Genomic DNA, 144,179 nt, shown 5'->3' with positions numbered 1-144,179 from the left:
CTCCTCTTCGAAGGCAAAACCAGACCAAAAAGAGACGCAATATTTACTTCTTTCTGTTTTGTAGCTTCCTTTTCCTCACTCTCCTCTTCACCTCTCTTTTTTATCAGAAGAAATTCATCAGGGTCTTTGGGTATAGAGGTTCACCTGAGTTAACATTTCAGTTTACTGAATTTCTGTCACTGAGCTACTGAATAGCTCCATGCTTTTAAACATAAGTTTTAAATTATTAGCAAACAAAAAATATGGCTCTTAAATAAGACCCAATTTTGTCAAGACTTTTCTACAACTTTGGCCATGGTATTTTAATTCCGGTACATATACTTCTAATTGTATATGTACATGTTTCCATGGCTATAGGGTAGATGGCTATAGGGTAGATAAAATATGTTTCCATGGCTATAGGGTAGATAAAATTCCTTAACTGTTCAATAATACCTATATTCCAACGCCCTGCACAGTGATAAATCATTCTGCCAGCTACAGCTCCACAGTAAGATGAAGTCTCACCATTCCAATCATTACTTGGCTAATGAACTGCAAGACTAGTACTGAAGTAGATAATGTAATTACTCTACTTCAAACATCTCTCTCCTATGTATTATTCTGCAGGTCACTGGAACAGAATATAGCACAAGCAGATTGCAATGTTAGAAGAGATTTCCCTGATGTGTAAGATACTTGCCAAAAGAATCTGACAGACTTTGACAGTCTCCTGATATTCAACATACAAGGTTTCTTTCTTTTTCACTTTTCTTTCTTTTTTTTTTATTTAGTTAAATGACAGATGAACATTAACCTTTATCTTTTTTAAAAAATGAAAATCTCCCTTTGCTGGAATTTCAGTGAGTTTGACCAAATTATGTTTTGCTTTGGAACTAGTTGCAAGATTTCATGAGCCACTTGGTCACTGATAAGGCTGTGCACCTGTATATGGCCAAAAAAAAGAAACTCAAGCAGGGGCCTACGTTACTTTGTATCAGGGCCCATTTTTTCTGTATCATTACTTCCTAAATATTTCAATTAGTCTTCAGCTTCTTCATATTTTCTACTGACAACACTCACCCCATTCTCAGCCAGGCTAGATTTACAATTAAGGTCCTATAAGTCTCCTGCAGTTCCTCAAAATACCCCTTGTATAACACGTGCAATTTGTCTTCCTACCTGAGTCCACTGATATCAACTGCTGCAATACATTCTGCAGCCACTGACTCTCCTTAATAAGAGAGGTTTGCTTACCACTATGATCCTAAGAGATATGCAAGGCGGATGCCATTCTCATTATAATTTCCATGTGACTGAATGAAGCACCCAATGCGATCTTGCCCATGTGATCAGAGAGAGTAGAAGCAAGACCAGAATTTGCCTTCCAAGCCAACTGCTTTCACTACTAGACCACATTTTGAACCCTTTAAATAAAGTTACACAAGCACACTGACGTTCACCGAAAAATCATTCACAGCATCAAATCCTAAGCAAGGGGGAAGGTCTATGCCAAAACTTATCTTCATAAAAGATAACTTACTTATTTGTTATTGTATTTGGTTAGTAATTAGACTACATTCCATGGCAGCACTTAGATTCTCACTCATATTGTGGAAGTTAATATTAATGTAGATATCCAACACTAGCTATAAAGTTGAGTATTACCCATAACCTGCCTAACAAGTTTTGATAACATCACAATTTAAGAAACTTTTTCTCTAATTGAGCCATTGGGTTACACAGAGACAATATTTAGAAAGGAGCACATATAAAATTCCTTTCTTTCACCCATGCTGTTTGAAAAAAAGTAAAAGACAACAAACGTCACTTGTTTCTGCTATGCTGCATAACTTGATTTTCCAAATCAAATCGGATGTCATTTGAAAAAGTGTTTTTGAAAAATAGTTTTAAAAATATACATGTTTCTTATGATTCTGTCTTCCACGGCAAGCAAGAAGCTATTTGATATGCATGGGTTTTATTTTTCCACCAATTTTTGCATACCCAGTGCTAGAGCATAAAATGAGGCTACTACCTCACCGAGTTTTGTGATGATTGCAAGAGTTTATGGAAGACATTTACCAAACGCTCATTTAGGCATTCAATAAATGATGGTTTTCTTCGCTTCTCATTTACCTCTCAAACACCTCCCAAGACACTGTCTCATACATTAGCTCATCCAATTTCACGTTACTATGAGGAAGACACTATTAGCATGATATATATTATAAAAGTATACATTTTAATTAAATTTAGTTATTTATTTAACAAACTGCCTCTATGAAGAAGACAGTTACCATGTTTCCCCGAAAATAAGACCTAACCTGAAAATGAGCCCTAGCATGATTTTTCAGGATGACATCCCCTGAACAGAAGCCCTAATGCGTCTTTTGGAGCAAACCTTAATATAAAACTGGGTCTTATTTTCGAGGAAACAGTACCTAAAACTAGAACTATCACAAAACATTGCAGAGAGGTGTGTCCCCTCTACACATCTATTTCTTAAATTCTATGGAAAGAAGAAACGACAAACCCTTATTGATCAAAAGAAGTTATGATGAGAACTGGTTAGGTTTAGCTCCTTCAACCTGTACTGCAAGTTAGCTCTTGACCAGTTTATTATATTTAAGAAATAAAACCGTCATGTTTTAAGAGCTGAGTACTAAAAGAAGTTATGACTACCCAAACCATGCCAACCACACCCCACACCTCTTTGTCTACTCCTATTTTTAGTTTGTTGTTCTCTCTCTAATCATGAATGTTCATTTGGGCACTCTGCCTGAGAGCTGTGGGAATATCGCTCACCTACAAGTCAAATCAGAAGATCTGACTGTGGTATCTGATTCCAGAAAGAAATGGGTTAGAAGTAATCAAAACATTTCTTATAGTGATCTGGGCACTAAAAACTGAAATATGAACCAGGTTCCAATTTCAATGCTGTTTAAATGGAAGACAGAATTATATTAAATAATGTTCCAAAAGAAAAGTAACCAGCATATGATATCAAACTTAAATAACAGACTGGGTCAGTGGTACCAATTTGATTTATTAGCTTAATAATGATAATAACAGCACCAGCGAGGATTATGCTACACACTTCACATACACTGTCTCATACATTAGCTCATCTAATTTCACATTACTATGAGGAAGACACTATTAGCATGATCTTTCTGTTCATTAGATGAGGAAACTCAGACAGCGTTAAAGCAACCTACCCCATCAATGTCATACAGTGAGAAGCAATAGATGGAGCTAGAACTCAAACGCCAGACGAGTGGCTCACTCAAGTATATTGCCTAATCATTCATTCATGTGACAAATATATGAATGCCCACAGTTCGCTACCCACTTTCTAAGCACTCTCATTACAGTGTTTTCACCTAGTAATATAGATGTATTCTGAACTACCTAAGGATTTATTTCCAGAATTTCGCACTAGACAAAAGTAATGTTCCCAAATGTTTACATTATCTCTGCTGGAAAGTAAAAGCAATGGTCTCAGGAGAAATTCTTTTGAAATATATATATATAGATTTCATTAAAATACCTGCCTATCTCCCCTTGTAAGGCTGTGTACCTCTTGAGGATGGAGACCCTATCTCACCCACTCTTAGCAAGCTCAGTGCTACAACATATCAGGCACTCAACTTGCCATACAGTGTTCTCATTGTTTCTTATTGATTCTGTCTTCCACGGCAAGCAAGAAGCTATTTGATATGCATGGGTTTTATTTTTCCACCAATTTTTGCATACCCAGTGCTAGAGCATAAAATGAGGCTACTACCTCACAGAATTTTGTGATGATTGCAAGAGTTTATGGAAGACATTTACCAAACGCTCATTTAGGCATTCAATAAATAATGATTTTCTTCTCTTCTCATTTACCTCTCAAACACCTAGGCAGCCAATCCACCTTTCTTACTGCTGACGTAAATGAACCAAAAGGCAAGGCAGAACCTGGCTCAACAAGCTGCCAATTAACTCAAGAGCTCATCCGCTACACATTTCCTATATGTCATTTTCCTGGGAACCCCACCCTGAAAAAGACTCAGGAAACATTTCCAAACAGTGACAACTGAGAACTAAACCACAAGGTTTAGTTAACTATATCTGCTGGAATAAGTTACTAAAGTTGACTCTGAACTCTATATACATGATTCACGTGAAATACAGTGAAGAACTTCCTTTCCACTGTAGGAATGCCTACAATAATGCTATTTGAAGAAAAAGTCTGAAAAGGACAAATTAGTTACATCTTCCAGTATGGTATACCCTTCTGACCAACTCTGAGCAGTTATTAGGAGTTGAAGTTTTAAGAAATTAAAGTGTCTTCTTTAGAGAGCAGACACATGCTCAAAATACAGCAAGCAGAAACTGACTCTGAAGCCACATCACGTAGAATGAAAGTCATAAAACATTTAGAACACCTAAAATAATCATTGCTTTTATAGCCAATTAATTCCCCCAACCCCTCCTTCCTCACCCTCTCCATTTACTACCATCTTTCCCAAATCTAGACCAATCTGCATTCAGAAGTTATAATCCTCAAAAATGCATTTCCCACTTCCTGACCATACCACTTCTCACATGGGTTCCACTGGGAGAGTTTCCAACTATTCTAGACTTCAGTTCCATCATCTACAGAATGGATAGGACCATGCTACCCTCCTGAGCAAGCTGATTAGAGACCTCACAGTCTGCACAGGGCCTAGTGAGCACTAAATCAATGTCAGTTACTATCATTACTCACCGACATTTAGAAATGAGTTACAAAATTCATTGTTAAGAACAGCATTGATGCACACCAGATTCCAGCCACGCTGGCCTCTTTTCTGCGACAAAATGCCCTTTGCCCCATGGGCCCTCAACACCTGCTCTTCCCTGTACCTTGAATCATCTTCTTTCAGCTCCTTCTGGCCAACTTATTTTCATCCTTAAATCTCAATTCAGTATCCCCTCCTCAGAGAAGCCTTCCATGAGGTTTCTGCCCTATGAGGTCTCACTCTCTTCTAACTTTGCTTTCATTCTTTCATGACATTTACAGATATCTGTAATTGTCTTACATATTAGTATAGAGACCTTATCTTTATCACAGTGGTATCTATAGCTCCGAGCATTGTACTAAGGACATAATAGGTACTCAATAAATAAACAAATGAAAGATGAAGCAGTCAAATATTTTTAAAACTTAACATTGTGCTCACACAACATTTAAAAAAAAACAATTTTAGGTTAGCATACATCAAAATAAATACCTGACTGAAAAAAATAAGGGTAAGAGGGAGACAGTATGGACAAGTCTTACACAATAGTTTTTTTCTTTGCTGCTTGCTTAATTGCAGAGAGGAATTAATATAACAGAATTTGTACAAATGAGGGTGTACAATTAAGGTCATTCAAAATTTTTAGGAATATTAAGCCTACATTTTACATAGGAATGACAATTTCCAAGGCCTGGGCAATAAAAGTAGTGACAGTGACTAGAGTGCAGTTAACTCCATTTTCTTGAGGAAGTTGAAATTCAGGAATTACCACTGTCTCAACAGTTCTTCCATTTGTTTAATTATGCTCTACCATAGGTCAATTTACACCACAGCTGGGATTACCACTGCTAGGTATCATATATGTGGTCTTTATACATGATTGATAAAACATTATTATTTCAAGAGCCTCTGTAAACTTCAGAGACATTCCAAGAGTATTCATGGATACTGTTTCAAAGTTTGTGTTTCGTCCTCTAGTACAACACTAGTTGATGTTATTTTGACTAAAACAATTATTGTTATAGTTGGTAGGATTATAGAGGATTTTGACAAACATATATCATGAATATTAAGTGCAAGACACTGCTCTAAGCCCTTCACATATTGATTCATTTATGCCTCACAACAACTCTATGAGGTAGGTACTTACGTCATTATACAGTTGAGGAAACTGAAGTACAAAGAAGAAACTTGCCCAAGGTCACACAAGGGGTTGGAATGTGATCTAGGCAGTTTAGATCCAGGGTCCATCACTAAACTACACTGTCTCTCTAATGTTTTAAAGAAAAATTTATAGTTTACAAAGAATAAGTCATCCCTAATGTTAGACTAGTTTCAGTTAAATTAAAAAACAACTCTGAGCCATCTGAGCTAAAAAAAACCTAGATAGCAAGAAGGTTGAAGGGAAGAAGGAAAGCAGGAGGAAGACAGGAGGTGGGCGGGGAAGGGGAGGAGTGAAAATGAAAAACAAGATAACTAGAGAAGAAGAGACAGAAGAAATAACCACTGTTCATAATATCTGAATGATGAATGGTTTTATGAAAATAAAATAAGAGAGACAAGACGTCTATATAATCCTTAACTAGCTTATTATCAGGACTGTATATTTCTAACCGAAATGCTGATTAAGTCATCTAAATTTGGAGGAAGGAGACAATTAACATTCCAAATTCCTTTCCATAAACCTGAAACTACACGCTAACTGCTTCACTTAAAATCTTGGAGTTTAGTGATTTTCTACAGCTCTGTCTTTTCCAGTACGATAAACAGTAACGATTTTTTTTTTATTAAATTTATTGGGGTGACAATTGTTAGTAGTAACGATTTTTTTAAAAATAAATTTTATCAGGAAATATTTGGGGACTGTGTTTTTCCAGAGCCCATCAGCTCCAAGTCGTTGTCCTTCAATCTAGTTATGGAGGGCGCGGCGCAGCTCAGCTCCAAGTTAGTCACCATTTAATCTTTAGTTGCAGGGGGCGTAGCCCACCATCCCATGCGGGAATTGAACCAGCAAACTTGTTATTGGGAGCTCGCTCTAACCAACTGAGCCATCCAGCCGCCCTTCCATAAGCTTAGCGGCAGCTCATTGTCTTCAATCTAGTTGTGGAGGGCGCAGCTCACTGGCCCATGTGGGAATTGAACCGGTAACCCCATTGTTCAGAGCTCGCTCTCTAACCAACTGAGCCACCCCAACAGTTACAATTTAAACTTGAATTTTTTATCCAAAAGAATCAGAATAATTCCCTAAGCTGAGTAACATATAGGAAATTTTGGTAGAGCTCAGTCAAAAATGACTAAATAAAAAAAAAATTAAGATTCATACCACATCCATGAGTTTCCAAAAGGATGTAATTCAAAGAGAACATATAGGAAGAATTTACAGTTCATAAAACCTATAGAGGGGAATGTTCTCTGAACATTTCCATCTCTATTACAAGCAAAGTAAATTTAAGTTAAAACTCAACTGTATAAAATCAACTACAGACAGCAAAACAGTAGCAATTTCCTCCAGGTCTCTGTTTTTGTTCCAAATTGGCTATTTAAAGGTAGAAAAAAAGCCCTGCCATAGGACTCCAGTCTGACCCAACAATATGCCAGATGGACAAATTTTTGTTCATTTCTTAAGACTCCTTCCCTTTTTCTGTGGCTAGAAGGAAAGAGAAAAGTTATATAAAACAGAGTCAACCTTCATCAGAAGCAAAAGAAGTTTGCTTATTAGAATTTAATAGAAGTTGAAACAGCAAGTCATCAGGATGAGTATTATGTGCTATTTGTTTATCTAGTTACAGATACTCCTCCACTTATGCTGGGGGTTAAGTCCCCAAAAATCCATCGTAAGTTGAAAACGTCTTAAGTCAAAAATGCATTTAATACACATAACTTACCGAAAATCATAGCTTCGCCTAGCCTATCTTCAATGTGCTCAGAACACTTAAATTAACCTAGAGCTGACCAATTATCTTGAATTTTGCGTTCTTCTCCTTCTTCTCACCAGAGCAGGAGACACAGATGGGTGTTTTGTAGATGTGATGGGACGCAGCAAAAACATGAAACACAATATCCAAAAACCACTGGCAACACAGCACACTGTGGAGCAGCCACTGTTTACCCTCGTGATCACTAGGCCTGCACTGCCCAGCATCACGAGAGAGTATCACGCCACACATCACTAGCCTGATAAAGGATCAAAACTCAAAATTCAAAGTATGGTTTCTACTGAAATTGTATAGCTTTCACACCAGTGAAAAGACAAAAAAAAAATCGTTAAGTCGAAGCAACCCTTTAAGTAGGGGACCATCTGTACTTATTTACCGATTTTTATCTTCATTACTTAACACAATGCCCAGCACTTACCAGATATTAAACAAATATGTACTCCATAATGAATGAATGAACAAATGAATGTTAGGAGAAAAGGGAAGGTACAAAATGTTGGAGACTATTTAGCAAGCGAGAATACTTGGGGTGTTTTTTTTTTTTCACTAAATACTTGGGTTTTTTTCCCAGGAGAAAGGAGCACACATCGAGGGTTAGGAAAGGGACCACTCCTCCGGGACAATACTTCAGGGCACAGTGATGTCAGCATTATGGTGATAATCACTGAGGAAGAATAATAAGTAACAGATAGTCCACAACCACCTCGTATTGGCTGCCCAAGTGTTTTGCTGCCAGATTTTACTCTAAATCTATTGTCTTTTATTTAGCATAATGGTGATACCACATTTGGAGCATGCTGAGGAAAATATGACCCCTTTCATTCCAAGAAAGCCAATGTTGGGGCCATGAGCTCCTGTTTGCACCTGCTATTATGGGCAGTTGTAATTGGAGTCAGGTCCAGAAACAGAAGCTACCTCAGATCTGATATTATCAGTAGTGGTGAGGCAAAAAAGCCGGACACTCAAATAAGGTATTCAAGAAAATTTAGTGAAGGAGCCATCTTCAAAAGTATAGGCAGAGTTTAGGGAAAGCAGCAAGGGAGGTGAAATACTCCCAGGCTAGTAATATCAGGGAGCCATTAGCACCTCTACGCCTAAAAGGGACAAAAGTTACCAAGAACCCAGAAAGATCTGTAACTGTAGCTGGCTGGCAGAGAGGGCCACTGAATAGAAGCTGTGACCTACTCACAAGACACAGAACAGCTCTAGCAACACAAATTCTACAGGAGGGATCTGGCTCTTCCAGGCCTCCTGCTGATGTCCCATTGGCCAAAGCCAACCAGAAACCAAGAAAGCAAGAGCTCAGTTGATCCAGTCCCAGAGCACAGAGTAGGGTGGAGAAAAGACCTGGTGGGGCAAAAGAGGAATACGAAACACAGAAAAGTATTCTTAATGCCACCCAGCAAAACACAGACACATAAAAAGGTTTGCCAGTTCCAGCTCAATCTCCTGGATGTTGTGGGACTGCCTGCAGAAGTCATAAACACAGGACTTACTTGAATTTCTTACTTGAATTTCCCCGTATCAATTTGGGAAAGGGAAAAAGAGATTCTAAAAGTAATTCAGGTAACTTTTGTCATTTCTGCATCTCTAAGAGTGAACAGACAACCCATTTATCTATAATGATTCATATCTAAGACAACTCCCTTCTCTATACTCAAAGGGCACCAATTCCAAACCTCCATTATTATACTTATCATGATGCATTGGAACCTCTTGTTTATTGGTTTCTCCCTCATTAGACCCTGAACTCCCTTAGGGCAGGCACTGTCTTATTCATCTTGGTCTCCCTAGCACCTAACATGGTCCTGGCACGGAGTTAGCCTTCACTCAATGTGCACTGAATCAATCAATGGACTCAGTGTCTATTAACTGGCAGCCTAAAGCCATGGGGGAAACAATCTGGAATGACCCTCAACAGTTAAACCCTAATTAAGTTTTAAGTTTTATTGAGGACATGGTTTCACATATTGGACAAAACACACAGTTCCTTTCATACCAGCCCACTATCATTCTCTGTAAAGCAGCTTTTCTTGTGTGCTCAGATGATGTTTATGGCCTTGCCTACAATCATAGAGCTCATCATCAAAACAGCCAGAGAAAAATAGCAAGACTATGCTCTATTTCAGAAAGGAATCAAATACACATCATCTCTCAAAATTCTCACTCTTTTTCCAAGAATTTCCCAGATCTACTGGAAGAACTAATAATTTGGGTATATCAGATAGAGGAATTCACGTTTCACAATAAGGTAATGTTGACTTAGGGATAGGAGTGCTTGCATTGGCGCACGTACGTGTGTACACACACGTACATGCACACACACGCACACACACACACACACACACACACAGGGCATGTTTAATCATCACTTCAACCAGCATCACCCTTTGTAAAATTATAAAGTAGCCATGTAACACAATCACATAACATTGTCCTATTAAAATGGATACACTGTATGATGTGGGGTGGTCATTACCAGAACCTGGAACACATTCACATTATAATTATGAATCATTTTCACATAACCCTGTACTTATGAAGTGCTTACTCATCTTTGTGTTGGTACAATCAACTGTTACCTGTAGGTTCTCCAAAGAAAAAGAAAAAAGTTAATGCCAAGTTCATAACCCTCTTCAAGTTACATGACTTTAGGCTGCCAATCTCCTGCTGCCAGTAAGGTGAATAAAACACAAACTGAAAATGAACTTTAGGCTCCACTAGAAAGGTGCCTTTGCTATAAAAATATATTGTCTTTCCAAAACTCAGCAAGAAAGTGTTTTATCTCTTGCACCACTGTTCTCCTTCATTGTTGCTTGTAATAAAGAGTTGATATTGTTAAAATTAGTGTCATCTTATATATCAAATTAAAGTAAGTCAGTACTTCATTTTCTATTTAGGAAAAGGGAATTCTGGGCTTATCTTGACAATATACTGAATTACTTTAAAGGTAACTTAGTAATACAAAAACAGATAAAATGTGTTTCAAATAGATTGGGAATCTTTTCCTAAAACATACTTAATGCATAAATCCCCAAAACAAGCTTTTTCCAAAACCATCAAAGACATTTAAAATCGTAAGCACAATTTTATCTTTTTGAGAGCCATCCTGCAACTGTCAGGTCAATGCAGCAATAGATTACTCCTATAGGTCAATCATGTATGTGACATTTGCATCATGTTGAAAATATAGACTACAAGAACCTATAATTTCTAAAACTACTGCATATAGTGTTCCTCCATTTTACATAAATTTAAAAAAAAAAATGTAGAGCTACCATGTGTCCCTGTGTTTAATAACATTAGCTTCAGCTACCTCAGAGCATTATTTTCATTCATCAAGCAATACAGTGCTTGGCTCAAAGTAAAAACATGATGTTTGGTTTATAAATTAGTAACTCCCATAAGGTAGGAAAGAAGGAAATTGATACATAATTCTGACAGTATACATTATATGGCAATGACATGATAATATTCGATGTATCAGAATTATCCAAATTACTTCTGATTGAACATTTTCCTCTCCCTTCATGAAAATATAAATGAAGTTTAACAAAGTTCCACCGACACTGAGTACAAATTAAACTATATTTTAAGTGGGGTGGGAGATGAGGGTAAGGGGGATCAAATATATGGTGAGGGAAGGAGAACTGACTCTGGGTGGTGAACACACAATGGGATTTATAGATGATGTCATACAGAATTGTACACCTGAAATCTATGTAATTTTACTAACAATTGTCACCCCAATAAATTAAATACACATATATATTTTAAAACTTAACGTTTACCAATGTTAAACTTTTTGCTGCAAATAAATACATTTGAATATATGTTAATGTAATTATTATGTCCTGAAATGTGAAACGATTGTGTTTCTATAAAAAGTGTTCTAAAATTGCTTTTCCTTTTCCTAAATTTAATTCCTAAAATTCACTGTGGAGCAATACAGGAAGCGTCTTAGTAAACATAAAAATGTTTCATAAATAACAAAAAGGGATTTTTCCTCAAAAATAACAGGTAACAGAATTTATGAGTACTCAGGAAGACTACAAGCACCTAAGTAGTCAGTCAGGTGTGAGGCGTAAGAGTGGAATACTGGATTAAAACCAGGGGAATTTCCTATCGCTGAAAAGCCATTGTGCAGACCTGCATCTAGGATGCTGCGAAAGTCTCAGATCTCCAACGCTGAGAACTTGCTAGTACCATTACTTCGATACTTAAACCTGAGCAGGACTAACCAAACTTGGAGCAGGCCGTCTCGTGGGGGGAGGGTTTTTTTTCCATAACAACATACTGCCCTACACAATACACATTTAAAAGGGTGAACGCTGCTCCTTCCAACGCCTATCCCTTATCCAGATGACTTCAGTTCTTTCCCGTGAAAAGGAAAGGAGTAACCGGCAACCAGAAGCCCCAGAACTGAACTCTTCAAATCAGGAAGAAGACAACGCCAAATTTGCTGCAGCCAAAGAATGTCTAGTGCTCCTGGAGCGTGGTCACAGGAGAGGGAAAGCTACACCAGGGCAAGGTCTATGCAGAGAAGATAACAGCAGGTCTGGAGCGGGCACACACGGGCGCACACACACACACACACACACACACACACACACACACACAGCAAGCTTCTTCAGACCTACGGACAGAAACTTGGCATCCTCACACCCACTTGCAACCTGACAATTTACAACCTGGTAACACCTTCTAATTAGGAACGTTCTAGCCTTTTATGGACGAAAAATTAAACTGCTTCCCACAAGTACGATAAACCAGGCACCGGCGCCTGTTACTGAGAACCCCCGCGTGAACCAAACCGCCGGTTTCGCTGCTGAACCTGAGCAGCCAGCGACCAGGCTTCCCTACCCTGCTTCGCGGGGAGTGGAGCGGGAAACAGGACAGGAGCAGGGGACGGAGCGCAGAGGCGTGAGCAGCGCCCAAGCAGAAGGGGTTCAGCGAGCGCACCGGAGGGCCACGGACAGACAGCAGCAGCCACGCGGGAGCCAGGGTGCGGGCTGCAAAGCGGGGTTCCCGGGCTGCGGAAGCCGCCCCCCGCGTCTCGCGCGGCAGAGGCGCACGCCTCCGGCACACGTACCCCCCACGCCTGTCCGCGGCCGGGCGTGAGAACCCTCCCAGAGGACACACGCCCGCACCCACGGGCGGACCACCCCGGGCTCGCGCGCGCACGCCCCTCGGGCCGGCGACACAACGTACCCAGTAACAGGCAGAGCACATCGAGGGCCACGTACGGCAGCCGCGTCTTGTCAAACATGGTCTCGGCCCGGCGGCCCTGCGCGGGCGGCAGACCGGGCACCAGATTCACGGGTCCCGGCCGGGGGCTGGCGACGGCCCCGACCTACTGCTCCTCCCAGCCAGGGGACAGCAGACCAGGGTGAACAGGGACCCGGCGGCGCCCTGACGGTCAGCAATGGCGCCCGGGACCCCTCCCCTCGCAGGTCCCGCAACCTCTCGGTCGAGGCCGAGACACTGGCGTATCAGCCGCGGCTGCTCCGTGGCCTCGGGCCCTCCTCGGTCAGGCCGGGCCTGCCCTGGCTGTTCGCTGGCCGTATCCCGGCCCCCGCTCCAACAGGCGGGGCGTCGGGACTCGTGCTTTAAGGATGCGGACCGGTGAGGAGGAGGGACGCGGGCTCCGCCCCTCCCGCCGGGCAGCGCGGGACCCGCCAGCGCGCGGCCTCACACGCCGAGGGAGAACGGCAGGGGCGGGGCGACCAGTCAGCGGCGACAGGGCGGCACCAGGCGGAGAAGCCCACGCCCGGGCGTTCCAGCCAATCAGCGCCGCAGGCTCCTCCCCGACCGGCCTGCGGAGCCTCCCCCCTGCAGTGGGACGCCTAGCGGCCGGTGGAACGCAGGGGTTCGGTGCGGTTCCGGGCGCGAGGCTTGGGCCCGCGCACCTCTGATGGTAGCAGAATGCGGCCTGGTTAGCGCCCGCCGCCGGTCTTTGCCACCTTAGAGGGACAGCTAGGCCCCCGCCCCAAGGTCCCAGAGCTGCAGCTGCCTGCCAGCCTTTCTCTTATCCTTAGGGGTTAGGTAATAGAGAGTTGTGGGGTAGGCAATGACAAAGACCCTCTTCTTACCCAAACTTTAGTAGGGCTCCTCTGAGCCCTCCGCTTACCTGGGCCTCCAAGTTTAGCGTGGCTGAACCCAGTAATAGCGTGAACTCTGCTAAATTATCCCCCATCCTTGGTGTTTGATTACCTTTGATCTGTGATCAGATTTTTTATCCCCCACCTGTAATATGTAAGTCCATGGCCTGCCTTTAGCAAGAAGCCCCCTAATCTTAATGTTTCCTCTTACTAAGTTTCTATCCATTGACCCCCCTCATTTTGCTTGTTTTTTGATTGTATTTGCTGTCTTCAGAGTTGAGCAGTTTCTCCTATTGCACGAGTGTTGAATAAAGTCTTCACCATTTTAACAGGTGTCAAAATTTTTTATTTAACAGCAGTTGAGCAATCCTCTCACCCCTGATTCCAGGAGGACCCTAGCGAAGATTTAAGAATCTCACTTTCCTAATCTAAAATTGGGATGTTGATAATGCCTGCTCTATGTTATAGTCAGGAAGTGGTAACGCCTGGAAAAGATAATATGAAAGTGTTTTACAAAAGGTTGAACCCGCCACAGATGTCAACAATTAGTATCTTTCCTCCTTGTATCTTCTTATGCAAATATGTAAGATGCAAATTGAAAACTCTACCTACTATTTCTAAGACTTTTCTTGAAATAGCCCTAAAATCAATAGATAACATTACCCTTGGGAAGTCTGAAGATACAGCACCAAGAGATCCCACACAAAAAGCAAAAAAAAAGTATTTTAAAAAGCATGTTTTTCTTTGAAAGAAACATGAATTTTGAATTTTACCTTTTGCTTAATTATCTTTTAAAAGCTTTAAATAATTTATACTGAGAGACGTGTGCCATGGTTTATTCTATGGCTTCATTTATTTCCAGAGTTAAAAGGGCCCCAGATTGCAAGCCACAAGAAACTGAAATTACTTGTGATATCTAAATATTAGGTATTCATTCAAAAAAACAGTTACTGGGTCTGTGTACCAGGCATAGTCTAGGGACAGTGTTTTATTTAAACAGCTTTTGAAATAAACTTGTTGTCATGCAGGGGACCCTGCTCGCTGCGCCATTTGTCGTGCAGGGTCTCAGCTCCCACTCCCCGCCCAAGAACGCAGGACACGGTAAGGCCAAAAAGGAACACCCACGGAGCCATAAGTAGGGGAGTCAAACCAATATATTCTCGCTGGTGGCTGGGCTGGAGACACAGGAAGCAGGATCTACATAATCTGCCTAACAGCAGTCCGCGCTTGCCAGCCACCATCTTCTTGCTAGCCCCCATTCCATCTGCTAGCGTAGCCACAACCATTATATTAGTGGCCAATGGCCTACGGGTTACAGCTGACGGCCAACTAGCCACAGCTGCTGGCCATCTGATCACAGTTGATGGCCATTTACTACCCGAGCCAGCACCTTTCTATGTGAGGCCGAGAGCCTGGAAACTGTTTTTTGGGGTTTTGTCCCCACACTTGTGCTTTTAAAATGCTTTTTCAAAAGTAAGTCTTCAAAAAATCTTAGATTAATGCTTTTGTTCGTTGTGTATTCACTCATTCATTCATTCAACATTTACTAAGCCCCCGAAATATATGTGATCCAGTGCACAGCTATGGAGAAACTAAGATGAGTGAGAGAAGATCTCTGTTCTCCAGGAGCCTGCTGCCCAGTCAGGAAGACTGGCATGTAATTAAATGAATATTGTGACAAAAGTGTGTTGGTATACAGCAGGTAGACAAAGGAGGAGTGGGGGTTTTACCTGGGAGCTCTGGAAACACTCCATAGGGAAGTGATACTTTGTTCTTTCCTGTCCCTCTCCCATACCATCAGGCATTTTCTTAGGTGAGACAGAAGTAAAGAAAACAGTTGATATACTAACAGATGTGTTTTGCCCTTTGGAGGAGTTACAGATAATAGCTTTAAAAATAGATCAGCAAAGCAAAGTCCATTAAAATGTATTATGACATTTTCTGTAGTTTCAAATGGGCTCTTCAATTTGTGCAGATTATAAATTAAGTCCTCACTTGAGAGAATGACTAAGAAATGTCATTTTTGGGGGGCGTGGAAGTTTTTGTTTGTTTTTGGAGGAGGTGTTGTTTTTTTTGGTCTACTGTCATGATTGGATTCTGGTATGATCAGTGGGATAGAGAATGAGTTAAATAACCCTGAAATCATGGTGAAAATAATCAAAAGGAAGTATTGAATAGCAATATCATTAACACCCCTGAATGGGGTAGGTACTAGTGTATTCTTAGACTAGATGTGAAACCTCAGCAGCTTTCTTAAATGCTTAACAAAGTTTGTCCTTAGGCCTATATTTTAGTCTCTAATACAGGCAGTAAACAAAAGCAGGGTGGGTTTGGGAAGAATAGTCATGAAGTCTCCCTGTAGAAAAGAGAAACTAACTTTTTTAAATTATTAAGCAATTTGAAAAGGAGACATCCTCCATTTTCACTTTCTCTTCAAATACTTCTGTATCCTCACTTCTGTTCCCACTCCTCTACTTGCACTGTTCTTTAACATAATATTATTGGGAAGTCTCCCTCTCCTTGTTCTAAACAGTGCTTGTTTCAACTACTTATTTCAGAAAATGTCTGCAAAGTAATAAGAATAAATTTCCTTAGAATATTTGTATTTGTATGTGCTTATGTCCTTTCTCCCACCTGGACTGAAGCAAACATAGTTTTCGTTATACTCGAATAGCACTCGAATAGCCCTGTAAAACTAAAATAATAAAAAAATGTAAATATCTGGTTCTCCAGTATATTTGCCTCCTCCCTCAAAAAAATTTCACAATATGGTGTATTGTAATGCTTTTAACACTCATTGCCAAAGCTATTTGTTTCTTACCTTATTAAAGTTTTAATGTAATATTTGATATATAAATACAAAGGTGCCAAAAAAATGTATACACATTTTAAGAAAGGAAAAAACTGTATTAAAATTGTAATACTCAATATACTGTGTTTCCCCGAAAACAAGACCTAGCTGGACCATCAGCTCTAATGCGTCTTTTGGAGCAAAAGTTAATATAAGACCCTGTCTTATTATAATATAATATAACATAACATAATATAATATAATACTGGGTATAATATAATATAATATAATATAATACAATACCATATAATATAATACCAGGTGTTATATTAATTTTTGTTCCAAAAGACACATTAGAACTGATGGTCCAGCTAGGTCATATTTTCGGGGAAACACGGTATACCAACAACAAAAGATGAATACAAGTCACATGTATATATTTTTTTGGCATTCCCGGTATATATAGTACATAACATGTAAGTAAGTTATGAAGCATAATAATAAAATTGACAACTATTTTGAAATGAATCCACTACTCAATTTAATACATAAAGCATTTCAGTATTATTGAACCATGTGTGTTCTAGCCCTTTCTTGTTCCCTGCTTCAGGAGAGGTGACCAATATCCTGAATTTTGTGTTTATCTTTTCCTTCTTTTATTATTTCGTTTTGGAAAAGCACATAACCACATGTGTATGTATCTCTAAAATATATATATTGTTTAGCCGTCTTGTTTTTTAGCTTTTAAAACATTATGCCCAAATAATCATAGGGATGTAAAGTAAAGCTGACTATATAGGGAATATAGTCAATAATATAGTAATGACTATGTATAGAGCCAGGTAGGTGCTAGGTGAGTTAGAGGGATTACTTCTTAAATTATATGAATGCCTAACCACTATACTGTACACCTGAAAGTAATGTAAAATAATATTGAATGTCAACTCTAATGAAAAATTTTAAAAGGAGGGGGAAAAAGTATAGGGGAATAAAAGGTTCAAATTTCCAGGTATAAAACAAATAAGTCATAGGGATGTAATATACAGCATAGAGAATATAGTCAATAATAGCCATGTTTCCCCCAAAATAAGACCTAGCCGGACAATCAGCTTTAATATGTCTTTTGGAGCAAAAATTAATATAATTTTTTATTATTATATACCATTTTACTATGGTATAAGACCGGGTATAATATAATATAATATAATATAATATAATATAATACCAGGCCTTATATTAATTTTTGCTCCAAAAGACGCGTTAGAGCTGATTGTCTGGTAGGGTCTTACTTTCAGGGAAACAGGGTATTGTGATAGCATAGTATGGAGTGAGATGGTTGCTGGACTTACGATGGTGATCACTTCTTTAGGTATATAAATGTTGAATAACTATGGTGTACATCCAAAACTAATATAATATTGTATGTTAGCTGTATTTTTAATAAAAATCTTTTAAAAAATAAATTTCACACACACACACACACACATGCCATATATGTAGTCATCTGCCCTTGATTGTTTTTCACTCAAAATTGTATTTCTTACATTAATGTTGCTGCAATAGTTGCAGGTCTATCATATGAACATATCATTTTATTCATTCTTCTGACAATGCATATCTGGCTTATTTTCATTTTTGCTGTTACAAAAAATGCTGCTGTGATTCTGGGTATACATGCCTCCTGTATGGAATTGCTAGCTGTGGAACTGCTGCCTTGTGGAGTATGCCCACATCCAATTTCACTAGATAATCCCAGATTCTATTCCCAAGGGGATATACTATTTTACTGCTCCCACAGCAGTGGTGATAAGGCTCCACATTTACATCAACACTTATTTTCATCAATACTTAATATTTTTCTAATTTAGTGTGTATCATGTATATCTCGATGTAGTCTTAATTTGCATTTCCCTGATCACTAATGTGGCTGGGGTTCTTTTCCTGAATTATTCATCAAAAATGTTTCTTCTTCTGTCATTTGCCTATTCACATCTTTTGCCTATTTTTCCATTGGGTTGTTTATCTTATTTTTATCAACATGTAGAAGTTCTTTACATATTCTCATTAGTAATTCTCTGTGTTATATATATTTTTTCTCCCAATATGTGGTTTGTGATTGCACTTCCTTTATGAGCAACTATGTGACAGAATTTTTGTAAATGTAATTTAAGCAGAAGTCTACCAACAAGTTTCTGTGAAAGTTTTTGCTTTCCTGACCAAAGGAAAAAGACTGGCTTCTTTTCCTGTCTACCTTCCTTGAAGATGGACATGATATTATATTTACAGCTACAACAGCCATCTTGTGATCATGAGGGAAAGGACAAGAAGTCACTGGTCTTTACAATGTTGAGCTACTAAAACAACCAGCAACTGGCTACCTCCAGATTTCTTCGTATGTGAGGGTTAAAAAAAATGGTTAAGCCTCAAATATTCACGGCTGATACAAGGCTCAAGAGTATTTTGATTCCTATTACTGAGAAATCGCAAGTCATATTATTCTAAGAAAATCTTTTACTTGAGCTAACTTAATTGAATTTCTTGGTCCTGGAAACCACAAAGCCCTAAATTAAGCAATTTGGGTAGATAAAAAAGGGTTGTGAGGCAGAATAGACTTTGAAGATTAGAGAATGGTTTGAGCATAGAGGCAAAACAAATGACATATTCTGAAGTCCTTCAGCAAGAAAAGCTGTGAAACAAGGAACTCACATTGAGGATTAGTGGAAGATAAGGTTCTAGGAGGTAGGTTTGTAGCTAAAAAGTGTGTCTGGAGGCAAAGAAAAATGGCTGAAAATACATAGTGACTTGCTGAAGACAGCCATTTAAAACAAGTGAGAAGAAGTCATAATCTCTGCAGTGGGCTGTAAACTGAAGATGAGTAAACCTTGTTTTGTAAACCAGATTATTTAGTTTCAAGTCCTTTTCTATGTGTATTTCCATTTTGTTATCTTTTATCGTCCTAAAATCTTGTTTATGGCTTCTAGCCCTTTTTCACCTTTGGTGCAGGGTGTTAAGGGAAAAGTATTCCATTAACACTTGACCCAGTCTATAAATGTGACCACGTTGGAAGAGTTAGTGAAATACATAGAAAGGAAGTAAGTTTCTGTGATCAGAGTTGGCGTTCTCATGTGTGGGCAACTCAGCTCCACCAAGATATTCTCCTCCTTTCACCAAGACTTTCCTTTAGTGTCAAATTAGGATGGTTTGGGTTTTGTGTTGTTGTTTTATAGGAAGACATTTTCTTAATAGGATTATTGTGATGATTAAATACAAAGTGTAAGTGCAATTGCCTAGCAAATGTCTGATCTAACTACATATATATACATATGTAATTTTTTTTTTTTTTTTAAGATTTCTGTGAATCCACATCTGCTTCCCTACCACCCACTCAACCCAATATCTACCATGGTTCCCTAATCTACCAAAGCAATGGGGCTGGTCTGATGTTGACTTGTTCTTAGTAAATCCACACCTGACCCTGGTGATCACCACTTCCTTTCTCTAGAATGCTCACAAATTATTTCTTTAACAATCTGTTAAAAATATATATCACCAAAGATACAGAAATTAATTACCTATAAAATGTCTATAGTCTTAAAGACATCACATATATTTTTATATAACAAATATTGGACAAGATTGCTGTTCAGTTACAGGTCTTTAATTAGAATCAACCTTCTTCACCTGTTTTAGAAATCATAACAAAATCTGCTCTTTTCTCATCTTCAGATTCCTTTTTTGCTCGCATTCCCCAGTTTGTACTTTCCTCACATTGTACTTGTCTCTCTCCTAAACCTCATCCCTGTATTGACATGATTAGTTAACTGATCTTAAGCAAAAGGAGTAGGCCTTCTTCAACGTTGTGTATTCCCCCTTCCTAGAGTTGTACTCAGCACAATCAAGTCACATGCAGTTAAAAAAAAATTGCAATAAAAAAATTGCAAAAATAGAATAAAAAAATGCCTGAATAAATGAATGAGAAAAAGGAAAGTAAACAAGATTCAGGAGAGTGTCAAGCTGTGTCCCCACCCTTTTTTGTTATTCTAGCTCCCTCACCCCTTCCCCCCAAATTTAGGCTTGTCCTGGGTGAAGGTGGAAAGTAGGGTTAATTTTCCTGCCACTATTCTTATAGTTTCATGACACTACTTTATAAGTACTTTTTTGTGTCCTCAATAACATGAACTCCTTTAAAAAGTGAATCTATACCCTTCTATGTGACTATATTATGGAATACTCCTGATTGGACTGCAAAGGTTGCAAATTTAGAGGTCCTCTATGCTTTTCTTCCTCATTAAGATCAAAGCCACCTTCTCATTCAGATTCTCACATCACAAATTTCATTTAACTTTCCTTTGCACTTTTGCAACGCTGCCTTTGTAAACTCTATGGCAATGATATTCAAACTTGCACATTAGAATCATCTAGAACGTTGGTTGAACATACAAGTGCCAGGCTTCCTCCCCAGAGATTTTAATTTTATGACGAAGGTCCAGGATGGAACCCAAGCAACCCAAGCATTGTGTTTTTTTATCATGTTCAACAAATGGCCCCAGGAAATTTGATACCAAACAAAATTTGAAAACCTCAGGTGTAGTCAGCCCCCATTTTCACTCTCCAGACAAAATTTAATAAAATGTAATCATTTCCTTCAAAGTGATGGCTATACATTAGGACTGCAGTACAACATAGTAATTAAACACCTGGACTCAAGAATCAGGCTCACTGAGTACTCTTGAGCAAATTACTTAAAACTTTCTGTGCACTAGTTTCCTTATTTGTAAGATGAGAATGATAATAGTATCTACCTCACAGGTTTGTATAGTAGCTGATCATATCATAAATTAGATGATATATCTAGAATACTTAGCACAGTGCCAAGGCACATAGTAGGTGCTCAATAAATGTTGGACATTATTTGAAGATTCCTGTCACTTCCTCATCAGAACCAGTTTGATGGGTTTTCCTCTTAACCTTGGCCTAAGGATAGTGTTCAGGGGCCTTCCAAACCCTTTGAAATTGTATGTTAAATTCTACGTTTATGCATTTTGCTATGAAATGAATCTATAGATAGGTCTTCCCAGATTCTCAAAGGGGGTCTGTGACACTATTGAATTCTAGAAACTCGCTGCTCAAATAGTGCCCTCCACTGGCAATGTATTCATCACCTGAGGCTTCTCAGAAAGTCTGATTCAGACTCCACCTCTGATTGAATCAAAATTTGCTTTTCAACAAGATCCCAAGTGTACGTGCACATTAACATTTGAGAAGCACTGCTCCAGAAATTTCCCATTTCCCTGTTAATGACAATCACCCTGGTATGCTTATCAAATATGCAGGTTATCTGGTGCCTATCTTGGAAATTCTGACTCATTAAATCTGATCGTTTAAAAAATTCCTCTAGGTTATTCTCATTTAGGGAGGAAACACTGCTCTCAGAGATGAAGCTATCAGCCAGTCAAATGAAGAATTTGTCAGTTAATCTGTTTATAGCTGAATGAGCCTTTCTGCAGCAGTCTCTTCCTCCTTTGCATACAGGAGAGAGGAGAGAGCAGTTGGTATTTAGGTTGCTTCAAATCCCAGATGCTTTCCAGTTACTGTTCATCTGGATCCTTGTGATAAATCACTTTGTTTTTTCTAGCAAGCTTGAGTTTGTACACCTAGCCATGAAAAATGGCTAACACAATGCCAGTGATTACCTTGTTATTTTTTAAAGTGCAATATTTGATACATATAAAAGAATGTTTGTAACGTGTAAATTGTAGAGCATAACAAAATAAACACCTGAGGACTCACTACCCAACATAAGAGTTAAAACATCTCTGATACTTTTGAAGTTACTTGGGTGTTCCTTCCCAAGCCTGCTCTATTTTTTACCCCCACTAACCCAGAATTAACTACATTCTAAATTTTGTCTTTATTGTTGACTTTGTTTAAAATAAAATTGTGGCTTTACCACATATTTGTCCCTAGTCAATATTTACGTTTTGAGCTTTATCAAAACAGTATCAAACCATGAATACTAGTAAGTGAGGATTTGCACCATTGTTTCTAACGCTTATTTATGTTGTTTCCTGTTGCTACAGATCAGTCATTTTTAGTGACGGATACATTTCTGTCGCTTTGAATATACCACTCTTTATTTATTCATTCACCTATCAATAGACATCTGGGAGGTTTCCTCTGGACTTTTAAAATGCATACAAAAACTGCACCTATAAAGAGTCTTATATTAGGTGGGTGCCAAATTAATTGCCGTTTAAAAGGTTAAAAATAATTGCAAAAACTGCAATTGCTTTTGCACCAACCTAATATATGTTTTCTGGTGCTCTTAGGCAAGATTACCTAGGAGCAGAATTGCTAGGGTATTGTGGTAGGCTGACAATGGCCTCCAAATATATGTCCACATCGTAATCCCCAAACCTGCGACTGTTACCTTATATGGAAAAAGTCTTTGTATATGCAATTTCATTAAGGATCTTCAGATGGGAAGATTATCCTGGGTTACCCAAATGAGTCTTAAATGCAATCATAAGCATCCTTATAAGAAGGAGGCAAAAGGAATTTGACTGCAGACAGAAAAGAAGAAGGCATGGTGCCCTGCCAACCCCTGAATTTCAGTCCAGTGAAATTGATTTAGGAATTCTGTTAGCGAATAAATCTCTGTTGTTTTAAGCCATCGAGTTTGTGGTGATTTGCTGAAGCAGTCATAGGAAACTAACACAGATATGTATATGCTCAACTTTAAAAATTAAGGTCAAACTATTTTCAACCAAAATTGCCAAGAATCCAGAAATGATGACATGTCAAATATTAGCTCTAGTGGTGGTTCTAGAATTCCTATGTGGGAGGATTTAAGAAACTTGTTTTGAAGCTGTATTTACATAACACTTTAAAAACAATTGTGTGTGGAGGGTGGGGAACAAAAACCATCAAAGGACCCTATCAGAGATTGTGGCTGGAGAGAATGGGTCACCACTGATTGGCACACTCTCAATTTATTACTTTGCAGGTTTGCTAATAACAACTAAGTTCTCTACTTACTTATATTATTCTCTTGCTGTTGGAAACCTTGGAGAGTTCTTTTTGGGAGTTATACCTCCAGGTAGGGAGGTATAACCAGTTCTCAGATGCATGAATGGGGCTTTAGGATTATTGGTATGCCATGTGTTTACTTGAGTGACTTCCTTATTTATGAACCAATTTTATTGGTATACTAAGAGCAGCAGGTTTATGTACGAGCATTGTCCTGAGCTTTGCACCTTGCGGAAACAGCACTTCTCTTTATGACAGAGCCTCCAAGGACAGTAAACAAGTCAAAGTGCCGATAAGCTCACTGTGCCCTTTACTCCTTGCCTATCTGTTTTGATTCAGTACAGTTTATAACTCTCAGAGGTCTTGCCAAACTTCTAACATTCTAGCACCGTTGTTGCTGTTGCTGACAGTGGCAGCCCATAACGAATGATCGCATTCAATTACAAAAAGATTTGCTTTTCCAAAAATTAGGAGAAGGAAGGTATATTAGATTTTTCTTGCTCCTGTAACAAAATACTACAAACTTAGTGGCTTAAAACAACACAACTTTATTATCTTACAATTATGTAGGTCAGAAGTCCAACCTTTATCTCACTGGGCTAAAATCAAGGTGTTGCTAAGGTTGTGCTCCTTTCTGGAGAACCTAGGGGAGAATCCATTTTTCTGCCTTCTTCAGTTTCTAAAGGCTACCCACACCCCTTGGCTCACGATCTCCATCTTCCATTTTCAAAGCCAGACATTTTACATCTCTGACCATTCTTCCATAATCATATCTGCCTCTAATCATATCTGAAAGAAGTTCTCCAATTTTAAGGACAGATGTGATTTTATATTGGGCTTACCCATATCCCAAGACAATCTTCCCTCCTTAATTTAATCACATATGCAAAGTCCTTTTTGCCATATAAAGTAACATATCTACATGTGTAATTAGGATGTGGATATCTTTGGTGGGGCGGGGGGTGGATTTTTCTGCTTATCACAGAAGATTTGTTTAAAGAGGGAAATGCAGTACAAATGCTATGCTTATTTAGCTGCATGTGCTTTAGACATGCATAAGCCATCATAAGCAAACTTGTTCTGAGGGCCCACTGGAGCATTTCATTCCATTTAAAACATTTTATTGAAATATAATCTATATACGTAAAAATGCACATATCATCAAAGTACAGATGGATTAAATTTTAAATTTTGTAAATTAACACATCATTGTAACCTGTACCCAAATGAAAATGGAGAATATTGACAGCACCACAGAAATCCCCCCTATATCCTCTTCTTCTGATCACCCACAGCAAAAGCAATTGCTGTTGTAACTTTCGGTGCCATAAATTAATTTTATATGTATACCAATGGAATTTTATACTATGTACTCTCAATATCAATGGACTATCTTAATATCAATGGGATAATATGTAGTTCTTTCACGCAACATTATTTTTGTGAATTCCATCCATTTGTTGCCGTGTAGTTGTAAATCATTTCTTTTCATTGCTGTAGATTTTTTCATTTTGTGAATATACCATAATTTATGCTTTCTGTTGTTGTAGGCACCTGAATAGTTTCCAAGTTTGAGGCTATTATGACTTGTACTGCTATAAACATGTTGTCCATGTCTTTTGGTGAACATATGAGCACATTTCTATTGAGTTTACACTGGGAAGTAGGGTTTATGGATATTACATTCAGCTTTAGTAAATACTGCCAAACAATTTTCCAAAATGTTTTGCCATTCCTACCAGCAATGTCTGAGAATTCCAGTTTTTCCACATCTTCACCAATACTTTTTCTTTGGATATGTAGAGGTATTTCATTATGGTTCTAATTTTCATTTCCCTAATGACTAAAGAAGTTGAAAACCTTTCTATATACTTACTAGACACTTTTATATCCTCTTTTTTTGCAGTGTCTATTCAACTCTTTTGTGCATTTTTCTATTTGTTTGTCTTTTTCTTATAGTTTTTTTAGGAAGTCTTAGTATATTCTGGAAACAATCTTTTTGTTGGTTATATCAGTTGATTGTCTTTTGATGAGCAGATCTAGAAACCAATTTGTCAATTTTCCCCTTTGTGGTTAACATTTCTCTTGTCTTTTCTAAAAAACCCTTGTCTTATATTTTAATATAAACTTTGTTTTCTTTTTCAATTAAAAAAAGATGAATACTCATTTTATAAATAAATATATGGGTAATTAAATAGGAAAAACAGGAAAAGGATCAACTATAATTCAGTACCCAAAAACAAAGATGGTGTTTTATAAACTTTCTAATTTTCACTTAAAAAAATTAAAAGTCCTAGTTATTGAGTGAGACTAATTCCACGGAAATTTTGACTTTGTGTAACTTTAATAAATAAAAATATTAGATATACCAACCTACATTGAAAAATTAACACATTGATCTCAATGCATTTTACTTTCTCCTGAGTCTTAATTGTTCTTCCTATAATACTGGACTTTCACCTTCCTAGGAAAGTGAACACATTACTACGAAACTGTGGTGGAAATTTAACGTAACAAGCATCTGATATTGCTTATGTCATTAATATGTATTTTTTGTAAAAGTAGGATACTGACTAACGTTCATTGCCAGGCAGATAATAATAAATTCTTAGTTTATGGGCCTGGTTTTGTTTTAAAAACAAAACAAAAAAAACCCTGACTTAATCCATAGAATATTATTAAGTTCAAAAAAGAATTCTGGATGTTTAAAAATAAATTGCTTTAGAAAAATAACATTTCATCTCCTTTTCATGCTGGAAATATTCTTTGGATGAGGTGAAAAGAATCTCTTTCAAATTCTTCTTCCTAAATCTGATCAGATAGTGTCCCTTGCATATTATTCACATCCAATCAATAAATATTCATTCAGCAGCTACTATGTGCTAGACACTCCAGAGGTACGGCTTCCAGATGTTGTCCTCTTGTGCTCTTTTTTGAAGGCTGTAGCCTATAGCGAGGTACCCAGCTTTGTCACACTTCTGGAGAATCCTGAGACACTTACTCCAGGGCCCTCCCCCATGACTCGATCTTCTCTGCCTTATTTTTGCCCACCTGCCCCAGGCCTTATTCAGTTCCACATGACTCCAGAGTAACTGGAGGCCTGGTTCCAAACTCTGGCTACCCCTGTGGTTGGGGCCCTGTATCAGCCAGGATCCAACAAGGAGAACAGACACTGTTGTGGTTGTGAGTATTTAAAATAGAGAGAATTTAATGGAGGGAATTGGTTATATAGGTGATGGAGCAGCTGAGAAGACAATAGGGGATTCGAAGACAATAGGGGATTAGCATTAGCAGGAATGCACTTCCACTTCTAAGCTGGAGGGACAGAGTGAGATGATATGATTAGAGCCCAAGGGCTGGAGTCAGCTAGTGGAAGCAACAACAACAATGGGCCTGTCTGATAGAAGCCAAAACTATGAAGAAGACACAAACACAGCCAGAAAAGGAGGCTAAGACTAAGAAGAAGGGAAAATGTCCTGGCTTCTCACTTCTGCCCTCCAAACTTAGGCCAGTACCTCTCATCAGCAGATCCTAGCTGGGAGTCAGTTTATAGGAGCTTAGGAAACAGCCTGTAGGAATCAGGTACCTGCTATATTGAGCAGAGTAGAGAAAGAGTTGAAGAATAGATGTGAGCATAAGTAGCCCCAGACTGGCACACGACTGATATGGAGCTTTTGGATGCCAGATGCTTACATGTTTTATAGTTTACCTGCAGCTGAGCTCTGCACACCAGCCTATCGGGACTCCTATTCCCTCTTCCTAAAACTCTCTATCACCAACTCCTTGCCTGAGTGCACGTTGGAATTACTTGAAGATCATTTGAAAAAGTACAGATTTCTGGGCTTCTTCCTAGATGCTGAATAAGGATTTTTGGAGGTGAAGTAGAAATACCTATATTTTTAATATCTCAAGATGATTCTAATATAGTTGGTCTTCAGACTTATTTTTTTAATGCAATGTTTAAAGATGAGGCTACTCTAGTTTCAATTTTCTGGACCCTCCAAGCTTTCATCCATTCTATTAGACTGAAACCAACCATGCTGAACCAGACTGTAGAATGAGGGTAGTCTCCAAACAAACACAAAATATTTAATACAAATAAATAGATTGAACTTTATATTTACATTATTGGTAAAAATCCAAATGATGGATTACTGTCCATATAATTTTATTAACTGGATAATGTCTGATAATATTTGTGAATATACTATTTTTTCTGGTTTAAATTGAATTAAGTATAGCATTAAAACAGAAAACTTTCTCTGTGATCTGATTTTGGTTAATTTTGAGATTAACCATTTTTTGTTTTAGCCATACCTGTGCATGTTCCACATAGTTTAAAAGGCACTAAATATAAATAGAAGATAGAATTCATTTTCTGCAGATTTGGTTCCTCTCCTTATCAACATCTCATCTATTATTTTGTTTCATTCCTTACTTGTTGTAGAGCTAACTACAGTCTGAGGAGGTATCTCAGGGACCGCAGTACCAGAGAAAGCAGAGGGCTGAAGAAGCAGGTGGGGCTCTGAGCCAAGATCTAGCTTGGACCTGAGCAGATTTTTCTTTTACATATTAGGTTTCTATATAAAATTGTATTTGAAAAAAAGGGTTCCACTCATTCATTTTTTTCATTGCAATGTTTTACCATAATTTACTTAGAACTCCTATTGTTGGATACATAGATGGTTTTCAATCTTTTGTCATTATATAAACACTGCTAAAGTAAATAGCCATTACATTTTTTTTTAATTTTCCAGTTGCTGTTGACATTCATTATTTTATTAGTTTCAGGTGTACAGCATAGTGGTTAGACATTTATATAGCTTATAAAGTGGACTCTGGGCATTGCATTACATAGGGAAAATTAATAAAAATTTCCAGAATTGATGATGGTATGAAAGCAGCTGTCAGCCAGAGCAATGTATGTATGCATAAACCAGGCGATGAGAAACCAAGTAAGCAAATATTGTGATCAGGAAACATTGTGGTTTCCTAGATTAATTGCTAATGTACTATTTTAGCAAAAACGTCTTCTTGCTCTGACATGACTATTTTTAAAAGATTTTCCCCTGAAATCTTAGGTGGCTTGAATTTGCTATCAAGAAATAAATTTTTGTCTTTGAAATATTAGCTTATTCCCTTAGTAAAATTATGGAATGTGACTCTTTTGTATCTTTTTCCTACCTTTACAGAGAAAACGCAATTTTAAAAAATCGCTTATGTATTTTTTTGCCTTCAGCAAGACACATTTTATGGCTACGTTGAATCTCACTCAGGATGTGGTTAAAGTCAGCCTCTAATGTTAGCAGTCAAAAACAGTGAGAGTTAAGTGTCTCATGTATACAATATTCATGTGGCTCAGAAGTACGAATTCACTTGGTGAGACGTTATACAGCCATTAAAATAATACTTAGAAACTTAATGTGATATCATGAAATGATATAATCTTTAGTGGAAATGGAAGACATAATTCTATATGATGTAATTATAATCATATTTTAAAATATATGCACAATATCCTTGGATCCAACAATTCCACTTCCCAAACAGGTGTGCAAAGATAAATACTCAAGTATGTCTATAATAGCAAAAAATTAGAGACAACAAATCTTCATCAGTAGGGATTAGGTAAATAAAATATGGTACATCCACGCAATGGAATACTATATCACCATTTAAAAAATCAAGTAGATACACATATCTGGATTTTGAAAGACATCTGGATATATTGTTATTTGAGAAAAAGCAAATTACAGAACCGAATGTGTATCCTTTATTTATTTCTGTATTGTTTGTAAAAAACATGCCAATTTATAATACATTATAATACAATACATATGATTCATAATACAAAATTAATGAAGTTTCAGCATAGAAAAAGGACTGGAACAAAATACACAAACATGATTACAATCGTTTTTTCCAGTTGATGGAAGCAGGAAAAATTTTTAAAATTATTTGTGCTCGAATAAATTTTATCCCATGTATATATGCTACACTTTTGTAATTGAAAAAAGAGGAAGGAGAAGGAGAAGGAGAAGGAGGAGAAGAAGGAGAAGGCGAAGGAGAAGAAGAAGGAGAAGAAGGTAGAAGTTAGGTAAGGAGTTGTTAGGGACTGGATTAGGTCATTGAAAACACTGAAACATCTAGCTTCAATTTCCTCTCCTTAGTCACAGATAGTGTTGCATTTTCAGAATGCCAAAAGTGCAATTAGGTGGATCAAATTTTTTAAGAAGGCCAAAGTATGGGGGATGGGCATCAGGGATAGATACATAAATAGCGTTTGCTGGGGGTTTCCAACTACTGTATTCTTACTACTGTATTAATCATACACACTGCTGATTCTGGAGTCCCTCACAGCCGAGGACCCTGCTCCTGGGGCACAACTTCTTCTTTTGTTTGTGAAGAGGCCTCAATGCATGTGACTCCAAGCTGCTCAATTTTAAACAAATAGTGGCTTTGGCAAGTTTCTAGAGCATTTGAGTCTTGAGGTAATAAGTCCTTTACCCCAGTGATGTCAGCTTATTTCTCAGAAGAGCTCCCAACTGAGTTTTTCTCAGAAATGTTGATCATCTGAGGCAAAGATGTAGACACCAAGCTCCTTACCTCAGGGGCTCCTTTTTTGGTAAATTCTTTCCTGGGCAGATTTTAATATGCCAAGAAAACTTCTGCAGCAGACTTCAGATGTCCTACAATTTGAATTCCATAGATCACAGTCCATAAATGGAAACTCCTAGCAGGGCCCCTGTTCTCTCTCCCAGGACCGACAGCCCTTGTTGATTCTCCACGTTTGAGGACAGGGATCAATAAATGGCAGCCAAGTCAAAATTTGAAAGTCACCAAGATTATATCAGGTGGGATTTACCACAAAAACAAAAGACAACCAGATTTATGGCAATTGAGTCGCCAACTAGCAGTATCCTTTTGTTAATGAAAACCATTTATCATCAAGTTGCTTCACTTCTTTGCTGCTGTGTTTTTAATTGGCATCTCCTAAGGCTTTGTGGTGTAAGTTGCAGAATAGTACATAAATAAAGTCATTTCTTGACATAAAACTTTTTCAAACACCAAAGTTAGGAAAGGAGGGAGGAGTTGATTCACATGCCACAGAGACAAAAATGTGTTTTCCTGGGACAAAGGGAAATGAATGATTTAAATTTGTGGCAAATTTTAGTCTCATTTGCACACACACAAATAATCTTTTTTAAAAATTCTATTCAGCACTTAGGCACAAGCACATAATGTACCCAGGAAGCTCAAATGCCGATTATCATTATTAATACCCTTGTTTTTCTTGCCTACTCTTTGCCAAATAAAACAGGGAATTAAATACAAGCTGCTGCAGGAAAACAGCCAGAAGCATGAGTATCCTAGATAGAAAATGCCCGGTCAGCTTTTCCGTTTCCTATAGGGAGGGTTTCTTCACTTGTAAGTATGGCCCCTTAGAGGTTACTGAAATGTGTCTTACTGACTACTGTCTTACCGTGTTTCCCCGAAAATAAGACTGGGTTTTATATTAATTTTTGCCCCAAAAGATGCATTAAGGCTTATGTTCAGGAGATGTCCTCCTGAAAAATCATGCTAGGGTTTATTTTCCAGTTAGGTCTTATTTCAGGGAAACACAGTATTTCACAGGGAGAAAGATTTCCCACATTTTCATGGATATGATGGAAAAAAAGACAAGCACTCCTAAGAAAGTGGTTACCTGCTCAGCAGTCAAAATAAAAGATCCTGAGGGATGCTAGTATCTCAGTGACTATGTTTTCTCTCTGGCAATGCAGTTTCCATCTGGGGTCAGGTGTGGTTTTGTGTTGTTTTCTCTGGCGGGTCTTGCACAGAGCTCTGCTATCTTTGTAGACAGTTCTCAGTCAGTTCTGAGACAGGAGACTGGAGCAAGGATGCTTTAGTCCCAGAGGTATGCAGTTTTCAGCTAAAGTGGCCAAAGGAATGTCCCAACCAGGCATTTCTACCAATGAGGCAAGCTAAGGGATTCTTTCTACTTTTTGGAACTTCACTGAGCTGTGGAAGGAAGAAATGAGTATGGTTTCCTTTTTTCTTCTTCTTCTTTTTTTTTTTTTTTTAAAAAGCTGAAACAGGAGCAGGATTGTAGCTGTCACAAGCTGACTAAATATTTTTTTACAGCACCAAAGCCTTTAAAATCCTTGGAACATTGGTGAGAACTAATGTTTATGTTGGGACCTTTACATTAGTTGAGGGGTGTGTGTGTGTTACATGTGCACAGTGCCAGCCACTGCCCGGGGGCTCCACATCTGAGGAGGGTGGGGAGAGTGAACCATTTTATCCATGGTCTGGAATAACTTATGACTGAAGAGAAATAGACTTCAGCGCAAGTCTGAAAATGAACAAATCAGAATGAGGTTTACAGCAAGCCCAAGAATGCCCTTGACATTCAAACCAGGCACCCTAGCCTCCCTGACGACCAGACATGTAATTCTACTCTCTACCCTGCCTGGGGAAGTTCTGTGCAGTGTCAGAATTCAGCCTGTAGTCCTCAAAACCCTGTGAGGATTCTAGTTCTTGGAGATAAGCCTAAGACCCAGTTGCAGAGGGTCGATTTCCATCCTCTCCCTTAACAGAGGCCACCAAATTTAAATATGTAGAAAAAAGAAGACTGTGTGGCTTTAAAAAATCACTTTAGTCAGATTTATAGAAGGGTGACTTAGTATTTACCTAGTAATTGGTTCCCAGATCAGAATATGTGTTTTTTTAAATGAATCTATGAATCAGCTCACTGGAACGTTCACCGAGTACTCTTTTGCACTTGTAAAATATTAGCTCTTATTAGGGTTCTTTTGACCAGTTCACATATGGGTTGACCCTTAGGAAATCTGAGTGTGACTGTAAAGGGCATTACCATGACTTAGACAAATGACAAAAGGGTTTTCTTCCTATGGTGGATCAGTAGGATGTGGGAAATATCGTTAACTATCGTTGTCAAAGTATAATTTTTAGAAAGTGAAAACGATGGTCCTTAATATGAATATTTAAGTGAGCACATGTCAAATGGTAAATGGATAAACTGTGATATATCTATACAATAGAAATTATTTATTTAACAACAAAAAGAAATGACACAAAAAAGACACAGAGGAACCTTACGCTTGTTACTAAGAGAAAGAAGCCAGACTGAAAAGGCATTTCCCTAGAGAATGATATAATATGTGGTTAGACCTATTAGACAGTGCCCTTATGACATTGAAAGGACAGACATACGGTCATTCTTTTGCCTTATTTTTAAGTTTTGAATATTTTTTTCCTACCCTTATAACAGGTCCTATTTGCTACAGTAAACAATTTTGCCACACTTTGGTCAATCTTGCAAATACATTTCCAAATTATGAGCCAACTACTTGTATTAGTTGAGGCCCAATCAGGAGTCAGAAACCATACCAAGTGTTTTAACATGAGGAATTGTTTACCAAGTGCTGGAGAACTGAAAAGACAAAAAGAGAACATTAAAGTATCACAGAAGTAGTAAGATAGGAAGTGATTATCACCCTTAGAACTGAAGGAACAAAAGGTAGAGTTTGGATTATTAAAATTTAGAACCTCAGGGGTGGTGCTTGAAGATGTCTAAGATGCTGTTTGCCTAATGTCTCAGGAACTCAGAGGAGGGACCCTGAGGAGCTGGGAGCTACATGGGGGGGTGGTGGCGGTGTGTGTGTGTGTGTGTGTGTGTGTGTGTGTGTGTGTGTGTGCTGTGATTGGAGAGTATGGTATCACTGGGGTGGGGGTGGGGGCGTGCAATGAGGCTGGTTCTGGGAATGTGGACAACTTGCAACCTGAAATCAACTGCTGTTACTAGAAGGAGGGTCAAGAGCTGTTTCCAGGGTGACACTGATAGGAGCAGGAAACAAATGGAAAGAAGCAAGTAACTTGTTCTCCTAGCACCTCGTATTGACAGAACTTATTGTGGAGCAAGTTGGCAAAGGATAACTGTGGTTTTTATCACAAAACAGTGAATAGAAGGGCTAGTTTGAGGCTGAGACAATAGCTTAACAACCGCACACTGCTCTAACTGGAACACTTGTAATTAATATGTTTGCTGTTGTGGAAAAGCATGGGTTTTGGGGTCAGACAGACCTAGTTTTGAATCTTAGTTCAAAATGTTTACTAGTGAGTTACTCTAGGCAAGTACTATATTATATTCAATTTTGCTAAGGCTCAGCATCCTCATATTAAAACAGGAAGAAGAATACCTAGCTCACAGGGCTTTCGTGAGCATTAAATAAGATCATGTATGTAAATTACCCAGAGTGGTGGCAGAGCCAGGATTCAACCCCAGGCAGTGGGAATTCAGAGCCACTCTCCATCACTAGATATACTGGCTTTTCAATGCACATGGAGAACTAACTGATAAGTCAAAAAATAATACATTTTGGGGGTGAGGAAGGAGGTGTGGAGTTATGAAAAGGCAACGTAAGGAATTTTTGTGGTGATGGAACTGTCTGTATCTTGACACTGTGGTGGATACGCAAAACTCCATAGATGATAACATCGTATAAATAAACACAGGCGTGCCCACAAGTATAAGTAAAACTGGGGAAACACGAACAAGATGACTGGCTTGTATCAATGTCAGTATCCCGGTTGTGATACTGTACTATACTTTGAGAATATGTTATCATCAGGGGAAGCTGGGCAAAGCTTACAAGGGATCTCACTGTATTATTTCTTACAATTGCATGTGGATCTACCACTATCTCAATTAAAATTTCAATTAAAAAATAATAATACAATTTGTCGTTGATGCTGAGACTACCTTATGTGATGCTTTTGAATTAACTGCAAGATGTTATACTGGGGATATAACAACTGGGGGTATATCCATGTCATACTGAATATTTTAAACCATGTTTGTAGGGACATAAAAATGGATGAGGTTTTGATGCCAATGGACTTAGTTTTTACGGATATAAGTAAAAACTATATTACCTTCAAATATTTGGACTCTATAGAACTTAATAAATTGGACATTTTGGAAGATATGGGACAATATCCCAAAACATAAATGCAAAACTTGAAGCAGCACTGATTGTTTAGTTTGGGTCCGTTACCCTATTACTGATAGTGAAACATAACTGACATGGGCTCCAGGTTACCAAACCATCCAGAGATTTTACCCAAATGATTTCCTTCAGCTTGTGTTTGGACATAGCCATAAACTAAGCTCTAATCATCATTTTGAATGTCAAAGTAACATTTCAAAGAACTCAGCTGGTTCCATAGGTAAGAAAATTTTAAAAAGTATGTCAAACAAAAGATCTTGCCAAACAGCTGAAGTAACATGAAAACTAGCTGGTTTCCTGCAGAACGTTATCTTTCTCTTTCTGTGCGTTTGTTCTTATGCAAGTTGCAGGGCATTTACTTGGTTTGGGGTATCTTCCTGCTGTGTGACTGTGGCTGTAATAACCAATTGTTCTGAATCAGTTGCCTATTCTCTAAGGCTTTCCTATGATTGAAAATATATCTGAACTGACTTTGCCTGTAGCAGGCTTACTGGCTCAAGAAGTGATTGAGAAGAGTAATAAAAACACAGGGCAGGATTTTTACAGCAAAACAAAAACAGAATTATCCTGCGAACTCATTACTCATCTCTATTGTGTCAGAGACCCTGCTGCTACACCTGCCTTTTCTTCAGTCTGTGAACATCTCTCCCACCACTAAAACTGTCAGAAGCCAGAAAAGGGGAAGAAATGGAGATAAACCCTTTTCTTGGTGGCTTTATAACATTTCTGATGTAGGTGATGTTGGATCTGCTAGCAGTTTCTGAGTGTGGGCCGGGATCGTGTCTCGTGAAGCCGAAGAATGGAAACACGGACCAGGGAGAGGCAAAAAGTTTTAAAAAGAGGATAGTTTATTAGAGGCAGGAGAAGAGGTTGCAGCTCCGGAGCGGGAGGGGTTCACGAATGGGGGGTGCCCCACGACTGAGGCAAAAGCTCTTTTATACCTTTCCTTGCCTGCTTGGGGAAGGGGAGCTGTTTGGACAAGGGAACTTGTTTGAAGAAGGGAACTGGCGCCTTGTAATGAAATTCGTCTAGCAGGTTTGTTCTGCTTGCCCATCCTAAAGGAATTAGCAAAGTAACCCACTCTTTATCAGATCAGCTCCATTTGTCAGGACAAAATGAATTTTATAATTAACCTCAAGGCCTTGTTACATTATGTTCTGGAGCGAAGGAATGATTCAAAACCTGAAGTTTTAGGATATGACTGTCTTTGTTTATTCCACCAGGGACCTCCCTGTGTACCTAGGGACTACTAACTCTCCTGTATCAGTTCCATCTCATTTCATGGTAAACTACAAATTTTGTGATAAATCATGCTATATGATACCACATCTTTCTACTATTGAAATATTGTCAACTGCTCAGATAAAAGTGGCTGTTACCAAAGGGGAAAAACAAACTCATTTATTGGGTTTATTGAATTAGCAACTTGTTTTGAACTCTAAGCAATGACATACTATTCTTGTGCTCAGAACAGAATGGGTGTTCCATAAATTCTTAATTGTCTGTGATAAGAAGTGAGAAGAAAAATATCCACATGTGGAATGATCCCGGTTGGAATTTGATGAAGATATGTGGCTTAAACAAAACCCAACCGTCTTCTTTGAAAATATGTTTCTATTACTGCTTTCATTTAAATTAAAAATCTTCTGTCTGTACAGCAAGAGCTAGGAATTATATCTCAGAATTTTCCCCAGATACCTTACAATTGTGGCATAAAGTCAAGCCACCAAAAAAGACAATGGAGTGAATTGATGAACCGAGGAGGAAATTGCATGCGTGTCTGGGCTTCTTCCTCTCCGGCTCCCACAAGCTCCATTGAGAACAGACTGCCAATGGAGTACAAAGGTCTGCCCTTTGCTGCAAATAACTGTGCTATTCTGAGGGCATTGAGGCCTCTATAAGGCAAAGAAGCCAGTGCATTTAGGAGCTGAACTTAGTTGTAAAAATTTTCAGATACCAGCAAGAAAGTTTCTGGTGGATCATGCTAACTCAGGATGAAATGAGAATTAGATTAATGCCTTTATAAAGCGGTATGTACTGAGAGTGGACAGAGAGGGGGAATTCATGATGCCAGTCTTTCCGAGACCAGTTAGTTTGGACTTGATCCAATCATGAAAATTTCTCTCTAGTAAACTGTTACCAATGACAGAATGGGTAGAAAGCAGGCAGAAATTTGTACATACCCACCACTACTGGAAAACCAAGTATAAGCCCAATAGCTGTCTTTATAGTCAAAAGGCAAAATGTTAACTAATAATCAGAAAATTAAGGCAAAATTATCTCAAATTAATCTTTCCTCTGCCTGTGGTCATAGTATTCTGGGCAAGGCCAGGATATCAAGTGTGTGGGGGCAATTGTAGTTTATCTTGTCAGCACGTTTCCTCAGGTCGCTATTTTTGTGAATGATGTCATCATTTACCAATCACCAAGACTTGAAACCTCAGAATCTCACTTTACACTCTTCCACTGCTTGCCACATGTCATTAAACCAACACAGTCAAACTATTACTTTTTTCTCACTGCCCCTCTCATGTTTGTATCTACTCGTGCTCGTTCCCACTACCATTCTCGTTAACCTAAATATGGACTTAGCTTTTTAACATTCTGGACACTCCCCTCTGAAAATTCATCTTCCTAATATCATTTCACGTCACTCCTTTGCTCAAAAGCTTTCAATGGCAAATACCTCTGGACTATTAAATAAAGGCCTAAGTTCAACTAAGCCAACAGGCTATAAAAATCTGGCCTGGAGTTGCACTTCCAATCTTATCTCCTTGCATGAGTTGTACATTCCTCCCAAGTGAGTCCCTAAAACCTTGGACTCATTGCAATTTCCTTTGCCTTCCAAGGCTGTGGCCCCTGCCTTCAATGCCCTCCAGGCAAGTATTTAGTTATGCACCCTCGAGCTCTTAGCTAATGACAAGTGTATAACTCTTATCTTCCCAGATAAATGTCATAGTCAGTGCTGGGCTGGTCCTGTAATCTGTGTTCTTGATTTTGAAGAGCTTCTCTATTAGATTTACATTCTTTTTTACACTTCATTACTTGACTGTGGCAGAAAATTGTGGAATCCAGGCTGTCGTCAATTACTGATCCTCATCCACCGATCTCTACATTCTGCCACCTGGTGGGTTCTATATGATAAATGGCATCTATCATATATCATATATATGAGTATATGTGATACAATTTGATTTTGGATGAAAAATACTGAAATATGGAATATTATTGCCAAAAAGAGTTTAAGAGTCTGTCTTGTACTTTGCTGTTCAAAGTGCGGTCCGTAGACGAGCAGCGTTGTTTTACTTGGGAGCTTGTTAGAAATGTAAACTCTTGGGCCTATTGATTAGAATCTGCATTGGATAAGTGTCCATAGGGCATCTGTGTGCACAGTAAAGTCTGAGCAGCTTGAGGGCGGTCCTTATCTTAAGATCCAGAATGACTGCTGAGAAGGTGGTGAAACGAAAGACAAGAGATTATTATTCAGAAATTATTCTGACATGGGAACCAGAATCATGTCATTTACCAGTTGTGACCCTGGAAAAATCACTTAACTATTCTGGGTCTCATTTACTGATCTTTCAAATGGGAATAATATCTCCCTGTTGTTTCCTGGAGACGTTGTGAGGTTTGGGGAAAAGATGTGAAAGTGATTTAAAATTCATGTAAGTTTTACACATATTTTAGAATCTTTTTTTAAAAATCTCTTTTCTCAGGATTACACAACTGCTTTGTGGCAGAGCAGAGACCACAATCCAGCTCTCCTGACTTCTAGGCCCTTCCACAACAGGTGAGGCTCCCATCATTACAGGTCCTAAAAGGCCGTTGGCACTGAAAAAATCAGCTGAAACAATCTTTGCAGAAAGGAATTTAAGTGTGTTAATAACATATGAGGAATCTAGCTTAAGGAAATAACTGAAATGCAGATGAAGAATTTGAAGTAATTATGTCTATTGTAGATTTATTTATAATAAAATAAAACTGCAAACAACTTGAATGTCCAACAACAGGGTTAAATAGATTGTAAGTACATTGTGCGGCTATTAAAATTTTTGTCTAAAAAGAGTTTTTAAGGATATGAGATGTTTGACATAATAGTAAGCCAAAAAAAAGAGGTAGACCATAAATTATATAAGTATGATCTCAACTATGTTTTAAAAAATGTGGGGAAAAGGTTACAAGGAAACAGGAAAATATTAACTCTTGTCTCTGGGCAGCAGCATTTTTTGTCCTGCCCTTCATTTTTTTAGCATGATCCTGACTGATTTCAATCAGTGTATACGAGAAGCCTAAAATGGATTAAGAAAAGTGATAGTTTCTCTAACCATTGGACAACAGATGTGAAGTTGTATTTGTTGGTTAGTAGCTGAGCTAGTTTTTTTTTTTAAGTTTTATTTATTTGTTTAAGCTTTTAAATTTATTTTAAGTGTGTTTTTCCAGGACCCATCAGCTCCAAGTCAAATAGTTTTTTCAATCTAGTTGTGGAGGCTGCAGCTCACAATGGCCCATGTAAGGATCGAACTGGCAACTTTGTTGTTAAGAGCACCCTGCTCTGACCAACTGAGCTAACCAGCCCTCCGAGTACCTGAGCTACTTTTAAAATAAATTTCTCTCTCTCTCTCTCTCTCTCTCTCTCTCTCTCTCTCTCTCTCTCTCTCTCTCTCTCTCTCTCTCTCCCTCTCTCTTTCTCTCCCCCCCCCCTTCTTTCTCCCTCTCTCATGTTGAATAAACGATATGTGCACAAGGTCAAAAAAATTATTATTATTTTTTTTAGTTCCAACAGTACAGTATTGTTAGGTACACAATATAGTAAATCTCCTTCCTACCCTATCCCTCAGGGCAATTCCTCTTTTTGGAAGCAACCACTGGTGTCAGTTTCTTTTGTTTCCTTCCAGCAGTAGTGCATGCATTTCTCCCTAAAGGGAGTATGCTATAGACTACTCTGCACCTCTATTTCTTTCATTGTAAACTTTTTCTGTTTAAAAAAATTCAAGCCTTCAGAAAAGTTACAAGAATAGTAAAATGTGTTTTACGCCTTTCACCTACATTCATCAATGAACATTTTGCCACAATTGCATTCTGTCATTTTAAGAATATAATTTTATTAGTGTTGTTATTGTTACTACTATTATTTCTGAACTGTTTTGGAGTGAGTGGCGGACATCTTCATCCCTACATCCTTGCTTGTGTATTTCCTAAGAACAAGGACATCGTCTCACCTAACCATGACACAATGATCAAATGCAGGAAATTTAACATTGGTACAATACTACTATATAATATAGGAGTATAGTCCAAATGCAAATTTTTCTAGTTGTCCCTATACTATCCTTTGTGGCAACGTTTTTTCTACATACCTTGAAGCATATTCTAAGCATTTTGTAAAGTGGCCTATTTCTTTTTTAATGGTAATATAGTGTTCCACTAAATGGATGAAGCATAATTTACTTAACCAGTGTCCTATTAATGGATTTTCAAGTTGTTTCCAATCTTCCATTAATACACAAAATATGTAATGTGCAAATTTCTTTATACACAAAGAAATATATTTATCTGATACCTTTTTGAAGTGAAATATGTGTCAAAGATTATGTACATTTTGCTTTTTGATGGATGTTGCCAAAACATAACTTCAAAGAGGATGTACCATTTTATACTTGCACCAAAAAGGCATGAGACTGCCAATTGTCTTACATTTAACCTAATGTTGCATATTGTCAAATCATTTGATCTTCGATAATGCACATCAAAAAAGTGTACTTTAAGTTTAGTTTTTTTCTTATTGTGAGGTTGAAAATATTTCATATATTTAAAATGTAATTGCATTTCCTTTTCTATGAATTGTCCTTTGTTCTTATTTTTGACTCTGTCTCGAACTCAAGCATAGTCCCAAGCCAGGAAGTAGTGCTTTTCTAGTAAGTTATTTGGGAAGCCAGTTTTTCTTTTCCAAATAAGTCCCGGGTGTATCCACAGCTTGAGGCCCTGAGTGCTTGGGAATCCTATTGTCCATTCTTAGCAAATGCTTGGCTTATCTACTGTTATCTTTAATAAGCATTGCTTCCAAGTATATTCTACACCTTTTGTCATTGGTTCGCTGCTTTATATATTCACGAGTCCAAGTGGTTGGTACCAGTAGACCTCCTGGGAAGCCATAGATGTCATCCAAGACAGAATCTAGGTCTGTGTTATTCACGAGGTTAGAGAGTACCAGCTATGTTCTCTTGTAGACCCATTCAGATGACATTTGGTGTTCCTCAGATGACAAACTGGTCTACTTGATTTTATTTTCTGCCTCCTAGGCCTGTCCCTAATATTTGTGGAACCCACGGCAAGAATACAAATGAAAGCCCACATGTGTCTAAATATTCAAAGTTATAAATCAAGCCAACATACCATAAATAATATTTCATCCTCCTACCTTTACACATATATGTTCATAATGACCTGGAAGATCAGCTTCAAATTCAGCATTGTCAGAGTCATCAGAGCTCCACGCTGTAATGTGGTGATGTGGGGAAACCAGCCTCTGGTCTATCCTCGTTCCCATCTTATGCCTTGAACAACCCAGGCCCCACTCCTGGGATTCTTGCATACATACATCCCCAGTCACCCACATTCCCACAGATAAGTGCCCTTTGGCCACCTCTTCTTGGTTTTGACCCTCTGGAAGTCACACTTGGGGAAGAGGAACTTGGAGGAAGTGGGTGCAGGAAACTGCCTTAGTTCCCATAAACTTGGAGCATAATCTAGAAGTGGCTGAATTTGGCTCCTTGGATGCCTGTCCCTATGGGGAGGATGGAGGCCAGAGGAGGACCACAGCTGGGCCGTCTATAGCATGTGGCCCAGGAAAGGCCCCTCTTGACCAGGCTTAAGGCTGTACAGTCTGCCTTCTTGGCCACCTAGCACATCATCACACAGAGAGTTGCTGAAGAACTCTCTGTGACTTTTCTTTGAAAAATTTTCGACAATTTTGTTGAGTTTTCCTGGTGGCAAGCTTCTACTAGGACTTTGTCACATTTTCAGGTTATCCCAGCAAAATATGTCAAATTGCAAAGCAGTTTATGCCTACTTTCATGTAGATGTGTTTCAATAGCATGTATTCATAGAGAGCAATATTTGTTGTTGTTCTAAATAAATATGTTTATTTTCTTTTTCTGATATAAAAGTAATATGTGCTCATTATAAAAAACCCAGACATTTCTTAAAGGTATAAATAAGAATGCAAAAAACAAACAAACAAACCCCCAAACCACTCATAATCTCACCATGTAGAAAGAACCACACTTTTATTTTGGTATATATCCTACAGTTTTTTCTGTGGATTCACACACACATGCTTTTTATACAATAATGAGTTTATTCTAATTCATACAGTATCAGAATATGCTTTTCCTTTTAACAATAGATGACAGATAGCTTTTCAATTCCACAAATATAAGTCTGATTATCATTTTTAATAGCTATAGAATTTCTACTATATTTATTTGTTCATTTATTCAATGAATGTTCACAAATGGACAAGTCACTGAGCTAGATTCTGGAGATACAATCATAGGTAATCAAGTCTTTGCAAACACCAATTTTCCATAATTCATTTAATTAATCCCCCATAGCTGGACAGTAAAGTTGTGCAATTTTGTTATTATAAAAAGAGTTATGATGAATACCCCGTAAATACATTTTTGTGCTCTTGCATGAATAGTTCCTTAGAATAAATTTCTAGAAGTGTTAATTACTTGATCAAAAGTACATGTATTTTAAATATTGATACAAATGCAGACTGACTTTCAGAAAAATGGTTCTAATTGACATTTCCATCAATAGCACTTAGTGCTCCATATTCCTGCAACAGAGTATTAGTAATTTTTTTAATCTATGCCAATCTGATTTGCAAAAATTAAATTAAAATAAATGTTATCCCTCTCTCTCGTAAACTGACAGCTCATATCTTTCACTTTGGGATGTTCATCTTTTTCTTAGTGATTTGTAAAAGTAATTGTGTACATTAAGGGAATTGTTATGTATTCTACAAGTTTTTCCCAAGTTTTTGTTTGTCTTTTGTATTTTTAAACCATATTAAAGTTATTTTTTTTCCTACTGAGGAATAGATGAAGAACTAAAATGGAGTCACTATGGTCAAGCTGCTAAATTAACTTCAAGTGGGTTAAGGCATAAGGAAAGGAGTATTCTTGTTTTAACTTTCCTAGGAATTTGAACTTTTGAACTTTCCAGTCTTACGTCAATGCCTGGATGCGTGCCAGGGTGGTGTGCATTAATATCTGGGCATGCATCAAGCCTTCAGTTAACCATCTGAATGACCACCGAATATCTAAAGATCACCATCCTGGACAAATCCAGGGGCTAAGAATACAGAACTGATTCTTCTCAAGAATGTACTTTTTTTAAAAAAAGTTTCAGGTGCACAAAACAATGTAATAATTAGACATTTATACCCTACACAAAGTGACAACCCTCTCTCCCAATCTACTACCCCTTTGACATCATATACAGCTGTTACAGTTCCACTGACTCTAAGAATGTACTTTTTTGTCATAAAATTCTCAGACTTTTCTTTCTCCTTTGGAACACTCTGGGTATTGCCTAGTAGTGTTTCTGGATTGCAAGCCCTAAGATCTTTGAATAAATCTTAGTCATTTTTATTTTTCAGCCAAGGTCGCCTGGCTCTTTTCGAGTTGATTCAGCATCACACAACAATTTCTGTGAGAGTAGCTGTAATTTTTAATAATGATGAATAAGACTACTGAGTAGAAAGAGTTTGGAATGATCAGCACCCAGGTTTTTGTGTGTAGAGATGCACTATTATGAGCCTGAAGATCTGCCGTGGAAGTCTTGGCAGGGTGAATAGATGCCTCAGGAGCATGCAGGAAGAACAGTAGGTGACCTGAACTTCTCTTCCTTGGGGTGGGGGAAGGGTGGTTTCTGCTGTGTTGAAAATTCAAGCTGAGGGATTTAAAGAAAAGGATTGGAAAAAGTGGTAACAACCAGTGTGACTGTAAGAGGTCTGGGGAGGAAGATGGGGTAGAGAGAGAGAAAGAGATGTGGTGACTGTGGTAAGGAGTGGAAATTTGAGGAAAGAGAGAGGTTTAAAGATAATTTTTAGGAAGTTTGTCAGTATGATAGCCAGCCAGTTCTCACAAAACCTGTGTCAATAAAAACCGCATTACTTGTCATACGTTGAAGTTGAACTTGAATTTATTTTTGCATATGAGAGTGGGAGATGGATCCTAAGGCAGGCGCTGCTGTATGCAATGCCAGCCCAAGGCACCTCACTGTGTTTAGGGTCCCCAGTGTAGACTCCCTGAGGTTGACTCCCCAACACTCAAAATCCTTTGCTAGAAATGTAATCCAAGCCACTCGTGGTAACTTTCTCCTTGCCGGGGATCTATTCAGGAATTTGTGCCAGTGAGATGCCAAGGAAAGCTTGTTGGGGCTTTTAGAAAAGAGAAGTAAGTGTCTTTCTGCTCAAAGAGGACAGAGTAGCAGGTCCCAGTCATGTGGCCTTGTGGGGAACTTGCCTTTGGAAGAAGCTAAATAGCAGACAGAGAGACACACAGAGAAAGAAGCTGGGTCCCTAAGGACATTGTTAAGCCACTGAATCCACCAACCCTAAAGTCTACCCTACTTCTAGTCTTCCTGTTGTATGAAACAGTAAGTGTCCTTAATCTGTAAGCCTGTGGGAATCAGAATCTCCTTACTTGCAGCTGAAAACATTCTGATGCACAGAGTAAACTTTGAACAAGTTAGAACCCTGGCAAAAGTACTAAATTCCTAAACATAATAGTCTGGACTCAGCTCAGACCAAATGTTTAGATTGGGCATTTTTTTGCAAGCTGTTCTGAACTGTTTTCTATTCCCAGAATATGCTGTGTTCTCTCCCAACTCAGGGTCCTTGCACATGCTGTTCCCACTTTCTGGAACCCTCCCTCTGATCTTTGTGCTCTGACTCTAGCTGAAACTCAGGAATCAAGGGCCTCAGAAAGATATCCTTGGCCCCTCAAGTCTGAGTGGATGTCCCTCCCATGTGTTCCCACAGGCCTGTGTGTTTTCTTGGGCAGAGCCCTTTTCAAGCTGTATTGAGTTGCCTGTATCTCCCTCTGAAGGCAGGGATATATCTGCGTTTGTCACCATTATCTCTGCAGTGCTTGGCATATTGCCCTACCACGCACTCAACATTTGCTGAATGAATGAATAAAAGAAGGATTTATTCTTTCTACTTGAGCTTTACAAAGATTTTGCCTTTTATAAGAAATCTGCAATTTGTTATAAATATAGATCATAAGGAGAGCAACTATTTAATTTTTTTCTTTAAAAAGCAGGCTTTGGGAACAAAAAAAGAATGTTAGGTAAAAACTAAGGAAATCTGAATAAAGACTAGACTTTATTAATAAGAAAAAAGTAGGATTTTTTTGTGTTGAATATTTATATGTGGTAAAGATCCATGTTTAAAAATTGAGATATGATTCACATATCATAAAATTCACCCTTTGGAAGAGTATACATTCAGAGGTTTTTAGTATATTCACAAGCTTGTGCAACCATTGCCATTAGCTAACACCAGAAGATTTTCATCACCCCAAAAAGAAACCCCACATCCATTAGCAGTCACTTCCCATTCCCTTCTCTCAGTCCCTGGCAATCACTAATCTGCTTTTCATCTCTATGAATTTGCCCATTCTGAACATTTTTTATATATGAAATCATACAGTACATGATCTTTTTTGTCTGGCTTCTTTCATAATGTTTTCAAGATTCATCCAAATTGTAGCATGTGTCAGTACTTCATTCCTTTATGTGGCTGAATAATATTCCATTATATGCATATATCACCTTTCGTTTATCCATTTATCAGTTGATGGACATTTGGGTTGTTTCCACTTTGGGGCTATGATCAATAATGCTGTTATGAACACTAGTGGACAAGTCTTGTAGGTATATACCGAAGAGTGGAATTCCTTGGTCATATGATAATTCTATATTTAAGTTTTCTTAGGAACTGCCAAACGAATTTCCAAAGTGGCTGCACTATTTTACATTCCCATCAGCAGTGTATAAGGGTTCTAGTTTCTCCATATCCAAGTAAAGATCCATTTGAGTAAATTTATTTTAGGCAAACAGACTGCTGACATGGGGAAATAGGAATGATACACTTCATACTCACGTGGTTAATGCACATGAATCAAATAATCAGTAATAACCTCACCAATCTGCCATTTGACATCTAAAAGCTCATAAGGACAAGACAAAAGAAAATGACTAACTTAGGAGTGAATGATTGATGTAACCAAAGTTATCTATTAACATAAAAGCATGCATATTGGGTAAAGAGCCTACAGTAAATTTAAACTCGAAAGTTATGCAGCAGTGGCCTTAGTTTAAGACTAAGCCATCTTGGCTGGAGTTCAGACGTGTCTGGGCCTGTTTGATGGGCTGGGCTGCCAGAAACTGATTTTTAAGAGAGAGAATGCACTTGGGAGAGAAAACTCATTTAAGGAAAGACAGAACGAAACAGAAAATCTTGTTAAGACTTCTGGTGGGAGGCATAATTCTGAATGCACAGGACTCCCCAAACCCTCGTCTTCTTGCCTCCATATATCCAGGCCTGAGTACCAGAAGAGAAAGCCCTGTGCATAAAATATTAAAGCATTATTTCTATGGTTTAAATGTTTGTGTGCTTCTAAAATTCATACGTTAAAATCCTAATGCCCAATGTGATGGTGTTAAGAGATAGAGCCTTTGGGAGGGGATTAGGTCATAAGGGTCAGCCCTCATGAATGGGATTATTGTGATTATAAAAGAGACCCCAAAGAGTTCCCTAGCCCCTTCTGCCCTGTGAGGACACAGTGAGAAGTCAGAAGTCTGCAATCCAGAAGAAAACCTTCCCCAGAAACTGACCATGCTGGCACCCTGATCTTGGACTTCAGCCTCCAGAACTGTGAAACATAAATTTCTGTTGTTTATAAGCCACACAGTCTGTGCAATTTCAGTTATAGCAGCCCAAATGGACTAAAACAATGATTCTCATGAAAAACTCTACGATACTAGATAAAAGGTAGTTCTGCTTCAGTAATCCACTCATACAGATATATGACACAAAAAGGAGAGTATTTCTCCCATTTTGTCACCAAACTTCCAGAATATTCATAACCTCCAGAATATTCATCTCCGCATTGGTACAGTAAAGGCCCCTGTGTATCAGGGATGCTGACAGTGGCAATGGGCCTATAGGGGGTGGTTGACTGGGGACATTGGAGGCAGCCTTGAGACATCGTCACACAGCTGCACGGGTAGTGAAGGCCTGAGCAGTTGACATCAGTGAAGAAGGACAGGGCAGAAGAAGACAGTGGTGGCAGCCCTTGATGGGCCTGAACTTTTTGGTGAACACAGGTGAGATGCTCTCTGAGGACTCCCAGAGGGACACTGATGGGGACTCGAAGTAAGGATAAGAGCAGGCGACATAGGGATCATCACGATGTGTTTATTAAGAGTGTACAGCATTTTCTCTGGTGTGGTCCAGGGAAATACAGTCTAACTTCTAATGAAACAAAATGAAAAATAACGACGTAGCTGAGGAGTGAGCCAAACAAATTTGAAATGAATGACTAAAAACACATTGTTCTTTTGAAAGATTGGTAGTCCTATAAAATAAAAAATTTTCCACCCCAAGAGTCTTTGCTATTGTGATAGCTGATGGAATAAAGTTCTTTAGTGGCCTTTCCCACCATCGGTTGCCGTGTTGTTCTCACATTTGGAACTTTCCATGGCTTCAGAGATGAACTTTCCCACAGTTTTCTATCCCCTATGACGTTTGAGGTTCCAGATGAAAATGTAACTCGCGGTCAACAGCAGGAAAAGTAAGTGGCTGATGCAGTGTGTAATAATCAAAAAAATGAAGCAAGTTCAGTTGGATCCAAGATGTTGAGTTAACAAAAAGCCAGTGCAATAGAACCTGGGATTCAACGCCTTGGGATTCTCCCATGTCATGAGGGAAGTGAAGGAAAAATCCGCAAGTGCTGCCTTTTTAAACTCGTGGAAGTGAAACCATGTGATCACACCTATACTTTTTTGTTTTAATTGGGGAAGGGGAACAGGACTTATTGGGGAACAGTGTGTACTTCCAGGACTTTTTTCCAAGTCAAGTTGTTGTCCTTTCAGTCTTAGTTGTGGAGGGTGCAGCTCAGCTCCAGGTCCAGTTGCCCTTGCTAGTTGCAGGGGGCGGAGCCCACCATCCCTTGTGGGACTCGAGGAGTTGAACTGGCAACCTTGTGGTTGAGAACCCACTGTCCCATGTGGGAATCGAACCGGCAGCCTTCGGAGTTAGGAGCATAGAGCTCTAACCGCCTGAGCCACCGGGCCGGCCCACACCCCTATACTTTTTCTGGTAGGATGAAATACATTAAGTTGAGGCCAATGCCCCCTTTTTTTTTTAATTTATTGGGGTGACAATTGTTAGTGAAATTACGTAGATTTCAGGTGTACAATTGTGTATTACATCATCTATAAATCCCACTGTGTGTTCACCACCCAGAGTCAGTTTTCCTTCCATCACCATATATTGGAGCTCTTTTTTGAAGATAGCATTAATTACCGTTAGACTAATTTTCCATCAAAAGACATTTTCCAAACTTTTAAGAAAGAAACAACAGATAAAGTTCTTGGTATGTGTCGAAACATAAAAACAGCTTAGGGAGCAGTGGGGAGGTCTTGTCTGAGAAGCATCTGGGAAGGCATGACCAGAGAAGACCTCATATTCCCTCTGTGTGTGGGAAAGACAAAACAAAGCATGATTTTCCAACACTGTATTTGGTGGGACACTGACAATACCCTGAAAGTACCCCGGGGTAACTGGGAAAGGGCTTGTGGGGACAGAGTCCCAGAGAGCAGTTTCCAGGCTCTCGGCCTCATGTGGAAAGGTGCTGGCTCGGGTAGTAGATAGCCATCAGCTATAACCAGTTAGCCATTAGCCACTAATATAACTGCCGTGGCTCTGCTAGAGAGTTGGTTGGTTGGCAGAGAAGTGGACAGCGGATTGCAGTTAGCAAGGGGTTGGTTGGTTGGTTGGTTGGCAGAGAAGCGGACGGCAGGTTGCAGATGTGTAGATCCTGTTTCCTGTCTGTGTCTCCAACCGAGCCGCCAGTGGTATGACTCCCCTATCTATGGCTCTGTGGGTGTTCCTTTTTGGCCTCACCATATCCTGCATTCTTCATGCATGACAGGGCCAGTTAGGTCCACAGGCCCCATAAAAAAATCGGATAAGCTGAGTTATAATCTCTTTCGTATATTGGTTCTTATCTAAAATTTATATACGAACATAGGGATGTGTTGCTCAAAGAGAGAGAGCATGGGAGAGGAGAGAGAGAGAGAGAGAGAGAGAAGAAGAGATTGAGATTGAAAACCACTGGGGTTTGCTTGAATCTCCTTCTGCAAATGTTATGGTTTCTCAGGAGGAGCCTTCTCCTGGATGAATCCTGCATGTTAATCACAGTCATAGCAAACCCAGTTGCTGTTTTTCAAACTCACACCGGGAATTCATCTACTCCTGGCACTGCTTGTCGTGGCTGCTTCGTTACTGAGGTGCGTGGTGGAAACTGAGCGGAGCCCTTGACTGCATCACCCCCTGGCTGACCTCCCACACTGCACATCTCCACGTACAGGGGAAGAAAACTGAGGACTCCGGAGGGGAGAGGGCTGAACTGCTGGTCCTGTCCAGAATTTGGGAAGCCCTGCTCAGGACAGCTGAGATTAAAAGAGAATCAGGAAGGAGAGAAATCAGCAGTTTCTTTAAGGGCCAGAAAAGTTATGGAAGTGCCAAAAGATGACAAAGCCAAAGGGCGTGGGGGTTTGGTCACTTAGCACTCAGCTCCCTAACCTTTGCAAACAAAATGTCACACTATTGTGTCCCAAACTAGCTTAGATAGTTGTTGTTTTGGGGTTTGTTTGTTTTTCATCTTTGTACTCAGGCTTTTTAATATACTGTAGAGAGAGCTTCTAATATTTTCCACACATCATACTAGCATAAAAGCAGGAAAGGAACAGGGACAGCCGGAAACAATTACAAATAGAGAACAGAAGACAGAATAGGTGGAAAAAAGGACCTATTAAGATATCATTAATATCTTAATATCATTAATAGCTAAGATATCATTAAGGTGATATCTGTGGGCTTCATCAGTAACTTAATCTGGTAATTTAAAATTTAACCAGTTAAGAGCAAATAGAACCCAGTTAGGTCACTCCTGATGAGCCCCCATCCCCACCTCAGTCTTTGAACTCCTTGGGCATCAGTCAGACAGCTGGCTTCTGATGGCTTTCCTCTGTCTGGTCTCTAGAACAACAGCCAAGCACTTGATCATTCAGCATTTCCCAGTCCTGAGCCTCTAAAGGCCACACGTGGCAATATTGGGAGTTCTTGGCTTATTAGTGGATCTGCAATTTGCCTGCTTCCCCCACATCTGGTCTCCAGATGGCGGAACTGACCTGTGGCTGCCAGGTGTGCACTGAGCTGCAGGTCTCCTGTGTTTATGGCCAGTTTGGCTGCCTAGTACTTTGCCTGGTTCCTGCTTTTTCACTGGGATTAGAACCTGGGCCAGAAGTTATCTGGGGCTATCATGCCTCCCTTGGCTCCTGTCCGTTTGCTCATGCCATCTCTCCCTCTTACTTAATCCACCACTGGACTACATTAGGGTTCTAAATCTGATATTTTGAAAAATTTCAACCCTACAGCAAAGTTGAGAAAACAGTAAAATGAATAGCCATATAACCTTCAATAAGATTCATGACTTGTTAGCATTTTGCCACATTTGTTTTTCTTTCTCTTCCTACACACACACACACACACACACACACACACACACACACACACGGAGCCATAATTGTCCCACTAATGTTCTTTATGGCTATATTTTTTTCATTTCAGGACCCAAACAAGGATCATACATTGCATTTAACTGTCATGTCTCTTTAGTTTTCTTTAATCTAAAACAACTCCCTTGCTTTTTTTTTTTTTTAACTATTTCTTTTTTTCTTTTTTTTAAACTTCTATTTATTTAAGTGTATTTTTCCAGGACCCATCAGCTCCAAGTCAAGTAGTTGTTTCAATCTAGTTGTGGAGGGCACAGCTCACAGTGGCCCATGTTGGGATCCAACTGGAAACCTTGTTAAGAGCACCGTGTTCTAACCAACTGAGCTAACTGGCTGCCCCTCCCTTGCTTTTTAAACAAATCTTTCTTGACATCAATATTTTTGAAGAGTCCAGGAAAATTGTTTTGTAGAATGTCCACAATTTGGACGTGTGATTTTCTCCTCATGATTAGATTTCGGTAAGCATTTTGGGCAGCAATACTCTCCAGGAATAGGCTGTGAGCGGCCACTTGCCGTCCTCTGTACATCACTACACAGTATCCACCTCCCCCCATCTCGGCCAAAAGACAAAGCAGAATGGGCAGCCAAGGAGCTTGGGCTGAGCAGACGAAGAGTCCCGGGGGCCTGGCAGAGTTGCTGCCACCAGACAGCAACTCAGTCAGACTGGATTGGTCCAGAAGGGAAATCGCTTAATGTTCCCTCTTTGACTTCACTGTCTTTTGTTGTGGATGAGCTCTCAGATACCCTCGGCTCTCAGAATGCTGTCGTAGTCCAGTGGTGGTCAGGCTGAGGGTGGACCTGAGAGGAGACAAATGGGGCAGAGATTCCACAGAAGCAACATCTTAGAGGTTCCATAAGCCCAAAGGCTCTGGTATATAACCTTCAGTATATGGACAGAATTTCTGAACTTGAGTGGAAACTCCAGGCAAAATGACTGTTATGCTGGGCATCACATAGAAACAGGAAGGACCAGGAGAAGTTGGGACTGGACATCTGGTTGAGGACAGGACTTTGGCAAATATCGATGCTCAGCATTAGCAATGATGCCAAGTTCCTCTTTGGAAAGGAAGCATGAGTACTACAAGTTCAAAGAGTCACAGTCAAAACCCAAATCCAGAACCCTCATGGTTTGGAGACCTTTGACTAGGAGTTCCTCCAGGGCAGGAAGCCTTTCCCATTGTTCTGTGCATCCCCAAGCACTGCTAGTGGTGGGTGGGAGACACCCAATCCTTGCTGTTGATTGAATGAATGGACAAATAAATAAATGGGTATGATTTCCACAGATGCAGGACCAAGGTTAGTATTCAAGAGCCCAATTTAATGTGGAGGCCCTAAGTCAGTATCTGAGGGTCTAGGACGGAAAGATGGCAAAATGTAGCATTTTGAGATACTTTAAGTCAAAGATAACTCAGTTGGGAAATGGGGTTGAACCACAGTACATTGTTGAATGTATTATAATTCATCCTCGATCCACAGAACTCCAGACTTTTCTTTTGTGGTGAGCTCATGGTGTCCTGGTTTTCTGCATGCAGAGACTCTTTGTTCAGCCACTGTGTAGCCAGAAACGTGCCCTCCCCATCAGCTGGGAGTGGGGCCTCAAGGATGATTTTTTCACTCCCCTGTCCTGCTACATGTGGTAGAAACAGAAGGTTAAATGTGGACACACTTATATAATACCCAGGCTTGTCAAAACCCATAACGTGGCATCCAAAGCTCACCCTAATATTGTAAAAAGCTGGGAGGAAAGTCCAGAAGTAGGAATGGAGAAATGCCATGGAAAAAAGCCCAGAGAGCTATAAATAAAACATACTTAAACATAAAGGTTTGGCACTTTATTAAGACAAGGAAGAAAGTGAGGGGTCAGTGACGGCGTGCGGCATCTGGAGTGCTGGAAGCTTCCAGCAAGACCTGCCAGACTGATAAACTAGCTCTGGAAGATCTCTTAATGGATAGAAGGGCTGTGCAGGAGAAAAAAAGACTTGTCAGGTGATTCAGAAGAAAAGTATTTTTAAGTTGAGAAGAGTGCAATTGTATTACCATCCCCTCATTTAGAAATGAATAAAAAAGGCACAAAGAAAGGAAATGGGCTGTTCCATAACTACAGTCCAGCTCGGCTTCCTTATATAGGTTTCTTTTTGCACACATGCTCTTGGCTTAGGTTTCTAAAGCCAATGTTTTTTATTTATAGGTTAAGCAAACCCCAATTTTTTAAATACTCACTGAAGGCGATGCTGGCCAGACACAAATTTCTGTTATCACCATGCCTACCACCCTCTCCTTCCTCCTTCCTATCTGAGTCTCTTGAAGAAGCAGGGTGACCTCTTTATATCTATAAACTTTCCCAATTTTCTTCCCTTTTCTCTCCTTTTTTCCTTTCTTTTCCTTTTCTTCCTCTCTCTCTCTCTCTCTCTCTCTCTCTCTCTCTCTCTCTCTCTCTCTCTCTCTCTCTCTCTCTCTCTCTCCCCTTTCTTTTTTTGCCAGTGTGTCAGTACAGCTGAGCCTTCTTGATCCCCTTTGGCTGCAGAGACCCAGCTTCGGTTCTGTCCCTTTACTGGAGAACTGATGTCAGCCCCGCTGGAGTACAGCCCGGCAACCGTTCTGTTGCTAATGACTTGGCAGGGAGAACAAAACGCTGCAACTCTCCTGGAATTATTTTGTCATCTATCATTGGAACACATAAAACCTCAGGATTTGGAAAAGAACAAATGCCATCAAGCTTGCTTATTTGCCTTAGGATGTCAGGACCCCCAGCTCACCACACCCTGAATGTTTGTCTGATTAGAGAAGTCATGCAAATGACCAAAGGTTAAAGGAAAACTCCACCCTTGCAGCATTTCTGTACTCATTTCCCACCCCCCTCCCCTACCCCCCAGGACTGGCTGGCAAGCCTGGGTCAGGAAAATTCTTATATTTATAGTCCTGTGAATAGGGGAACCAGGCTTGGCAGCTTCCAATGGGCTGAGCGAATCTTGGAGAACTGGGATTAAAATAGCCCTTAAGGAGCATTAAGGCCAACATTCTCCTCTAAAGAAGAGAAACCGAAGTGAGAGAGTTTGCCTAGTGCTATGGGTTGAATTGTGTCTCCCCAAAATTCACTCATTGGAGTCCTAACATCCAGGACCTCACAATGTAGCCTTCTTTGGAGCTAAGGTCTTTACAGAAGTATAAATTAAAGTGAAGTCATTGAGGTGGGTGCTAATCCAATATGGCTGATGTCCTTGTCAGAAGGAGAAATTTGAACGCAGAGACGTGTATACAGGAAGAATGCTGTGTGTGCAGGAAGACGGCCATCGATAAGCCAAGGAGAGAGGCCAGGAGTAGGTCCTTCCTCATAGCCTGCAGCATGAAACAGCCCTGCCAGCCCTTTGAGTTCAGACTGCTGGCCTCCAGTACTGTGAGACAATACATTTTTGTTGTTTAAGCTCAGTGTGTGCTCCTGGGTTATAGCAGTCCTAGCAAACTATTACACCTGGAATATCAGTTCTAGAATGGCCAAGCCAGTTGGCTCTCCTGACTCCTCTGCCCAATGCTCCCCTGGTCACATTGCCCCCTAGACTAGAAATAGACCATGAAATTATTTAGAAAAAAATTAGTACTTTCAAGAGGGACAAAATTTGTCTAAGAATTTGAAGAGCAATGTGTCCGATCTTCCCTGTAAATAAGGGCAGGAAGATGCTCCCCATCTACCCCCATATTATTCAGTTTTAAAAGCTTCCCCCCTTTAATTTATTTCCTTGGAGCCTAGGAAATAAGCATTCTCTTTTTGTATGATTGACCTCATTTTTATAAAATTGACCTCATTTGCTCATCTCGATCTATTTAAAAAATTACCTGACCTTTCTTTTCCTGTGAGAACATTCTCAGCTTAGCCACTATCAGCATCTATAATATGATATCAAAAGTTATGTTTCTTATTTGTTATTAATGGTAACTTTAGTTTCTAGCAACTTAAAATTATGAATGGGCTTGAATTTTATTTTTGTGCAGATCAACCATGGCACTTTATTATTATAGGAGGAACCTATTTCAGGGATGGAATGGTATGAATAATTCGCAATAACTTTTCACCATAGAGTGAAATTCTGATCTCAAAGGAGTTAAATCAACAACAACAAAAACAGTCTTTACTATTAAGGTAGGCTCTTTTCCACAGTGAAGCCCCTAAAGGGGCATTAGGAGATCGGGGACTGACTGAGGGCATGAGATGTTCTATTCTTGCTCATGTCAAGGTGCTGAGGAAGGCGCAGGTATAGTAAAGCATTTGGACTAACTCGGGAAAGCTTAGGAACATCCCAAAGAAATCCTGATGGATAGGTGACGAGCCTGAGGACAAGCAGTGGGCATGAGGGGACAGGGCTTAGCCACCTAGTCCCAGAATAGCATTCTGTGAGAAATCTGTGCCTCTGCTACCACCCCAAAATGTCAGTCAGACTGGCCTATGCTGTAAAGCTGGCCACTACACCAGCTTTACAACGTAGCTAATTTGTACAAACCCCTGAACCTGAAAGAGTGTATTCATGTGGGTTTGTGATCAGTGGCTCCCAGAGTTTAGGATTTCATGACGTCTCCTCCGCACATAAAAGAGAGGCACTGGTAAATGGTTGGCAGCTTTTAATTCTGCCAATAAGAATACTATTTAAAAAATAGTATCTTCTATCAACACGAGTTTGCAAAAATATGAATATTTAAACAACTTATTAAGTTAAAAAGACAAAACCTAAAAACAATGACAGTCTTTCCATCAAATGACATGTGGCAATCCTGAAGTGAATTTTTTGTGTGTTTGTTTGAAAAAAGGATATATTTATAATTTTTTCAAATTAAAAAAAAAATCACAACATAATAATTTATTTATCATTCCTGCCTCTGGTACAGTTCCTGGTGCTTGAGCCTAGACTCTGTCCCTGGGGTCCTTAGTTCTTTTAGCAGCCCCAGTTCCCTCACTGCTTCAGCTGGATGGTGTCAGGTATGACCAGGGATTCCTTGCCCTGAGAGTCACCCCCTTTTGTAGTTCCCTTGTTTCTACAAAAATAGATGCCTCTCCCAGAGATTCTTTGCATCTTCTTACATTGTAAAGCATAACATTTGTTATTATTTACAGGTAACTCCTTAAAATGCTTTGTTAGTCAGTATCAGTTCTCAAAAGGATATGTCACTCTCCCACCACAAAGGTGATGTATCCTACTGTCTTAGGTTGGGTTTTCCCAGAAGCAGATTCTGCGACAAGGATAGGAGTGCAAGTAGGTCATTTGCAAGGAGATCTTGGTAGGGGCATGGGGACATGAGACAGGGAAGAAAAGCCAGCCCATGGACAGGAAACATCACTGAGCCTGTTACCACTGGGGAGACCCCGGGGAAACTGCAGAGTACCCCTTGGAGTGTTGTACCATAATTCCCATCTGTTGTAGTGGTTGAGTTCTGCTCCTGACAGCATGGATTGCCCAATATTTACCACCTACCTGGTGCACAAGCCGCATGAGCTCCTGTAGCCGGAGCAAATCACAGGAGCCACTTGCGTTTATAACAGGGGGTGCTAGCAGTTATTTGTGGGGTATCAGAGGCATCAGCTATACCCTCTTCTGCAACCTCTGAACTCTTGATATGAAATCATATCACAGACTTTGCCCTTTGATAAAGAAAGGACGAGGACCAATGACTCATCTTTACCCTTAAAGGAAAAAGGAAGGGCTTTCTTCCCCCCAAAAGCCACATCCTACTTTTCCATGGGTGGCCAGACCACCTCCTGTGACCACGATACACATCATGGTAATAGCGCGCAGATAGTCAAGACAAAAACCTCCCACCACCACACAGAACACTTACTAACGATGGCCTAGTCCAGAGATGGCAAACTGATTCCACAATACACCAACTCAGATCAATTGGTAATGGCCATGCAGAAAGCACTGTGTGGAGAAAAATTCTGAAGCTCAAGGAGAAAGAGTGGGTTAATTATGGATTAGGGCAACTAGGTGCCACTCCATAAGAGGTGAGAAAACAAAAAATCATTGGAAAACTTCAAAACTCCAAACACAATAAGATGGAAAAAACTATATTTTCAAGAGCGTTTCAGGAACATACTCTGTATATATCTGATTGGAAGGAATATTTTTATCAGATCCTTGGAAGTTGTGGGTGAGGGACAAAATGGAACCTTCAAAGGGCAGCATGTTCTATCACATCTTAGGTATATGTGTTGTGGGTGGTTAGGGTGGGAGAATAATCTAGGCTCTATTATCACCATGGACGGTAAAAACCACTGTAGGCAAAATTTAAAAGTCTCTTAAAATGTCCCAAAGTCACTCGTTTCTGGCTGCTCAGAAGCTTAAAAGCCTGTTTAGTTAAATCTCCAAATGTATACATGATGCAATTTTACTGTAACAATACGTAGTCTCTACTAGCCGTCTAAGGATGGCCATGTGGAGTGGGGCTGGGGGCGCTGTAGAGCTTTTTGCTGAGTGGATTGTGTAACCTGGTGTTTGCCTTTAGCTGCATTCCCATGCCTGGTGTTCTGCTCCTCCTTTCCTGAACAGTGACAAACTGTAATGTTAGGCCCCTACCTTCTGTAATACATAAAAGCAAATTTCAGATAGGTAAATGATATAAATATACTAAGACCAAGGTTATTTAAAAAACTTTAATCAAATTAAAAGTTTGATAATCCCCAGTGTTGGCAAGAGTGTGCTGTCATGGGTACAATACGATAAGAAGACTATTTCTACTAAAATTTTGGCTTCATTTCTGGTTATCTCTCCTATAAAAGTACACACTGAACTAAGATACCTGTACAAGATTATTCATTGCAGCATTGTTTGTAATAGTGAAAAATTAGAAATAACCAAAATATTCCTCAAAAAAAATGACTAAACAAATTAAGGTTCACCCTTATAGAACAGTATATAGCTTTCAAAAAGCATAAGGTAAATTTATACATACTGACATGAAAATAGCTCTAACACATTCCACAATTTATTTTAATTAAATTTATTAATCTGTAAGATGGGGCAGTGGACTAAAAAAAAATCTCTAAGATTTAACTTCATTCTGTGAAAAGGGAAGTATGTCATATAACTCAAGCATTTTGTGCTGTTAAAAACAGAATTATCTCTTTTTCATCTTTTTTCCTTGGGAAAATCTAAAATTGACAAAACCAATTAACTCCCTCTTCACTTTTTCTTTTTTCTCAAGGTTAAATCTACTTTCTTTCTCTATTCAGATGATCAAAATATCTGGGAACCTAAAAGTAAATAAGGAAACACTGAAGTTAAATATGTTCAAACAGTTTTTTTAAGGAAAAAATAAAACCCCAATGCGTGGGTTTCGAAGACAATACACTCCAGATTTAGCAATTGAATGAATACTCTAAGTTCTCTTTAAATATTTATTGGTGAACTCTATCGATAATGATCTGTTCAGCCAGAAGGGGGCTGTGTTTGTATCGTTAGGAGAGGCCTAAGCAGAGGCTCCTCATAATCTATGACTGGAGGGTCCTGGAGAAAATCGGTTCTGATTAGAGGGGATTCCAAATTTATATGTGTCAAAAAACAATCCCCTAGGACCTGATGAAATGGAAAGTATTTTATTTTAAACAAACAGGAAAGATCACCTGAGAAAGCAGAAGTTTCGTTTCCAATGTTGACTGGATTTTCATAACCACTTGAGAACCATAGTTTCTTTGTTGCACAAGTAGGAAATTTGTTTAACCTTTTTGGGCTCCCAGTTTCCCCATATGGAAAGCAGGTGGAACTTTTGACTCATTTTTCAAGGTCACTTTTGAAAACTAGGTGAATATTAGAAAAGTCTTCTGAAAACAGAAGGGATCAGTTACTGAGGAAAAACCAGGACATAGAGCGTTAATGAAAGTTATCCACTGCCTAAGGAAGTGGATAAGGAAGTGGATCATTTTGGTTCTTATTTACAAAAGTGGATAAGGAAGTGGATCATTTTGATTCTTATTTACAGCCAGAGAAGCCTCTGAGACTTTTTAGAATCTGGAATTACTTCATACACTGGGATGGAAATTTCAAAAGAAAATTTCAAGAAATTTTAAGGAAATTTCCAAATCCACTAGCTGGTTTATTCTTCACTAGATGTTAACTGGATCATTTACATTTTAAAATCAGGCTGAATTCTGCACTGGCTGCCCCAAATTTTGCCTTTATCTCTGAGCAACTCTTGCTGTTGTCAATGTAGCTCTGTGTGGGGACAAGAGAAGAGAATATAGCCCATTGTCTTACTAGATGCAAATCATGGTCCCGATTCAACAAAAAAACATCTGTCCTCCATGCAGGGAAAATAAGAAGACTCTAAAGCCAGAATGGTCTGATGTAACTTGGCATTCTGCTCTTGCAGAAATTCATGTTGTGGTTTGTGATTAGCAAGCAAAACACAAAACAAAACAAAACAAAACAAAACAAAACAAAACAAAACAAAGATCCTGAAACTGATATGATTTGTCCTTTTTCTTAGTTTTCAGGCCTGTGCTAATGATAAAATCTTTATTAAAATTTACTCAGAGAGAATAAACTGATAGTTTTTTTTCAAGAGACAAAAGATTTTGTAAGAAAAAATTTTTATTCATGTTACATAATTGTACATGGCAAAGTTGATACTTCACACCATCATTCTCTCTGGACCTTTGGGAAAACAACACCCACTAAAAAGCAGTATCAATAATACTAATTGACTAATTTCATAATAATCTTTAGTCACTGATGATTCTTTCATTGAGGGTATGGAGGACTGAATTAAAATGTTGGTGGACTACATGTAGGTTGCATACCTCAATTTTATAAAATACATTTGATTTCTACCTATTTATGATCGAATAATAGTTTAATATTAATCTACTATAGTTTTCAATTCTTTGCACTCCTACTGTTCTCCCATCATTTTAGTGGCAGTGAGGACTTTTGTTAAGCACTCTTCCTAAGGTAGGGTCTCAACAGCTAAAATGCAGAAAAAAAAACTGATTTAATGACTAACTTTGAGTTTTAAAAACCTGGCTTTGAAAATCAAGAGCCAACTATGAAGGAATGTCCCCAAGTCATTATACCCTCATCAGCAGTGAGAACTATAATTGATTTATTTCTTTTTGTTAATATTAGTTGTTAGAAAATGGTGTTTCTTTGTTATTTTCTGGCTATTTGTACTTCCTCTTTTACGAATTGCCTGTTTTCATGTTCTTGTCTCATTTTTGAAGTGGAATCTTAGATTCCCGCCCCCACCCCCATTTACCTCCACATTGCTGTGCCATATATGTAGTCATTATTTTCCCAGTTTGATATCTCTCTTTTAATTTAGTTTATGATTCATTGGATCTATAGAGTGTAAAAGTTTTACGCAATCAGATCTATAGCTTTTCCCCATATGATTTCCTCCATGATTCTTAAACTTAAGATAGTTTTTACCCATACAGAATTGAGAGAAATATTCACTGAGTTTCTTCTATTTTATTTGTAGTTAGATTTGTTGCAACAAATTTTTTTATTCTGTCAGGTATGTTACTCATTCCATCAACAAGTATTTCCTGAATACCCATCTGTGTCTGACAAGGTGTTAAGGATAAAATAGTACCCCACACATTTAGTGTGGGGGAGATGAGAGAGCAATAACAGGTAATTTCCATACAGTTGATAAGGGCTGGGGGAAGGTGGTTTGGATGTAGTATTGAGCCTAGAGAAGTTGGTCAGGGTTGAGAACTACTAGAAACTACTAGAACCTCTCCAAATCTTAGCTGTTTTTTTCTCAGAGAATTACAGTGCATAAATTCGATAAACTAAAACAATTTCTGTAGTAGGCTAAATCTGATTAACCATAGATCATTAATCATTCTCCATCTATTAGGCTAAAATGCATGAATCATTAATCATTCTCCATCTATTAGGCAAAAGGTCATCAGAAACAAAGGAACCAAGAGAACTATTTAAAAAGGACTTAGCAAAACAACAAAAATAGACCTTCACCAAGATTTCGAATCAGGATTCAGAGTAGCAGAGTTGTCTGACATGATTTAGACTTGGCCTGTGCATAACAAACAATTAAAGGAAACCTCAAAATAACCACTAAATGTGAAAGAAAAAAAAGAGAACAATCTCACGTAATCAAAGAGAGGTTCTGAACTTTCCATCAGAGAGCTGTTACCTAAATTTGACCTGATGCTACTTTTTTTTTTTTTCTTCCAGTCAACGAAAGGGAAACTTTATTGAAACCTTAGGGCCAAAGGGTTTGGGCAGGAGGCCACCCTGTAAGCTGAGGTGGTGGAAGGTCCTTATTTGACCTTCTTCTTGGGGCGTAGGTTGTTGGTGTGGCCACACTGATGCTACTTTTTGGGGTCAGTCTGAGGCCTGGGAGGTGCTGAGCCCAATGGACAAAGATTAGAACTGCCTTGGGAGAGCACTGTTCTCTCTGTGCCTTGCTCAGTGGCCTGACCATAGGATTAATTCACACACCTCACTCCAGGTCCCAGAGCTGACTGGTCCGTGTAAGCTGTTCCAGTTGGGCCTCGTCTCTCAGTGCTTCAGGGATGCTATCTGCTGGGCCTGCCATCACATGACGTGCTGTTTCCCCAAGATGGCACATCTAGCATCCCCCCTTGGACATCCATAGCCTTACCTTAGGAAATTTCTGGAAAACTGGCAAGAAAGAGAAGAAGGGAAACTTTTTCCAACCTCCTGTTGTGGTTTGTAAGCTGGTGAGTAGGATGGTTATTTCTGTGTTAACTTGGCTAGGCCATGGTATCAGATACTTGGTTAAACATGTCTGGATGTTGCTATGAATATATTTTTTTAGATGAGATTAATACTTAATAGAGTAAAGTAGATCCCTCTCCATAATATGGGTAGGCCTCATCTAATCACTTGAGGGTCTCAGAAAAAGACTGACGTCTCCTGAGGAAGAGGGAATTCTGCCACCAGACTGCCTTCAGACTCAAGCTGCTACATCAACTCTTTCCTGGGCTTCCAGCCTGCAAGCCTGCCCTGTAGATTTTGGATTTGCCACCCCTACAAATCACAAGTCGATTCCTTAAATTCTCTCTCTCTCTCATATTGGTTTTTTTCCTCTGGAGAATGCTGACTACTATAGTGAGTAAAGAGCTCGAGTAACCCAACTTTGGGCTTAAACAGAGGCAATAACTGGGGAGTAGGGTATTTCCAGTACTTCTTATATGCATGTAATACAATCATGGTTTTGCCAATAATATTAGGACTAAATAATCTAACTTGTTTGACGTAATTAAATACACCAATATTTTGTCTGTGATTTCCGGGTGTCTTACCACCCACAGCCACTTGAAAATCACTGATCTGATTGTATAAGGGACATAAGATTTCTTTTCCCAGCCCACTGCCATGCTTTTCTTTGTAAGCTGTAAAACTCCTTAGAAGGGGTCTGGCCAATTCCATGAAGTATTTTCAGGAATGTAATGACATAATCCTAAAACTGAGTAGTTGTACAGTGTATCTCAGTTTAATAAAGCTCTTTTACATACAATGTCCTAAAATCTATGAGTTAGGTAAGAAAGGCATTATTATAACCAACCCGATTCTGCAAAAGAAGAAACTGAGGATCAAGAAGTATGGTATGTGTCGTACAGTTAGTTCATTCAGTGACTCTGTGGCAAAGCCAGAATTGGAAACCAGTTCTGTGCCTCTCCTAGCATTTTTTCTTACCACCCAAACACATTATCTGGCCAGGTAAGCAAACTCTGTGACAGATTAGAGTGTCAACTCAGCATCCTAACGAGGAAATATATTGTCAGTGATTTTTGACAATGAAGTAAGAGGAAAGGAAAGTTGGGCCAGCTAGTGCTGAGGATAGCTGGAGAGTTGGAAGTTCAGGCAGTAACTGGTGAGTCATTCCCACTTTTCCGTGGAAAGAATTTCTAAAGTCTAGCAAGGGACTCAGGCTTTTAGTCTTCTTTCTATGCATGTCAAAATAAGTCTAATTCAATGGACCCTACTCTGAGAAACAATTTCTAATCACCCGGTCAAAATTAATCATATCTTCTCTGTGTGCTCATTGCCATCTTTTATTTTGGACTAATCGTGTATTAGACATTATCTGTCTCCCTAACTAGATTACAAGTGTGTTAAGGACAAGGACGGGTCTTTCGCCAGGTACTCATCCAACTGAGATTTACTGCAAGGACCTCTTCTGTTGCAATGTGCTAAACCCAGTGAATACAAAGATGAAGTTCGTCATCCTGCTGAGGAAATATATACAAGCCAGTAATTACAATACAATGTGATAAATGAAACAATAAAAGCATGTATGAAGTGCTGGAGAGCATAGAAAAGGGAGCACCCAAATTATTTGGGAGGTAGTTAAGGTAGGTGATTTTCAAGCAACGTCCTGAAAGATAAAAGCTTGTCAAATGTACAAAGGAAAAGGACATTCCAGGCTTAGAGCATAGCATGTACAAAAGCAGATGGAATAAAAGTGTATGGACCGTCAGAGAATAACAAATAGTTTTGAGTGAATTGGTGTTAGATGAAGGTGGAAAGGTATGAAGATTGCAAAAGGGCTTTGGATACCAAGCTTAAGTATTTAGACTTTGTTCTCTAGGTTGGTCCCTCCCAAACTGCAGACTAGTATTGTTTCAGAGTTTTGTAGTGTAGACTGAATAAGTAAGCATGAAGTGTGTGTACTTGTTCAAATGTCTGTATATACTGTAATTATATTCAAAACTATATATATGGTATAAAAGGTAGAGTAGCTTTTTGTCATTATTTTTATCAAATCAATAAACACTAAAAGTACTATTGTGTGAGGGTCCACAGGATAATATCAGAAGAGAACCTTATAGTTAGCTTGAAGTGATGAGAAGTCAGTGAAAGATACTTTTTTTTAAGAAACAACTTTTATTGCTTTTTCTCACAAAAGATGATACATTTTTACTTTAAAGCTTTAGAAAATACAGATAAACAAGAAATAAAAAAGAAACACCTAATAGTCCTAGCACCCAGAGATACCTAATGTTCATATTTGTTATATAAACATCCAGACTTTTATATATGTACAATCATGTGTCACGTAACGACGGTCAATGACAGACCACACATACAACAGTGGTTCCTTAGGATTATAATGGAGCTGAAAAATTCCTATCACCTAGTGACGTGGTAGCCACCGTAATATCATAGCACAACACATTACACACGTGTTTGTGGTGGTGCTGGTGTAAACAGACCTACTGAGCTGCTAGTCGTATAAAACTATAGCACGTACAATTGTGTCCAGTATACAATGCTTGACAATGACAATAAATGTCTGTTACTGGTTGATGTATTTAATATACTATACTTTTCATTGTTATTCTGGAGTGTATTTTCTATTTATAACAAAAAGGTTGCTGTAAAACAGTATGTCGTGTTACGCCGGCAGCAGCCTCGTACATCTCGTGTTTACAGTCTCTTGATTGCATCATTTTCTCTTGTGCTTGGTTTACTCTAGTGTTTTTTTCTACAGTAACATACCATATAGACCTGTAGCGTGGAAGCAGCAGGCTGTACCATAGAGCCTCGGTGTGGAGTTGGCTCTACCATCTAGGTGTGGGTAAGGGCCCTCTGTGGTGTTCGCGCAATGACAAAATCACCAAACGATGCATTTCTCAGAACATATCCCCATCGTTAAGAGGCACATGACAGTATAAACAGATGTCTTACATTTTATACATGTTTCATTATGATCTCTGTTCACTCATATCTATAAACATCTTTTTGACATTACATGTATACATCTGCGTCATCATTTAAAATAGCTTCACAGTATTCCATAGATGGATATTCCATAATATATCTACTGTTGGACATTTAGGTTGTTTCTGAGTTTTCCATTATAAATAATAAAGGGATGAACACATGAATTTGTATGTTTATACTTGTCCAATTATTTCATGAGGATACACTTCTGGGAACGAGTCAAAGCCTCACTTTGAGGCACTGTGCATATGCATGTTTGCCAAATTACTTGAAGACTCTCTGGATCCGCTTTTACACCTACCACTTGTATGTGTGCCCATTTTCCACACTTCTGCCAGGGTATTATTATGGTTTTAGTATTGGACAAGTAGAAAGCATTTTAAATTATGTTTCCTTTTCGGCTAGTGATGAATGTTTTATAAACAGCTTTGGGGGAGGGATCATGTACATACTATAAAATTCAACCAATGTAAGTATACAAACTCAATGATTTTAGTAATCATATAGTTGTGTAACCATTACCACGGTCCACTTTAAATAATTTCTATTACCCTAGAGAGTTCCCTCATACCCATTTACAGTTAATCCCTGCTCCCACCTCCAGTCCTAGGCAACCAGTTTTGTTTTCTGTTCCTATAAATTTGCCCTTTCTAGACATTTCATGTAAATGGAATCATACAATGTGTAGTCTTTTGTGTCTGGCTTCTGTTAAGGTTATCCATTAGCATGGATCAGTAGTTCAACTCTGAACTTTTTTTCTCTTCATGTTTATCCGTACTTTTTCCTCTTGAGAGGTGTCTGTCACAAAGGCCCTTGGCCATTTTTCTATTGGAGAACTGAAGGATTTTACAAAGGAGAGATGTAATCAATGGCATATTAATTAAAGAGAATTCTGGCAGCATTGGGAAGAATAACTCTATATTTGCATTTCCAAATCTAGGACAGTAAGTAAAAGTTCACTGCACTGGATTAGGCTTTATCTACATACAAATGACTATAATGTGGCACCAGGGGGTAATTATTTGAATGGTTTTAGTTTCCTTAAGTGTCATGAATTTCTAATTTATTCTCTAAAAAAAAAAAAGTAAATTAATCCTGCAAAATTGATTTTACTTTAGTGTAGTAGAAACAGATCCTTTCTGGAGTATAAATAAATAAAAGTTGCCTTACTTTAATGTTGCTCTTGATAACTTGTTTACTCCATCAAAAGCCATTAAACAGTTCCTCATACCTAAGATTCACCAAATAGCTATTTGACCATTAAACAGTATTCTTTGAACTCTTTATTATCTCTATAAAAATTAAAAGAAAACAGAACCCCAAAAACCCTGTAGGACCTATCCCCAAGTAAAAACTCTAATCTAAAAAAAAAAAAAAAAAAAAAAGAATTCCTATTTTGATCCCAAATTAGCCATTACTGAATTTGTACTCCTTGCTATTTTGCTAAATCCAATTTGACTCTTCTAGAAATAGAAGCTCAGATCTGGTAAAAGTTGTAGTTCTTAAAGGTAGCAGAGACACTCAAAGCTTGACGTATCAGAGTGCCCCAAATTTTTCTTCATTACACTTCCTTCAGCCTTCTAAATCCCCTGCCCTGGAGCAGTTTGTGGATGATTTACCTTATAGCTCAAGAAGCTATTCAGGGCTCCTCACTTGTACGGGCGCCTTCCTAGTTTTGTGTGTTTTTCTTTAAAAGGGAACACAAAATTATATAAACTTTAGACTCCACAAAACCTGGATCTGCCCCCGTAATCAATGATCTCTCTCACCCATCCCAAAGGTTCTATATAGATTGGTCTTTACTTCATGGGTTGAGTGGAGACTTACTTCCACAAGCCTTCTTTTCCATGATTTATCCTCGTGTTTTAGAAAACTTGTCATGCAAATAATAAATAAAACATAAATGATTCACCTAGAATCTCATCACCTCAACAGGTCAGTCATGTTTATTCTTCTGTGGCCCCTTTCAGTTTTTGTCCACATATCTACTTAATTTTGTATAAATAAATGTCCTATGATTACAAGTTTTATCATGATAAACATGGCTCACTTTACAAAGTCGCAGTTATTGCACCCCTATCCTACAGGCATCCCTTGAAAATGTGTATGATGTGGAGTCATCACGGCATTCAACAGAGATAGGGCAGTAGGAAAGGGTCAAAGCTTGGCAATTTAGTGGCACTTAGTGAAAATGACCCGCTGCCAGTGCTCAGGAGGGTGGGCAAAGGATGCTAAACGGCCAAAGCTGCATCCAATGTGTTCACCACTGTATGCTCTGTGCTTAGCGCAGTGTCTGGCATCCAGTAAGTTCTTACATATTAACTGAGGGACTAATCTTGAACCTGACTGAACAATTTTGTTTTGAGATATGGAACAAAATCTTAGAAAACCGCAATTAACTTGTTGTTTCCTATTAAAGTAGAATCTTGCCTCATTAATTGATTAACTAAACGTGTATATTAAGTCCCGGCTATGATCAAACATGACTGAATTACTTGGGATTAAGGAAGGGCCACCGGAGGGAAAATCTGGAAAGTGTGCTCTTTCCAATCCTTATTCCACAGTCCTGTAGTTTATGGCCTGAGAAAAGTAAGGAGAATGGACTTTTAAAAGACTGCCTTATTTTATCTTTGCAGAAGAGCTGGGAAATATAGGACATTGGGGAAAATGTTACTTAGGGAAGACATAAAATTAGAGCTCTTTATTGCCTTAAATGGCTCTGGACGATTACGACCCTAAGCTCTGCCAGAAGCTGGGCTATACTTATCTGCAGTGTCACATTCATTCTGAAGGGAGAGGTCACAACAGTTTATTGTCAAAAAGGGATGATCATTTTAGGTTTTGGTTAAGATAGCCTATACCTTTCTCCAGAATAAGAACACTAGGGAGGGCTCCTTATGGCCTAATGTGACAGATGCAGGAGTCACTTGAGTGACTTAATGTGACACATGTGAAGTCACTTGAGAAGCTTGACCCTGTAAAAGATGAAGTTCAGCTTCTTTTTGCCCTGGGGTCAAGTGCTACCCGACAATAGCATTTCCTGGCAAAATTCAATTAAACAAAATCCCACAGTTGTTTTTCTTCAAAATAATTTTGATTTAATTTCTTCTTTTATATTAAAAAAACAACAAATTACATTTCAGAGAGTACTGTTTAGGTTATGAGGTTCCCGTCAGAGCTGTTTTGCAAGACATGTTTACATAATCTGAAGTGAAGACGGCGGGGCAGTCCGCTGTGAAACTGGGGCCAGCCAGGCCGTCTCGCACACATTTCACTTTGGATCACAAACCCATGTATCATTCTATTGTTTAGGTGTCAGCTAGATTCGGATTTTGTTTTGGACGTTCAGATTGGGATGAGGAAACAAACCACCACCACCAGATTCTATCAATAAAAAGCAATAGGTCAGTGCTTTGTAAAGAAAACATGCAGCATCAAAATTTTCTGCTCTTATCAATGAGCTCAAACATTTGACATTTTGAACACTGCTATTTCAATAAATCTTTGGAGAGAAAATTTTGTAGACTCTTTGTTTGTACTGCCCAATGTGCTACTAATTATTTCCCCTACTAATCGATAGTGCTTTGCTGTCCACAATTCAGAAGTGAGTAAAGCAGGGTTAAAAATGCGGAGAACAATAAATGGTATCAGAAGCAGTTAAACACTTCTGATAAAACTTATCTTAGAGGAAAGTTGCCAAAATAAAAGCAATTACATTTTACAAGATCCCATATGATGGCGAATGCATCAAATATCTAAAATTCTGGACCGTTATTAGAAATGTGGAAATGGTCCTTGCTGTGTCACCACTCCGCTTGCTTCCGTTACCAGCCCTCCCTGAAGATCCCAACTGGTAGGGTCGGTTTCTTTCTCTAATAGTCCCTTGCATTATAGTTAACTATATACATAATTTCTTTCCTAGATTAAAATTTCCTTCATGATAGGAATAATGTCTTATACATCTTTGCCTCCTCCAAAGCACTAAACATAGTTTACTCAATTATTTATGGAAAAGAGTAAGTCAAAATACAGATCAACAATGCTCCTAATGAAGTCCAAGTAGAAACCAAAAACTCTCTTACCTCTACATATAGTAGGTATATTGTGTTTGGAAAATATATTTAATGTAAATAAAATGAATATCTCCCTTTGATATAGCCCCTTTTTGTGAGTAAGTTTATTGTTTACTCCAATACATTTTTGGGTATGAAGATGAAACTGATTTTGGATGATCATCCATAGGTGTCAAATGTCAAAGGACATTTCTTTGTCCATTTTGACTTAGTGTCAGCATACCACATACTCATCCATGGGCCTTTTTAAGGAAGACTTTTCTAAAAAAAAACCCTCTTTTAATTTTATGATGTCTTCAGTTGTGTGTTAAATACGCTAAATTCAAACCGTATCAGAGCAAAAAGTGAAAGAAATTTAATTAGAGAATCCAAAGAGAGCACAATAGAGAAAGCCTAAAATTAATTATAATGGGATCTGAATGAGTTCATATCTCATCATACTGATGTGTGAGCCAGGACACACACACCCACACAGAGTTTTTGACCAAGCGAAAACACAGGCCAGAGGAGTTGGTTTCATGACAAGACATGAAAGAGGGCAAAGTGATCAGGACAAGAAACGAAAAGAGGGCGAAATCATTCAGCATAAGTCCAAGGGAAGATTTTGGAAGTTCTGAATTATCAAGTCTTTTAAAGAAATTATCAAGTCTTTTCAAGAATTATCAAGTCTATTTAAAGCAAATACCCACATTGCTTTTTACTTCAGTAAATAATACATTCATTGTCATATTTACTTTGATCATTAAATGGGCAAAAATACATCAAAATATTTTTCCACGTAAAAATATTCAAGTATATTTGAATTCATATATATTTGAAATGTTCAAGTATATATGAAAAGAGGCAATAAAAACTCTGTTTCTCAGGTTTTTAAGGACAAGAAGGCAAGTAGGGATAAACAGGGATTAAGCGTAGAGGATCTCTCAAGGAGCTACCTAGCTTTTGATTCCTATGTTTCTTCTAACTGAACAAGAGTCTGAAGTCATAAAGATGCAGGGACTTCCAAGCAAAGAGAGACACACTTTCTCTATGAATCACACTCCTATTCTAAGAGAGGTTAACCAAAAAAATCCATGCACCTAATGCAGAATTTTCTAATAAATCCAACTTCTATCAGCAGTTTCTGCTAACAAATACTTTCGAGACTGTCTCCATCAATAAATAAGTTCAATAGGCTAGTTAGTACATATTAAGGTTTGTAGAGAAGAAATGACATAACAACATCTGAGACTGGCTTTAAATATTTCAGTGGAAAAGAAAAAAGGGGGATAGGTAAAAAAAAAATACAGCAGTCTAATAATTACTAAATCTAGGGGATGGGTATATGCGGGGGGGGGTGGATAGCATATTATTTTCTCTACTTTTTTGTATGCTTGAGAATTTTCATTGTGAGGTTTTTTAGAAAAGAGCTTTAGGAAATATAGTTCATCAACATATGTATGCATCTATGAACTGGACTGAAAGCTTTGCTGAAAGTAATTATAGCTGGCCACAAAACGGGGGCTCTCTACTAGGTTTAAAAAAACACTATTTCACTCATCTTTCTTAAAGGAAGGAAATAACACAAAACGACACACTATTCTGGGATGTGAGATGTGTATTAACACAGTATGCTTTTTAATGTAAGCCTGAAATTAGAGAAATCTAACTTTTTCAGTAGAACACTGAGGTGGTTATATGGAAGACATGCATTGCGATTCTGGTTTAGTTTTTAGTTTGAATGAAAGAGAGGAGACTGTTAATCCCAAGAATTCAGGTTCCCTAATCCTTTCCTCAGATCCAAGGAGCTTTCTTTTGGGGATTTAACCTCTACCCTGCTGGTTACAGAAGTAGGGGGGTCTCCTTCAGAAGTCAGACCTCAGACAGAATTAATCCTTTCCTGTAGTAAAGAAACCACTTCCACCCCTCACTTTTCCTGGCCCCCTCTCTACTTCCTGTCTCCCTTGTAGGGTCTCATGTATCCCTCTCTGCCATGCTTCCTACATTCTTCCTCTGTGGTCCTATCATGACATCCTATTCAATGCTCAGAAATCTGAAAAGCAAAAGACACCCCCCAGTCATACTTGTCCCTGTGCAAAATCTGGCCAGGATACTAGAATTTCAACCTAAATCACTGGTACTGGATTAGAAACAAAAGAGAAGTCAGACAGCAACAAACTCTCCTAGTTCACTTATTTTATATACTCTTCATGACTATGGGGCCTGTACTGACAAGGTTCCTTCCTCCCTCCCTCCCTCTCTTCCTTCTTTCCTTCCTTCCTTCCTAATAGAGATTGAGGACATAGTTAAAAATTCACTCTATTAACACGGATGTCATGGAGACCTTTTTTTTTTAAATGAGGTATCTGGTTTACTGTCCCAAACAGCAAAGGTTTGGGCAAACTGCAAAAATGGTCTAGCAAGTAAAATTAAAGTGAATATATCGAAACAGAAAACAGAAACGGGATCTGGCCATACCCTCCTGTGTGATACCCTGAGAATCTTTACTGTAGCTAAAATAAACCCACCCACCTTATATCTACCAACCCACAGCATGATTTTTCCTAAGGGCAAATATTTCTACTCAGAAAAGACAATGAGAATAAAGAGGTGAGTGAATATGAAAAAGGTAGAGACAAAGATCATTCTTATTGTCCCTTTCCCCACTCTAATTGACATTACTTATTGATGGATCACTATTTCCCTTGTTTTCAAATTATCTTAGGAAAACATTTAGAATTACAGCAACAACAGCATTTACAAGAGAATTTATGTGGAACTGGTATCAAAGTTCAAAATCCCATGAAAGATCTTGAGAACACTGTCGAGTATTTCACATAAAAAACTGAACAATTAGGTTAGCCAGGCCCAAAATGATGATGAAAACATGAAAGATTAATTTGGGCCATGTCAGACGCTCTTCTTGGTGTAGGGAAATTATATAGATGAGAGATGGATATATGAATACAAAGGCCAGGCCGCATGCTGCTCCTGAATATCTGCAAAATAAAAGCTTTTAGGGTTAATATTCATCTTGTATTTTGCTTTTTTTGATTTACAATTAAGGTAAATACAGTATAATATAAACCCTTTTTAGTCTGATATAACAAAATTATTTTTGATACATCTGTTGTTGGCACAAAGCATTTGAGTTTAAAACATTTTACTTCCTGTTCATCTTTATGACATCTGCTTGACAAAGAGATTTTTATTCATCTCTCAAATCTCCATATTTCCTCTGAGTCTCCGTGATTGTGGCTACTTCCTCAGAAACATCTGGAGATAGTCTTCTATCTTTGATCTTTTATAAACTAATTATGCATTCTGAGTTTTTAAAGGACTGCTAGCATCTGCTTAAGAATGAGAACAGATGAGCGCCTCCCTGGCATTCAGCATAATTATCAAAGATAATAACAAAAATACCTAAACATGAGACTGATAGAGGAACCTGTACTTTCTTCTCCTTTTCCCTATGCTCAGTTTTCTTGAAGAATGGTTTAATAGGAACTTATAAGTCTATTATATTCAATAAGCATCAGGTTAATAATCTCCCCTTTAATTTCTTGCTATTTTCTTTAGTAAGGTCTTCAAAAAAAGTGATTCAGCCCTGCTTTCTATAGGCTAAGTAAGAGAAATCACATTAGTCTAAACCCCAGTCTTCCAGGAGACTCTGGTCACAACTTTATTCCCAAACTACTTCACAATGTTTTTAGAAAAAGGATATTAAGGAAAGAGCCACGCAGGGTCTAAACTCTTATCTAAACTCTTACTTTCTGACTACAATTGACACTGAAACATGTTCTTGAGTAGAAATGGATTAAGAAAGTTAGGACATAGCGTTGATATACAAGAGACCTCCCAGGTACCCCAATATAATACATTATATATTAAAAGTTACTTTTTATTTTGGATAAGGAGAAAGGAATACAGTAGAAAATGATAAGAAAAAGAGAAAGAAATATGTGCTTAAAGCTAATGGAGCTTCTAGAATTAGAAATAAGCAGAAATAGAAGGTAGTGAGCACCTTAACCGACACCAGAGAACTACATGTGAATATCACCAGTTTTAAATACTGAAATTTCACATAACTAAATTAAAACAACAATAACAGGAAAAGCATAAAAATGAAGACACTATACAAAGGGGCACAGTTCCCTTACAGATAGTACCTTATGATTCCTCCTATGTTTGGGTATATACAGGCCATGAGCACTCCAGCTCCCACAATAATTAGATTAAGAATCAGCACATGGAAAATGCTAGAAGTTGAAGAGTTTGGAGGAAAGAAAAAACATAAAAACAGGCAAATTACAACCATTAATATGAGAATAAAATTCATTATTAACATCTTTAAATTCAGAATGTCTTAAACTTGACAATAAAATCACAGCAAAAATAGAAGGCAACAATAGTAATCGATGCTAAGATGGGACACTTGACCTTTTGTGCAATTACATAAATAAGTTAAGTTTTGTAGGAGCAAACTAGTAATGTGTATCAAACTAGTAATGTGTACTGATCCATAATTCCATGTGGGATATCTTATGAAAATAATCAAATCATGAAAAAGCTATTATCATAAAGATATTTCTAGAAAAACAGAAGTATCCTAGATATACAGCAAGGTACCAATTTACTTGATGGGATACATTAAAAATTATTTAAAATGCTTATCATTGTTACCTAGATGGTAAAAATCGACCTAGGTAACTTGGAAAAAAGCTAATTAGATTTTTTTACTCCACTAGAAAATCTGAAAACATTTGCAAAAATATCAGAAGGAAACACACTAAAAAGGCAGCAGTGATTATGGTAAGATTTGGGATTTGGGGTAATTTTTCCTTTTTTCTATATTTTACAAATTTCCTATATTTCAGAATATTTTTTAAAAGTGTTTATTTTACTTTTATAATTAGAAAAATAAATTATATTAAGGAAAAGGCAAAGTGGGCAGCTTTTTATTTTTCAAATTTGGCCACTTAAAGCTATTCAGTAGTCACCATAAATAGAATATTTACTAAACACTTGAACTAGATGTTAACAATTCAAGGTCTAAGGAGTCAATTTAGACACAAATAAAAATCAAGTAGATGAAATCTGATCCTCAAGAAACAACTCCATTTCCCAAAAGCATGATTCTTAAAAGCCAAACTGACCCATGAAAATAACTTTTGAGCCCGTTATTAAAGGTTAATTAATCCCAGATAAAAATTACAAAGAGAATTAAAAATAAGAAAAATAATTTACACAAATAAGTGGTTAATCATACACCCTGAAGAAAGATATTCAGACTTCCAGATCTTACTATTTGTCCAGAAACTCCAACCTTAAAATTGCTTCAGAGCTTTGAAACATTGGCTAAGCCTTTGTTATTTCTGTATAGTAAAAGGAAACAACTTTGTGTACTTTCCAAAGTAGTGGTTCTCAAAGTGTAACCACGAACCCCAGGGAAGTTCCCAATACCCTTTCAGGAAGTCCCTGAGGTAAAAATTATTTTTATAATCATACAAGACATTATTTGCTTTACAAAAGCAATGGTGGGCAAAACTGCTGGCCCCTTAGCATGGACAAGGGCGGTAGCAACTGTCTCTATTCTACAGACTGTATTCTTTACTATAAAACACCCCTAAAAAAAGTTATATTAAAAATTGTCCTTGATAAAGGAGTAAAAATTATTAGTTGTATTAAATCTCATGCTTGGAATATACATCTTTTTAATATTCAGTGTGCTCAAATAGGAAGTATATAATAAAGCACATCTACGGCATACTGAAGTACAATGGTTGTCTTGAGGAAAAGTACGTGTAACTGAGCTGGAGGGCAGCCTAGCCCTGTTTCCCAAATAACTTTTTTTCTTGAAAGGCAGACAAACTAGGATCCCTTTGACTTGGGTAGCTGACAGACATTTTCTTGAAAATGAATGATACGAACTTGTCATTTCAAGGAAAACAACCGGTAATCTATGTTGCCAATGCTAAAATCTGACCTTTCAAGTAAAAATTAGAATTTTGGAGAACTTGTATCTGCTACCCTGAGCTTGACAGTTTTCCAGTATTTAGAGACTTTTATAACGAAACTGGTGGTGACACTAACAAATGTGTGTTTTGAAACTGTATAATGAAGTGTGTCAATATTTGGAAGATCTGAGGAACTCAGTAAACCAATATATTCCAAATGACCAAACATGATGTTGCAAAATCATGCATGGGTAAAAAATCCAACGTGTAAGATGGAGTAATGGGTTTTAATGTAACTGAGTTTCAGATTCAACTAATTTTTAAGAAACCACCACTTGTCAAGGTTTAGCATCAAAGAAGAATATCCATAATATCTGAAAAGGTTATTAAAAGTACTCCTTCTTTTTCCAACTATGTGTCTATGTGAGTGTGTATTTTTTTCATATATTTAAATGAAAACATATTACAACAGTTTGAATGCAAAAAAAGATAGGAGAATCCAATTATCTACTAGGAAATCAGACACTAAAGACTTTTGAAAATATAAAACAAAAGTTATTTTGGAAATAATTATTTCTCATAAACATGTTATGTTTATGTTAACAAGTAGTGGTTTTATTATTGCTTTTTAAATAAATTACATATTTTTAAAATTCTTGGTTTTAATTTTTATATATGTTAATTATTAATAGATATAACCCATATAAACTAAAATTCCTGGGGGTCCTCAATAAACTTGAAGAATGTAAAGGGGTCCCAAGACTAAAAAGTATGCTTCAAAGTCTGTAGAGTACTTATAACTGTGGGATAAATGATAGTGTGGTGTTAATGGTAGTAGGGGAAGAAATGTAATATGAACACAAGGGAAATTCCACACTTTTTCCAAGAAGAAAAAACATTCTAACAGCCAACATTATGCAAAGGACAGAAAACAGGAATAACATATTTACCCAGAATTTTTACATCTATGACTTCACTGTATTCATATTACTTCGGTGAATGTAAATACTGCACAGAGTATAAACACAACAGCCATCTTATATTTACTGAAATCCAGTCTTCTAGATGAGCAATGTTGGAACTGTAGCTGCTGCTGTGGTCAATGCTAGAGACCTAGAACTCTTGACTTTTGCTTTTAAAAGTTTAAGATCATTTATTCCCAATAAAATAGGTTAGGACTAGGTACTTTTCATTAGGATGAATCCATAATAAAATTGAATATAAGAGTAGGAGTTAATCAGGGGTCTATAAAGCAGTTTCAGGGAAACCCTGAAGCAGCATATGGAAATTTCTCTTGTGTGAGAGTGACTAGTCTGGACTCACAACTCCTCCATCACCAATGAGATAAAAAGTTACAGCAGCACAGGCAAATGAGAATTTAAATTTGTTATGTATCTCACCTTCAATTATAAATAACTAGCATGTAAAAATGCATGAATGTTAATATACAGGTAAATATCAGTAACTAATAATTAAAATAAAAGTTGCTTCTCATTAGCCATATACTGCTAACACAGGTTCTGTGTACTATTAACTTCTTGGCAAGGTGTAGGTTAATAGCAACTACATCATAAGATAACTATAACTGGTATCAGACTTAATATAACTACACTGAAAGGAATTGACTTTAAATCATTCTGGACAAGGGAGTGTCTTCTATTTTTAAAGCTCTTCAGGGAAAAGGACGCCAATGATCTATCCTTAGTAACCGTTTTCATTAGGGAAACTTTCACAGCAAAAGGATCAGTCACATTTTAAACTGACCTGTTTGCACAGTCATTTGTTGCTTGGCACATCTTGCTGGTCAAGAGAAGAGCCCTTACCTAGGATAAATGTCACCGAAGACATGACCCAATAGCTGGACGCGAGCCAAGTAGCCTAGGAGTGGGTATACAGTCATCATCTGGAACAGCAGGAAGATCCTTGCAATGAAGGACAGGATGTCACTGCTAGGAAAGTTGTCTAAAAAATTCTAATCCAAGAAAGATAATGAAGTAATGTTAAAAATCAAATTCAATACATACACACTTATAAAATGGAATGTCTTTTGCTTATTTCGAACACAGGTGCCACTTAGATTGTGATTTGTGGACTGGTGCCTGTCCACAAACTGTTTATTATTCTTCAGTGAGCTAAGTACAGAAATCGAAAGTAAGTGTTTCAAAACTTTTATAGAAATTTGACATTGCCACATTTTTATTCTATTTTACCAAAGATCAGTCTGCAATTGATTTGACATTAAAACAATGACAGAGAAAACCTTGTCCTGCACCACAGTCATTTGAGAAGCACTGCTCCATAAGGTTTAAACATAAATTTGTTTGAATATAAGTGGCTAATTTAATAGAATGCTGTTTCATCCTCACTAGCTCTCTTGCTTTGCCTCCTCTCAAGCACTGTAGCACTTTCAAAGTCAAGATTACAAAATAAAGTGAGAGCATATCTATCATCTAGTATCATTATTATATACAGTCTATCACTGCATAGAAAAGGATTTATTTCTATTTCCTTTCATGAATCTTTTCCCATTTTAGTTTGGCATCTAAAAACATAGTTAATCACTCAGTTTTTTTTTTCCCCTTTCAAATAAAAATACCATAGATATTCCTATTCCTAAGGGAGTGGAATTTATATGGGATTATTCACATCAGGGGAATTTTCAGCAACCATGTAGTTGCCAAAGAAGTTCTGGAATCAAGGAAATCAATAGAAGAACGTTTCAAGCTATCATAACAGCAGTAACCAAACCTATTTCTCTTACAAAGATGGAACATCATTAACACTATGATGATGAAATAACCTTTATAATTCATCTGTAATAAATCACATTGTATATCCCGCTATATTCTATTATAGAAATTTCTTTACGACCAGAAATAAAGTCACCTGTGAAATGCTATTTTTTGTGAGAAATTCTGCAGTCACATTAAACTACAGACTACACTATGCCTAAGTTTATGATGGGTCAAATCAAAGAAAATATTACTTATGGCAACCTTTTAGTAAAAAAAAAAGTTTCTTTTATTCTTTCTCTCAGTCTCTCCCTTTATCTTTTTAACAGCCAAATAGTCTGTCTTTGTTTTCCTACCTGCCATGTAGTACCAAAGTGAAATGGGAGACTTACTGTTAGGAACTGTTGAACTGAGGCACTAGTTTATTCAGGACATTTCTAGATCCGGGCTTTGAAAAATAAGGGAGGTGAATGTATTCTCTGTGGAGGCTTTATAAATTCATGACTACTACTGGTGACATTTTTCCACACAAAGAGAAATACTATGCATGTAATAGGAATCACCTATTGGAGTATCGCAAGATGACAGCCTAGGTTTCCTCAGAGAGTCCAACTAAAAATCTATGGTGAATGTATTTGCTATTTAATGAAAGAGGAAACTGACATCCAGAAAGGATGGGGAAGGTGCTTAAATTCCCACATGTAGAATAAAAAGTAGAGGTGGTATGCAAACCCAGTCCTGTCGCCATTATATTTTGCTACAGTATTACCCTGCCTGCTCTGCCAATACAACTGTAAAAACAATCACACAGAGAGGGTACATAGTGCCTTACCTGTTCTATACAATCCTTGGATAATGGTGGTGAAGGAAATGAAGCAAAAACCAGGACTCCAATATAGAGGTAAGTTAATGTCACCAACATATAAGCAATGGACAAATCCCTTACCTGTAAATAGAGAATACAAGTCTCACAATACAGAATAAATTTGCAGTAAGTCTGCCTTAATAGGCTAAATAAGAAGACTAACAAATAAATACTAACAAGATTTATCTTTTTTGCTCAATGTGTGTGTGTGTGTGTGTGTGTGTGTGTGTGTATCCCATTTGTTCACACAAAGTAATTAAAACAAAATCCACATACTTTACAATTAGTCTGACTTTTTTTTTTACTATTCTGGAGTATGTAGACTAAGCTACCTATTGGCAAACTTAGGAAGTTAACATAAATAGTGTTTTCCTCCTTAAATGATTGAAATTCTGACTTAATTTCAAAAAGTAATTTATTTACCAAATTATAAAATATTTAACGAAAATATTAATAATTAAACTAGAGGACAACAAGAAAGCAAGAATAACTCACTTTCTGTATGACCCACAGAATTAAATTTTTTTTTCTTTTGGTAAATTAAATCATCAAAGCACGCCTAGACCAAAAGAGTCTGGTACATAATAAAATATATTAAATAAAGAAGGAAAGCTAGTTAAAGAGCAGAGAGTAAGCAGGTATTAAAGACAAGCTTAATAAACCTAAACAGTAAACAAAAGGAAATTAAAAGGCAGCTGTTCAAACAGCTGCACAATGTTATTACTGGAATTAGTAAACAAATGCAGAACATTAAATAAAGTGGATTGCTTTTCTTCCACTGCTGTTCCCACCCTCCTAACCTCCCAGGCTCATGCAAAGTAAAAAGATTCAAGATATTTAATGCAGCCAGCTGTCAGACCCAAATGGAACAGATCTCACAGCTCACAAATCTGGTCTCCATCCCCACTAAAGTTATGGCCAAACAATTCAGTACAACTAAATTATGGCAATAAGCCTATTCATTTTTCATTTTAAACACAAATTACTTTGAAAGCTAAGAAAACAGATAAGAAAAAAATTATATACAATTTTACTTTAGTTTAATAACACAATAGAAAACTGGACATTTGGTATTAGGGAACATTTCTGATTGTTTGGACAACTTTCCTCCTTAAATGGGCTAAAGCAATAGCTGAAAAGTTATAAACTTGAGCATTGATAAATTCATTTAAAAAGCAAGTAAGCTATGAGATATCCTAAAATCAGGTCTAAGATGACAATCAGCTTGAAAACAAACCAGGGATTCCCTACCCTTAATTCAACAGATAGGCCTATGGAGCTACAGGAACCTGGATTATTCATATTGGTTCCTGCCTTCTCAAAGAGCCTTTACTGGTAGTTATTTAGGGTTGAGAAAGAAGAGGCTGACCAAGCCTCCAGGGGGGCGGTTTTCAAAGTTTCCCTTTTTAGTTCATGAAGCTCTAGGGCCCATCTGAGACTAGACTTTAGTTACCCTGTGGGTTGCCTCATTGTCTTGGATAAGATGAACAGAAATGAACAAGGCAACTCTTATTTTCATATCAAAAAGTAGTAGTTTCTGATGATGATGTTTCAAAGTCATTCTCCCCTCAACCTACTCAATGCCACTCAAGAACAAGGTAGTCCTGTAAAATGCAAAATCTTGGGAGCCAAAACAGCTGTGTCAGAGATATATATATATATTTATATACATACATACATACATATATATATATACATACATATATATATATATATATATATATATATATATATATATATATATAAATAAAGAGGAACAGCTACCATCTTATGGACAGTCTTTAGCCTATATACCACCTGACCACTACATTATTTTGTTCAGGCTTCCTGCAAAGATGTGGAAAATCTGACGATGAACAGGCTAAGACGCAAGGGCTTCTCAATAAGAGTTTCCCCGTTCAGTTTTCCTGTTCTTAGAGCACTGTACACGTATCTCAAATACAGCATAATGACAATATCATTAACTTTTATTATAAAAGTAATCCATGTTCATAATATGAAGGATCTCAAGTGGAAAGAAAATGTCCCTTGAAACTGACAAAGTCGCCAAGGTTAATAGTTCTTGTATCATGTTGGCATTTTAATTATTCTTATTTAAGTTGGTCTAGACCACTAGGCTATGTGATCCCTGAAGACAGGGGCTGTGCCCTTTTCATCTTTCTATCCCCATACTCAGAACAACACCTGGCACATAGTAGGAACTCAGTAAATACAGATAAAAAATAATAACTACATTGGCCATAATTATTAAGTGCTTCTAGGTATTAGGCTCTGTGCTGAGCACATCACATGTATTATCTCATTTAACGTAGGCAAATCATTTTCTTCATTTTATAGATGAGTACACTACACAGCAAGGTTACAAAACTTGTTTGTGGTTACAAAGTGAGTAGCTGGTGAAGTTAATATTCAAACCAAAGTCCTTCTGGCTTTACATTGCATGCCCTTAGCTACTACGATGGAGAACTGACATCTCTAATTGATTTGTGTCACAGTTAATAAATAACAACCAGGAAAACAATGAAAAGAGAGGTAACAAGTTATGAATAACCAAAGATACAATAAAGCACACATACAGATGCAAGAAAAAGACTAAAATCAAAAAAGTTCTATTTCATAGTAGTCCAAATGTACATTCAGTAGAAGGAGGGCAAAAGTTGCAGATCTGTTTTCATCTGCAAATACTCTAATGAACAGAAATGCTGTTTTAATATAAAAACAGCTGAGGGTTAGCATGGTCCTGGGAAACATGCCACCTATGAATAGCATGCACACATGTGGGTTTTGCTATTCTCTGGCTTGAACTCAAGCCATCACTGTACTAGGCCAGGACATACAGCCTCTTAAAAGCCCATTTAATGGAAAATGGTAGAAAAAGCTATCTTTTAGAAAATGAGGCTCAAAGAAACAAAAAAGATTAAAAAGGAGGCACAAGTGACAACATGAACTGGTAATGTGTCAAGAATCCTATATATTTAATAAGGTAACCTGCTTGGCCTCATGAATAAGCAATGGCTGCCAGGGCTTAGTAGAGAACGAATGACAGGAAGAATGCCAACTCAGAATGAGGACTGGTTTTACAATGGGGCACAAGTGGGTCTGGGAGCATGTTCTACTTCTCAATATGGTTTGTAATTGGTTCCACATACCATTCATAGTGAAAATATTATCCAGTGGAGCATTTACTAACAAAAGTGACAGAAAATGACCACATAGACCTACCCCAAACATTTACATAAAACTTCTGCTGATGTATATAGTCAAGTAAACTACAAAGATTCATATGAAGCAAAAGTTAATAACAAATGAAGATACAAAGCATCTCAAATCATTTTTTAAAGAACTAAGCTGGGTATAAAGCTAAATAAAGACAGGCAAAATGAAACAAAAAGGGCACCGTGCAGTTTCTGATTCAATGGGTGAGTTAGATTGATTCCCTCTGTCTGCCAGAAAAGCATTTCTATTTAAGAATTTTAGGGAGTGGAAACTTAAGCACAGACAGTCCTCTCTTTGCGTGGCAGTATGAGACTGGAAAAATGCTTGGACACCTCTTTGAGTAAGATATGGCTGCAGGTGTGGAGGAGCTCAGGTTCTCATGCCCCTGCTCCTGCCTCAGGGCTGTTTGCTCTCATACAGGAACAAGTCGGTCAGGAAGCTGTGCCACGGCTATGGCTTACAGATTCCAGAAAGACACCCATAAAACCAAAGGTAGCCCTTTACCAAATGAGAATTATCCTAAGCAGCCACAACGTGAAATCCCTGAAGGTGCATGCCGACTTCATCAGAGACACAAAGGAAATGAATCTCAACTTGTTACCCAAAGTGAAAGGAACAGTGTGGAGGCCTGCCAAGACTTTGAGAGTCCCTATGAGAAAAACTCATCGTGGTGAGGGGTCAAAGACTCTAAGATTTTCCAAAGTCGGCTCCAGATGAAGATCCACAGAGACAAACTGCCTTGCACAGTCCTTCAGAGATTAAGCAGATTACTTCCATCCATATTGAGTGGTTGAAATCACCATTGCAGATGCTTATGTAAACTATTTTAATAAACTGATTATCAATTGTTAAAAAAATGACTGAGCAACATAATCATAATGATCAACGGGAAAAAGTATGATTGTTCCATGACCTTTATCAATATTTGTCAAAACATTAAAAACTCATTGTCAGTTACAGGGGTATAAGAAAATGAAAAAAAAAAAATGTAAACCTAATATTTATTTAGTAGACTAATGTAAAACATCAGAAACATTGAGAATTAAAGTATTTTATTTCTTTGTAAAAACTTACCAAGAGTAGTTTGAACTGTGCTTCTCCCCACTCATGGTATAATTATAATACAGAGCAAGCACCTTTTCCATGCCTTGATGAACTGTCATACTCATTTCTTCTAAGTTTGCATCAACTTCCAACATCCGTTGTACTTTCAATGTAGTGAATTATCTCTGAAAATTCTTTCAATGTGAACTTCAATGGGAAGTTTCAGTGTAACTTCCTCTGGGACATCTTCATTCTTTTCATCACTTTCCTCATTCATGTTGATAATTTCACCTTCCCTAAGTTCCTCTGGCAGCATATCAAACGGTAGCAGTGTCAACATTTCCACAATCAGATATTTGTTTTATGAGTCAATTTATGTTTGATTCAAATTTCATTTCCAGTGCTATCACTTTTTCTCTCATTGTTTCACTTTCACTTTTGTTTGCCAATTTCCTTTTTCGATTCTCCATTTTTGTAAAATATCACATGGGTTTACCACAAGGAGACAAGGAAGCAACTCAACTATCGGTTTGCAGTCTGTGTGTAAAGTGAATAACATCTATTTCATCTTCACAGGAATAGTGTATGTCATTAACAGTGTATACCTTGGTGCCAACTAAGTAACCTGTCTATCCTAAGCAATTGTTCTTTTATGACAACTTATACCAAATACCCCAAAAACTCCTTTTGTGACGTAGGATTCTCATGCAGTGGATCATTCTATCCATGAGGCTGTGCTTCCCAAATTTTACTACCAAAGTCTCTATAATGACAGAGGAGAACACCTTATATACCTAGGAATCTGGGAGTGAAGAACACAATTTTAATGAAATCTCATATTCGATCTTAAATACTCATGTATATTTTTAGTGTGCTCATAATTAGTTTGTCTTATTTATTGTGCTCATAATTAGTTTGTCTTACTCATTGTCTTCAATCTAGTTGTGGAGGGCGCAGCTCACTGGCCCATGTGGGAATCGAACTGGCAACCCTGTAGTTCAGAGCTTGCGCTCTAACCAACTGAGCCATTGAGCTATCCCCCGATTTTTGCCTTCTTTGTGACGCTGCCAAACATTACTTGAAGCCTTCTCAGAATCCCCAGGTGAGCTCTTCTTCCCTTTGTATTTCAGTAACAATCGTATAGACCTCTATTATATCTTCATCATGATTTTTAGTTACGTGGTTAGAAGCTATCAAATTGAGTTTAAAATCTGCAGACAGACCTTAAGTAAGTGGTTAACTTCTTGCTTTGGATTTAGTTTGTTCTTCTTTTTCCAGTGTCTTAAGGTAGAAGGTTAGGTTATTAATTTGAGATCTTTCGTCCTTTTTAATGTAGGGGTTTATAGCTATAAATTTCCCTCTAAGCACTGCTTCAGCTGCATCCTATATTTTTCTATGTTGTGTCTTCATTTTCTGTAATCTCAAAGTATTTTCTGTTTCTTTCTTGAAATTTCTTCTTTGATCTACTGGTTATTTAGGAGTAAATTGTCTCATTTCCACATACTTGTTAATTTCCCAATTTTTTTCTTTTTTCCCCCAAAAGTTATTGATTTCTGACTTTGCTATGGTCAAAGAAATACTTGGTATGATTTCAATCCTTTTAAATTTATTGAGACTTGTTCAATGACCCTGCATACAGTCTCTCTTGGTAACTGTTCTATGTTCATTTGAAAAGAATGTACATTCTGCTGTTCTTTGAGAGAAGACTTTTATATATGTCAATTAGATCAAATAGGTTGATATGTTTTTCATGTTTGTATATCGTTACTTATTTTCTATTTGTTCTATCAATTATTAAGGGAGGTATAATGAAATCTCCAGTTGTAATTGTGGATTTATCTACTTCTCCTTTCAGTTTTGACAGCTGCTGCTTCATTTATTTGGAAGCTCGGTCACTGGGTGCAGACATTTTTAGGATTAGTATGTCTTCTTGATGAATTGATCCCTAAAGATCATTATGTAATGTTCTTTATCTTGGCAATACTCTTTATTCTGAAGTCTACCTTGATATTAAAACAGCCACTCTACCTTTTTTATGTTTAATGTCTTTATGGTATATATTTGTATTTAAACTTAGTTTCTTGTATACAGTATATAGTTAGGTTTTGTTTTTTTTAAATCAGTTTGACAATGTCTTTTATAGTATAGACCATTTTTATTTAATGTAATTATCAAGATTATTGGGCTTAAATCTACTATGTTGCTATTAGTTTTCTACTTGTCCCATCTATTCTTTGTTTTCTTTTTGCTGTCTTTTAGCTCAGTTGGGTATTTTTAAAGATTTCATCACCACTATTGACTATTAGCTATACCTCTTTATTTTTTCAGTGATTACTCTACAGCAGAGGTTGGGAAACTATAGTTCATGAGTAAAATCTGGCCAACTGTTTATTTTGGTAAATAAAGCTTACTTGAAATACGGCCACCACCATTTATTTACATATTGTCTATGGCTACTTTATGCCACAACAGTAGAGTTGGGTAGTTGTAACAAAGACTACATGGCACACGAGACCTAAAATATTTACCATCTGAATCTTTACAGAAAAAGTTTGCTGATCACTGCTCTACAGATTAAATTTAAAAATTAAGATCCAGTAACAAAAATCAATTCCTCAGATAATTACTCACATTGTTTTCTTGGTTCTTGTTGTTCTTTAAGAGAGTGATAATACAATTATGAATAAAGAAAGCAAGGGTAAGCACACCAGTCAGCTGTGGAAACTGAAATCTTATCTCTAGGAGAAAAAAAGAGGGGGAAAACACATTAAAACTGACAACTAGAAAATTAATATTAGTAGCCAAAAGTTGATTACTAAAAACCAAATGTCTCTGGAAGAATAATGTTAAAATGTTTTTACAAATTTCCTCAAAGCTAGCATTATACTTGAGCAAAGTACTCGAAAGAGAAAGAAATGGAATCAAGAAATGACTACTCTGTGATGGACTTTATATCAGTTATTCCTGTTTGAGGTCACTTAACTAGTATATGACAGAGCAGGACTCAAATTCAGGGTCTGTCTGACTCTAAAGTTCCTCTTTTTCTAATACTTGAATTTGCCAGAAAAATACCTTTAGAAAGGAATCGGGGAAGGGAGAATTGGTCATTTAACAAGAAAAATACTGATCACTTTAGATCAACAGTCAGCATTATATGTATATAATTATAATAGAGGTACCAATTTTGGAAAGATGATAAAATGATTATTTACATATGACATTATCTGAAGATATTCTTTGCAGAGAAACAACTGAAAAACTCTTTAGTAAGAATTCAAAGTCATAAAGTCACAAAGGAAGAAAGCATGAAAGAAATTGCAAAACAATCAGAAATCAATAAACAAAATGGCAATAGCAAGTCCATACCTATCAACAATTACTTGAAATGTAAATAGACTAAATGCTCCAATCAAAAGATACAGAGTGGTTGAATGAATAAAAAAACAAGACCCAACTGGATGCTGCGTACAAGAGACTTACTTCAGCTTAAACAACACACAAAGACTGAAAGTAAAGGGATGGGAAAGATATTTCAAGCAAATGGAAACCAAAAGAAAGCAGGGCTGTACTTATATCAGACAAAATAGATTTTAAGCCAAAGACTGTAACAGGAGACAAAGAATGTCATTACACAATGATAAAGGAATCAATTCATTACGAGGATATTACATTTGTACAAATGTATGCTTCCAACATAGAAAAAGTTAAATATATAAAACTTTAACTGATCTTAAGGAAGAAATAGACAGCAATACAATAATAGTAGGGGACTTCAACGCCACACTTGCAACAGTAGATAGATCATCCAGACAGAAAATCAATAAAGAAACATTGGACTTAAGTGACATGTTAGATCAGGTGGACTTACTTAACAGAAATTTATACAATATTCCATCCAACAGCACCAGAATACACATTCTTCTCAAGTGTACATGAAACATTCTCCAGGATAGATCATATGTTAGGCCACAAGACAAGTCTTAATAAATTTAATAAGACTGAAATCACATCAAGCATCTTTTCCAATCAGAATGGTATGACACTAGAAATCAATTACAAGGGAAAAACTGAAAAATTCACAAATATATGTAAATTAAACAATATGCTACTAAACAACCAATGAGTCAAAGGAGAAATCAATAAATACCATGAAACAAATGAAAATAGAAATGCAACATAGCAACACTTAAGGGAGGAGGCAAAAACAATTCTAAGAGAGAAGTTTATAGCAATCAATGCCTATATTAAGAAAAAGAACAATCTCAAATAAATAACTCAACTTTATACCTCAAGGAAGAAGGCAAAGAACAGCAAACCAAGCCTAAAGTAGTAGCAGGAAGGAAATAACAAAGACCGGAATGAAACTAAATAAAATAAAGACTAAAAAGACAATAGAAAAGATTGATGAAACTAAGAGCTGGTTCTTTGAAGGGATAAACAAAACTGACAAACTTTTAGCTAGCTTAATCAAGAAAAAAAGAGAAAGGATGCAAATAAATAAAACTATAAATGACAGAAGAGACCTCACAACTAATACCACAGAAATACAAAGGATCATAAAAGACTATTGTGAACAATTATATACCAACAAATTGGACAACCTGGAAGAAATGGATAAATACCTAGAAACATATAACCTACCAAGACATAATTATGAAGAAATGGGAAACTGGACAGACCAATTACTAGTAGGGAGATTGAATCAGTAATAATAATCTCCTAATAAAGGAAAGTCCAGGCAGAACCAGAGAGCTTCACTGGTGAATTCTACCAAATATTTAAAGAAGAATTAATACTAACCCTTTTCAAACTCTGAAAAATAGAAGAGGAGTGAACACTTCCAAACTCATTTTATGAGGCCAGTATTACTATGATACCACATCAAGTCAAGGACATTACAAAAAAAAGAAAATTACAGGCCAATATCCCTGATGAACATAGATACAAAAATCCTCAACAAAATATTAGCAAACTGAATTCAACAATACATTAAAAGGATCACACACCATGAACAAGAGGGATTTATTCCACGTATGCAAGGATGGTTCAACATGTGGAAATTAATCAACGTGATCCCCCGCATTAACAAAATAAAGGATAAAAAGCTCATCTAAATAGACGCAGAAAAAAGAATTTTATGAATTTCAACATCCACTTAACAATAAAAACTCTTAACAAACTGGGTATGGAAGGAACACACATTAACATAATAAAGGTCACATATGACAAACCCACAGCTAACAATATACTCAACAGTGAAAAGTTGAAAGGTTTTTTTTTTCTAAGATCAGGAACAAGAAGATGATGTTCACTCTTATCCAACAACTGGATGTCCACCAATTTTATCCAGCAGAATACTGGAAGTCCTAGCCAGAGCACTTAAGCAAGCAAAAACAACAACAACAACAACAACAACAACAACAACAACAACAACAAAGAAAGAAAGAAAGAAAGAAAAAAGAAAAGCCATCCAAATAGGAAAGGAAAAAGTAAAACTGTCTCTGTTTGAGGATGATAATAACAAATTCAGTAATGTTGCAGGATACAAAAACAATATACAAAAAAATATATTCTATTTCTATACACTAACAATAAACTGTTCAGAAAGAGAAATTAAAAAAAATTCATATACAATAGCATCAAAAAGAATAAAATTCTTAGGAATAAATTTAACCATCAAGGTGAAAGACCTGTACACTGAAAACTATAAGACAATGATGAAAGAAATTAAAGAGGACACAAATAAATGGAAAGATATACTGTGATTGTGGATTGGAAGAATTAATGTTGATAAAATGTCCATACTACTCAAAGCAATCTACAGATTCAATGAAATCTCTATCAAAATTCCAATGGCATTTTTCATAGAAATAGAACAAACAATCCTAAAATGTATATAAAACCACAAAAAGAACACAAATAGCCAAAGCAATGTTGAGAAAGATGAATTAAGCTGTAGGACTCACACTTCCTGATTTCAAACTATATTACAAAGCTATAGTAATCAAAACAGTATGGTACTGGCAAAAAACCCAAAAAACAAAAAAACCAACCAAACAACAATAACAACAACAACAACAAAACAGACACATATATCAATGGAACAGAATAGAGTTACCCAGAAACATATGGTCAGTTAAGTTATGACAAAAGAGCCAAGAATTATAATGGGGAAAGGATAACCTCTTCAATAGATGGTGCCGGGAAAACCTGGACAGCCACATACAAAAGGGTGAAACTGCACCATTACCTCATACCATACACAAAAGTCAACTCACAGTGAATTAAAGACTTGAAGTAAAACCTGAAACAATAAAAATCCTAGAAAAAAACATAAAAGGTAAGCTCTTTGACATCAGTCTTGGCAGCGATTTTTTTGAATTGACACCAAAAGCAAAGGTAACAAAAGCAAAAATAAGTAAGTGGGACTACATCAAATTACAAGGCTTCTGCACAGCCAAGGAAACCATTAATAAATTGAAAAGGCAACCTACAGAATGGGAGAAAATGTCCACAAATCATGTATCTGATAAGGGGTTAATATCTAAAATATATAAATAATTCATACAACTCAGTAGCAAAAATGTAAATACGCTGTTTAAAAAATGGGCAGTGGAACTAAATACCATGTTTCCTCCAAAATAAGACCTAACCGGAAAATAAGCCCTAACATGATTTTTCAGGATGATACCCCTCTACATAAGCCCTAATGAGTCTTTTGGAGCAAAAATTAATATAAGACCCGGTCTTATTTTGGGGAAACACAGTAGATATGTTTCTGAAGACATCCAATAGGCAACAGACACATGTAAAGGTGCTCAACATCACTAATCATCAGGGAAATGGAAATCTATTGACCTCTTGGAGACATACAGTGTTTCCCTGAAAATAAGACCTAGCCGGACAATCAGCTCTAATGCGTCTTTTGGAGCAAAAATTAATATAAGACCTGATATTATATTATATTATATTATATTATATTATATTATATTATATTATATTATATTATACTCAGTCTTACAGTAAAAGAAGACCGGGTCTTATATTAATTTTTGTTCCAAAAGACGCATTAGAGCTGATTGTCTGGCTAGGTCTTATTTTCAGGGAAACATGGTAGAAGCCTCTCTCCTAGTTCAGCCAACTCCAAATAAGGGGAAAGGAAAGTCTCACAGCCAGAGTTATTTTTAGCTTAAGAAAGGTCTTCATGATCTGGCATTTGCCTCTTTATCCTTATCTCCTATCACTTCCCCAGCAAGTATTCTTTCACTCCAGCCATCCAAATTCTTGAAATTTCCTAAAGGGGTCATGTTATCTCAGGCCTTCAGGGTTGCTCAAGCATGTTGTTCCCCTGATGGGCATCCATCCCTTCCTTGAATTTTCATTTAAAGAACTCCTTTTGGCCCTTAAAACATTCTCTATTTAGCACCTCTCTCGGATTCCTAATTCTTACACGCAATTCTTCTATAGTGCTATGGCTCTTGTGCGTATCTTTGTACTATCGTCATCAATTCACAAATTGATCTTAGTGTTCCACTATAAATTCCTGGAGGGCACTGAGCCATGTCTTTTTTGACAATTATGGCATATAATCAGAGGCATTTATTTATTTTCGGAATAAAGAGCTCTCAGCCAGGGAAGTGGTCAAATTCTACCTTAAACTGTTCTTCAGAACGATTTTTCTTTCTGCTAAGATCTATTCGTTTTCAATAAGCTCATCAATTTAGCTGATCTTTCCTGTGTCTTAGGACAATCAACATCTATCACTGTAAGATGCCTCATGAAGCAACTTGTTAGTGGGTCATTTTCTAAGGCAGGTGATACTATTCTCGTTTCTAACTTTTCAAATTAGAGTGAGTAAATATCCAGTTTTTTCCAATTAACAAACAAAAACTGTCTTTTGAGCAAATTCCTTAAAAACCTGAGATTCTTTTTAACAGCTTTAGGAGATATAATTCACATACATCTCACCCATTTAAAGCGTATAGTGTTTTTTTAGTATATTCACAGAGTTGTGCAACCATCACCACAGTATTTTATTCCTTTCTATTGCCAAATAATATTCCACTATATGGATATACCACATTTATTCCATTAATTAGTGATGGACATTTGGGTTGTTTCCACTTTTTGGCTATTATGAATAAATAATGCTGCTATGAATATACATGTAAGAAAAATTTTTTTATGAAAAATATGCCTTTTTAAAGAACCCAGGCATTTCCACAATGATCACTACATAGTGAATCAAAAAAGACAGATTCCTTAGCAAAGGAATTTAAAGAAGTTTTGGTTTTAAAGAAGCCCCAAACTTCTGATCATTTTCAAGATGCCTACTGTATTTCTTTGAGAAGACATATTAAAAAAGGAAGCAAGCAGAGGGGGAGGAGATACTTGTAACACATTAATATGACAAAGGATATATATCTAGAGTGAATAAAGTATGCTTGTAAATAAACAAATTGACAAAAATGGGCAAAAGGCATGAAAAGGCACTTGACAAAGGAGGTGATCTTAACTGCCAATGAACATATAAAAAGGTGGTAACTTCATTAGCCATCATGGAAATGCAAATTAAAACCACATACCCACCAGAAAGGCTAGATGGAAAAAATAGAAAATACAAGTGTTGAAGATGTGGGCAACTAGAACACTCAAACACTGATGGTGGGAACGTAAATTGGTACAACCATTTTGGAAAGCTGTATGGCAATATCTACTAAGCAGAATATATACATATGCATATCCTTTGACCAAGCAATGCCACTTGAAGGTTTACATACAAGAGAAAGCAGCCATATGTTCACTAAAAGATATGTACAAGAATGAAGAGTGCTTGAGCTGAGCTGCCGCTGAGCTCCTGGATGGCTCAGGTGGTTGGAGCACGTCCTCCAACCACAAGTTTGCTGGTTCGACTCCTGCAAGGGATGGTGGGCTGTGCCCCCTGCAACTAGCAACGGCAACTGGACCTGGAGCAGAGCTGCGCCCTCCACAACAAAGATTGAAAGGACAACAACTTGACTTGGAAAAAGTCCTGGGAATACACACTGTTCCCCAATAAAGTCCTGTTCCCCTTCCCCAATAAAATCTTAAAAAAAAAAAAAAAAGAATGAAGAGTGCTGTAATAAACACGTCAGTAGAAAATTGGAGACTACTCAAACGTCCCTTAACAGTAAAAGCTAAACAAATTGTGGTATAGTTACACAATGAAATACCAATGGGAATGAATTAACTACAAATAACATACAACAATATGGATCATTATCACAATATAACGTTGAAAGAAGCCAGACATAAAAGAACACATGCTCTATATTCCATTCATATTAAGTTACAAAAACAGGCAAAACTAACCTTTGGAGTAAGAAGTTAGATCAGCGGTTATCTTTGCAGGGAGGTGATGTCTGGTAGGGAGAACGCAAAGGACTTCTGGGGTGCTAGTAATTTATGTTTTTGATCTGGGTGTTGGATACGTGCTGTTTTGAGTTTGTAAAAATTAACCAAGCTGTATACTCTTGAGTTGTGCATGTGTGTGTGTAAGCACACACACACATACACGCACGGTGGAAAGTTTGCGACCTTAATTGTCTGACCTTGTGTATATATATTATACTTCAATAAAGTGTTCAAAAGCAAAACCAAAAAAGGTGGGACAAAGACAAAAACGTAAAAATAAGGAGAGAAATTCCAGTATATTTGGAGGCATTAAGTTTCAATGAGTGAGTGGTAAAACACAGTCTGTTCCTAATGGAAAGTAAATGAAACTATTTAAAGCATATGTGGTTAGAAAATTATTTTTTCTGGTTTCAGATGAACACAATGCTGCTGTCAAATCACCCTATAATTCTTGAAAATCAGTGTCTACAGTCTCTTTGAAGTCAGTTTCAAAGCATTTAACAGTTTTTCATTTTAAAACTATAATCTTAATTGCTGTCTTAAATGTATACTAATTGTTAAAAGTTAAATTGCATTACAAGGCTAATAAAAACCAGGATTCTCTTGCTTCATAACTCCCATCCTGAATCCTGTTTCTGAGAGGCAACTAATTCTAACTCTTCTAACTATTTAGCATATTTTAAATTTATAATCCTGCTTATTTTTAAGTAATATGCTTATATTTCTTGTCTTTCATTTTTAAATTTTAGACATAATCCATTGATTTTTCTACTGTAAGGCTTTAATCACCACCACCACTCATATTTTCCCATCTTCTATTTTCCCTAATCATAATTATAATTTTGATTTTGTAATATCAATATTAAATGTTTTAATTTTTATGATTATTATGTATTATTCATAGATAATCCATGGACTGTATTATTACATATTCTTTCTTATATAAAAAATACTTTTGTTGACCTGATTTTTGGGAAGTAATCATTGACTTTTTCCTTTATGATTGCCTAATTTTCTAGTGAACTAATTCTTCCCCAAATTCTCCAAAAGAATGGTAAAATTCCTCTCTATACAACAAATAGAATGATCTTTTCCATTTTACTTTTCTGTTGGAAAAAAAGCCTCCTGGGGTCATTTGTCTATGTGCTATAATCTGGGCTGGTTGCCTGTTGCCTCTTTAGGCCTGTTGAACAGCTGTCTCCTAGGATTTCCCTTACCGTCACTCTGGGAATTTCTTGCTTTACCACTTCTTTATGGTGGAGCACATGTAGCAGTTTTTTCCTGAGAAAGAGTGCACGGAAGGTAAAATTTTGTGAGACTTTACTTTCGGAAAATAACTTTATTTTTTTTACTTTTTATTTTATTTATTTATTTATTTAAAAAAAATTTTTTTTTAAGGAGGGTGCAGCTCACAGTGGCCCATCAAATCAGCAACCTTGGTGTTATTAGCACCATGCTCTAACCAACTGAGCTCACCGGCCACCTGAAAATAACTTGATTATGCTCTAACACTGGAATGAGAGTATGGCAAGATTTAGAATTTTAGGTTAAAATAACTTATTCTGAGACCATTGATGACACTTCTATTGTCTTTTAGTTTCAGAGTTGTTGAAGTCTGATACTATTCTGATTCCAGACCTTCTGTATAGACCTGTTCTTTGTCCCTGGAAGCTTTTAGGGTCTTCTCTTTATCCCTGGTGTTCTGAAATTTTATGATGATATGATTTGTCACAGGTCTTATTTACAGTTCTGGGTATTTAAGCCCTTTTCATCTAGATATTTATGCTCTTCAGTTCTGGGGAAATTCCTTAAACTGTTTCTTTGATAATTTCATCCCCTTCAGTTTTTCTCTTCTCTATGGAACTATTTTTAGTTGGATACTGGGCCACCTGAATTAATGCTCTAATTTTCTTATTCCCCTTTCCTTCCTTATTCCCCTTTCCTTCCTCCCATCCTCATTCTCTTCCTTCCTCCCTCCATTTCTCCCTTCCTCCCTCTTTTCATTCTTTCCTCTATCCATCAATCTGTCCATCCAACCATTCATGATTTAGTCTACTTTTTGGGAAGTTAGCTTTATCTTCCAAATTTTCTCTGAATTCTTATTTCTATTATATTTTTTATTTCCAAAACCAACCTTTCTCCTTTTTTCCTTCCTTCCTTGGCATCCAAATATTGTTTCATGGATATGTCACTTTGAAGATATAATTTTTTAGAAGTTTTTTTCCCCCCTTTTATTTGCTTTTTCCCTTTATGTTCCTTCCATCTCCCCCCTTTCCTGTTTCATTTTCATGTAAGAGGCTTTCCACAAATTTTATATTTAAAAGTGAAGAAGTAATACCATGTATACTTAGTAGACATCTAAATGGTCTGATACAAGCAAGGTACCTGCCATTTTTTTTTTTTTTTTTTTTTTTTTTTGGCAGAAATCAAATATCTGAGACTCTAAGTCTTTCCTCTTGGGCTTGTCAGTTTCTCCAGAACAGAATCCTCTGTTATCCTATGCTGTCAGCATTCTGGGAGCCAAGGAGTAAAGAAAAGAGAATTGGAGGGGTATAGGGAGAGAGTATGGTCTCATCATTTAGCATATACTCTTTTACTTAATCCCTGTTTTCAGACTAGAGCCTTATTTGTACCCTTTGTTAAGCTAGGTGAACCTGAGTTCAGAGTCTGATTCAGTTTAGTCTATGTCTTGCTAGGTTGAGGAGGGAAGGAGAGGGGGTTATATCTAACTATTCCTGAGGTAAACTTTTAAGGAATTCTCCCATTTTAAGTCCTTAACTTATCCTTGCTTTCAGAATTACCCAAATGCTGAGGCTTTTAAGGATGTGTAGCTCAAACTGGTCTCTTTTGTGCTGGAATCCATTTCCACAGATACTTACATTCTCTACTTCGCTGTCTTTACCAACCATCTATCACTTTTCCAGCTTCTAAAAATCTGTTACTATCTCTTCTACGTCTCTTTGTGTTTGGTTTTTACATTTATTTATTTACTGTTGTTTTAATGGAATTTAGGAGAAAGTAGAGATGAACACATTTATTCATTCAGCAGTTATTTACCGAACACTCACTATACGCCAGGAAGTATTACAGACCTCAGTGATACAACAGTAATAGAGAAGTATAAAAACAAAAACAAAGAACATCCCTTTTCTTGGAGAGCTAACATTCTAGTTAGAGATAGAAACACAGGTTAAAAAACAAACAAACAAAAATCTTACCATTTATTCCTTACCATCTGAACTTTCACTATCCAAACACAAGAACCAAATAGATTCAGAAACATTTTGGATAAATCCCGTGTTATCTTAACTTCTGCTACCTTCTCTTTGAAACTCAGGAACCAAGTCCATTATAATAATAGATATCCCTCAATATTTCAAGTCATTATCAGAATCAGGAATGTAATAGATTTAGATAACCAGGGACACCTGCATGTAAGATTTGGTAGTGATGAGAACTCTAAAGAAAAATAAGACACAAAACAAGGCACGTAGAAAATAAGGAGGGGTGGGAGTAGGCAGGAAGTCAGGGAAGACCTCTTTAATGACAATAACCATGTAGATACCTGAGAAAAGATAAGGGCATTTTATGCACTGGGGACCGTAAATGGAAAAATTCTGAGCTAGGAGTGTTTTTGGCGTTTTTGTAGAACAGCAAGGACAGTGTGGCTGGAGTGTACTGAATGAGTAGGAAAGTAGTAGGGGATGAAATCAGAGAAGAAGCCAGGAGTCAGATCATGTATAGCCTATGGACTATAATAAAGACTGTCTTTATTCTGAATGAGATGGGAAACCATTAAAGACTTTTGAAGGTGGTATATTAAAAACATCATTCTGGCTGCTGGGTGTAGAACAGGTTATGGAGGGGGAGACAGAGTGAAAATAGTGAAACTAGTTAAGAGGCTACTATAATAATCCAGGTGAGAGATTAGTAGCTTGACATAGCTGTTTTTGGTGAAAATGATAAGAAGTAACCCTATTCTTACTTTATTTTGAAAGTAGAGCTGATATACTTTGTAGATGTGGGGTGGAAAAAAAGAACGGTCAGGTATGACTCCAAAATTTTTGGTCTGCTCGCATGGAAACTTAAAGCTACCATTTTCTGAGACAGAGATGCCCAGGAGAAGAGCAGGTTAAGCAGGTTGGTGGGATGGGGTGGATGACGAAGGAAACATTTGGTTTTTGTAAATTTATGTTTGAGAAACCTAGTAGACATCCAAGTGGAGATATACAAGGGGCAAGTAGATATATGAGTATGGATTTTAGTGGAGAGATCTGGGGTAGAGATACAAAATTGGGAATATTCACCATACAGACCATATATAAAGCCAGGTGACTAGGTGGCATTACTTAGGGAATAAGGGTTGAGAGAAAAGAGGTTTGAGTTTTAAAACCTGGATGACTCTGTTGTTTAGTAGTCAGGAATATGAGAAGGAGCAGTTATGCAAAAGAATCAAGACAGAATGGGGTTTTATAAGTTAAGTAAATATAGTGGTTTAAGATGGTAGAAGTGATCACATGTGTTCCATACCACTGATATGTTGAGTAAGAAGAGTGTGAGAATTGGTCACTGGATTTGGAAAAATGGAGTCATCGGTTGTCAACAGAGTGACATGACTGGAGCCAAAGCCTAACAGAAGCCAGTTTAAGGCAAAATGGAAAAAAGTGGAAACAGGGAGCACAGACAACCCTTTCAAAGAGGGAGGCAATAGCTAGAAGGGAATGTGAAATCATATGAGTTTTTGTTTTTTAGTTTGGGAGATAGGTTTTTACACTGACAGAAATAGTTCAGTAAAAAAAAAAAAGATGATACATGATTAAAGACAAAAAAAAAAAAAGGATAACTGCAAAAGTGAAGCTTTTGGTAGAAAAGGATAGAATAAAATATATGACTAGGTTTTTTTCTCATTATTTTGCCAATTACCTGAAAGAAAGGATGATAGGGTCTACAGCACCAAAAAAATTTTTTTAGCACTAAAGAGTATATACACAAAGATTCAATCAGAACTACAAGTTTATGTGAATTATTCACCAAGATAGGAAAGATTCACACCCTGCAAAATTCTTTGATTCTTAATTAGCCTTTACTGAAAAAGTTTTATGATATATCTTCATTCTTGAGAAATTCTTATCACAACAAAGTAATTTATTTCAGGACCATAAATATTAACACAAGTTAATAGTCCTCATAATTCTCCCTTCATGTCACTTAGAAATAAAGGGAAATAAATCACTTAATAACTATTTAAATATGCTCTCTTTTTTGTCTTATAAATAACTGTTTATACTCTCTCTTTTCCTCATATTTATCTCTCATGTCCTATCATTAGCAGAAACTTTTATCACTAAGATTCTTAAAATAAATCAATATGGATCTAATTTTAGAAAATAATATCCTAGACTATTTTTATCAATCAATGGAAGAACTAGCTTAAAGTTGCCATTTTCATCAGTGCCCAATTTTAAATACAATCTGGGAGAGAAGGATGCCTTTCAAGCCCTAGCACTTCCTTTATCCTGAAATTACATTGACTTTTTATTTCCAGTCTTTGTGGGCTTCTAATGGAAACAAGAAATGAGAGCTAAAACAGCCTGGGGTGGCCTGTTAGCTCAGTTGGTTAGAGAGAGCATGGTGCTGATAGCACCAAGGTTGCTGGTTCGATCCCTGCATGGGCCACTGTGAGCTGCACTCGCCTTAAAAAAAACAAAAAACAAAACAAAACAAAACAAAACTAATGCAGCCAGATGATCTTAAATAAATAACCATGGTAACATAAACAACAACTTCCAATGACCACCTGGAAAACCCAGGAATGTTGTAATAAAAGAAACAAAAGGACACCAAAATTATAACTAAACTATATAGTTATAACTATATATATAACTAAACTATAGAATAACCATTGAGAATTGCCTGAAGTCTTGTTGAACTGAAGTACTACTACTGAAGTACAACTAACGACATACAGAAGAAACCACCTTTAGACGGGTAGGAGGGGCAGAGATGCAGAATGGGTTGGTCCCATACCCACATGTGGCAGTTAAAAATGGGGAGGACTATTTCAGCTGTGGAGGACCCCAGTGGAGAAGTGAGGGATCCCAGCCCCAGACCCAGTACCCTAGCCCAGGGTTCTAATGCTGAGGAGCAAAATCCCCATAACTTCTGTCTGTGGAAACCAGCAGAGATTGTGGCTGAGTGAGAAGGAGGGGGGCTGGAGTTCCAGGCTGTCCTCTTAAAGAGCCTTCAGATGGACTTACAAACTCGCTCTGAGCTGCAGCACTAGGGCAGCAGCTCGAAAGATGCCAGGACATACAGGGAGGAACTGAGTTGTCTAGCTACAGGGTGAAGGCTGGAGGGGCAGCTTTCTCCCAGATGGAAGTGCTGGCAGAATCCATTGTTTCTTTGTTGAACCCTTCCCCCTCCTGGAGTGGAAACCCTCCATAAACATGGTTAACACCATTTGTCCGTCCCACCCTGGTGAGTCCCTGAGACCCTGTACCACCCAACTTTCAGGCACACCCAAGTGTTTCCAGTGGCTTTTCCATACAAAGGGACCATCTTGGCTCATGCTGCATACTTTCCTAAAATTTCTCAAAGGTTCACAAATCCTAAACAAGAAGCATCTGGCTTCTATGTGTCCCATAATTTTTCTTGAGAAGCCCCAAGCATGGTACTAGCAGCAGCCAGCCTTGGTTCCCAGTTTGACCTCTCGAAGCACCTCCAAGCACAGTGCAAGTGGAAGCATCTGTGGATTGTTTTGTGGCTCATGCCAGATGGCCCCAGGCAGGGCACAGGCTGCTGCTGAATTTGGCCTGCATCGGGGCCCCTACCAGGAGGCCCCAGGGCTGGCACACCCAGTGGCTAGCTTCAGACTATGTAGGAGGCTGCCTCCAAGGATGACACACCCAAAAGGCAGACTGGGCAGGCACCAAGATCTTGCTAAAGTGAATCCTGCTCTGTAGGGTCAGCCACTGCTCAACAGCTCCTCTACTGTAGTCACAGCCAGTCCTCACAACTAATCAGCCTGAGGGTCAATCCCTCTCATTGATGTACAAACAGCAACCAAGGCTCAACTACAACAGGAGAGCACACACAACCCAGACAGGGGACACACCCGGAGCACCCAGCTGAGGTGAACAGAGACTGTGCCATAGAAAACCTACTACATATGGCCACTCTACTAAGACAGGGAGACATAATACATAGAAACAAACACAGGAGGCAGCCAAAATGGGGAGACAAAGAAACATGTCCCAAATAAAAGAACAGAACAAAGCTCCAGAAGAAGAACTAAAAAAAAAAAAAAAAATGGAGACAAGTAACGTACCAGATACAGAGTTCAAAACCCTGGTTATAAGGATGTTCAATGATCTCAGGGACAACTTCAACAAAGAGACAGGAAACATAAAAACGGAGATAGAAAACATAAAAAAGAACCAGCCCCAGAAATAAAGGAAACAATAACTGAAATGATACATTAGAGGGAATAGACAGTAGAATAGATTAAGCAGAAGATCGAATCAACAATTGAGAAGGCAAGGTTGCAGAAAACATCCAATCAGAACAGCAAAAAGAAAAAAGAATCCCTCCAAATGAGAATAGTTTAAGGGGCCTTTGGGACCTCATCAAGCATAGCAACATTCATATCACACGAGTACCAGGTGCAGGTGAAAGAGCACAAGTAATTAAAAATTTAGTTGAAGAAATAATGACAGAAAACTTCCCTAACCTGGTGAAGGAAATAGACGTAAAAGCCCAGGAAGCCCCGAATCCCAAACAAGATGAACCCAAGGAGCTCACATAAAGACATATCATAATTAAAAATGCCCAAACTTAAAGACAAAGAAAGAATCTTAAAAGCATTAAGAAAAAAGCAATTGGTTACCTACAAGAGAGCTCCCATAAGACTTCGAAGTGATTTCTCAACAAAAACTTTGCAGGCCAGAAGGGACTAGCATGAAACATTCAAAGTAATGAAAACTAAGGACCTACAACCAAGATTACTCTACCCAGCAAGGCTATTATTTAGAATCAAAGGACAGATAAAGAGCCGCCCAGATAAGAAAAAGCAAAAGGAGTTCATCACCACCAAACCAATATTACAAGGAATGTTAGAGGGACTTCTTTAGGAAGAAAAAAAAATTATCAAAAATATGAATAAAGTGGCAATAACTACATATCTATTAACGATTACTTTAAATGTAAATGGATTAAATGCTCCGATCAAAAGATAGGGTGGCTAAATGGATAAAAAAAACAAGACCTTTACATATGCTGCCTACAAGAGACTCACTTCAGATTGAAAGACACAGACTGAAAATAAAGAGATGGAAAAAGATATTTCATGAAAATGGAAACAACAACAAAAAATCTGGGGTAGCAATACTTATACCAGACAAAATAGACTTTAAAATAAAGGCAATAACAAGACATAAAGAAGGGCCCAGTAATCCCACTTCTGGGTATTTATCTGAAGAAACCCAAAATGCTACTTCAAGATGTGTGCATTCATATGTTCATTGAAGCATTGTTCATAATGACCAGGATGTGGAGGCAGCCTCGGTGTCCATCGATGGAAGAATGAATAAAGAGGTGGTGGTACCTACATACAATAGAAAATTGCTCGGCCATGGAAGGGAATGGGTTTTTGCCATCTGCAGTGGCATGGATAGACCTGGAGGGTATTGTGTTGAGTGGAGTATGTCAGACAGGGAAAGACAGACGTAATGTGTTAATAATTTCACTTATATGTGGAATCTAAAGAAAAAATAAAGAAGCAAACAAAACAGAAACAAGCACATATACAGAGACCATTTTGATGTTTGCCAGATGGTTAGAAGGATGGGAGAAAAAGGGAAAGGGATTATGAATTGGTTGTTAAAAGTAATCATGAAGATGTAGGGTATAGCATGAAGACAGTCAATAATATTGTAATTAACTATGTATGGTATCAGATGGGTTTTAGATTTATCAGGGTGATAAATGGGAAGGGCATTGGGGGGAAGAGTGAAAAAAGTTAAGGGATAAAGAAGTACAAATAGGTAGTTACAAAACAGTCATGGGGATGTAAAGTAAAGCATAAGGAATACAGTCAATATAGTAATAACTCTATATAGTGCCAGATGGGTACTAGACTAGTCAGGGGGATCACTTTGTAAATTATATAGATGTCTAACCACTGTGCTGTACACCTGAAATTAACATTGAATGTGAACTATAGCTAAAAAATTAAAAAAGGGACAAAAGGGGAATAAGAGGTTCAAATTTCCCGATATAAAGCAAGTCATGGGGATGCAAAGTACAGCATAAGGAATATAGTCAATAATATTGCGATAGCATGGCACGATGTCAGATGGTTGCTAGACTTATGATGATCACTTCTTTAGATATACAAATGTTGAATAATTATGGTGTATAACTGAAACTAATATAATACTGTATGATAGCTATATTTTAATAAAAATCTTTCAAAAAAGAAATAAAAAGGAGTGGTAGACAACTAAAACGGCAGACTTTAGAGAGTAACACCAGATCCAGAATAGAGACTTGAAATTTTAGACCGACTGAACAGTTGAAGACCAGAAAGAAAGCAGTCTTACTAAACCAACAGCAGAATTTTGTACTACTCTCTTTTTATTAGTTTTCAAGATACTAGTGTAACAGTCACTTTCATTTTCTAAGCTGTCTCTCATTGAGCATTCATTATCTATTCATTGGTTCATGGTGCTTTTATCATGTCCAAAATCTAAAGTTGGGTGAAATGTAAGAAATTGCCAAGTTTTAACCATAAGGGAAAAAAAGGATGGAGGGGACACTTAATATCACCATCTTAATTAGGCTGAAAAAAAAAAAAAAAACAAACATACAAAAAAACCCAGAAGGGAAACAATGATGTCAATGAGCAGTATATCCACATATATTAATCACTGACCATGTTATAAGTCTCTGAAATTCTAGGGGTATGTTTTCTCAGAAAACTCTAGAGAATGCGTTCTTGATTTTCCAATTGCATTGTAACTTAAATGAACTTCAACTCCCTCGTAGAAATGACAAAGGGCCCTGGTTACCCCTAACTGCAAGAAAACCAAAGTAATTTCAACTGTACTCTTATTTTTAGCTCAACAGCATTAATAAAAATGCTCATATGAAAAATACTATTACTTGTTTTACAATAGCAATGGTTAACACTCGTTAACTTAAAGATCGCATTATTACAATTTATTAATTCTTTTTTTGTCTGAAACAGCTCACCTGGTACAAAAAATTCTGTTGGCACAAACCAATGAAATTCCAGATGAAATCCCAAGCGAATAGTCTTTAAGGTGACAAGGAAAATCAAATAGAGAACGGACACTGTACCTGTGAAAAAAAATTGAGAAACGATATATCATCTTTGTATTTTTACAGAGTATTTTAAAATCAAGCTTTGTTTCTATGTTCTCAGCAAAGGTTGGAATATTACTAACTTCACTGATTAGGCACACTAAAACCCAGGTGGGATCTAAAGAACAGAAACAAGCTATGTGAGTTATCAGAAAACAAAGCAAAAACCTTGTAGTCGGCCTAAGAAGAACTACATGAAGGTTGCGCATATATTGCTTAATGCAAAACTGTCTAATTTTCTCATGAGCTGAATTTAGTGCAGGATACGTGCTGAGTCCATTACAAAACTGTTAGATTACATAGGAGAAAAAAGACAACATGAAAATGTCTTTTATTCCTTTATTGAAACTGTTAGAGATGGTCAATAAGTTGGCAAAGTCTGTCACAACACTTAGTGTACAATGATAAAAAAGTACAGTAGTGAATGTGGATCATACACCTATTTGAGAAAGGCAATAAGCCAAGTAATCCATGACTAATCTGATCTAGTATCTAGGTGAGGTTTTGATTGGGTAGTATTACTTGCTAGATGGAAAGGTTCCAGGTTCCATTCATAGGTATTATACACAGGATAAAATGGACATTCAGAATTTTTCAGTAGTCTACAAGTTAGAGGATTATTCCTGTTAACAAATTAAGTCCAGTCATTATGGAGTTCAGTCCAAGAAGTTTTCTAGAGGAATTAGATACTGATTTCTCTAAAGAAGCTACAGATTTAACAGAAATGGAAAGTACCAAGAAAAGGGGCAAAAGCAGAATATCCTTAAGGAGGTGAAGAATAATCAGCCTGGTTAGAAGTCTAGTGATTGTTTTGCCCAATTGAGCAAATTCTTCTATAAATTTATATGCTAACTTTTAAAGATTTGTTCCATAGGAAAGTCAGCAAACAAATCAGGAAACCACAAATGAGCTATATGAGCTTTTTTGTGGGCTTGGAGATTAGCTGACTCACAAAGGAAGAAAACAAGAGTCAAAGCTTATATAACCACAACTTTTCATTTCCTGTGTGTCTTTGGCAGACTTACAGTGAATCCTGTTGTGAGGCAGAAAGGTACAAAGAAATAACCTTACCTGCTCCTTTGGTCTTCTGGAAACCCAGAAGCTACCACCTGGATGTGATGAGTAACCTAATTATTTTGTACTCTAGGTTGCCTACCAGGAGATCAGATCTATAGGGAAAGAGGTGAAATCTTATGCTGTATTTGGGGTTATCAATTCTTTATGAATGATATCTTTGTCTTTAGTTAACTAGATCTGAGCTTTCACTGGGGATTCCTTTTGCCATCTTAAGACTGTAAAAGAAGACATGGTCAAACATAGCTTTATTGATTCAGAAATTTCTGAAATTTTTTCAGTGATTTCAAAAATTTCTGAAAAACAGGGCTCACAGAAAGAAGTGTGTTCCTTTAAGGAGGCAATGGTGTTCCAAGAGAAAAAAAAAGCACCGAGGAAGAGAGCAAAAGCAGAACAAACCTTAGGAATTTGAGCTAGAGAATGCTATCTCACGTTGAAAATCAGGTGATAATTCTGTGCTATATACTTAAATAGAAACCATAGGAAAAAGTATTCCATAACCTCCCTTAGTAAGTTCTAATGTTTCCAACCTTTAGACTTGAGAATTCCTGTAATATCCTTTGGATCTCTCTCTTCCTGAAATCTTAGTCTATTTCCTGCAGTTATAGCCTCAGAAGAAATGAGGAAGGCTTAGTTGTTCAGTAAGAATAGGCTGGGAAACCCAATAACTTAAAAGGGACTCGAACTTGAAATGGTCATCTACATTTTCCTCTGTGCCCAACTCCATAGAGAAAACCAAAAAGCAGGTAACATACCAGTGAACAAATTAAACTTAGGTGTACAGGCTTGGAAGGTAACTCTCTACCCAGCCAGACCATATTTCCACAGAATCCAGCATGTATTCTCCTACAAAGTAGTTCTATAACTCTGTGGCTCAGCTTACCTAGGATATTAAATTTTGAAAAAAATGAAGGGGATTTGAAATTGAGCAATGGCAGGAGGAGCCCTATGAGGTAGAAGGGCACAGTCTTCGACTTATTCCACCACTTTTCAAACTGTTGGAGTCCTGTGTCATTGGCATAGAAAATCACAGAGCCGTTGTCAGGGTGGCCACCACTCCCGGCACTTGGACAAATCACTGCAACAGGAAAACATCAGATTAGGGAAGACTTCGAAGGACAGAGACTGACACTTGCACTACCCACCTCAACTTTAACCATGAATACTAAGTTTCTCCTTTCTGGGGAAAAAATTGAGGGTTATATTTAGATATAGTAAAATCTTTTACCTATAAACAAAGATGGAAAAAGGTTAGAAAATTTTGAGGTATCTCCTTCATTTCTACTGGAAGCTATACAATGATCGCATCAAAAATCCTCTGGTTCCATTGCCAGAGAGAAAATATTGGGCTGGATGGTATTTAATCTTATATAACAAATACAATTTAGGGTAATTGTTTGTTGTGCTAATAACCCATACAAAGGTCAAAGAACAGGTTTCTTCTAACAATAAACAAAATCTTGGGTTTGGATTAAAAAGTTGACATCATTGGAACAGCTGTCACGGTATTGCCAAAACCTAATTATTGCTTATAGCTTAAGAATCCTGAATTCCAGCAATTCAGAGTAATTCTCCTGGAAGTTTATCACATGTTATAGTGGCCCAAGAGTCTAGAAGATATCCAGAGAACAGGGAAATGAGCAAAATGTATTTTTCCTTACACTGACCTAAAGTGGCAATTGCTTCTGCTAGTAGAATACAAATCGTTCTCACTGTGTTACTAATTTCATAATAGCACTTTTGCTAATAATCAGCTCTTTATAAAGAACTCCTAATGCTGGTGAAAAATCCTCATACTGAGCAACAATCATACTCATCACTAGTCAAAGAGAAAATGATGTATTCATTGTAAGTTCTGTTTTCAATTTTATTCTGTCTTCATTATTTGGCATGCCACAAAGTCAAACACTTGGTTTTCTTTCTCCTTTTGTAGTCAGCATTTTGACATGTACTGTTTTCTTCTATGCTCTGGACAGAAGTAAATTAACTTTCCTTTTTCTTGTGCTAGTAACAGTGGTAAAGAGCATAGGCTATGGAAATAAATTCACTGAGAAATGAGGTGACTCTATCACCTAACACGTAGTTAGGCAACCTTGGGTAAGTCACTAACTTCTCTGCTTTGGTTTCTACATCTAGAAAGTAGAGGTAACAGTATCTACCTTACAGAGTTGCTGTAAAACATTTAGAACAACGCCTGCACACAGTATCCAATAAATGTCGGCTATAATTTTTTACATGAACTGAAATGGACTGTTTCATATACTACTTAATACATTGTTCAAAAGAAACACAAGAATCAAAAAGTGCTAGTGTCAACATAAGATATCACTATGCAAAGTAAACTGACTTTTTTTATTGGTGGTCTCTCCAAATCTTCAGTGTAATTGTGATATTTATAAACTCAACAATGGACTCCCTACTGAAGAAATCCTATTAGATATTAATAAACTAGTTTCATCAATTGATACCAGAATAGCTATAGTAAAATGAGTTTCTCTTTTAAGACAAGGATGTTATTCGGTCCTTTGAAAATTTTGATGTAAGAGATATATTTTAAAATTATACTATTTTAGTATAACTATTCAAAAGTGTGTGTGTGTTTGTGTGTGTGTGTGTACACGTGTGTGTCTACAGAAATAAAAGCTGGTACTTCAATCACTCATTTTCTAGTGAACAAAAGAAATTAAACAGTTAAATTAAGGGCAAAGTAAGACACTGGAATGTATGTTTCATGAGAGAGAAGACTTTTTTTTATAATTTATTAGTTAAAGGTGTACAAGACAAGGTAAGACTTAGACGTTCATCATTTAGAGAGAGAAGACTTTTGTCTGTTCATTATATTCCCAGCGCCTAGAACAATAAGTTGTCCTTTTGGTGATCAATGTGTACCTCCATCAAAATGATATAAATTTAGTATTTTTGAAAACTAAATACGTGAAAGCTTCCGGTGATGTTCACGGTTAACAGTATAATTGTTAACAAAGTTATATTAGCTTTTATATTCACTTTCACCTGTGACTGGATAAACCCATAGGCCACAAACATTTATTTTTAACAAATTAAAAAAAACTTTTCTACGAAATTAAGATTTTTTTTTGCCCAATCTTCAATTTATTTTTCCATATTTATTAACCTCTGTTCATTACTAGGAAATTAATTATTCTAAAGGATACATATTTGTATATTTTAAATATTAGTAACTAGAACAATAAATGTCTAAAACTAAGTTAAACTGAGAACTATGCTGCCAGACTAAAACAATCAGCAGTGATCTAGTTTCCTGAAAATATGTAATGATTATTCGTAGGTAAATAGGGATATGATAAATGTGAGCTACCATCGTGAATTGTAAACATTGTTTAGCTCACATTAACACAACCTTTTGTGGCATTGTTTTTGTGTTTTTGTTTTTTTTTAACACACGGATGACAACAATTTAATAGTGGCCCAGTTAACATAATGATAATGATTTTGCACTAATCATTTACCTAAAATACAGTTATAGGTTCTACCTGAAATCATTTTTGAAGCAAGGTGGGGAATGAAAAACAAGCTAAACTTTAAATTCCAAAGTACTTACCAGGGTTGCTATCATTGGTTCTCAGCACAGCGTCGGTGTCATTAATGTGATGGATAAAATCTAAAAATTAAGGAAAACTATAGTTTAGTACTGAATGAAAGATGCTAAATTGATCACTCTCTAAAGACTTTTGTCTATAAAAATCCTTTAAGATCTACTGGGTGGTAATATTAACTAGTTCACTGAATCAAGGCAGCTGCACTGTTAACATGGCTTCACCTTCTTCAGCTTTCTCTACTGACAGGAATGATGTCATTGGCTTCACAGTCCCACTGTGGAAAATTTTACATGACTGAAGAGTTTTAAAAAAACCTACATACAGGCAAATTTAGTTAAAAGCCCTGGAATAAAGAGAATGTGTACAATTTTTTTTTTCATATACTCTCACTAAATTACACAAGTGTAGTTACATCTTAACATAAAGTTGTAAAGTCTGTAAAAGGGGAAAACCAACACTTGTCACAGCTGAATTTATCTGGAAAATCATTTAAAGTTTTTACAAAGTGTAGTACGTGCTTTTATACACCATAGACTATAGAGTAATTAATTACTTACAAGCACTACTAAGTTATACTAAAGGGAGTAGCAAAGTAGAAAGCATATGCAGAAACCTGACCATATCATTTTATCGCAAATGAGAGAAAGGGTAAAGGATGTGTTTTCTTGCTAGCCTGGTTGAATTTACTTTACTTGGTTTGATGTTAACCTTTTATAACCTTAGTAATGAGCATTAACAAGATTGTCTGATTAGAACTTAAATGAGATGGTAAAAATGTTGGATTAAATTTTAAGGTCATAAAGTAAGTTAAATATGTGAATTATTCACCTTCATTGTATGTATCTCAAGATAGAATAAAAGAAGTAGTTTAATGCTCGAGGTTTTTACAGTAACTCCAAAGGTTATTAGTGATTTAAGATTAGAAATTTTGAATCTTTATGTAATTCTTGATGGCTAGACGTACATATGGCTGGCTAGTAAAACCTGACACCAAGTATACTGGGTTGAACAGTGTCTCACCAAATCCATGGCCACCAGGAATCTTAGAATGTGATCTTATTTGAAAATGGGGTCTTTGTAGATATAATCAAATTAAGATGAAATCACACTGGATTAGGGTAGGCCCTAAGTTCAATGACTGGTATCCTTAGTAAGAAGTGGGAAATTTGAATACAGACATATTAAGGGAAGACAGCCACGTGAAGACAGAGGCAGAATTGGAGAGATACAGCTACAAGCTAAGGAATGCCAAAGATTGCCAGCAACCAATCACCAGAAGCTAGGAAGAGGGAAGGAAGGATTCTTCCCGAAAGGTTTCAGAGGTAGTAGAGTCCTACTGACACTTTGGTTTTGGACTTCTAGGCTCCAGGTCTGTGAGAGAATAAGTTGCTCTTGTTTTAAGCCAAAAAGTTACAATAGTTTGTTACAGAAGCCCTAATACACAAAGGCTTAACAAGGACAGCATGAGAAAGAAAAACTACAGGCCAGTATCTCTTATGAAAAGACACAAAAGTTCTGAAAAAAATATTAGCCCTACTCCTCCCAAAAGTAAACTGAATCTAGTAAGAAATGTAAAAATATGACCAATACACTAATTTATGTTTTCCCAGAATGTAAGAATGATTTAAATATTACAAAATGTTCATTTAATTCACCAGATTAACAATTTGAAGGAGAAAAGCTTATCAGCATTACAAGAGATGTAGATTAAATATTTGATAAAATCCAGCACACTTTAATAAAAATGCTTAAGAAAACAATAGGCAGGAACATCTTTAAATTACTAAAGGGCACAACCGATATCCCACAACAAATTCTGTGGTATGTTAATAATATATTTATAAAATAACTTCCATTACTCTATTATTTTCTAATTTTTAAATCTTAATATTTTTAAAATAAGTGACTGAAATTTGTTTCCCCAAGACTCTACACATCAAATTCTTTAGTAACAAACAGCAATGACCTTCATAAATTCTGTTATACTAAAATTTTGTGGTAAAGATTGAAACAATGTTTAAAATATCTGCTGAAACTCAGAAATATTTTATATTAATTAGAGAATTTGAAGGAATATTGTTTATTCAAAAATTAGTGTTTGAAAATGAACATACACATCATACTTGAGATCATAACGATAGAAAACAAACTGATCAAGAGCATTTTTCAGAATTACAAACATTACTTTTTACTTTATTTATTCCAACTTTAGAATTTAAGGTTGAAACCAAAACATTACAGTAGTTATTGTATATGAAAGTAACTATGTAAAAGCACATGCTATTGATACTTACTAAAAATAAACTTTCCAGTATTAAAAAGAAAATTAGACATAAGCACCCAATAAACTATCATTGCTCCAATGAGAGACACCAAGGAGAAAAGGAGACTCGACCACTGCCCAAAGGAGCCAAAATAATATCTGCAGACATCTGGATATTCCCAGGTAGTGGTATCCACTGAAGCTGGATAAAAACAAAGGAAAAAGAATAAAATTAGATGTTAATTATATATCCCATATTCATAATTTGTTTTTCCCAAATTAACTCAAAATATTTAGTAAAAGATTATGAGTATTCCACCAAAAGATAATCGACCATATTATGAAACAACAGAAAATAAAACAAACATATAAAAAGAAATATAGGTCAATGGAATAATGCAGATAATCTGAGAAATAGATTACAGTATCATAAAATTTTATAATTAATAGAAGCAAGTGATAAACCAAGGCTAGACAAAATCATCAGTAAGGAACTGAAGACATTACCCAATAATATTTGACATACTTAAATAACAATATGGAGAAAACTTTTCTTGAGTCACATTTTATACCACGTGCCAATTTAAGTCTTAGACAATTGAATTAAAAATTTAAAAATTAAGTAACAGAAAAGTTAGAAGACAGTGTAAAATTGGAACCTGAAAGGTTATCCTTTTTCTATCAACTGAATAACAATGGAAAAGATAAATATAAACAAACTCATATATATAATATAAAAGCCATTCAAATACTGAATCGGAAAGAAATTGACAAGAAATAGTAAATAAAGGGCTAATGCCTAAATCATATAAAGAACTTAGCAGACCTATAAGAGCACCAAGGGACTTGTGGCTAAACGGGAAAGAGATATAAATAAATACCACAATTAAGAGAAAATATACTACTGCTTAGTAGAGACAGAAAAAAATTGGAGCCAAAGCCTGGTCTGTTGGGTCATACTCGGTAAAATTCAATTAAATAATCTATGTTTATTTAGGTTCTAAACTATTTTAAAACAGACTAGATCCAGACTTTAGAGAGATGAGTGTAGGAAATGCATTGTTACAATGGAATTCACTGCAAGGACACATTGTTCACATTTTCACATTTTTCTAGTTACAATCTCTACATTTAGGTCTTTGGGTAAGGATAGGTCAAAACAAGCCATCATTAACTGATAAGAATCATACATTCTCAATTTAGTTCCAGCAAAGACCTTACTTTCAAAATATGACTTGTAAAATATTCTTATGAGAAAATTAACACCAAAGTGAACGCATTCTGCAAAGAACTCTCAGCCTCTTTGAATTTCAGAGGCAGTTACTATCATTCAGCCTAATGCTATGAAATAGGGAAGTAAATCTTTAGGCACAAAATATTAATAGTTAATACACACGTGGAATGTACACAGTAGGAAATGTGCACATACTTAACAGGAAGCACTTATTAAGATCAACTTATTTTCACTGTGGCAAATTCTTACATATCATAGCTCGTGATTTCACTACTCTGTAGCAGCAATAAAGGGTTAAAAGGCCCATCAGCATGATGACGCACATTCCAGTAGTAAATCCAGCCTGTTTGAAAATAACAATATAGAACAACATATATCATCATGTTAGAATACATATGCAGTCATTGTGCTACCCTAAACAATTACGATAAAAATCTGACAACTAATGAGAACTTAAATATAATAATCTATTTTAATAAATTTTATGTAGATTTATTAAAATCTCCATTGTAAAGCTTACAATGTAAAAAGAAAAAAATTCAGCCAAAAAGTATGCTGAAAAATTATATTACCTGTTTTATGCCCCAAGGAATACTTAGTATAGATGTTCCCATCATGGTATTCCAAATCATAAAACTGAAAAGACAGAGTAATAACAGTAAACACATGTTGAAGTTTGACTCTTCAAACATTTTAATTGAGACAAAAATTAAAATAACCAGAATTTTCATTTACATACAGTCTAAGTTACGCTCCTAAAAGTAGTTTTACTTACATGGTTACTAAACTGGTGTTTTTACCATATCCTTCATTGTAACCTTGAAGTTTATAAGCAGAACCCAATGGACTATATACATAGCACTCTTCTGGAGCTGGAACTACATGATCTGGAGCAATCTGGTAAAAAGAAAAAAAAAAAAGAAAAAAAGGAAGGAAGGAAGGAAGGAAGGAAGGAAGGAAGGAAGGAAGGAAGGAAGGAAGGAAAGAAGGAAGGAAGGAAGGAAGGAAGAAAAATGTTAGAACCAGTGAATGTGCAAAATAGGATATTTTCTAAACATCAGAATATCTGACTCTAGAGACATTTCTGAATATCATGAACAAATAACAGTATGCTTCCCAGATTTACAAACATAAATATATATATATTTAAATGTAGAAGACCTAGAGGAGCAAGAATTTAAGGACAATAAACTGTTCATTTGAAATGAGAATGAATTCCTAGAACATGCAACTATCAAAGTATTTTTCTCTTCATTTTCATGAGAAAAAACGAAGGAGAGCCAACAAAGATTGAGATCAGGGAATTTTAGACGGAGGAGACTTGGGCATTAAGTGAGAATTTCAAGAATCAAGTGGTCACTGAACTCTTCTCTTATGTGAGGGTGGTTTTAGCAGAGGCAGGTAGGGAACTCAAATTATAAAGAAATAAGGAGTCAATAGAAGGTAATGAAAGGAGTAATAAATATAGATACTCTTTTTACTGCTTTGGTAGAAGGAAAAGGTGAGCTAAAGTGGCTGAGGGAAAAGGCAAAGAAAGGATTCTTAAAGATGGAAGATGTAAACAAAAGGGAAGGAGCCAAGAGAAAGAGGCTGAAGACATACAGAGAGAGAATGACTGAATAGATACCTGTTTCTTATACACATAGCTCCTACCTTACCTCCACACTTTTCTTCCTAACTCTACCTCCCTATTTTGGAGGGGAAAAAAAATACAGTCTCCTGATGGAATTCTGCCCATGTCCCTGAGAATAGTCCTTTGAAAATATGTAGTCCTTACATACAGTAGTTACAGACATCAGAGTTGACTTGTATAAATGAACAATCTTTTATATTGAACACCGACCGCACAAATCTCCAACTTTGTGTCAGGTTTAGCATTCAAGAAATAAATAACGTACAGCCCCCAATTTCAAGAAGTGTAAATTCTAGTTGGAAGACGTATGAAGCAATTAGACAAGGCTATATAAGACAGAATAAAAATTAAGTGTTCAACTTTATTGTATACTGTATCACAGGAATGATGAAAAAAAAAACAACAGTGGGACTACAACAGTTTTAAAAAGACTTCAAGGAACTGATGGAACATTAGGCCTCAGTAGGTAGACAGGATATGGACTGGTGGACTTGTACAAAATGAAAAAGTGTCCAGTCCTTCACTCATTATGCATATGACTGGTGGTGTCTTATGGGCAAAGAATGTCTCGAATGCTATGAGTGGTGTGACTTTGGAAACAACTCGTACTTTCTAGAGACACAAAGGCATATATGGAAATGGGTCTGCTGCCTTCTCTCTACCCTAATCCTATCAGGTCTGAATTCTGTTGTTTTATGCCATAGAGCAAAAAGAAAAGAAAGGGGCAGGACCTTATCTGTATCAAGCTGGAGATAACCCATGACAGCTAGCAAAGCAAGTTCTGGAAAAGTGAAAAATCGAAAGTTGCAGGGGACAGGGTTAGAAGCTAGAGTATAAGAAGTGGTAAATTCTTAGGAGATAACAGAAAAATTGGAGGACTGGATCCCACATTCTGAAAGGGGTCTAGAACAGTGCTGTTCAGACTTGAATGTTCCTGTGATTCACACATGGGTCTTGTTAAAATACAGATTTTGATTCAGTAGGTATGAAGTAAGACTAAGCTGCACATTTAACAAGCTCTCAATGATGCCGAGCCTTCTGGCTATGCAGGACACACTTTTATTAGCAAGGATCTATGAGATGTTGGCAGCCAAATAATTTTCTTCCCTTCCCCATTTTAGAATAAAAATATTAAGGCAAATGGGGAAATTTTCAGAAATAAAAAGGTATTAGTCTGTAAATACCTGAGACCAGTGGTTTCGTATTGTTCTTCCTTTAAAAATCTTTTGGGAAAAGTAATTTTGGGATTATCAGAAAACGATGTGGATATATAAACACATTCATTAAAAATGGTCATACCACATTGTTAATTTTAGATCATTCTTTATGTCCTTTGATATACTAGAGTCCTCTCACCATCAGTTAATAAAAGGGATCCAACTTGGTGAACAATGCTGATTTAATTTTCAGGCAAACATACATTCAGGCCTAGACTGGCCCAGCTGTTATCTCTGAAGTATGCTTTCACAAGCATAGCCCCTAGGTCCAAAGATACTGGATTACTTCTAACTCCCCAGAGGGCTTAAATAATTCTGTTATGAAACTAAGACTTTACCACAACTATTAATACAAAGCCCTAGGGAAGGAAAAAGAGAAAAAATTGGGGAAATAATTATCCCACCCAGAATATTTTGGAAGTTTCTACTTTGGTGATAGAAAAGAAGATCTTAATAACTTCACATTACTTAAAATGAGATATCTATGTTCAAGTGACTAGCCCAAACCTTGGTAAACATATAAAGAACCCCCTTAGTAAACATATAAAGAACGCTTCCCTTTTTATTATTACCTATAAGAAAATCATTATCTTTTCTCCCAAAATGTTCCCATTTTTCCTTATGCTTTCAAGTTTCTGAAAATCTTACATGTGGTAATTCTTATAAGCAACCAAATTAATTATAATACATAGTATTTTTGATTCTAAAAGAATACATATTTTAGGATCAAGAGTCAAAAAACTATGACCCAGGGGTCAAATCTGGCCTTCAACCTGATTTTTTTACAGCCACTTTGCTAAGAATGATTTTTATATTTTTAATGTTATAAAACGAAAGTAAAGAATATATGACAATATGTGGCTCACAAAGCCTAAAATGTTTACTAGCTCCCCTTTGACCCTTGTTTTTGATAGACAAAACTAAAAAGAAAATATTTTATATATTTGTGTGAGTGTGTATGTGTGTGTGTGTGTGTGTGTGTGTGTGCATGTATTTTTCAGTTTCCCACTCCTGCAGAAAATTTCTATAAACATTTTCTCCTTGTAGATTCATCTTAAAAACTGAACACACTAACCAGAACCTATTATTATTTATATTAATCAATGACCTAAACTACTTCAAAAGTAGTCTGTCCTCCTCAGAGCTTTTAGGATTTGGGATTAGCAGAATTTAATCCAACAAATCTCTAGAAGTGCTGTCAACACAGAGAGATTGTTTCACGTCTCTCTACGCCAGCCTAGATAAGAATGAACTAGCCTGAGATGCAGGACATGTATTAATTACTATCTTTGACTTTCCATGATGCTATCCTGGGAACATGGCCAGCAAAAAGTTCAACCACTGGGAGTTACCCTGGCTTATGTTGTTCACTGTTCATTTCAGTTTAACCTTAGACAATCAGCAACCCTTTGCCCCTTACCAGTGCCTTGTCTGTAGGAGCGGTGAGCCGGCTGTAGTAATGAATCCTCTTGTTCATGGCAGAGGCATGGTCGCTAACCCTCTGAATGACATCATTCACATTGACGATGTTTGTGGGCTCTATATGGAAAGGCCTAGGGAAGGGAATATACACTTGACAAAGAACATTCAGCCAGAAATTCTGGAAGTCAGCCATTGAAGAAAATAACTTCTTGTCCTCCATTAGAAATGGGATATACCACGCAAGGCATTTACTTCTCACTTTTAGTGGGAAAAGAAAACATCACAAAAGAAGTATTATCCAATGCACAGAATAAAGCCTTTGTCTCATAATGCTATTACTTTAAACACTTTTTTAAACTTAAGGAATTAGCAATAGAGGAGACATAACAGAAAGAGCTTCAATCAGTTATTAAAAAGAAATAGAGCAGCTGTCAATTTTCAACCATAAACTTTGGACAGACACAGCTTTGAATATTCTCTCAAAGAGCTTTTGGCACTAAATCAGAGAAATTATAGACAAAAATGTTCCTCTACTAATGAGTGTCTACTCCTTCTTCATGGCCAAAGTTACTTCCTACGATAAATAGAATTCTTATTTCTTGGTTCATGTACTAAGGATTAGTGATCGCAACCATCTTCCTTGTGAAATTTATCCAAGGTACTATGAAATGGAACATTAACATACTAGAAATATTTTGTCTTATTCTACTTTTCTTGGATTTCAGCAATATTATGCTATTATACTACTATTTATGTATATGCTTCCTTCTCATAACTGTGTCCCAATCAACTGAAGATTCTGGTTTTCAGTCATCATTGTCAGTCATTAAAATCCTCAGTTCCTAACAGAAACTCTCTCCATTTGCTTCCTAAGCTTCTGGTAACACTTTATGCAAAACAGGAAGACCAGGCAGAGTTGCAAGAAAGGACTGCAATCCTCTGATGATTCTCAGATTCCTTGAAGTCACAGATGACTTTGTGCCTCAAATTGTATATAATTTTCTATTTCAGATTACATAATACATAGATCCAAAAAATGAAGGGGAAAAAAGGCCAGAAATTTATCATTGGTTCCATATTATTCCTCTACACTTATGGTTCTGAAAGAAGCTTAAAATGTATTAAAGTATGGTAATCATTTCTGGAGGCACTGTTAATCTAATCTTGTGGGAAGCACTTGAAAAACCAAGTGACTGAAATTTTAGTTTCTGCTATTTTTCCAACTAACTTTGTGATATTAGAAAAATGGTAGTATAGATGTTTAATTTAGTCTTGTATCTCTAATTAGCATACAGAATCTCTGAATCTTTATTATTTACTCTCCACCATAAATATGGTGGGTACTTTCTAGTTTAATCCAACAAATATCTAAGTAGAGCACTTATTACAGCAAATATGTAGATACAAATCAATATGACTATCTACTATGTGGATATAGATCAATATGGCATAATTGCTAAATGAATTAAGTGGTGTCAATAAATCTTAAGTGGATAAAATGAAAACAGAAGGCTCACAGGCAGAATAAACTATCAGTACTTATGATTTTGGTAGCCTGAGATAACTACCAGTCCTCCCAATGCATTATGGAATTCTATATAATTTACATCTCTACTATGACACTAAAAAGCAATGTAAAAATATTTATATCCAGGAGACAGTTTGATCATACCTAGGGTCACATTCTAATAAGAGTATTCCCTTCTTGTTTTGCAAGAATGATACCCCCCAAAATTCAAGGAAAAAAATACAGCTTTAATGCCAACATAAAGCAGAGATTAAAACTAATGATGGATTGCTAAAAGAGATGAGTAAGTTTTATATTGATGGAAAGGGATGTAGAGGTTCTACTTGCAGCTTATTACTCTGAAAATTCAATGGTATTAACATCAAACACTAAGTTGGCTTGAAGTCCTGTTGAAAAGCAGTCCAGGAATTGCTACGTTTCTTGGCTCCTGGCCTCCTACAAAAGTGTTAACTGTACCAGTTTAGTTGGCTGGGTACACTGAGAGCAGAATGACTGAAAGTTTTTCTTTTCCAACAGTTTTCATCGAGATGCTGTGTGCCTGTTCAAACAAATATTGTGGAATCTTCAAAACAGATTCTCTTTAAAAATATACAACTCAGCATATTTTAACTGAGTTATTAGAAACATATGCCTAAAGCTTCATCTGAGAGAGCAAATATATAAATTACACCTCTGAATTGACTTTAGTTGGATCTAAACACTTTTAAAATTAATACTACTATACAGAGAATAATATTCAGAATTAAAGACTTTTGAAACGTGGGCTTTTTCTTTTGAACAGTTTCACATGACTGCTCCCTACCAATGGTACTTCCCATTTGAAATGCAGCTCAACTGTTCCACACCTTAAATTATGATATTTCATGTAGAAGTTATATTTGTCTCACGTTATAAATATTTATAGTCATGCTACAGAAAAAATACAAAAAAATTTAGCAAAATTTAAAAAATATTTAAAAATGTGACTCAAACCCCCATATTTTGTTAATATACTCAGAAACAAAGAAAGCTTATTTCTACCTAATGTCTTTTTTAGGTTGCACTAAAATTCCTTAAAATTTTTGGCTTTTAAATCTGTCTCCACCCTTCTACTGACCAGTTATGCTTCTCTGGAGCTTAATAACAATTCCATGACTCTTAAGAAGGTTCATACTCAATGTGAAGATCCTTGACTTAAAACTGTTCCTTTATTCACATACCTGAAAGCTGAAGCACCCAAACACCTGCCAGCTTGGGGTAGTTTGTTAAAAAATGAAAAGAGAATCAAGTATTCAAAAAATATCATGCAAATATTCAAAATAATGAACCTACTATACATTTTTCTATCTCCTTGATAAAACATTGTTTGTCTGTCAGGGAGCTTTTAAGTACAAACAACAGAAAAGAAGTTAATCAGCCATTGTACCAGGAAATTCCTTGCTGCTACAAAAAAAATGATTGGTAACCTCTGGCTGGCTGGCATGTTTCTCATCGTCTCTGACACGGATACACCATCCTCTTTCACAAAAGCCCTGCTCCACACTCCAACTTTACCATCTGTCTCCAAAGGCTCTTCTCTTTCTATTATGGTTAATTAATTTATCTTGGCTTTCAAATTTATTAAGTATTACTCAAGTGCCAACCAAATATAAAGCATTGTACTAAACATTAAATGAGGGATGGGATGTGGAACCTCAAGTATCATAATCTCCTGGAGGAAAAAGGTAAGTTAGCAATTCTAATCCAGAGAGAAAAAAATAGAAAGAGATAGTGCTCATGAGCAGCAATGGAAGAAAAAAGAGGAGAGGGTTGTGTGAGGCTCGGTATGTGTACAGTATACAAAAGGGGAAGCTAAACCACTCTGCAGGCCACTTAGGAAGGTATAGTTGAGGTGAATCCTAAAAGATATAAAAAGCTAGTCAGGGTTGGGGCAAAAAGGAGGAAAAAGAGTGTTTCAAAAAAATAGAAAAGCGTGTAGAACAAACCAGGAGAAAGAGAGCATGATATATTTTTTAAAACTGTAAGAAGAGATTGGTTAGAGACGAGGCAATACTGGGCTAGTACATGGAAGATTTCAAATGCCAACAAAGGATATAATCCGAAAGGGAAGAACCCTCAGTCTCAGTCTCCTTTGCTGATTCTTTTCCAAGCCCCCAAACCTGAAGGTCAGAGTAAACTAGCGTTTAACCCATGGACACTTTCTCTTCCTTATCTATACCCAATCTCTTGGTGGATTCATCTAGTCACATAACTTTAAATATAATGTACTATATATGCTGATGGCACTCAAACTATTATCTCCAGCCCGAACTCCTGATTCATGTATCAAACTGCTCCCTTCCTAACCCATCTCTTGCCCTTCATTGCCCACACTAGCCTCTTCGCCATTCCTGAAACATTACAGGCAGGCACCTACTTCAGGACCTTTTTTTATTCATTTCCGGTAAAAAAACAAATGCCCTGAAGACCTTACCCCTAAATATTTGTATAGCTTGCTTCTTTACTTCTTTCAAGTCTTTCCTCAATTGCTCCTTTCTCAATGGGGCATTTGGCTATCCTTGCCACCGTATTTAAACTTCAACCCCTCTTCTCCACCACTCTCATTTCCTATACACCTCTGCTTTTCTGCTTCACATTTTCTCCCTGGCATTTATATTATCTAACATAATATATGCTTCTTATTTACTTATTATTGATCACCTCCAGTAGATAAAAGCTCCATGAGGGAAAGGGGTTTTTGTCAATTTGGTCACTACTACATTCCCAGGGCCTAGAATAGCACCTGGCATATTGTAGGAACTCAATAAAATATGCTGAGTAAATAAAATATGCTGAATAATATGGTGTATTACTCAAATAAAAAGTTTATTTTGAAATAATTTTAGAATCACATAGAAGTTGTAAAATAATACAGAGACTTCCACTATATACTTCACTCAGGCTCCCTAATGATGACATCTTATATAACCACAGTTATGATCAAACTTGTCTTACTTTTATAGTCAGAAAAAAAGTTAATGAAAAATTATGGGGAGAATGCTTTCAACTTTTCGGTAGGTTTACAAAGTTTAAAGTAAATACTTGGGGGAGAAACGATGGAGGAAACAATCAAAGTATCCAAATGAGAAGAAGCAACCTATAAGAAAATCAATTTAGTGTGGTATCCGCAAGCCAATTAAGGATTGTTTTCAGGAGCAGAGAATGATTGTGTCAAGAGCTACTGCTAAGTAAAATGAGATGAGGACTGACCAATGAAAGGTGACCTGGATTTGAGCAGTTTTAGTGGAGTGGTAAGGGCAAAAGCCTGTCTAAATTCAATTTAGACAGAGAAAAAAACTGGATGTGGTGAGTATAAAAAATGCAAGGAGTTTTCTGCAAAAATGTGTAAGTGAAATGAAGTGGTAGCTAAAGGGGTAAGTGTAAAGACTCTAGAAAGTATTAAAAAAGCATTAAAAATATAAAAGTAACCTATATCTCACAACTAGAATCATTAATAACATTTTGCCAACCTCATTCTCTTGCAAAAAATAACTAGTAGGAAGTACAGCAAACGGAAACTCTTATACATTATAGTGAGAATGTAAGTTGGAATAACCCCTGTGGAAAATACACGTAGAAGCTAAAGGAATAAAATACTAGAAACCGCTGGAACTGCAAGAACTATAGTTACACACAACTTGGATGAAAGTTACCATGCTGGATGAAAATCACAAAATCATACATACAGTATGACCCCATTTACATAAAGTACACAAACAGGTAAAACTGAATTCAGTATTTAGGGATACACAGATCATAAATTATTTTAAAAGTACGGAAATGATCACACAAACGTCAGGAGCGTGGTTACTGACACAGTGTGGTTACTGTAGGAAGGAAGAGGGATGCTGTGGTGAAGTACATATGGGGTAATTTCTGGGGTGTTGCTATTTCTAGACCTAGGTATTGGTTGGATGGCTTTTGGCTTTATAATTATTTAAAAGTTGTACATATGTATTATGCACTGTTCTGTACACATGATGCATCATGTGATAAACTTTACAAAACATAATTTAAATTAACATATTCTTTCAAAATTTAGTAATGAGATCAAGAGGGACCAAAAAAACCTGTTGTACCATACAAAAACTTGCTCGTTGTCTTGTGGCAAAATACTGTAAGGATTTGTCAAACTTAAATACAAGTTACCTCCTTTTCTTGTATAGAAAGACCACTGTTTGAAATTGGTTGACCTCTTTTCTGATGACATGTGGCTGTCAACAGTATGCTACATGGGTACACAGTAGGTATTAAAAATCCCCTACATTCTTAATCTATCTCTCTTCAAGAGAAAGATAATATTTTAACAATGACTGAGAAAGTAATTGCTGTTTTAAAAATACTTACATTATAGAGAGAATATTCTGATAACTGATGTTTAGAAATGTTTCCACCGTTACATGATTTTATTGCTGAAACTATCACTATTAAAAATTATTTGTAATCTTATATACATAGATTAATTTTTTTCTAACATTTAAAGACTGCCTAACAATGAATGTAGACAATGGTCTTTGAAACAGTTATTAAACATAAAAAAAATCAAGGTAATAATTGTAATAATGAAGCAAATGACAACATTAGTATCTTGGTATTTATTCCATGCAATACAAGGACTAATACCAGTATATTCACTACAAAAATGTTTATAGTATAAAATGTTTAAAAATTAGTGAAATTAAACATTCAACATTCCAAATATGGAAATTTGCAAACATTACAAGCATCAAATAAAAGATTATTTTATAAAAACATAAATATTAAAAAGTTATAGTTCTAATGTAAACTGTTAAATATGACTGTAGCTAATGCTTTTATCCCCTTATTTTATCTGCCCAGGGTACCTTCCAAACTAACACCTCTGAAATAATCAGTCCACAAAGAATTCAGGACCTTCCTAAAGTATTTAGTGCTCCTCCAGTGGAGTTTTCAGACCAGCTAGGCAGCTCTTCCTCTCTGTCTAGATGCTACTGGGTTATAACAGTTCTTTTTTAAATTAAATTTTATTTTTTTTATTAGTTTCAGCATACAAAACAATGCTATAGTTAGACATTTCACCCCTCACAAAGTGATAACCTCCCTTCCCCAATCTACATCATTATAGCAGTTTTGATTTCTCTCCCAGGATGGTTCTGTCTATTAACTCCTCCCTTCCCCCAGCAGAGAGAACAACCATCTTCTGAAGGCGCTCTATAAATCAGTGCTTTCCCCCTCCTACTTCTGGGGTGTGTGTGTGTGTGTGTGTATGTTAGGGAGTAATTGGAGGCACTGAGTGGTAAAATAGATGTAGGAGGATGTCAGGAAGGAAGGAGAGGAGAGATTTGGGAATAAATTGGAAAGAACTAAGGAAGGGGAACAAAGTTACTGGTTCTTTCCAAATTAACAGTATTAAACCAACAAAAACATTTGTATTTTGGACTTTCAAAATAGCATAGGATACTAGAATATACAAACCACCACTGCAATCACTAAATGTAAGAATTGAGCAATATCAGGGAGCATGAAAACTTACCAGGCAAATTTCAACAAAAACTTAAGACATAATTGTTGAATAAGACTGAAATAAACTTCAAATCAGTTTGAATTATTGTGTGGCAAAGTGTTATATGATTTTCAAAAATCAATAAAGCAAAACAAATGTTGGCAAGGATGTGGAGAAAAGGGAATCCTTGTGCACTGTTGGTAGGATTGCAAATTGGTGCAGCCACTATGGAAAACAGCATGGAGGTTCCTCAAAAAATTAAAAGTAGAACTACCTCAGAACCCAGCAATTCCACTTTTGGGTATTTATCCAAAGAAATCCAAAACACTAATTTAAGAAGATATATGCACCCCTATGTTCACTGCAGCATTATTTACATAACCAAGATATGGAAGCAACCTAAGTGCCTATCTATAGAAGACTGGATAAAGAAAAACTAGTACATATATACAATGGAATGTTACTTGGGCACTAAAAAGAATGAACTCTTACTGTTTGTGACAACATGGATGAACCTGGAAGGTATTACACTAATTGAAATAAGTCTAACAGAGAAAGACAAATGTCATATGAGCTCACCTATATGTGGAATCTAAAGAACAAAATAAACCAACAAAACAGAAATAGACTCATAGATACAGAGAACAAACTGATGGGAGGAAGGTAGGAGGGTGGGATGAAAAAGGTGAATGGATTAAGAAGTACAAATTGGTAGTTACAAAAGAGTCATGGGGATGGAAAGTACAGTATAGGGAATATACTCAATAATATTGTAATAACTAGTTTCAGGTGTGTACTAGACTAATGGGGGGAATCACTTCGTAAATTATATAAATGTCTAACCACTATGATGTACACCGGAAACTAATATAAAATAATATTGAATGTCTACTGCAATTGAAAAATAAAACAATTATTAAAAAAATATTGTGAATCTAAAATAAATAAAAAAATAAAGCATATTCAATTGCTATTGAGAATATAATATAGCAAAAGCAAAAGTTTTAATGTACTGTTAACAAATAAAATTTAAAGTTAACTTTATCAAGATTGGTTATTATACCTTATAATTTTAAAACTTCCATTTTCATGTTTCATAATATACATAATGTTAAGTATAGAAGTACATAATTTGCAAATGCATACATGCGCACACACACCTATATGCAGTCCCATGAAAACTTTTTAGGTTGCTATTATTATTTTTTAACAGATGAGTGAGGTATGCTGAAAACAGCAAATGTTACACATCTGGTTTATGGATTCCTTATTTTAGAATGCTGGTACTTACTTGCAAGTAAACATCTTCATCAACAATATATGGACAAAGAACTTGACCTGAATATTAATTCTCAGGCCCATATATCTTGATTAAATACACATCTTTACTAAGAATGAATTTCAAATTCTTTTAATGCAATTCATGCTTTCAAATTTTGGTTTTAGAAAACTCTATAAATTATTTTAATTCTACTGTCGTGAAAACAAATAATCTCTTATTTTATGACCAGTAACAGAACTGCAAGGGTTTTTGTTTTGTTCTTACTATCAGCACTAGAATGAGACTAAAAACATTATATAAATACCAGGAGCATTTCAATCAAGTTAAGATACTAGGACCACCTATAAGTACATACCAACATCATAGTTCTTCAGTTTTTCTCTAGATAGATATAAAACAGTACCACCACCACCACTGGACGACTATCTTCTATCCAGAAAAAGCAGTCCCAAATGGGACATGGTGAGTGACAGACAGTCAACAAAGAAAGATTAGGAATGTGGGAAAATTCCCAAGAGAGCACAGCTCTCCAAGCATCTCCTCCTTCTATCCACTTTATGAGAATGCCAAAATAAATCACAAATTGTCTCAATTAACTTAAATGCAATAAATTAAGAGTATTATTAACTTAATACTTTGAAATAAACAGCTTGTCTTAATTATAAATAAAGGGTAGGCTTCAGCCTGCAATGTCATGCCGATTATTACTCTACTTCTTAAACAAATCTATCAAAAGAATTTCTGGGGAAAAATACTTTCCAGTTTCATAACCTAACTATTCTCCATTAAAAAAAAAAAAATAGCAGGAAAGAAGAAAAACTCCAGGCCAGCATTTTAACTAAAATTTGCTTTCCTTAAAAACTGGAAAGGTAATGAAAAAGATAAAGAATTCAGCATGTGTGTATATATATTTATATATGTTAAGATAAATCTTATTTTTAATATATACACGTGATTCTTCAAATGAGTACTAAAATTGCTTTCTTCATCTTAATTCAGTTACCTAGAAACTGAAAACACAAAAAACAAAACTCATCTACTCTTTAAACAGATCACCAAAGAACAAGAGCCTCTTTCTTATTCCTCTCCCATAACTTAAGAATGGGATAATATACATCAAGCCTTAGAAATCTTCATCATGGCTCTCAAGAAAGGTAAATGAACTAGGAGTGCTTCTGCTTTGCCACTGGAAAGACAGAAGCAAAAAGCAGTCCACACTAAGTGGTCTTTCAGGTGACAAAGGCCATATTTTCAACCCAGATGGCAAATACTGTAATAGACTGACCAGAATCCATGGTTGGTTGTATGGCATGTTACTAAGCAGACCAATCACAGAATAATAATAGACTGATAAAGCTAAGAGTCCAACAGGAAACTTGTCCTGCCAACTGGGTCCTATCAACTAATACTAACTAGTAACATTTGTTATTGTCATTGAGATTTCTTACTGTCAGTTATCGTGATTTTTAGTTCCAGAATTTCAGTTCTTTTTTAATTCAACAAATATTTTCTGTGAATTTGGTTCTTTGTTATATTTCTAGCCAGTGCCCAAATTCTCAACCTTATTTCAATTTCCTAAACATATTGAACATAGTGCGTTAAATGTCTATTTCTGATAACTGCATTATCTGGCTCACCTGTCAGTCCTTATTTTATATAGAGTCTCTTTATTTCTAATCATGTCTTGCCTCCTGTTATGCCTTCCTATTTTAAATCAAATACCTGACAGTGTACTTATGGAATTCCAGTATGTGGAAACTGTGTAAATAAATTGAAGCCTAGGATAATATTATTTTCATTAGAAAGGACTTACATTTGCTTTTGGGAGCCAATTTGAGACGCAGCAATCCTAGATTACTGTCATCCAGTTTTGGGGACTGAGATGAGTTCAAGTTGAATTGCAGTCCCTGCAAGAAGGTCATTCTATTTCAAGTTCACTCATATTTCTAGGCTTATAGAGCTTAGGGCTTCCAATCCAAAGTTTGTATGAAATCTCTTAGTGAGCCCTGGATTCCAAGTTTTCTCCCTCTAGCCTTGTAAAACTGTCAAAGCTCTGCTCAATTTATCAGCCTCTCAGCTAATGAACTGGAAGTGACAGATACCCTTAAGGAAATGTTAGACTCTCTTTTCTGGGTTTCCTTCTTCCTTTTGATCTAGAGCTCATTCTTCATTGTCTTAATAGTTCTCCGTTATCTTTGAAAGGATTCAGGACAGATCTCCCCAAGATGTGCTACTTTGGCATGTTGTTTATTTTGATCTAAAGGCAATAGAAACCCTGTGGGCTCAAGATGAACATCTGCCCCCCATCCTCCTTAACTACCTAGAAGAATTTAAATTAGGGGCCTTGCCCATAATAGTTAAAACCAAAGATAAGTTTTTATGGCAGAGCAAACATCTAATTACTGGTCATCTGCTTTTCTTATCATCCCCTGAGGCCTGAAGGCTGTTAACTCATCCTTAGTTCAGAATACTGTATATACCTCATTTTATCTTTCTGCCTCTGAACCCCTCATATTTGTGGGCTCTCTGACTCTCAAGTATGTGAGGTTCCCATATATATGTAGGTAATTAAATTTGCCTCTTTTCACTTGTTAATCTGTCTCACGTAGATTTAATAACTAGACCAGCCAGAAGGGAGGAAGGAAGGGAAGAAAATACAGCACACCTAGTTTATATGCAAAATAGAAAAAAAATAGCAAAATCAGATAGAACACATGGATCTAGAGATGGAAATGGAAGCAACTCAGGCAAGCAGATTTGGGTACAGGAGAGCAGTTAAGCAAAGAGGACTGGAAGGAGAGGAAGAAGTAAAAAATATAAGAACCGGGCAGAGGACATGAAGAGACATTTTTCTAAAAAGGACATACAGATGGCAAACACACATATGAAGAAATGCTCAACCTCACTAACCATCAGAGAAATGCAAATAAAAACCACAATGAAATACCACCTCACCCCAGTCAAAATGGCTATCATCAATAAATCAACAAACAACAAGAGCTCGCGCGGATGTGGAGAAAAGGGAACGCTTGTGCACTGTTGGTGGGATTGCAGATTGGTGCAGCCACTATGAAAAACAGTATGGAGGTATCTCAAAAATCTGAAAATGGAACTACCTTACGATCCAGTAATTCTACTCCTAGGTATCTATCCGGAGAAATCCAAAACTCTAATTCAAAAATCTTTATGCACTCCTATGTTTATTGCAGCACTATACACAATAGCCAAGACATGGAAACAACCGAAATGCCCATAGGTAGATGACTGGATTAAGAAACGGTGGTACATTTATACAATGGAGTATTACGCAGCCATAAAGAAGAAAGAAATCTTACCATTTGCAACAACATGGATGAACCTAGAGAACATTATGCTAAGTGAAATAAGTCAGACAGAGAAAGACAAATACCATATGATCTCACTTATATGCGGAATCTAAAGAAAAGAATAAGTGAATGAACTAATCAGAAACAGTTTTGGAAACAGTGGAAAAACTGAGGGTTGCTAGATGGGAGGGGGGTGGGGAAACGGGGGAAGGTGAGGGGATTAGAAAACAGTCTGTAACCACAAGATGGCCACAGGGTTTTGAAAATTAATTTGGGGAACGTAATCAATAATGTTGTAAAGATTTTGTAGGGTATCCGATGGACACTTGTCCCATTTGGGAGACCACCTCAGGGATGATGTAGATGCCTGATCACTGCACTGTACACCTGAAACTGAACAACAATGAATGCCAACTATAATTTTATACATGTGTATATATATATGTATATACTTACAAGAAACGGAGTACAGCATTAGGAATAGAGACAGTGGACATGTAATGGCTCTGTATGATGTCAGAGGGATAGTGGATGGGGGGAAGGGGGTTCACACAGTGTGAGGGATATAAATGATAAACGTCTAAGTATTACTTTGTCTTGTGCACCTGAAACTAATAAAAAAAATACAATGCAGAAAAAAAAAAAGAACCAATGAGTTAGAGCGAATAAAAGGATTCTGATGGGACTAGAAATAAGATCCTACTCTAATAAAGCCTCTAACTTTATTTATATTTATATTTAAAACATCTCTAACTCCATGGCTAGGATTGTCCTTATTAAGCATTTAACAAAAAGAGTAACACTGGGAAAGAATAACGGTGGAAAGTGGAGAGAAAAGAGGTGAGAAAAGTGGACTGAAGAGGGAAATAAAAGAGGAGGAGCAGTAAGAGAGTAGGAAGAAAAGGAAGGAGCGGGACTGGTACAGAAGTAGTAATGCAATCAGTTAAGTTGGCTATCAGCTCCATAGCACTGATAAATGGTCAGGCCCTCATTCCATCTACTTCACCTGGATGGAAAGTTCCTCAAAATGCAATTCATGCAGCTCTGGAAACCAACCCTCCTGGAAAAACTACTTTTCTATCTTTTCTTGTAGATCTGTATAATCCCCAATTATGAAACTACAAAGCCTCAGTAATCACTTCCAATCACTGTTTTTGGGCCAGAATCTACCTTTACATATTAATGGATAAACTCCTCCCTTTGCTTTGTTATTCCCTTTCTCTCCGAGCACTACAAGTACCAAAAAGAGTCAATTCAAGCTGCTATTCAGTGATAGTATTAATGACAAATGAAAGTGAGAGAGGCCATTTTACAGATGCACCAATTAGTAGCCATTCTAAAAAACCAGGTGTTACAGCATATGCAGTGTGTTTGAAGGGCACCAGGAATACCACTGGCTTATCAGAGAACTTAAAATGTTATCAACTAGAAAAACCTAACTTTTAGGTAAGAGTTTTTTATATCTAGGATTCTCCACATTAAAATGCAAATAGCCATGGAAAAGTAATAGACTACGTCTTTGACACATCAGATTATTTGCCATTCTAACACTAAAGAGACAACAAAGCCCTGCAAGAATAGGACAGATAAATACTGGTGAATAAGGGGCAGAAGAAAAGTATGGTTTACAAAGCATTGCAGAGGGAATTCTTGATTGAATTCTTGCCCTGGGGAAAACTGGACATACAGAGAAGAGCTTGAAAGCCCTAGGCTCCGGGAAAATTGGAAAAACAATTAGAGACAACTGACAAAGGGAAACTGAAAAACTAATAAACCATTTCACAATTTGGTTTCAGGCTGGCTGGAATGATCATTTCCCAAAGGGAATAATCCCAAAGCAGCAGCAGAGTTATGAAGCAATCCTGAATACCAGCTCTATCTTTGATTACCAGAAAGTCTGAAAAAGGCAGGAAAACAATCTCTGTGATTACCATGGGAATATAGCAAATACAGCATAGGAGATTTCCAAACATTTCTGTCCCTTCACCCACATTTCTCACTTTACCAGGTGAAAAACTGATGGGGGAGGAGAGAAAAAGCATGCAGAGGGGAAAGTGGACTTGCGTAGTTTGCAAAAGTTCCCTAAATGATCCAAATGATTATGTCACATACCTTTCCTCTATGGTGACAAGCTCCCTCATCCACATAAGTCTAATTAGTACCCATTTCCACCAAAATGATAAGCAGATCCAGCACATTCTTTCAGTGCAAAGGAGTTGTTAAAATTCTTACAGTTTGAACTGATATATAGTTTTGATTGCCACCTAGTGGAAGAGATAGAATTAACCACAAGCCAAACTAAAGGTAAGATCCTAAAAGTATCAAATGTTGTTTTCTATACTCTGTTAAAAAACAAACAACGAACGGGCCCAAATAAGGTCACTTCTGCTAAGTCCCACTCAGCAACAAACTTAATACTGAATTTGCAGTTTCAGTTTCTCGCAGAAAAGTAACCTTCAACCAGTCAATCTGGAATTATCTGGTCAACACTAATGAGGTAATCTGCCTGATCTCTGCTTTCCCCTAAATGAAGAGGACCTTGCTTGCCTGAACTAATTCACAATTTGATAATAACTTTCTCATTTTGCCTCTTTTCTGTCTTTAAAAGCCTTCCATTTCACAAAGCTCCTCAGAGCTCCTTTCTATATGCTAAATGAGATACTGCCAGATTAATGAATTGTTGGATAAAGCCAATTAGATCTTCAAATTTACTCAGTTGTATTTTGTTTTTTAACAACTCCGACAGCTGGAGACAGTTTCCCAAAGTGTGGTTATATGTAAGATGTTTTTAAACAGCATGAGGATGAATGCTATTTTAGCTACCTGGTATTTATTGCAATGCATATAAGAAAAAAGTATAAACGATACTTCAAATCCATCATTTACCAATTATGTGAAGATGAGGCTAAATTACCCCGAATTTTTAAAAATTAAATTAAAAACATACATTAGATCATAATATACAGATGGTAATATCACTAAAATCACATGGTGACTCTAAAATGACTGAAATTTTGCAAATAGTTGTCTAAGCTGATTCTTCCAATGGAAGATAAATTCCCGTCAGTGTGTCTGACTTTTATTTACATATATAAAATGAAGTAACTCATAGTTTAATAGAAATAACAATGTTTTAAGGTACTCCTACTTTTTTTCCCATCAAATAAGTTCTGTTTTCAACATAAATTATTTCACAGGCAAATTAACATTCAATACTGCTAAGTCTGTATCAGCATTTGCCTTCCAAAATGTGCTTACCTAAGTAGTTATCCCATAAATGTAAATAGTAGATTCCCTTTCATTTTGACAAGTTTCATTATAGAAAATATATTTCCATTTAATCTACACAGTTAACAAATCCTCAGACAACTGTTTAAACTCCTGTCAACTTATTGCAATGGAATATACTGTAATGACCTATGTTCTATTGTCACAATGGTCAATTACTTATCATAGAATTTAGAGGTTTCAAAAAATCCTGAGATTCAATTAGCATTCATTAATTCTTGTATTCACTGATGTTGGAACAAGTAAAAATGATAAGATTCATTTCATTATTTTCTCTGATGACACTATAAATGACGATGTTAAATTTGTGATACATCTCACATTGCTACCTCTCAGTGCAAGAAAGACTAAAAAGTTAAGTACAGTCAGGTGCCACATAACGATGTTTTGGTCAATGATGGACTGCAGATACGATGATGGTCCCAAAAGATTATAATGAAGCTGAAAAATTCCTATCACCCAGTGACATTATAATGAAATGCATTACAATTGCCTAAAGTATTAGCACAGTAACATGCTGTATAGGTTTGTCCAAAGAGCAACAGGCTATACCATACAGCCTAGGTGTGTAGTAGGCTATACCATTTAGGATCGTGTAAGTGCACTGTGATGTTCGCACAACAAAATCACCTAACAACACATTTCTCAGATGGCATCCCTCTCATTAAGAGAGACACATGACTGTATCTGGAAAATGAAAACAGGGTTATTGAGACAAGCTTAAACCAATCCTCTTTCATCTACTGGATTGGAACCTACTGCGACCCTCAGCAAAATTAGGAACAAAATTAGGATTCTGTTGGCAAGGAATAGGTGGGGTTATTGAATATTTATCTAACAGTATCTGCCACACCTCCTACCTCAAGCATTCAGTTTCTCTATAAGGGGACACCTAACTACTCTTACAGTTTCCTATTAATTCCCCCAGAGTCATTTATACATATTGTATTATACATAATTTATTGATTTATATTTATCCAAATGGTGGTGTACCATACACACTGCTCTGCACTTCACTTTTTTCATTTTAACAAAATAAGTTGAAGACTTTTGCATTTTGATGTGTAATAAAGCCACTTCCTTCTTTTTAATGGGTGAAAAATATTCCTTTGTATCAATATGCCATAATTTATCCAGTAAGAAAAGATATTTCACTATTATAAAAAAAGTGCTGCATTAAACAACCTTGTACATATATTATTTGACATTGCCAATTAATGCTTAGATGTGAAATTGCTGGACCATGTAAGATTTGGAATTGGCTGCTTGCATTTTTTTTGGGGGGGGGAAATCACATTAAATTTATGGATTACAATTTAAAGATCAGGACATTTTATTTTAGAATCCAACCACTGAGAGGAGAATATACCTTTTTGTTAAATGTCGTATTTTACTAATTCTAGTATACACGTTCAAACATTTCTAAAATATGGATGCATCACAGAATCCAGGACATATTTTAATCACTGTCAGCCAGTAATTATTCCTGGTGTCATGACAGATAACTGTCATCCCTCGTCATTTCAGTCATCAAAATATTTAAGGACATTTGAAGAAGAAATATGAGCCACTGTGCTGTTAGAAAAACTTTGCTGACACCTTCTGGTAAGATCACCAAAGTGCAAGCATCAAAATTAAATGATTTGGAAGAAAACTCTTTCAAGAAATGTTACATTATTAATGCTCTTAATGGTACAAAGGACAATTTTGTATGGGGGGAAAACACTGATTTTGATGACTCCAAGTCAAAAAGTGATTTAGAAGAATCAGATTCCAAATGTGAAGAATCAGATTAGTAAAATCTTAACTGATATACTTTGTTTTTACAGTTGCACAAGAGATATATGATACATGATAAAATACCAAAAAGTCCAAGAGTTCTTTCAGTAAATAAAAAACCAACAACAACAGCGAAACTAAGTTCTCAGAGAATATTGCATAAGAGGTATTGGTAGCAGTTTATCTTAGTGTTATATTAAAAACAAACAAACAGTACAACTTAAAATCAGTATCTCAGATCTGAAGAAATATTCTAAATCTTATTTTAGGTCCCTCAGTGGTATTTCAAAGTTTCTCTCACATAGAGTTTGCACGTTTTTAAAGCTATGTATTTTATCTTTTTTTTACATTTTTTCATCAGAATGCTATTTATTTTTCCCTATTTTGTAAATAGCTGTCTTACTGAATTCTCTTACCATTTATAACAATTTTTCAGTGGATTCTGTTGAGTTTTCTAGGGGTGCAATGAAATAACTTTTAAACTCAAACCTTAAACTATCTGCTATAGAATTTAAATTTAAAGTCAATGAAGGTAAGGACTGTGGGCTACGTTCATTGTTCTATCCCCAGCACCTAGCTTACAACCTTGCACAAAGCAGGTAATCAATATACATGAATTATATGAATGCATCTTACTTCATAAAACTTACCCCGCCCAGAGATGAGTTTAGTTGTAAAAGTCAAATATAAATGAGGAAATAGAATTTACATTTATTCCCTCCAACTACAAACATACAGATCCTGTAAGAAACTGGATTTTTTTATAATCAAAGCTATTTATGCGTGGTTATAAATAGTTCTATTTTAATAATTAAAAACCTTAATTATGAAACAAATGTTTTATTTTAAACATTTACCTTTTGGATCTCAGATCTGATGAATCAAACTGGATATTCATAGGTCCAGGATTTATTTCATGATCTACCTCAGGGATGAGAAGATGCCTAGAATCACTATCCATATTTGCCATTTTTCTCAGACTCTAACCACTGGAGAAGTCAGTCCTATATACATCAAAAAAGATAAATAATTTAAAGTTTAATTAAACAATTATTTTACTATTATTAAATAACACATTTTTATGCATAAGGAATTGGAAAAATACCGGAATATATCTTAATGTGGCAAATGTCTAAAACATTTATTTTATTAGAAACTTGCTAAGTTAAAATGAAGTTACTGCTTATTTTTCAGCTTAATAAAAAATAAGTGGGTAATCCAGTAATAATCCAGTAGTAATAAAACAGATTAGGCTATTTGGACCCATTTTTCTGCATAAAACAAAAAATACTGGATAAAATATTTTTTAAAATCTTTTGAAAAGCTTCAAAAATAGTGAGAAAAATCAGGCCATTTGCAGGTAAAGTCAAGGAACCTAGAGAGGTAAATAGCTCAAGGAAGTTGCTTCTGCTCTGAAGGTATTTTCTGTACCAAGAGAAATTGGGCTGAAGTTTTCAAGGCCTTGTGAAGTATTAGGGAAATAGAAGACAAAACCTGGGATTCACTCAAAGTAAGGAATGATTATAAGAAATCACCCCTACTTCCCATAATTTGGCTGGGACTACATAGAGCTTTACCTTAGCTTAGGGGTTAACAAGTAAAAGTACCTCACTACCTCACAAGGGAACTACAAACAAGTTTTCTTGACACTGACCATAGCATGTCCATGCATGTGTGTGTGTGCACGTGAGTGTATGCCTGTGTGTACGTCTGGTGGGGGAAATGGTATACACCACAAACTGCACCTCATCTGGATTTGCAAGGCAGTTAAAAGAACACTTAAATCTGTGAATATAATTTAAGGCTCATTTGCTTGGTAGAGATTTTAGGTAACTGGCAGAAGCAAATGTAAATCTTTTCTGTAAGGACACATCTTCATCCTAGTCCTCAAAGAAGACTTGCTGCACATCTTTTAAGGACAATACACAGTACACAGTCCAAAGTCACCTAGCATGTAAAGAAATAAAATACTGTTAGTGAGAACCAGAAGAAACAACTGCAGAATGATCCACAAGGACTTTAACTATAGGAATTATCAGAATAAAATTATAAAACAATTATGCTTCTTATGTTTAAATAAATAAAGAAAAAAGGGGACATTTTCAAAAAAAGTAACTGAGGATGTTTGAAAATGACCAAAGTGAATTTTTAGGTCAAAATTTTTAAAAATAATAAAATACAATAGCTAATATTTGAAACTCAATGAATGGGTTTAAAAGTTGAAAATTAATGAACTAGAAGATTAAATCAGAAGAAATTATCCAGAATGTGGCAGAGAGAGGAAAAAAAAGAAAGGCTGAAACTGTGGAAGAGAGGTAAGAAACAGGGGAGATAGAATGAGGTCTAACATGTATGTAACTGGAGAACCAGAAAGAGAGAAGTGGCAAAGGTGATAGTTGAAGAGATAATGGCTGACAAATTTCTAGAATTCATAAAAGATAACAATCTGCAGATTCAAGAAATTTACTGAATCCAAGCAGAATGACTAAATGTTGTAAGACTAGAAAAAAAGTTAAAATTCCAGACCAAAAAGAAAAAAAGTCATAGGAAATTCTTGGAATTAACGTGTTCGAGGGCCCTTGTATTGTCCAGGTCAACATTACACTTTGATGTGATGCATGTTGTAATTTTAAAGGTAACTACTAACCTATAGAAAACAGTGTATCATTAAAATCTAGTAGGGGGGAAAAGAGAATGCTAAAAATTGACCTAAAAACAGGCAAGAAAGGAGAAAAAGAAAACAAAAGAGGAAGCATAAAATAGAGAAGATTCTCCCACTCTTTCTTAAAGACCATGCTAATCAGGATATCTTCCTCATCCCTACACAAAAACTGCTCTTGTTTAGGTCACCAATGACCTCCAGATGGGTAAACCCAAGGGTCATTTCTCAAGTTTTAACTTACTCTCCCTATCAGAAATATTTGCCACAAGGGATCACTCGCTAGTAAACTAAATTCACTAGGGCTCTGAGTTTTCTTTACATACTCTGGTCCCTCCTCTTCCTCCTCTGTTTCCTTCACTGTTTGGTCCTTGTCTCCCAGACTTCTTAAAATTGCAGAGTCCCAAAGTTCAGTGTTGGTCCTCTTCTCTATTTACCATATTTATTAGAATGGAGAAAGTTTAAGTGGTTTAGATAGATCAAACCAGTCACAACATTCCCGTAAACCAAAGCCTAAACCAGAGCAAGGCCCTAATTCTCTTCAATTCTATGAAGGCAGAGAGAGGTAAGAAAACTGCAGAACAAAAGTCTGAAGTTAGCAGAGGTTGATTCATGAGGTTTAAGAAGCCGTCTCCATAACATAAAAGTGCAAGGTGAAGCAAGTGCTGACATAGCAAGGGATCCAGAAGATCTAACTAAGACAAGCGATGAAGGTGGCTACACTAAACAACAGATTTTTCAATGTAGATGAAACAGCCTTATAGTGGAAGAAGATGCCACCTAGGACTTTCATAGCTAGAGAGGAGAAAGCAATACCTGTCTTCAAAGCTTCAAAGGACAGGCTGACTCTCGTGCGAGGGGCTAATGTAACTGGTGGTGACTTTAAGTTGAAATCAGTGCTCATTTACCATTCTAAAAATCCAAGGATCCTTAAGAATTATGCCAAATCTACTCTGTCTGTGCTCTATAAAGAGAACAAAGACTGGATAACAGCACATCTGTTTACAACAAGGTTTACCAAATATTTTGAGCCTACTGTTGAGATCCACCACTCAGAAAAATATGATCCTTTTCAAAATATTACTGCTCATTGATACAGCACCTGGTAACCAAGAGATCTGATGGCGATGTATAAGATTAATGTTGTTTTCATGCCTGCTAACACAATAGCCATTCTGCAGCCCATGATCAAGGAGTAATTTCGACTACTCCATGCGTTTCACAAAAGAACTTCCCGAGTGACAGCCGGCTGGCTTCAAGCTGAGCTCTTCCGCTGCAAGCTCAGCTCTTCCTCGGCTTCCCCTCTGTTCTCTCAGCTCCCTCCCGAGAGGCGACTTGCAAGACCAGGGAACGTGTTCTACCTAAGCAGACCAAGCCCTCAGTTTCCGAGAAGTCGGCAAGAATGTGGAAAATCCTTTCCATGTCCTCTTAACTTACCGCAGCCGGGCTTCTTGTCCCCTGATCAGGAAGAGGCAACAGTCTAGGCCGCGGTGGCCGGCGGGGAATGGAGTTCTGAGAGCGCTTCGCCAGCCGCCAGTGTCAAAACTCCGGGCGCTGCAGACTACAACTCCCAGTGGTCTCTGCGACAGACAACACGCCCCTCGCGGCGGAGCCCAGCCTGTGGTCATTGAGAAGATGGTCAGCGCAGGTGAGCAAGTCTCTCCTGATCTGCCGCCTGATTTCCGGCCAGTGTCGGATGCCTGCCTGAGGCTCTAAGGCATCTGAAAGGAGGGACACTGTAACCTGCAGTCCTTACAGCCCCGGAGGCCACATGAGAAAGGGCTGATGTGTGGCATCATCATCTAGGGATGACCTCCCATTATCTGTTTCTCTTCCCAGGTTTTCCTGGCTGTTCTGTACTCTCATCACGTGATTGAACGCTATGGACACCAAGGGAAACTGGTTTGAAAAAAATGTGTTGGGTTGGCACTCTTCCTCCCTTGTCTAGACAGTTTTTTTTTTTTTTCCCTTTTAAATGTGTTGGCAAACTAACCTCTAGGCTAAAAAAAGGAGCTGTGGGAGGGTTTTAGCACCCTCTGCTCATCCCTAGCCTTTTCTCCCAAAGCCAACCCAAATAAACAATCTAAGTAAAGTTAATGTGCGTATACATAAAAGTGCATTTTTGACTTACGATATTTTCAACTTACTATGGGTTTATTGGGACGTAACCCCATTGTAAGTTGAGGATCATCTGTATTGCCTGTAAGACAGATAAAAGTTATTTTGCTGATTAGGTATCCTTATTGAAAAATGTTTGCAGCTGCTCCTTGGCCTGCCTTCAAATCATCAGTACATTTTTTGATAGCTTCCGTGATAGCAAAATTTTTTATTTCTCTGCATTCCGGACTGAGAAAATAATTTTAGGCAAGGCTGAGATGCACAGAAGTAAATGGTATGGAGTGACATCACTGAAAATGGCAGAGTAGGGAATTTGAAAACTGTCCCTCTGTAAAAGCAACAAATAAGCTGGCAAAATTGCCAGAATCAACATTTTTTTTGTTTTTAGCTCTGGAATCTAATTTTGAAAACTTAACAACAGCCAGGGGAACATTTAAAAAAAGACTGATGAATTTTGGTAAGAGAGCTCTGTGATCATTTCCTACTCTCCAGCTTGGAAGTGGCCTTCAAGACAGCAGCCCATATTCTTGGTGTAGTTTGCTGATACCAAGGAAAGCAATATGGACCTTATTCTCAAGGAATTGTAATTATGTGTTTTAACTTATCCGATGGTTCCCCAAAGGTTTGGCTGAGGGTTTGGTTTTGTTTTGCCTGCCTTAGAGCCTTCCCAGGGCTAAGACAGCTGCCCAGGCAGTATTTGTTGAAAGCATGTAAAGCAAATGTATTAGCCACTGCCAGCAGAGGCAAAGTATAACAGTTGGAGCAAGCAATAAACAGACCAGAAAGTTCAGGAAGGAAGAGGCGAGAGAAGCAGCTACTTGGAGAAATAAGGGTTTTGAAAAGCTCCCTGTTATTCTGGGGAATCCAGAGGACCATATGCATACCCTGGTCTGGACACATGCTCAGAAAACACCGGAAAAAAACTAAATTCTCACCTCTGGCTAACCTTCAGGGTCTGTGAAGACAGGAAGTAAAGGCTAAGGCAGAGTTGTACACTGTTTGGCTCAGCATTGAAGGAGTGCTCCAAAATATAGCTAATTGGCAAAGAATGGGAGAAATATTTTTGCATTCAGCTTTTTTTTTTTTTTTTTTGCTTCCAGGTATTTAATAAAGACACTAGCTGACCACTAAGTTGATAGAACAGAGACTTCGATGGCCACAAAACACAGAATACAGACTTCATAAAATTAGTAGAGTGGTAGTCAAGTTTAGAACCTTGATCATATTCAAACTTAGTTTTTTAGATCAAGTTTTACAGGTGGTGTTTTGTACTTCCTATATCACCTCAGGTCTTTCATTTGTGATATTGAGACTGTTCACTGGGCTCAAATATTGTCTCTTACAAAATTCCTCTTCAGTTTTTCACCAGCCATTTATCATTTGCTAGATCAGCGTTTTATGTTACCTTTTGAGTTTCAGTATTTTTTTTTCAGTATCTTTAGTTTCTGTTTGCCAAGTAGTTAGGTCCAAGCAAATTAATATGTATTTTTGTCCTAACAACTTAGTAGCCATTTAAACACACACACACACACACACACACACACACACACACACACACACACAAATTGAAAGAAATATTTTATTTCATTCTTAACCACAATTGCTTACTAATGGGGTGTGTACACCTGTTGGGCACTGTATAACTTCTCAAACCTTGAAATCAGATGGGACACCACTATCCTCATTTCCTGTTCCACATTGGATTTGGCACCACACTTGCTTGAGATCATAGGAACTGCTGAAAATTCAACTTTTCAAAGGTATGATGTTATCCAAAAGAATTAACTTCATCTAATGCTGAAACTGTGAATAACCTCAAGCTAGTCGTTCACCTGGTGTCTGACAGATGTTGCTGTGTTTTTCTCAAATTTTAAAATACTCTGGCATCCCTGTGAGTTTCCTGTTAGTCTCACAGTTTGGGAGGTGTATGTCACTAGCCATTATTTTCCTGGTCTAGAGCAAGAATTGGCAAACTTTTCCTGTCAAGGGCCCAATAGTAAATATTTAAGGCCTTGTGGCTGTATGGTCTCTGTCAACAGTTATTCAATTTTGCCTTTATGGCATAAGTACAGCCAAAATAGACAACATGTAAACAAATGGGGTGGCTGTACTTAAGTTTATTTATAGAAACAGCTATTGAGTTGGACAAACAGCTATTTGTCCTCAGGATCATAGTTTCCTGATCCCTGGCCTAGAGGATATAGAGTGGAGATTTTCGTTTATTAGTTGGAATTTTTCTAAGGAAGAGACTTTTCCCTGAACAATTTTGTTACCCCAAATGCAGTACAAACACTTGTTTGTTTTCTTTTTGCCAGTTTTCAAAATGAGTTGGTTGCCTAGCATCTTGAAAAGTTGACCAATGGGGGGTTTATTGTTTAGGGGTTCTTTTGGTGTTTTGTTTGTTGTTATTTTTTTTTTTGTATTTTTATGAACCCACAGAGTTTAAAAATATCTTTGATGTGTTTCAATCCTTTGAAGATATATATATATATATATAAATATATATATATATTTAAATTACAAATGATTTCAAGCTTACAAAAAAGTTTCAAAAAATAGCACAAGGAACTCCCATATAACCTTTATTCAGTGTTATTAAGTGATATTTTGCCATATTTCTTTTATCATTTTTTCTCTCCCTTCCTCCCTTTTTCTCTTCCTCCTTTTCTCTGTCTCCTCCCTCTACACACACACACACACACACACACACACACACACACACACACATTTTTCCCTAAATCATATGAGATTAGGTTGTGGACAATATGCCTTCTCCTAAATTCTTCACTATATATTTCCTAAGAACAAGGATTTTCATAGTATGGTGATCAAAATTAGAACTTTTAAAAATGTATACAATGCTCTTACTCAATCTACAGACCTTGCTCAAATTTCACCAACTTTTCCAAATATGTCCTTTATAGGAATTTTCTTATTTCATCCAGAACCCGACATATGATTGATCATGCATTGCATTTAGTCTTCATGTCTCCTTAGGCTCCTTAAATTTGGAACGGATCCTTAAGCCTTTCTTTCTCTTTTATGACGCTGATATTTTTGAAGAGTATAGGTCATTTAGTAGAAAGTACCTCAATTTGAATTTATGCAATGTTTCCTCATGATTAGATTCAAGTTATGCATTTTTTGCAGGAATAATACATGAATATTGTAGTGTCTTTCTCATTGCATCACATCAAGAGGCACATGATGTTGACTGATCTTAAAGGTTCTAGTACCAATTCCAGCATGGGGAATGGGGAGATGGTGTTTCCACACCACCAAGCAATTCTTGGACAGCAGTTGGGTGTCCTACACTTTAACTCAATTCTAACACTATCTACCTGCAGATAGCATCAGATCCACAGGTTAAGGGTTCAGTCCTACAAAAATTCCCCCCACTTTCATCCTCTATTTTAGATGTCGATTGAAAGTCCAAGATGTCACCTGTGATTCTGACCTACCAGCTATATATCTGAGGTTGCCATGACCCTCTCCATGGGTTCTATTACTTTGCTAGAGTCTATTACTTTATAGAACTCAGATAAACATTTTACTTACTAGATTACCAGTTTATTATAAAAGGATATAACTCAGGAACAGCTAGATGGAAGAGATAAATAAGACAAGATACGGGGAAAGGGCATGGAGCTTCCATGCCTTTCTGAGCATGCTACTCTCCATGTGTACCCCACATGGATTTCTCTGAACACTGAACTTTTGGGTTTTTAAGGAGGCTTCATTACATAGGAATAATTGATTATATCATTGGCCATTGGTGATTGAGCTCAACCTCCAGCTCCTCCCTTTTCCTCTCCCTGGAAATGGGTGGAGGACAGGACTGAAAGTTTCAACCCTCTAATCACATGGCTGGCTCCACTGGCAACCAGCCCCCATACTGAGTGTGGTCCAAAAGTCACCTCATAAAGTGCACCTGTGTAGCCCTCATCACTTAGGAAATTCCAAGGGTATTAGGGACTCTGTGCCAGAAATGGGGTTGAGGACCAAACACATATTTCTTATTATAAATCACAATATCACAGGTCATATTGGTCATCATTGATAGCTAGCCTTTAAGACCTTAACTACATCTCCAGTTTTCATTGCTTTATATAGCCCCTTCTCCTTGAATTACAATGGCTCTGTGATTTTTTTTTTTGTAACCAATAGAATGTGGCAGATGTGACGCTGTTTCTTATGCTAGGTCTGAAGAAACCTTGCAGCTTCTGATTTGGTCTATTGGAATTCTGTCTTTAGAAAGTTTGTTCATTTAGAATGCTCAATCTAAGAGTAGGCAGCCACAATAGGAAGTCCAATTAAGACCTTTAACCTATGAAGAAGCTCAAGTTAGCCATTTGGAGGAAGAGAGATATCTGGCCAATACCCAGCTGTACCAGCCATCCCAGCCACCAGATATCTGTGTAAAGAAGCCATCTTGAATGTTTAACCAAATTGATATTGAACCTTCAGACGAAAATAATTCCAGATAACATCTGACTGTAACTGCATGAGTGATTCCAATTGAGCCCACTAAATCCACAGAACCATGAAAAATGATAATTGTTCTAAGCATTTAAATTTTGGATGAGTTTATTATGTAAAACCAGATAACCAGAATAGTGATTGTAACTTTGTTCCCTTGCTTAAGATAGTGTCTGTCAGGTTGCTTCATTCTACATTCTAGTATTTTTTCTTTAAGATTTGTCAATAATTTGTGGGGAGACAGTTTAGACCTTTTTAATGTCCTTTTCTTCATCAAGCTTTCAGCTACTAGATTTTGTAAGCCAGAATCAAATGTTATTGTGATGACTGCAAAATGGGGATTTAAAAAACAACAACAAAACTTTAGTTCCTCTACATGCATTAGTTAGAATTCTGTTTTAAGAAACAGTTTTGCCTTCTTTCTTATTTACTTATTTATAATCAGTATATATGCATGTGTTCTTATTTTATTCAATGGGTTATAATCTGTTACAATCATGGCTTACTTTGTCCCATATTTGGCCGGTGGGAGCCCATTTCAGTTGGCTTCTTAGTGCTTAGGTAGTTTTTGAAAGCTTTCTTGCTTTTTGGCATGGACTGATGTTTCAGGCTGGTCTTGTATATTTCCTGCTCCAGACCTGGTATCAGGTTTTTCTCTTTGTCCCCCTCCCCCCAATAGTGTTGGTTTCTTGCAGTGGGAAATGATATTTAAAGACCACATATAGACTTTCTTCAGTGGACAGAGTTAGGAAATCCTATTTTTCTTTTTAAGGAGATAGATCATGAGTTCATACTGATATTTCCAATTCCAATTTAGGGGTATAGGGTTATTTCTTAACCTCTTTGATTTTCTATTTTAATCTTTTTTCTCTTACACTGAAAATCTTATTTCTTAAAAAAACATTAACTTAATTATATACCATTTTATTATTAACAATATGATTATAGAATTAGTTTATTTTTTGCAGTTCTTTTTGCCTTATGATATATCCCAGTAGGGATATAGGTTCAAATGACTGTATTTTTAAATCACTTGAAACAATTCTTATTTGTGTGCTTAAGCCATTAACTCAGTACATATTTATTTTTGTGTGTTTATTTCTTTTTGCTTTACATTTTAAGATTTTGATTTAATTTTGTTTTAGAATTTTGCGTAACAATCACATGGCTTCACAATCAAATCCACTCAACTCAGAGAAGGCTAGCACACATTCTTATCCTTCTCAACCTGTTCCTTTTTTTCTTTTCATAGATAGTCATTTTATACGTTTTTGGTTTATCCTTTCACTTTTAAAATATATAAGCAAATATCTCTTTTTAGACGTAAGCTAGCACACTGGTCATGCTACTCTGCACCTGGCTTTTTCCAGTAATATTTCCTAGTGCTTACTCCATAGCATTGTGCAGAGATAATCCTCTTCTATTTTTACAGTTGCAGAGTACTCTGAAGGGGAAAAGATATGCTACCACCAAATAAGTCATTTTGGCATATTGATTACTTTGAATTAAAGTTACCTGGGAAACAGTTAGTGCAAGAAGGACACTCTGACACTCCTTTGTCTTCCTGAAAGCACGAGATGAATCTCCCATATGAAAGGTACCACCTTCCCCTTACCCCATTCAGGGGGGAGACAGCATCCTTATCACCAGAGATAGGAAATTAGCCCAGAAGGCTGTATTGACAAATCTTGTTACTACTTACCCAATTTACTACCCCAAGACCAAACCCCTTTGTCCTGTCAATTCTTCACAAATTTATTGTTTCTTTATCTAAAAGTTAGTGTAAGAGCTTCCTGCTTTAAGTCACTTTTTGAGTCTATTTTAATAGGGAGATCCTATATATATAAAACTAAATATGTTTCTTTTCTGTTAATCTGTCTTATGTCAATTTAATTATTAGACCAGTCAAAAAACTTAGGAGAAGGGAAAATTTTCCTACCCTTACAACTCCATGGGTAGATGTTTCAGTCTGCTATTCAGTGTCTTTTGAGTTGTTTCCGATCTTTACTTTAGCTTTTCGTTCTGCGTAACAACTTCGTGTATACATCCCTTTACATTTTTTGCCTGTGTATCTTTGAGCTAAATTCTGGAGAGTAAGATTCCTGGATCAAAGGGTAAATGCATGCATAAATTGCTAGATATTGTCAAATTTCCTTCCCTCAGGGTTAGGCCATGGTGCATCCTCAACAGCAATGTAGGAGGGTGCCTGTTACTTCGCAGCCTCTCTAACAGAGTACATTATTAAACATTTGCCATTTTAATAGGAGAAAAATATACCTTAGTGTAGTGTTAATACACATCACTCTTAAAATGAACGGAATTGAGCATCTCTTCATGTATTTAAGGGCTGTTTTCTTTTTCTGTGAACTCTTTGTTTATATCTGTTGCTGTTATTTATATTTGTTGACCTTTTCCTTTTTTACTTTTATATGTCCTCTCTGTATGGCAGATGTTAACCTTTTTTCTGGATTATGTTGGAAATATTTTTTCCCACATTTTCATTTGTACTTTGGCTTTTTTTTTTGTCATAAGAGTTTTATTTTTTCATCTTTATGTCATCACAGTATATAAAACTATTTGCTTCTGGATATCAAATTATAGGTAGGAACATTTTTCCAAGTATAGAGGAATTCACCAATATTTTCTTTTAGTATTTGCATGGTTGTATTATTTTTACATTTGAATTTCTTATCCTGCTTTATGGTGTGAAGAACTGATCCAACTTAATCTTTTTCATATGGCTATTCAGTTGCACACAGAGTATTTTTGTAAAGGAGAAGTACTCAACAGTGTCAACGGCTGCTAAAAGATCTGCTAGATTAAGAATGAAAAACTGTCAATTGAGTTTAGAAACAAGGAGGTCAGTGTTGCTATTGCCCTTGCCAACAGCAGCTTCAAATGAAGTCATGGGACAGAAGCCAGATTGCAATGGGTTGAGCAATGAAAGAAGGTGGGAAAGTGGAAAGAGAAAGTGTAGATACGTCCTTATGAGGTCCTAAATTAATTCAATCTTTGTACAAGGCACCATATAAGAGATTTAGAATTCTAAGACAGAGTTCCGGCAAAAATGTTTCTCAGTAAAATCCCTGTATCAGTGAGGGATCAACCAGGGAAATAGAAACCACTGTAAATATTTAAAATAGAGGGAATTTAACTTTTGTGAGAATTAGAAAATGGTACTTCATATGGGTAGATGCAGCTATGCAGTATGCGGCTTGGTACGAGGACTGCAGGCTGAGTTCAGCTTCTTCTTGCCTTTTGGCTTGGTTCGTTGATGAAGGGCCCAACCTCCAGAACTGTATCTCATGGCCCTGGTTATCCCCATTTTACACAGAGAGATAAAATAACTTCCTCAAGGTCACGTGGTTAATAAATAGACGGAGATTACCGATGCTGACTTCTCAGCCAATTGCTAGTGATTTCTTCCTCCCTAACTGTTTGAAAGCTTCAACTCTTCAGTCTTAAGAGGTAGACAAAAAGAGATTCATCTCTGGTTATTGACAGGACTTTGTCACTTCTCCTTTTGAGGTGAAATACTTCCCTGTTTTGTATTCAGGATGACTGACAGTGACGACATTCACAAATCACTTTTCCTTTGCCATTTGGGATGTGGAAAAGTTACAGCTAATATCTATTGGGAATGAATAAAAAGGGCTAGACATTGGTATATTTCCTAGTGACTGTTCACCAAATTCCACAATTCACGGATGAAACATTGTTTTTTCAGCGAAGGGCCAAGAAGACCTCTTAGTCTTAGGAGGGATTGTCCAAGGTACCCTGACACAGTATTTGACTATATACCTTTCATTCACTTTAAGCTTGCATTATATACGCTTGTAAATACACTTAGGGGCTACTAAACGTATTATGTCATCTACGATTCTTGGTTGATTACAAGCAGAATCTCTCAGGAACACTAGTTAAACTCAAATAGAACTGA

The 144,179-nt window shown here is 36.9% G+C and overlaps 2 protein-coding genes across 6 annotated transcripts in view; both read right to left on the bottom strand.

The window, feature by feature from the left end:
• Positions 1-13,394, bottom strand: part of PLPP1 (phospholipid phosphatase 1) — a 77,939-nt gene extending 64,545 nt beyond the window's left edge. For 2 of the 4 annotated variants that reach the window (XM_081053736.1, XM_081053737.1), the window contains exon 1: positions 12,896-13,267. In XM_081053736.1, the coding sequence (XP_080909862.1) occupies positions 12,896-12,953 (58 nt within the window). In that variant the 5' untranslated portion in view covers positions 12,954-13,267. Of the gene's footprint in view, positions 1-12,895 lie in introns of all 4 variants that reach the window. The other 2 variants (XM_081053735.1, XM_081053734.1) reach the window with 2 other exon arrangements.
• A 56,263-nt stretch (positions 13,395-69,657) lies between these two features.
• On the bottom strand, positions 69,658-135,180 carry SLC38A9 (solute carrier family 38 member 9). 2 transcript variants are annotated; one of them, XM_081054012.1, is made up of 15 exons: positions 135,080-135,180; positions 131,841-131,987; positions 114,279-114,411; positions 110,784-110,905; positions 110,581-110,644; positions 110,258-110,351; positions 108,806-108,976; positions 106,514-106,573; positions 103,817-104,011; positions 101,728-101,835; positions 84,715-84,821; positions 77,791-77,904; positions 76,050-76,198; positions 72,439-72,528; positions 69,658-71,268 (listed from the first exon to the last, which is right to left on the bottom strand). In XM_081054012.1, exons 2-15 carry the CDS (start codon positions 131,951-131,953, stop codon positions 71,103-71,105), a joined length of 1,686 nt encoding a protein of 561 aa, XP_080910138.1. In that variant the 5' UTR covers positions 131,954-131,987; positions 135,080-135,180; the 3' UTR covers positions 69,658-71,102. The 2 variants fall into 2 exon arrangements, with proteins under 2 accessions (XP_080910138.1, XP_080910137.1); XM_081054011.1 differs by having other exon boundaries at positions 134,745-135,093.
• Between the last annotated feature and the right edge of the window lie 8,999 nt (positions 135,181-144,179).

This window comes from Rhinolophus hipposideros (assembly GCF_964194185.1).
Source record: "Rhinolophus hipposideros genome assembly, chromosome: 7".
Lineage (NCBI taxonomy): Eukaryota > Metazoa > Chordata > Mammalia > Chiroptera > Rhinolophidae > Rhinolophus > Rhinolophus hipposideros.
The sequence above is the reverse complement of the archived record's forward strand: the minus strand, read 5'-3'. Positions and strand labels throughout refer to the sequence as shown.

Excerpts from the sequence above, each read along its gene's own strand:
- SLC38A9 (XM_081054012.1), bottom strand. The coding sequence starts at position 131,953 with ATGGCAAATATGGATAGTGATTCTAGGCATCTTCTCATCCCTGAGGTA. Across the intron at positions 104,012-106,513 it reads AACCAATGATAGCAACCCTG|TGATTTGTCCAAGTGCCGGG; the intron begins GTAAGTACTTTG and ends TTCCTGTTGCAG. Across the intron at positions 76,199-77,790 it reads CCAAGGATTGTATAGAACAG|AATTTTTTAGACAACTTTCC; the intron begins GTAAGGCACTAT and ends TTCTTGGATTAG.